The sequence below is a fragment of the Pan paniscus genome, chromosome 11, assembly GCF_029289425.2.
Source record: "Pan paniscus chromosome 11, NHGRI_mPanPan1-v2.0_pri, whole genome shotgun sequence".
NCBI lineage: Eukaryota > Metazoa > Chordata > Mammalia > Primates > Hominidae > Pan > Pan paniscus.
In genome coordinates this window covers 69,457,777-69,565,972 of record NC_073260.2, presented here as the reverse complement: position 1 = coordinate 69,565,972, position 108,196 = coordinate 69,457,777, and the positions used below count along the sequence as shown (strand labels likewise).

The following is a 108,196-nucleotide window of genomic DNA, read 5'->3' as shown; positions in this document are numbered from 1 at the left end:
TCACGAGTAGCTGGGACCACAGGCATGTGCCACCATGCCTGGCTAATTCTTGTAGTTTTTGGTAGAGACAGGGTTTTGCCATATTGCCCAGGCTGATCTTGAACTGCTGGGCTCAAGTGATTCACCTGCCTTGGCCTCCCATAGTATTGGTATTACAGGCATGAGCCACTGTGCCTGGCCTGGACTGTTGGTTCTGTTCTATTAATTTATCTATTTTTATTCCAATACCCTCGGTATATTGATTACTTGAGTTTTTACTAATAATTCTTGAAATCTGACAGTGTTAGTCCTCCAACGTTGTTTTCTTTTTCAAAGTTGTTTTGAATACTCTAGGACTTTTGAATTTCCATATCAATTTTGGAATCAGCTTGTTGATTTCTATAACAATGCATGCTAGGATTTTGATTGGATTGCGTTGAATCTAGAGATCATTTTGAGAGAATTGATATCTTAACAGTATTGAGTTTCTGATTTATGAGCAAGGTGTCTCTCTCCATTTACTTAGGTCTTTAATTTCTCTCAATGTTTTGTAGGTTTCGGTGTATAAGTTTTTCCTATCTTTTGTTAGGTTTGTTCCTAATAATTTCATGTTTTTTAGGCCATTGAAAATAATAATGTTTTTATTTTCAATTTCTGATTTTTTATTGCTAGTCTATAGACATATACAGTTAATTCTTGTATATTGACCTTGTATCCCACAAACTCAGTCAACTCACTTATTGGTTCTAGTAGGGTTTTTATAGGTTTCATCAGTTTTTCTACAAGAGTTGTTATTAGTTTTTTACTACCTTATTTTATTGAGTTGATAATGTATACTAGAGCATACCATTAGAAAAAAAAACCCTAAAACTAACTCATATTTACTTAGGTCTTTTTAAATTTCTCTCATGTCATTTTTATAAAAAAGATGGCTTTATTCCTTCTTTTCCTGAAATGGATTTTTTTTCCCCCTTGCCTGTCACACTGCCTAGAATCTTCATCATTGAAAGTGAGCATCTTGGCTGGGCATGGTGGCTCACGCCTGTAATCCTAGCACTTTGGGAGGCCGAGGCGAGTGGATCACTAGGTCAGGAGATCGAGACCATCCTGGTTAACATGGTGAAACCCCGTCTCTACTAAAAATACAGAAAATCACCTGGGTGCGGTGGTGGGCGCCTGTAGTCCCAGCTACTCAGGAGGCTGAGGCAGGAGAATGGCATGAACTCGGGAGGCAGAGTTTGCAGTGAGCCAAGATCGCGCCACTGCACTCCAGCCTGGGCGATAGAGTGAGATTCCATCTCAAAAAAAAAAAAAAAAAAAAAGAAAGAAAGAAAAGAAAAGAAAAAAAAAGTGAGCATCTTTGTCTTGTTCCTGATTTTAAGAAAAAAATTTTCAAATTTTCACCATTAAGTATAATGGTACTTATAGGATTTCATGAATGGACTACTGGAAATGAGCTCATATTAGTTTTAGTTTTTTTATGGTATGCTCCAGTGTACACTATCAATTCAGTAAAATAAATCAGTGAACAACTAATAATCTGTGGTTGGTTTAATCTGTGGTTGGTTGAATCCCCAGTTGCAGAACCCATAGATACAGAGGGCCAACTGGATCTCCCTCATCAAAGATATGGAGGGCAGACAGCTGAGAGGTGAGGCCAGCTGGACTTCCTGGTTTGAGTGGGGACTTGGGGAACTTTCCTGTCTTACAAGAGGATTGTAAAACACACCAATCAGCAATTTTCCAGTCTTACAAGAGGTTTGTAAAACGTACCAATCAGCGCTCTACAAAATGCACCAATCAGCACTCTGTAAATCACATCCATCAGCAGTCTGTAAAATGCACCAGTCAGCAGGATTCTAAAAGTAGCCAATGGTGGGGAGGATTGAAAAAAGGGCATTCTGATAGGACAGAAACAGAACATGGGAGGCGACAAATAAGGGAATAAAAGCTGGCCACTTCAGCCAGCAGCTGCAACCCAGTCGGGTCCCCTTCCACGCTGTGGAAGCTTAGTTCTTTCGCTCTTCACAATAAACCTTGCTACCGCTAGCGCTACCGCTCGCGCGTTGGGTCCACGCCATCTTTAAGAGCTGTAACACTCATCGCGAAGGTCCACGGCTTCATTCTTGAAGTCAGCAAGACCATGAACCCACCGGCAGGAACCAACTGCAGACACACAGCTACCTCCTATATTGCATGTTGTACAATGTCACCTTATAGGGGATATCATATATATCTCTTAAAACTTAACCTAAAAAAGTCCCTAGTAGAAAACAGTGGGCACAGAACATTAATAGGCAATTCAGAGAAGAAACACAAATGATCATGAAACATAAATACAGGCTCAACCTTACTAACAAAAAGTTCAAATTAAGCAAAAATAAAGTACCATTTTTATCAGAGTATGAAAATGAAAAACGTTGGTAATATCTGATATATGGGAGCATATTAATTACAATATTTCTGCACTACTGTAACAGAACAAATAAAGTGACTTAACAACAATGCACATTTCTCTTCTTTTTAATACTGCCAGTGTGAGTAGTCCAGATCAGTTTGGACTGTTTCGCAAGTGGGTAACTTGCCCTGGGCCCCATGACTCAGTGCCCCCTCCTTTACAGGCTTTGCGCTCTGTATCAGGCAGTCCTCCAGGGCTGACCTGGTCGCCTCCTTCTAGGGCTTTTGAGACTTTTGCTGCACAATGCCAACGGGCTCTATCAACTGATGGCTCTATCTTGCCTCTGATTGTGTGGCCACATCGTGTCCTCTGAGGCTGGCCTTAAGTCGTGCCAACAAGGGACAGACATTTCTTGTGTGAACGGGGCTGCCACTCTGACTTTGCCCATGGGGCCCTGATTTATCCTTCTTTCTCCTGGCAGTATGTGGAAGGTAGGGGGATGGTCAACAGTGATTATGGCTTAAACAGCTCAAGAGAAGGCGCTGTTGGAAAATGTGTTGTTCTACCTTTATGTGATAAAATTCCAAATGGCAAATTTAACATGACTAGAAAATGAATTAGGGTTCATATCTTCCTGCATACTCTGGTTAAGACTTGCATTTGTCTTCATCATCAATGAAGCACGGTAACAATCTTTGACAGCGTCATTGGAAGTCACTGTATGATGCACAGTCAGGAGTAATAATGTAACTAGCATTAAATAAATAGCACTAGGGAACTGCATAGCCAAGATAACCTATATTGTTTCAATACAAATTCCCAAGAGCTATAGCATTTAAAGTAGTAACCGTGTGCTTCTTTTTTCTCAGGGTGGGATATGATTTTAGCCAGAAAGGATGCATTGAGAATTCATGGACCTGTGCAGGAAAACATGGTGCACTTATTGAACAATAGGCAAATATATAAGTACTTCTCTACTCATTATTCTAAAGCTTCATCAATAAATCACTCTACTTTACAGGGGCTAACGAATGCTGTACTATATTTTAAAATTAAATTGTTTACTTTGAAATAAAAAAATGAGGATTTTTTTTTTTAAAGACCAGGAAGAATTATACCCAAGTTAAATTGTGTCTGAGTGTTGGTTTCATATGAGACTTTGTTTCTTTTCATATGTTCTATAACATGGTACATTAAATTAGAAAATAACTTGGCCATGGTCAGTTAGCCAGGCATGGTGGTAAGTGCCTGTAATCCCAGCTACTTGGGAGGCTGAGGCAGGAGAATCCCTTGAACTCGGGAGGCAGAGGTTGCAGTGAGCTGAGATCATGCCATTGCACTCCACTCTGGGCAAAAAGAGCAAAACACCGTCTCAACAATAATAATAATATTAAATTCTCTTTGAATGCAATTCCTATGCTCTTTTATTAAAAAAGGTAATATAAGGTACATCTTTTAGAAGATACAAAAAGGCATATATGGTGAAAAATAAATCTTCCTCTTATCCTGTTCTTCAGTCACCTAGTTCCTTTCCCCAGAGGTAATCACTGTTAGTTTCTTTGAATCTTTCAAGAGATGGAAAATCTATCTCTGTGTGTGTTTGTGTGTGTGTATAAATTTTCTTTTTAAAGGCAAATGATTAAAAAAATACATACACAGTTCTGTACTTTGCTAATTTTATTAATATGGTTTGGATCTGATCCTATCAGTCCATAAAGAGTAGACTCTTTAATAATTGTATAGTATTTTATTAAATGGGTATATGCAATATAATTTATTAACTAGCTCTCAATCTATTGTTATTTCAACAATATTGAACTTAATATTCTCACACATAGGCCTGGAAATATCTGCGAGTTAAAATAGGTAATATGTAAGTGGATTTGCTAGATCAAAGGGGATAGTCACTTAAAATACATTGCAAAACTGCTCACTAGAGATGTTTAGCAATTTTACACCAACAGTGCATGTGTATCTCTCACTACAAGCTTGCCAGCTTGTGGAATCTTGCCATTCCCTATGCTCTTTTCAGTGTAGAACACTGCCTGCCTCTGAGTCTCAGTTCCAGGATCACGTACTAGGTTTGTGACTTTGGACAAGTCAAGTTAATCTCTCTGAACCATCTTCCTCAATGGAAAGGAATATCCATTTTCTTTTCTTTTTTCTTTTTCTTTTTTGTTTTTTTTTTTTGAGACGGAGTTTCACTCTTATTGCCCCAGCTGCTGGAGTGCAGTGGTGTGTTCTTGGCTCACCACAAACTCCACCTCCCGGGTTCAAGTGATTCTCCTGCCTCAGCCTCCTGAGTAGCTGGGATTACAGGCATGCGCCACCAAGCCCTGCTTATTTTGTATTTTTAGTAGAGACGGGGTTTCTACTTGTTGGTCAGGCTGGTCTTGAACTCCCGACATCAGGTGATCTGCCCGCCTCGGCCTCCCAAGGTGCTGGGATTACAGGCGTGAGTCACCGCGCCCAGCCAGAATATCCATTTTCTAAAGCTCCTATAAAAATTAAAGGAGATATGCTAAAGCCCAACCATTACACAAATGAGAGGCAGAATCAATATTTTTATATATTCTACATATAAATGTTAGGTGTGAAAGTGATTACGGTTTTTGCCATTACTAAAAACCGCAATTGCTTTTGCACCAACATAATAGCTCTTGTAATTTTCCACTTCTGTTCTTAGCAGGGCAACAGTTCTATTATTCATCTACTTGCTTTTTGTTTCTTTCTCACACACTCCATCCCTCCTCCCCCAAATCCGACAATCAAATAAATGAATCTTACTGAAGTTCGACTTGTGCTAATCTGCCACTTAAAAAACAAGATAAAAACAAAACTCTGCCAGGTGTGGTGGCTCACGCCTGTAATCCCAGCACTTTGGGAGGGCGAGCCAGATCACTTGAAGTCAGGAGTTCAAGACCAGCCTAGCCAACATGGCAAAACACTGTCTCTACTAAAAATACAGAAATTAGCTGGGTGGGCCAGGTGCGGTGGCTCTCACCTGTAATCCCAACACTTTGGGAGGCCGAGGAAGGCGGATCACCTGAGGTCAGAAGTTCGAGATCAGCCTGGTCAACACGGTGAAACCCCATCTCTACCAAAAATACAAAAATTAGCCAGGTGTAGTTGTATGCACCTGTAATCCCAGCTACTCAGGAGGCTGAGGCAGGAGAATTGCTTGAACCCAGGAGGCAGAGGTTGCATTGAGCCGAGATCGCACCATTGCACTCCAGCCTGGGTGACAGAGCGAGACTTGGTCTCAAAAAAAAAAAAAAAAAAAAAAAAAGAGAAATTAGCCAGGCATGGTGGCAGGTGCCTATAATCCCAGCTACTTAAGAGGCTGAGGCAGGAGAATCGCTTAAACCCGCGAGGTGCAGGTTGCAGTGAGCCGAGATTTCATCACTGCACTCCAGCCTGGGCAACAGAGCAATTCCTCTCAAAAACAAAAAAAACTCTAAAGCTAAGAGGAAATTCTGTACCTTGTCCTCCATTACCTAGCCCCACCCTAGGGGCTACTTACCTTCCTATTATTTTTTTACTACTGCCTTTAGCCATTGTTATAAACCATTAAAATATTCCAGCATAAGAAGCACGATATTACATGCTAGGTTAAATTACTAGTGCAGTCAGTTGCCCTAATTAGTAGCTCACGTAAAGCCCATACTAGAGTGGTAGCTATCATAAGTCCTGCTAATATTGATTAATAGCACACAGCAGCTTTGTTAATTAGCACCATGAATATCAGAAATTGGTTTTTTATTAAATTGATGGTTGTAATAAGCATGAAGAATGTTAAAAATGGGTTCTGAGAAATTAGAGGTTTTCAAGATATGTATTAATAGAGTGGTTAAAATGTTCAGACAGTCCCCATTATTTCATGATCTGGGTTTAAGAATCCAGGAAGGCCAATATTCCCCACATCCTTAGGGGTGATTTCTAAAGCCTAAACACTTAAGAGTCCTATGATCCGACAATAGGTCTAAGGATTTCTAGTTGTTTCATGCTCATTTTAAGGAGGCCGAGGCGGGTGGATCATGAGGTCAGGAAAGCGAGACCATCCTGGTGAACACGGTGAAACCCCGTCTCTATTAAAAAATTACAAAAAATTAGCCGGGCATAGTGGCACATGCCTTGTAATCTCAGCAACTCAAGAGGCTGAGGCAGGAGAATCGCTTGAACTTGGGAGGCAGAGGTTGCAGTGAGCCAAGATCGTGCCATTGCACTCCAGCCTGGGCAACAAGAGGGAAACTCCATCTCAAAATAATAATAATAATAATAATAATAAAAAAATAATAAAAAAAGGATAACCAGCCTCGGGAATGTCATCACCTTTGGTATAAGTGAACCTTTCATGTGTGATCAAATTAACCCAAATGATCAAGAGCTAGAATTCTATCATGCTTACGAAACAAGTTATAATGAACAGTTTTGTGCTTGCTTGTGATAAATGTTTAACAAATGTCTGTATGCGAGGCAGAATCTGACCTAAACTTACTTTTATTGTAACCTGCTAACATGGTTGTGGAGAAATAGCTAACTCTCATCCACATTAAACTTGGTTAGTCTTTTAGCAACAAAACCCTGAGTTGCCCATGATCAGACTGTCTTTGATCAGTTGGCTGTTTATTTAAATATTTAAAAAATATTTAACCTTTCTACTTCCTATTAAGCACCCTATGACAGCCTGCCTGCATGCTTTTCCCTCTTTCACTGTGAATACCCACATTTTATAACTTCAGGAAGCCTTCCAGATGCCAGGTAGATCCCAATCCCTCTCAATTCCAGTAGTGTTCAATCTGTCATTTACAGCACTTTGAAATTTGTCTTGTGTCTTTGCGATCCACTTTATAGCACTTGGTAGATTTTCTTCAGAGTGGAATAAGATGCAGGCCATATTTTTCATTCCTCAAACTATGTAGTATAGTGCTTTGCTTACAGTACAGGTAAATAAGGATTAAATGAATAATGGAATATGCTCAAATCACTGTCGGTGTTGGGAGAAAGAGCATTCATTCTTTCATGCTACAGTTACTGAGTCCTCACTATGTACTCAGCATTTTTCTAGGCTCTGGGCTGGAAGCAATCAACACAACCAAGTCTCTGTCTTCAAAGAACTTATATTTTAATGGAGAAGACAAAATATATCATGGTTAAGTAGAGACAAAGGTTATGAAGAAAAAGAATGCATAGTAAGACAGCAGAATGGGGCAGGGGTGCTACTTCAGATGGGGCAGACAGGGTTCATAAGTAGGAACCCTGAAGTCTGTGATGACTCTGGATTTTTATTGTGTGATGGAAAAGCTACCAGGTCCTTGCTTTGAAGACACTGTCAGTAGGCCATAGGGTAACTACTTATTTCTTGGGTCTTGTGGCAGACTCCTGACTGTCCTCCAATATTCACCCTCTCCTTATTGTGTATCAGGGTGGCTGGAGTTTATGTATACACATAGCCATACAGCTATAGATGACATATTCAGTTCTCTCTTGCAGCTAGCTCAGGCTATGTAGCTAAGTTCTGGACATGAGCAAAAGTAATGTGTACCTCTTGCAGATCATGCTCTTAAAAGAAGTGGTCACAGTCTCCCTTTATCCCTCTCTCTCTTTTTTTTTTTAAGAGACAGGGTCTTGCCATCTTGCTCAGGCTGGTCTTGAACTCCTGGCCTCGTGATCCTCCTACCTCAGCCTCCGGAATAGCTGGGATTACAGGCATAAGCTACAGTGCCAGCTCTTTATTCCTTTAGATGGTTTGGATACAGATATGTTGGCAAGAACTAAATCAGCCATCTTAGACTATGAGAGGGAACACACAGGTTCCTGAGGAGAGAAGAGCAACCAACAGAAGTTGAGAGAGGAGTCGGCCTATCAGCCCCAGCATGCTTATGTTCTGTTAATAATAAACTATCTTGTATACATTATATTTTGGTCTTTGTTACAGTAGAAGAAATCTGTACCCTAATTTGGGGGCATATTGGAGAAGCAGTATCTTACCCACAAGGAAGTTAATTACAGAAGTAGGGACTGCTTATGTAATAACTCCAACGACTCAAAAAGCCAAGGTAGTTTGATATTTGATAGCAAGGCATGATGGTATTTTCTAAGAAAAAAAACAATCCATTGGACCTGGTTATTCAGTCTCACCTCTGCCATTTACCAACAGTAAGAACTTGAGCCCGGGCGTAGTGACTCAGGCCTGTAATCTCAGCACTTTGGGAGGCTGAGGCAGGAGGATAGCTTGAGGCCAGGAGTTTGAGGCTAGCCTGGGTAACCAAAGCAATAAACAGTCTTAAAGAAAAAGAATAAAAAAAGAACTTGAAAGACTCAACATTTTAAAGTCCCTGTTTCTCCATCAACAGTACAAAGTTGTTATATATGACAATGTAGATTTAAATACTTATAAAGCAAAAAAAAAAAAAAAATCTCCTTTAGGGGCTGGGGGCCGGGTGCAGTGGCTCACGCCTGTAATCCCGGCACTTTGGGAGGCCAAGGCAGGCAGATCACCTGAGGTCAGGAGTTCGAGACCAGCCTGGCAAACATAGTGAAACCCCGTCTCTACTAAAAATACAAAAAATTAGCTAGGCGTGGTGGTGCGCACCTGTAATCCCAGCTACTCGGGAGGCTGAGGTAGGAGAATCGCTTGAACCCAGGAGGAGGTTGCAGTGAACCGAGATTGCACCATCGCACTCCAGCCTGGGCAATAAGAGCAAGACTCTGTCTCAAACAAACAAAAAACTTATCAAATAACTTCTTTCCATGATTTCTGACTGAAAAGAAGGGGATGGCCTAAATCACTCAGAAGGTCCCTCCTAAATCTAACAACTAATCTCTGATGGTACAGAATTTCACTGTCAGAGATCACTGGGACTAAAATTCTAGGCTGGGTGCAGTGCCTCCCACCTGTAATCCCAGCACTTTGGGAGGCCGAGAGAGGTTTGAGGCTGGTTTGAGACAAGCCTAGGCAATATACCAAGACCTCATCTCTTTTTTAAAATAAATTCTAAATAATATGAAAGGAATGTAAAATTTACCATTCTATCATAACATTCATTGGGCAGCTTGTCCCAAATCTTTCCTGCACTGGAATTCATTAACCCACTCCTTAAATTTGGCAGAAATGGTCAAGTGACCCTCTTGGCACCCTTTCCCCTCAACCTTCACTCTAAACGCATGACCCTGAATGCCAAGAGCGTGTAACAGTCTCCTCAGGCAAAAGGAAATTAAAGTTTACTAACAAAAGCATGGTCAGACAGGTAAGGTACTATTTGTGGAAGGAGAACGTCTTTCAGGTGTTTCTGACCTACCTAAAAATAACTAACCTACGTTGCAGCCTCTCCGATAAAGGCAGGGCCAGGGCCAGGGCCAGGGCCAGAGCTGTTTTTAGGTTGCCCTCAGCTTCACCAAGTCCTCTTAGCACAGCTTAGAATGAAGCTAACCAGAGGAGCCCTGCTCTCTCTCTTTGGGATTATACAAAGCTGGCTTTTTTGAAAATATCTAAATCTTCCAGCCAATCACCAGTCATTTATTTTGCAGCAATAAACAGTTATAATTCAACATTAAAAAATAAATAAAATCCCCCATACCTAACCTTTTTGGTGGAAATAAAAAGTTCAAATTGTCAACATAGTCATATCTCCCAAATGTGCAAATTCTATTAATTATAAAATTTCCAAATTATATATCAATATAAAATAATGAGATGGAATATCTTTAAAGAAGCTCATCTGACTAACTTATATTTGAATTTAACAAGGTAACAAGATCTATAAAAATAACTATCAGCACTCCCCAATGCTCAGTCTGTAGGTATTGGCATCCTTTGAACTATTTATCAATAGACTACAAAATAATCTCTACTTTCACATTATTTAGAATTTTCAGACCTGGGTGTATAAAATTCACAGTACATTTTTCAAGATTTAAAATATGAGAAGATACATAAACATTAATAATGTACTCACTATAATGCTACGTGTCCCAATAGGCCCCGATCTCATTTGCTCCTCTCAACAACTCTGTGAATTAGGTATGATTCTCATTTCACCAATGATGAGACTATCAAGTAACTTGTAAGTGAAAGTCTGCCTGACTCAAAAATATATTTTAAAAAAATTACTTTATATAGTAGCTTAATGTAAGGAGTAATAAGTGAAAATTGGCTATTGGGCATGTTAGCAAACATAGTGTTTAAACATAAAAACAGTTAACCTATGTTGCAGCCTCTCTGATGAATACTCGGCCTTGTAACTTGGCTTCTTTAAATGGTTTAAACCTTTTTTTCATGAGTGTTTATTGCTTCTGTTAGACTGTGATTTCACTGCAGGCAGAAAAGGGACTAAATTTTCTACCCTTTCGAACACTAACAGACTGCTGAACACTATTTTGTAAATGTGGGTACTTTAACAGACTTTTTTTTAGTAAACCTGAAAACCAAAATGACTCTTAATAAGGTTCAGAGTATAAAAAATAGTTCTCACTTAAAATAACATACACCAAAAGAATATGAAAATATTGATTTATTACCAACAAAGCAGGATTTCCCAGTTTTTTTCAATTACACACACACAAGCACACACAATAGCAGAATGAAATTACATTTTTCACATCTAAAGGTTTATACCTCAAAGAAAATAGGCATGTGTCCAAAAGACAATTAGAAAGCAAGAAATCTTTCCTTTTACTTTGAATATGGAAAATCTTTTAACAGAGACTCTTTCCAGGCAAACCAATGAAGATTTAGGCATAGAAAATGCTTGTCACCTTAAGGTTTTTAAATATAACTGTATTCACCAAATCAAGTTTTTACTAGAAGTTTTTACGATTTTTATGTAATTAAAAATCAACTTTTGGCCGGGCACAGGGGCTCACGCCTATAATCCCAGCACTTTGGGAGGCCGAGGCGGGTGGATCACAAGGTCAGGAGTTCGAGACCAGCCTGGCCAATATGCTGAAACCCCATCTCTACTAAAAGTATAAAAAATTAGCTGGGTGTGGTGGGACGTGCCTGTTGTCCCAGTTACTTGGGAGGCTGAGGCAGGAGAATCGCTTGAACCCGGGAGGCGGAGGTTGCAGTAAGCCGAGATCACGCCACTGCACTCCAGCCTGGGCAACAGAGTGAGACTCCATCTCAAACAAACAAACAAACAAAAAAACTTTTGCAGAAAATAAAGTTTTAAGTGGCTGAGACTATGTGCTAGACTTACTACTGTTTAATATGCTAAAATGATACATAATTTATTCTTCACAGCTCAAAATTCAATGTAAAGCCAAATATTAATTTTGTCCAGTAAAGAAATTAAATGTTTACAAAGTATGGAACAGTTGTTGGCCTATGTAAATTGAAATGTAATTGACCATTTTATTTTCAAACATGCTTAATCTTCACGTGTCTTTTTCACATTGATACTCACTTTGCAGAAATAAGATGACTGGTACTAATTTAGACAATAAACAAACTACACCAAGCACATTTTAGTAAAGATATTTTGGTGTAACGCAAAGTAATTAACGATGAAAACATTTGGTAATATCCATTTACTAATATGTTACCAAGTTCTTCAATGTTTACATGACTTGCTCATATTAGTAAAAATGTCATTTTAAAATATTTTCATACTTCATGCACTGGAGTTAGTTTAAGAAGGGAAGGCTCTTTTAAAATGTTTATAAAGAAGAAAACACCTTTTTAAAGAGAAAATGTCTAAGTGAGAGGACATAAACTTATGGTTCATTATTTTTTGACCTAGTTAAGAATATAAATTTCAATGGCTACTTAAGAATATACAAAACCCAAACTGAAAGCAATTCTTCAATTTATTCAGGCAAGCAAGTCAAAAAAATAATTTTGTCATTACTGGCACAGATCCAATCCACTGTTCAAAGACATGACTTTGGACTGTCTATTTTCCTATAAGATTTATTTTTTAAAAGAAGATAATTTGTTTGGTTCTACTAATTAGTATAACTTAGAGATAAACAAATGATTTTCCCATTTAATTCTTTTGCGGTGAAAGAAAACAGTTTAAACTAGATTTTCTAAGATAATGGGTACATCAACATTGTAAGAAAGGCCCTATAGGCTTAAGTTCTAAAAACATTACGGTTTTAAAGAAATCAATGCTTTTCCATCACTCTTTACATAACACTGAGAAATTTCAAATATAAATTGTAGAAACCAGTATATGAAATTTTAAGAAAAATCTTACTAAAAATAATTATAAAAATGCTTTTAGAAATGTAAGATGTAAAATATAATTGACTTTAAATAAAATAAAAAAAAGCAACCCCTGCCCCCACACTTTAAAAGGTTATTCTTTAAAAACCCTTGTCACCTAATTTTATTCTCAGTCAATCTTTTGGTTGTATTTTGCATCATCTAGTGGCCACCTTGCAGCATTTCAAAGCAGTTCTGCTACCATTTTTGAACCCCAGTGCTTTTTTCCCCTTGAAATACCAATAAAATTATAGCATCAAGTTTCATAAAACTTTCTTTTAAAGGCCCATAAAATTCCATTTCCTACTGGAGATAAGGTAATCTTTTTTAATAGGAAGAAATGACTAGATCTGTCATAAATTATTACTATACATTAGACATTTTCATATCAATTTTTTAAAATTAAATATAACATTGGGAGAAACTAGGACTTAGGCTCTAGAGTCATCTTTAGGCTCTAAAAGTAATTAAAGTTACTCTGCAATTAAAGCTCAGGGCTACCATATAAGTAACTTCTTGTGATTAACCCCTCTTCCACTGTACCTTTGATTTGTAATATTAAGTACATTTTAACATGAGAACTGAATGACTCATGGTCAGAGTGCCAAGAACTCAAGTTCAACCAAGACTGAAGAAGACTTAACTTTTACTACCAGCTGCTATTTTGGAAAGGTCATTATAGTTTCCATTATCAACCTATTTGTATTTAAAAGCAGGTTTCCAAAAATAACTGCTTTTCGTTTTAGTGAATCTCCTTTTATTCAGTTGAGCCATACTTATAAACAGAATTTAACAAAAAAAATTCCCAAGTTCCCTCTCTTTACTTTTATTAAGAAGGTTGAGTGAATGTAATACGGCGCCGCCGCCTTTGGAAAGCCTTTAAATTCCATCTGTTTGGTTCCAGCATATGAGGGCCATTGTAGACAAACAAAACTGTCATCTTTTCAGAATAAGGAAGATTTTGCAGGAGCTGTAAGTATTAAAACAAATTGTCATATAAGCTATATACTGAGAAGTATAGTTTTCCAACCTTACATGTGTACAGTCAAATGTATTATTTTATTTGCAATATTAATAAAACTTTTTTTTCCCCACTCTGCTGCTCATGCCGGAGTACAGAGGTGCGATCTCAGCTCAGAGCAACCTCCACCACCCAGATTCAAGAGATTCTCGTGCCTCAGCCAGCCTCCAGAGTAGCTGGGATTACAGGCATGCACCATCAGGCCCAGCTAACTTTTTGTATTTTTAGTACAGACAGGGTTTCACAATGTTGGCCAGGCTGGTCTCGAACTCCTGACCTCAGGTGATCTGCCCGCCTTGGCTTCCCAAAGTGCTGAGATTACAGGTGTGAGCCACTACCCCCAGCCAATAAGACTCTTAAGAAGCTCTTAAACACCTCAACATAAACCTTGCCAGACTGTAATCCTTACCTAAATTAGCATACCTGTAGCCTGGCCTAAGGAACAATCAAAATAAGGAATAATCGAGCCCTCTAGATTCACAGGATAACTGGGATTATTCAACTTCCTTGGCAGACCCTGGAAAAGAGTATGTCCTCCACAATTTTCCTAGGGTAGATACTTTCACTTTTTATTTATAAACACTTCTCAAGCAACTTCTTTGATAGCCTGGTATCCTGAAAAGTGTGTAACAGGGACATTTGTAGACTAAGGTATTTGGCAAGCAGTAGGGTATTAACAGATGTGACTATTCCACAAGACTATCTACTGAAAAAAAGAAGACAGATGACACTATTTAATAAAAATTTGAATGTAGGATGGGCAAAAACAATTTTTTTTTTTTTTGGAACAAGGTCTCATTCTGTCACCCAGGCTGCAGTGCAGTGGTGTGATCTGGGCTCACTGAAACCTCCACCTCCCAGACTCAAGTGATCCTCATGCCTCAGCTTCCCAAGTAGCTGGGACTATAGGCGCATGCTGCCACGTCCAGCTAATTTTTGTATTTTTTTTTGTAGAGATGGGGTTTTGCCATGTTGCCCAGGCTGGTCTTGAACTCCTGGGCTCAAGTGATCCACCTGCCTTGGCCTCAAAAAGTAGTGGGACTACAGGTGTGAGCCAGTGCACCTGGCCAAAATTTTTCATGAATACTTAAAATGGAAAAAATCTGGTTACATTAAAAACATATCTTTGAATACATATGCTTTGTAATTTACTCACAGCACTAGATTTAGCAAAAGAAAATTTCCCATTGCAATGGTTTTAGATTATGAAAAATTATCTACAAAGATAATTCTGTTTTTATCAGAATTAACCTGTGAATAGAAGATGTTGGGATACTTAAATTTCTCCTGGGCCAGCTTAGTACTAGTGGCAAATAAAGAGGAAGGGCAGTATATGACAAGAGAGGCTTTTTTGGGAAAATGAAGAGCCAGAGTCTTAAGGGTTGTATTCCCCACTCATCTTTCAGTGCTGAAAGAGTACCTTTTCTAGAAGAGGAATGAGAAAATCTCAATTTTAGAACATAATAATATGCCTCCTACCTTTCTTCCTCTGATTAAGCATGACATTGGAACTTGTCCCTTTAATAATGTAAATATTACTGTTAACCTTTTAAATTCCTTTTTTGGGAGTGTTCCTGCTAATATGTGCATGTTGGGACAAAAACTGTATGATTACGCCACAGGAGATTTCTGAGTATATGACCACTTTTAGGTTACTTTTTACCTACCTTTGGTGTTATGAAAAAGTATTGAGATGTATTTTCTTTACAGGCAGTATTTACAACCATTTCAAACACTCTCCGTTCATTGATTGGGTCCATTCCCTAAACAATGGCAATAATAATGATTACATTTATTCCTATTACAGGATATAAGAAGATCCAAGTAACAGAACAATCACCATACCTGATTGATTTCATCAACTACTCTGAATGGACATCTATTTAGCTCCTGAAGTGCCATCAAGTATAACATGGTAGAAACACTTCTTTCACCTCCACTTTGATGATGAGGAGTTAATTCATGCAGTTGAGTACTACTTCGAAATTTGACTCTAATTCGAATTCCATATTTATCATAATCTTCCTATAAAACATTTAAAAAGTGATGAAAAATGAGTTTCCTCTGGTAATGTCATTCTATTATTTGAAAATGGATTGAATTAACTGAGTAAGAGTAAAGAACTCAAAATTTAGTGACACTAGTTTAAATATGTAACAATAAATATATATGTATTTTTAAAAATAATAAATATTAAGCAAACAGTTACTATCTAAAAGCTTTAAGGGTTTTCAAAGAACTATTTAGATAAGGAAACTATTCAGATTAAATTAACATTTTCCTCCTCTATACCATTCTATTCAAGTTTAGTAGGCTTCCCCAAGAGTTTTTAGAAATTACTGAGCGAGGAACTCTGTCCTGGAAAGGCACTATCTATTCTAGTTCCAAAATGCTAGGTTCTTAAACTGTACGTGAAAGCAATTAGAACATAATGGAGTGTCATGCTCTCTTGTGCTAGAGAAGTGGTTGTGTATGGTAACTGCAGAGGGCCAAGAATCCCCCTAACTTCTTCAGTTGGTTAAGAAGGAAAAAAACAAGGTAGGAATTACACATATACTTTGAAAACTTAAGTCATACATACACACAATACTCAGCAAAAAGCAAGCCTGGCACGTAATAGGTGCTCAATAAATATTTGTTGTAATGAGTACATTAGTGTTTTATAAATGTTGCCAAAACTGAGGATGCTCTAAGGTTTACTATTCTTATTGATGGCACTTCTATGTCAGGTTCAGATTTACCTTAAAAATGAGATACATAACTTACTAATTAGGCCGGGTGTGGTGGCTCATGCCTGTAATCCCAGCAATTTGGGAGGCCGAGGGGGGTGGATCACTTCAGGTCAGGAGTTTGAGACCAGCCTGGCCAACATGGGGAAATCCCATCTCTACTAAAAATACAAAAATTAGCCGGGCATGGTGGCAGGCATCTGTAATCCCAGCTACTTGGGAGTCTGAAGCAGAAGAATAGCTTGAACTCAGGAGGTGGAGGTTGCAGTGAGCCAAGATTGCGCCACTGCGCTCCAGCCTGGGTGAGAGCGAGACTTTGTCTCAAAAAACCAAAACGAAAAACATGAAACTTACTAATTAAAGGTTATCTATTAATTGAATAGAGCTTTAAGGTCTAAGATAGTACTGAGCAAGAGAAAGATATAATACAACCCACATATGTAATTTTCAATTTTCTAGTAGTTACTTTTTTTTTGAGACAGAGTCTCTGTCCCACTCTGTTGCCCGGGCTGGTCTCAAACTCCTGAATTCAAGTGATCCCCCTGCTTTGGCCTCCCAAAGTGGGATTAGGCATAAGCCACAGCACCTGGCCTTTGCCTGTCTTAAAGAAAAATTAATTTTAGCCCAAATTGCAATGCATAAACTTACAGCACAAGAAATTAGTAGCAAATTTCCCACTATTTCCATTCTTATAAATTCTTAAATTCTTTTTTTTTTTGAGACAAGGTCTGGTTTTGTTGCCCAGGCTGGAGTGCAGTGGCACCATTTTGGCTCACTGGAACCTCCACCTTCCAGGCTCAAGTCATCCTTGCACCTCAGCCTCCAGAGTAGCTGGGACCACAGGTACATACCACCACACCCAGCTAATTTTTGTATTTTTACACAGATGCGATTTTGCCATGTTGCCCAGGCTGGTCTCAAACCCGTGAGTTCAAGCTATCTGCCTGCCTCAGCCTCACAAAGTGCTGAGATTACAGGCGTGAGCCACCACACCTGACCATGAATTCTTAAATTCTTTATTAAAAAAAAAAAAGACACTGATATACACTATATTTCAAACTAATCTGTTTATGAGTCTTCTAACTCCAGCTGTGGTAGCTTTATAATGTATTTATTCAATACAACTGAATAACCATTACTCAGATGTATAAGAAGAGTTACAAGGTATTAGTCACTAATTCCAAACATAACCCCCCCCAAAAAAAGTGACCCTAATGGAATCCCATAGGTGGTTTTCTCCTTTCTTTCAACATTTTGGTAAACAAAACTTTTCACAGATATAACTCGAAAGTAAATAAATAATTTATATGTACTTTAAGCATATAATTAAAATTATTTGCCAGAAATATTATTTATTTCAAATGCAATTTTACCTCATTTTCTGTATGGAGATCAACTTCACCAGCACACTGCATGGAACTAAAAAAATTGCTGAATTTTTCATTAATTTTTTCTACCAGCTCTTTTAAAGGATTAAGCCACCTTTCTTTTACCTACAAATAAAGGCAATATAAAAACACAATTTAAAAGCAGTATTACTATATTCTGACACACAATTTTATGTAAATTTTATATCAGTATCAGTCTGGGCATAACACACTTCTCTTAGAAGCATGTCATCTCATTTTCCATTATTCTACATTCCCATTTCATTAATAATCACATGATAAAAAGATTAAAAACTAAAAAATTACCTGTGAAATGTTTTCCCTGTATTGATCTAGTTCAACTTTCTTTCCCTTTAGTTCCTCAGTTAACTGTTCTATTTCTTCTTCTCTTTTTGTATATTCCTGAACAATCTGGCAGGGGAAAAAAAAACTTCTTTAAGATAAATCTACCAAAGGATAAAACTATATACAATTTTGCATTGATTAAAACATTAAATGAAAATGCCAATTGTGCTGCATTGTTTGTATGCAAATAATATATGCTCTTATTACATACTGAAAGTGACATTTTTTATCCTTGAAAAAATAGACATTGCAGTATTTCAGGTTAGCCCAACTATTCTTTTTATAAAGAAAAGGCACAGAACATTGTGTTCCTTAGGAAGAATCTATTTAAAATTCTAATAGATTCAGAATCTGGCATTTAAAGTACATTGTTCCTGCTGTCTAGCTTATTATTACCAAGAGCTCTAGTACAGAGTGGGAGGCAAGTACTGGAGGGAACTCTGTGTGTGTATGTGTGTGTATGGGGAGGGTGGTGGTGGTGGTTGGATGCAGAATGGGAATAGAGAAACAGGCATACTGTAGGATTCAGTCCCGTGAAGCAGGAAGCTCTTGATCTTTCTTCAGTTAATAAAGCATCAATTTCATCCAATGTGTTTGGAAGGTCTTGGAAAACCTAAGAAAAAAATTGCCCGTCATTATAGATACAATGAAAACAGTCCCATTCAAATAGTTAAAAGAAAAATAATCTGCTGAATAAGTTATCTATCTGTTCAACAGCATGCTGGCACACAAGAATACAAAGGAATAATAAACAGGGTCATTTGCCTTCAAAAGCTTGTACTTTAAAGAAAACAAAATGTATGTACTGGATAACACTTTAAGGCAATGTATTGATGTTGAGTATTAAAACAAGCAGTACATATCATATAGGCTAGGAATTTAGAGAAAAGAAGTATCAGTTCATGCTACAGGAGAGTTAAGAGAATTCAAAGGCCTAGAATTCATCTCCGGGCCTTAAAGCAAATGGCTAGGGAGGAGCAAGGCAGAGGGAAGATAGGAGCTTGGGAAAAAAGAATGAGTACTGCATACCATGGGGAGTGAGGAGTTGTGTCCATTTGGAATGGTGGGTACTTGCTGAATTGGTAGAATGGGTCCAGAATATGTGGGGCATTGAAAGAGAGCAAGAAGTTAGAACTTTATACTGCACTTATGAAGAACTAAAAAAGCATCCTGAGAATCTAATTACTTTGACAGTTGAATTTCACCACAGTACTATCTTCTGAGTCCATGCCATGGGGAAAAATTAGAACAGATACTTTTTTTTTTGAGGGGAGGCAATCAGTACATTGTTTGGTCTAGCACAACCTGCAAAGGCTATATACTACATGGTACAAAATGAATCCTGAAACCCTGAAAAAGATCTTGACATATTAATCTAATATCTTAAACTTATTATTTTAACCTCTTAGAAAGCAGTTCAACCTCTATAGACCTTCCAATATTCCTTTGTTGAATCTCTGACTTACTGAGATGTAAGCTCATGTGTCCAACATTTATTTACTCGATATCCTCACTTGACTCTAATAGACATCTTATATTTAAGATGGTGAAACAGAATCTGGATTTCACCCACCTTCCCTATCACTTTAAGCAACCCTATTTCTCCTTCAATCTTCTCCATTCCAGTAAATGGCATCGTAATTTGTTCAGGTGAAAAATTTAGGGGTTCTCTCTCTCATCCTTCATGTCAAATCCATCAGCAAGTCTTGCTGGCTCTGTCACTAAAAGATATCTGAGACCTGTCAACTTCTCCCTCTCTCTCTTCAGTGCTATCACCCTAATTCATGCCATCATGTATCTCTTGCGTGGTCCAAAGAAATGACCTTCTAAATGGTTTCACTGCTTCCATTCTTGTATCCCTACTTTATCCTCCATCTAGAAGAAGAGAAGTTAGAGTGCTCGTTCATAAAAGTAGTAATGTCACTTTTCCATTTAAGATCCTCCACTGGAGTCCATCCCAAAAGAATACAACCTTAATTGCTTGTATAGTCTACAAGGCCTACATAATCTTGGCTTCTGCCTTCTTCTCTGCTTGGATAATTTTTAACCCCAATGAGATTCCTTTTATTCTGAAACATCCCAAATATACTTCTGTCTTGGGCGTTGTCTGAGCTGTTTTCTCTGTCTGGAATACTTTTGCCTGACATCTTCACTTGACTGATCTGTTCTCTTCATTCAGGACTGTTATAAAATGGTATCTTTTCAAAGGAGGCTTCCCTGACCAAGTTCCCATCCATGTCACTCCATCTCCTCACCCTGTTTTGTTTTTCTTAGCATCTCTTGTTATCTGACATTATCTGATTTTTGATTTGTGTTTTCATCTACCCAATCTTCCAGACTAGAATATAAGTTTCAGCTGAGAAGGAAGTATGTCTGTCTTGTACAATGCTTGACATATAAGAGGTAATTAATACATTTTAATGAATATAATCATCTCCTAATTTTGATTCAAAAACAGTATGACTTATCAAGAATAGAATCATGCTTTTTCTGAAAGAAAAAATTAGTAGATTGTACTTATATTTATTTTATAACAACACAATGTATTCTGAAGACATTCTACTGTTTTTAGAAACAAGCTTCTCAATTTGTTTTAAAGATATCTACTGAGTTCCTAGTATGTATCCAATTAGTCGAATCCATTCTCTGTGATTTCTGTGTCTGATATCATAAAATAAATCAATTGAGGATTTGAAAATTATAATCCATTAATTTTTTTCCAGTTGTTTATATCTTTAGTAGCCATTTCATTATCTATTGAAATAGATAACATTTGAAATTAAGAATTTTAAAGACACACCAATACTAGATATTTTAAAACTTATTTTCTAATTTCATTTTGACATTATTCTGAATAGGTATCCAGGCAAAGTATCATCCCCACTTGTCACAGAGGTACATAATTAACGGTGGAATGTGACTAAAGGGCAGCATCTCCTAATTTTACTGAGTGGTATGTCAGGATAAAAAATATAATGGAAATAAGACCTCTTTTATCCTTTTCTTATTGGCAGATGTTAGCCTTAAATATTCAGCTCTCATTGAACCCTAATTAAACACCCCAATTTCCAGGGAAACATTTTCATTTTCCCTTTATTTTTAAAATATTCTATTTATTATTTCTGATATACCAATTACTGGTACAATGTTTCCATGAAAAACTATATATGTTCCAACTGTACCCATTAAAAGGCATTTGTATTGGAAGAATAAATGTTATAGTACCAATACCATTGATCTCTTAAGCAACATTATTTTATATATATATATTCAGTTTAAAAATGTGGAAAAACTCCCTATTTTTTACGACACATCATGTTTTTCACAGCCTGTTACAATGGCTAAGATTCCATAATCTTAAAAATATGTTAAATATGGCAATTGTAGCATTATATACTTTTTATACTTACTGTCTGGTATTCTTGAGGAAGAGTCTGCTCTGCACCCAGGTTACATACTTGCCTCGCTCTTTTCATAAGTTCTTTGCATTTCTGCAATAATCTCTGTCTATTTTCATCCAATTCAATGAAATGTTGCTATTAAAAAAATTTATTTTGAAAATTTGAATGTTAATGTTAAAGCAGAGGGATGTTTTATTAAACTACCACATATTAAATATTGTTGAATTCTGATTATAATGATAATCAAATTATCTGAAACTGTTTCTTAAATAATGACTCTTTTTATTATAAAGGTTAAACTTGAACTTAAACTTTAAAATACATCAGCACATCAATAACCTGGCATTTCTCTAATCCATAAGAGGTGTAAAATTTAAATTTTACTGCCTTTTTCTGAAAGTCTAGCTTAGCTCCATGTAATTATATTTATTTATTTATTTACTTATTTATTTACTTTTTTGAGACAATCTTGCTCTGTCACCCAGGCTGGAGTGCAGTGACGTGACGTGATCTCAGCTCACTGCAACCTCCGCCTCCCAGATTCAAGTGATTATCACGCCTCAGCCTCCCGAGTAGCTGAGATTACAGATGTGTACCACCATGCCTGGCTAATTTTTGTGTTTTTAGTAGAGACAAGGTTTCACCATGTTGGCCAGGCTGGTCTCCAACTCCTGGCCTCAAGTGATCCATCCGCCTTGGGCTCTCAAAAGTGCTGGGATTACAGGTGTGAGCCACCAGGCCCGGTCATGTAATTATATTATAATCAGATTTGAGATACACAGTACACAGGCTTCATATGACAAAACTCAGCACTCAAATGTAGTTAGAACCTTTAAATCATGCTTGATAGTTTTCCAAGTACCTTCCATGTATTTATTTATTCATGGACCTATTTATTCCTTCACCAAATAATTACTGAGAACCTATTAAATGCCAGTATTATAATCCGCATTGGTCACAGAAAGGTGAATAAGGACACAGGATCATTATCATAACAGAAACAGATACTCTTTACTGAATGCTTATGTGCTGGGCCCTTGGCTAGGTGCTTCGCATACATTATTCCCTTTATTTCTCACAAACACTGCACAGTAATATTATCCTCATTTAGTGCATTAAAAAAAAAAAGAGACTGAAAGGAATTAAGTAACTTGCCCAAGCCCACACATTTAGTTAGAGACTGTCATGATTCAGATCCCTGTCTGCTTACAGGACACATGCTCTTTTCATTACAGCATGGCACCTCTCAGCAGGAGCAGATTGGACAGAGTATGTATGTAGGGAAGGTCAGAGTGGTCACAGAAGCTATGACAACTTAACAGCCTTAAATGACAAGAAATAAGGAACATATACAGCAGATGACATTCCAAGGACAGGTGATTATGAATTTTAAGGCATATGAGCCTCAAAGACCTGCTTATTTAAGAAACAAGTAATCTAATATGGTTGGAGGAGAGGAATTTGTAAGGATGTAAAAGATCAGAGTTGGTAAAATGGACAAGGGCCAGACTGCAAAAATTTCACATGCAACAGGGAAGGTATCTCATCTACTAAATGTCTTCTGTAGGTCAAGCACTGTTACAACCACTATCCTGTTAATTGTTCTAATCCCAATTATGATCTTAAAGAAAAGGGTTACCTCTATTTGTAGATGTGGCTCAGACACATTAAGAAACTTGCCCAAGGTTACGGAACTAGCAGATTTCTGAGAAATAAAACAGGTCTGGTTTGCTCTTTTCACTAACCCTCAAACTCTGGTTGGCACAAAAAACAGTTGGGGGTGGGGGATCTGGAATGGCCTAAGCACATTCCAGATCTACTTGATTAATATCTCTGGGGCTGAGGTCTGGACACCTGTATTATTATTATTTATTATTTTATTATTATTACACTTTTAAGTTTTAGGGTACATGTGCACAATGTGCAGGTTAGTTACATATGTATACATGTGCCATGCTGGTGTGCTGCACCCATTAACTCGTCATCTAGCATTAGGTATATGTCCTAATGCTATCCCTCCCCCCTCCCCCCACACCACAACAGTCCCCAGAGTGTGATGTTCCCCTTCCTGTGTCCATGTGTTCTCATTGTTCAATTCCCACCTATGAGTGAGAACATGCGGTGTTTGGTTTTTTGTCCTTGTGATAGATTACTGAGAATGATGATTTCCAATTTCATCCATGTCTGTACAAAGGACATGAACTCATCATTTTTTATGGCTGCATAGTATTCCATGGTGTATATGTGCCACATTTTCTTAATCCAGTCTATCATTGTTGGACATTTGGGTTGGTTCCAAGTCTTTGCTATTGTGAATAGTGCCACAATAAACATACGTGTGCATGTGTCTTTATAGTAGCATGATTTATAGTCCTTTGGGTATATACCCAGTAATGGGATGGCTGGGTCAAATGGTATTTCTAGTTCTAGATCCTTGAGGAATTGCCACACTGTCTTCCACAATGGTTGAACTAGTTTACAGTCAACCAACAGTGTAAAAGTGTTCCTATTTCTCCACATCCTCTCCAGCACTTGTTGTTTCCTGACTTTTTAATGAATGCCATTCTAACTGGGGACACCTGTATTATTAAGGGGGCCCTCAGGTGACTTTTATGCACATGGGTTTGATAGCAAATAAACTTAACCAAGACAATAGTTATGAAAAGTGAAAGGATATATACTGGACCAAACTGAAAATACAAGCAATCCTTTATACTAACCACTTAGTACTATGGTTTCCTTGAATAAATTCCTCAGTCCCTATAGCTTGAGAGAAATAAAAGAAAATGTTAAAGACTCCCAATCACCCCTACTCTGCTAAGGACCATTGTACTCAGGCAAATGCAAAACAAGGAGCAGCTGGATAGAAACTAAATACTCCTAATTTCTTCTATTCCTGATTCTTGTTCCTCTGGACTTTGCTAAAATAAAGTATTAGAACATTATGGAAAAGAAGTATCAATGAGTTGATAATTTGAAGCTCTGGACTTAGAAAGACAAAACCTCATTTAATAGTTTGTTTGGTGGCATATGTGTAATAAAATATTTATCTGAGAAAATATTCTATACATATGTGTTTGTGATAGAGATCTTCACATGGCACTTGTTTTGCTTTTTGTTTTTAAAACCACAATTCTTGCTGAGCTTTTTAAGGGCAGAAGTGGGAAGGCATATATAATTATATCAGATAATGCTGTAAAGTCAGACGAGTGAAAAGGCTTTATCTACATTTCTGCTTAGAGTCTAGCCTTTAATAGTTAATAGAGAATAGAAAATACTCCATCTGTTTAAGATGTAAGATAAGAAATGAGTGAAATGTACAAAATATCCCCCACTAACATCTCAAAAAAGATTACTTTGTAGTTATATACCCTAGAAAAAGTTTGTAAGTATTATCTTTTTTTCTAAAATTCTTTTTATGGAAAGTTCACTTGTCATGGAAATTGTACAGAAATACCTCGACATTAAACAAGAAAAAACTTTTCTAAGAAGGCCCTCTTGTGGAAGAAGTAAGAATTATTCACAGAATTTCTTATGAAAACTGTATATATTAAAACTGTTATTTTAGTAACAGTTCATTAAAATAAGAATCAAATAAAATGAAAACCATTTTCTATATGAATAAAATTAAGTTCTAGGTATCATCAACTTTTACTAAAACATTAGCTGTAAATTAACACATTTCTCCCTCATTTTTCCTTTAATAAAACATCATTCCAATTTAGTTGATTTCAAATTCAAATGTTAACCATTTGTTTTAGTTACCAGACAGAATACACACTTAAAAATATAAAAATCATTCATTTTTTTAGAAAGTCAACTTTAAATTTTAATGTAATACTAGAAATTTAGAATAATAATCTTAACTTTTAATACACAAGACCATAAATTCTACTTAAACTAATTTAATCATAAACAATAAAATAATGGGAATAATACTATTTCTTTGTAAAATGTTTTCTTCAAAATTTCATCTAAGTAAAAAAAAAGTCTCCTCTGAAACAGTTCTTTTTTGAGGGAGTGGCAAGCAGGTAGGCAGAAGAGAGGTCAGATGAAAAGCACAGAACTCCTAAATTTGGTATTAGAATAAGCAAATAAATGTAACAACTTTCCATCTTTATAACTAATATTAATTCTGATGTAAATCTATACTTTTAAAGGAAACACTGGCTTCATGCTAAGCAGCACACTAGGCATCTTGATAAATATTATTAAACTGAATATCATAATATCCCTCCAAATTAGGTAGGTATCATACTTATGGCTGCAGAGAATGATTAAGCTTGGAGTGGTTAGGAAACCTGCCCATGGTCAAAAACAAAATAACAAGAAATTTTTATCGACCTCTGTATTTGGATTCACATACAGCTTACTAATTTGTCCTAAAAATAGTCCATAAGTTAGTGACATTACCAAAGAGAGGCTTCCCACCATCTACCTTTTTCAGGGGATGTTTTATAGGTCTGTTGCCCTATTTACCTTCCAAAAATCTGAGAAAGTATCAAACTCCACGGTGGTTAGTTACCTCTAAGTCCCCTCATAAATACAATCTCCCCTGAAATTTTGTGTCAATCTTCTTTTGTGAATTTATTTTCAAGAAAGAAAAAAGGACAAAACCAAGTGGTAGCAATAGTTCCTCAGAGCAACCTGCCATGTGTTCAAAGGGACAAGTAGGAAAAAAAAATTTCTCTTTGGTTCAAGTGAAGCTGCATAGCAGGAACAGATGAGATAGATAAAATCATGTGCAGGTAAATGGCAGCAAACATGAGAAGAAAACAAGAGTAGGTAAAAGAGAAAGTGAACTATCACACACCTATTCTACTACATAATTTTAGTCATCATTCTTGACTCTTTTTTTTTTTTTGAGACGGAGTCTCGCTCTGTCGCCCAGGCTGGAGTGCAGTGGTGTGATCTCGGCTCACTGCAAGCTCCGCCTCCCAAGTTCATGCCATTCTCCTGCCTCAGCCTCCCGAGTAGCTGGGACTACAGGCGCCCGCCACCACACCCAGCTAATTTTTTGTATTTTTGGTAGAGATGGGGTTTCACCACGTTAGCCAGGATGGTCTCGATCTCCTGACCTCGTGATCTACCCACCTCGGCCTCCCAAAGTGCTGGGATTACAGGCGTGAGCCACCGTGCCCAGCCCATTCTTGACTCTTTCAAATGTGTGGCTAATGACTACGATCAGACAGCAGCAAACATTTATTAAGTATGCACAACAAGAAATGAAAGAACCTTACAAAAGGGCTGGTAAAGCATTATCAATGAAAAGCATTACAAAATTTTATTTTATTTTTTTTTAGAGATAAGGTCTTACAGTGTTGCCCAGGATGGACTTGAACTCCTGGACTCAAGTGATCCTCCTATCTCAGCCTCCAAAGTAGTTGGAACTATAGGTACACTCAGATCATTTAAGAACTTTCGAATCAACTTATGAATAAGAAAAACAGAGTGGTGTAAAATATTGCTGAGGAAATGCAAAATAAAGTCAGAGGTAGTATTAAGTAAAGTTACTTATGTGTGTCAAGGAAGAGTTCTGGTCTTAAAAGCAGCAATGGACTCAGAATGAAAAAGGTAAACAAACAATACGGGAAAGATACAGAGGTTATGAACAATGGTAGGAACACTGGAATAGCCAACCAAGGTAAAAAAGGCTAGAAGTTGGAAGTAGACATTAGAAGACTACTGTAAAGCTCTGGATGATGTATAATATTATAAAGCTGTAGATTTCTGCAGCAGAATATAAAAATTAGCACAATTTTTTTTTCTGGCAGTTAAACGAGTGCAAAATTCATAAAAAGTGAGGCCACAGCTATTAGGACTTAATGCCTAGACAGAGTGGTAGCCGTGATAGTTAGAAAGAGGTGAACTAGTAATGTGGTAATGGCTAAATTGGGCAAAGGGCAAGGAAAAGGAACAAGAACAAAAAGAGAATCAAAATGCTAAGTTTCTCCAGTTAACTTTAAAATTATGCCAATGGCTGGGCATGGTGGCACATGCCTGTAACCCCAGTACTTTGGGAGGCCGAGGTGGGCAGACTGCTTGAGGTTAGGAGTTTGAGACCAGCCAGGGCAACATAGTGAGAACTATCCCTACAAATAAAAAATTAGCCAGGTGTGTGGCATGCACCTGTAGTCCTAGATACCTGGAAAGGCTGAGGCAGGAGGATTGCTTGAGCCCAGGATTTCCAGGCTGCAGCAAGCTGTTGACCATGCCACCGCACTTCAGCCTGGGTGAGAGAGTAAGAACCCGTTCTCAAGGAAACAAAACAAAACAGCAAATGTGTTGAGAAATTATGCACTATTAAAATATAATCAAAATAAAACATAACGAGTTACGGTGGCTATTTGTGCTTTCTGAATAACCAAAATGCATTCAACTACAGGAATTTTAACTTTAAATTTGAAAGTGGCTGTCTTGGTAAAAAAAAAAAAAAAAATTAGTAATTCACTGATTAAAAACAAAACCCTCTCCCCAAATCTTTCCTACTTTCCAGAAACACGGCAGTCAGCTCTACTCAAAACAGTATTTCTTGGCCAGGTGTAGTGGCTCACACCTGTAATCCTAGCACTTTGGGAGGCCGAGGCGGGTGGATCATTTGATGTCAGGAGTTTGAGGCCAGGCATGGTGAAACACGATCTCTACTAAAAATGCAAAAATTAGCCAATTAGCAGGGTGTGGCGGCGCTCGCCTGTAGTCCCAGCTATTTGGGAGGCTGAGGCAGGAGAATCACTTGAACCCAGGAGACTGAGGTTGCAGTGAGCTGAGATCGTGCCACTGCACTCCAGCCTCGGTGACAGAGCAGGACTGTCTCCAAAAAAAAAAAAAAAAAACACACATCCCAAAACACAGTATTTATCCTATTTACTAATAAAATGGATCAGAAGAGAACACCCTGCCAACCTGTACTAATCTCAGTCCATCTATAAGGGCTATTGGAAGAGTATCTCTCACTGTGTCAAGTGTGGGTTACAGTTTAAGAGCATACTTACTCCAAAGCCATTGATTTCATACTTCTGTAAACATGACACAAACAAATCGTTTTCTTAAGTTCTCATTAATACTGATGTAAAAGTAAAACTTCAGGCACCAGAATCAAATGTTGTATTGTTGATATAGTTTGGCTGTGTCCCCACCCAAATCTCAGCTTGAATTCCCACGTGTTGTGGCAGGGACCTTGTGGGAGGCAACTGAATCATGGGGGCAGGTCCTTCCTGTGCTGTTTTCATGACAGTAAGTCTCACGAGATCTGATGGTTCTATAAGGGGGAGTTTCCCTGTACAAGCTTTCTCTTTGCCTGCCACCATTCATGTAAGATGTGACTTGCTCCTCCTTGTCTTCCGCCATGATTGTGAGGCCTCCCCAGCCATATGGAACTGTAAGTCCATTAAACCTCTTTCTTTTGTAAACTGCCCAGTCTCAGGTATGTCTTTATCAGCAGCATGAAAACGGACCAATACAATTTGTTACTGGATTTAAAGCTACACATATTAATAGTATCTGCCTGATGGGTCAACTTCTTCATGAAACCTCTTTTATAACAACATTTCCTATATGGAACAACCACATTCATAAGCTCAATCAATGAAGTAACTTCAGCATGGACTCTACAATTACTTACCAATAGAACAGATGAAAAAGTAGCAGATGACATTCCCTACATGCCCAGGAAATAAGCCCTGATGAGGCTCTCCTCTGGTAGCTAGTTCAGTTTCTTCACTCCCCACTCCCATTTGGAACTTACCTTTGATTGCTTTTTGCTGGACACCGACTACCTATTTAGAATACTATTGCTATTCATTCTGCCATCCTTTCCTTCCTTTGTTCTTGGTGAAGGTGGGGAGTGGGGGAGAGGACTTTCTTGTCTTCCACATCTCTGGATTTTGCCCAGCCCTAGCATATCAAATCTAATCTTCAGCTTCGTTTGGCTATGTGTGTTTGTGCCTGCATGCTCCTAGTTGCTTATCTGCTAGCAACACTGTTTTTTTCCTAAGTCAAAGGGTTTGAAGAGGTTGGCTTCAGAATAATAAAGCTGCTACTTTACTCTGATTTAATCTTTCCATTCACCTGTGCAGTCCTATGTCTACATTTCCTAAAATCTACCCTCTGTGGATGCTTTCCACAAAAAGGCACCCCTATATAGCTCACATTTATGTAACAAATACATTTATGCAGTTAAGTTACAGTGAATCATGTACATAACCCTGCCGGAGAGTGACAGACTCTGGTGAAGTAGAATAATAGATGGGGAAGGGTAAAAAGAGACTCTGAATACATGAACAGGTTTAAAAATCTACAACAAATACAGCAAGGGTTAACATTTGTTAAAGAGGGGTAGCGGACACATGGATGTTATGTTACTCTTCATATTCTTGTATATGTTTAAAATTACGTAATAAAAATACTAGTAAAAAGACAAGTGAAATAAATGATAAAACTCTAACTTAATTTTTTTTTGGTAACTCATTTCAGTTTTCTTCCCTAACTTTTGGGGTGTAACCAAGGAATCATAAACTGCAATATTTAAAGGAGACAACTTGATGAATTCTGACAAATATACACACCTGTAAAGCTATTACCATCAAGATAATAAACATATCTATCACCTTCAAAAGCTCTGAAATTATATAGTGTATGCTCTCTTTTGGTCTGGTTTCTTCCACTCAGCTTCACTGAGATTCATTTATGTGTGCATCAGTAATTCATTTCTTATTGTGGCAGAGTAATATTCCACATACCATAATTTGTTTAATCATTCAGGTGTTGCTGGGCATTAACCTCCATTTTTGTTGTTGCTGGTTTTTTTTTAAGACAGGGTCTTGCTCTACTGCCTAGGCTATAGTGCAGTGACATGATCACTGTTCACTGAAGCCTCAACCTCCCAGGCTCAAGTGATTCTCCAACCTCAGCCTCTCAAGTAGCTGGGACTACAGGCATTCACCATCATGCCTGGCAAATTTTTAATTTTTTGTAGAAACAGGGTCTTGCTATGTTGCCCAGGTTGGTCTCAAACTCCTGGGCATGATTCTCCTGCCTTGGCCTCCTAAAGTGCTGGGATTATAGGCATGAGCCACTGCCCTCAGCCTTGTTTCCAGTTTTTAGCTATTACAAAGACAGCTGTTACACATTTGTGTACCAGTCTTTCATAGACATATTCTTTCATTTGTCAGGTATATGTTTAGCCCTTAAACTCCCAAATGATTTTCCACAGTGATTATATACATTTTAAATTCCCACCAGTGGCGTATGACAGTTCCAGTTGCTCCAAATTCTCAGCAATTTAGTATGATCAGTCTTTTAAAATTTTAGCAATTCTATTGAGTCTATGGTTTAACTCATGCCTTTAATATAAACTTCCCTACTGACTAATAAGGTTGGACATCTTTCTTTTTCATATATATACTTTTTCTTTTCTACCCAAGACCAGTAAAGTCAGGTTGGGCATCTTTTCACGTGCTTATTTACTATTCATATACTTCCTTTAGTACGGTGAAGTTCTTTGCCCATTTTTTCACTGGGTTGTTGGTCTTCTTTGTATTGATAGTTGAAATTATTTTTATAGCATCCATCAGGGGTCAGCAAACTTTAAAGGCCAATAAGGAAATTAAGCTTTGAGGGCCATATAAAGTCTCTGTCACATTATACACACACACACATACACACACTCTCTCTCTCTCTTTAAAAAGTATGAAAACTATTCTTAGCTCACAGGGACTTTACAAAAACAAGACCTTGGGCTAGATTTGGCCCACAGGCATAGTCCTCTTGGTCTAGATACAAGTCCTCTCTGAGGTGTACTGCAAATATATTCTCCCAGTTTGTAGCCTGCCTTTTTGTAACGGCATCTACCGAAAACAAAAGTTGTTCATTTTGATGAATGCAATGGTTCTTTTTCTCTTATAATTTGTGTTTTTTCTATTTTATCTAAGAAATCCTTGCCAAAACCAAGGTAACTAAGATTTTCTCTTACATTTTCTTCAAGAAGTTTTATAATTTTAGCTCTTACATTTAAGTCTGTGACTCATTTGTATATGATACGAGGTAAGGGTATAGATCATTTTTTACATATGACTATGCAATTGTTCCAGCACTATTTGTTACAAAGATTACTCTTTCCCCATTGAAATCCCTGGGCATCTTTGTCAAAAAAAAAAAAAAAAAAAAACAACTGACCATAAATATGTGGATGTATTTCTTGAGTCTCTATTCTGTTCCATTGATCCATATATATCTACTTTTATACAGATACAATGTCTTGATTGTTGTAATGTCATAATAAATTTTAAAATTAGTGGGAGTCCTGCAACTTATTTTTCAAAGTTGTTTTTGCTCTTCTAAGTCCATTGCATTTTAGAATAAAGTCAATTTCTATAATCTGGCTGGGAATTTTATTGAATTTACAGATTTGGAAGAGAAATGACATTTTAAGAAATCCTGAATTTTTGATCCATGAACACCATGTATTTAATTTCTCTCAGCAAAGTTTTCTCTCATCAAATTTTCGTAGTTTTCAGGATACAAGTCTTTTAAATATATCCCTAGTATTTTTTTCCTTTCTTTTTTTGGGACAGAGTCTTACTCTGTCACCCAGGCTGGAGTGCAGTGACATGATCTCGGCTCACTGCAACCTCTGCCTTCAGGGTTCAAGTGATCCTCCTGTCTCAGCCTCCCGAGTAGCTGGGATTACAGGCATGTGCCACCATGCCCAGCTAATTTTTGTATTTTTAGTAGAGACAGGGTTTTGCCATGTTGGCCAGGCTGATCTCAAACTCCTGACCTCTGATTATCTGGCCACCTTGGCCTCCCAAAGCCTTTCTTTTTAATGACAGGGTTTTATCCCCTCGTCCAGGAGGCTGAAGCGCAGTGGTGAAATCACAGCTCGTGGCAGCCTTGACCTTGTGAGCTCAAGCCATCCTCCAGCCTCGGCCTCCCAAAGTGCTAGGATTATAGGTATGAGCCACCATGCCCAGCCAGGTATTTCATTTTTGATGCTATTGTAAATAGTACTGTTTTAAAATTGCAATTGCCAATTGTTCATTGTTTGTAGGTGGGGCCGCAATGAATTTCTATATATTGAACTTATCTCCTACAATCTTGCTAAATTTTCACTGATGGTTCTATTAGCATTTTGGTAGATTCCTTAAGATTTTCCATAAAGATGATTGTGTTTGGAGGTTTTTTTTTTTTACATTTAATACATTTAATTTTTCTAGCCTTACTGCACTGACTAGAACTTCCAGTACAATGTGGACTAGAAGTGGTAAGGGTGGGCATTTTCCTCGTCCCCAGTTGTAAGGGGACAGTTTACAGTTTTCCACCAAGAGTGATATGAGTTGTTGGTTTTCAGATATCCTTTATCAGAATGATGAAGTCTCCTTCGATTCCTAGTTGCAAAAAGTTTTTATAATGAACGGATGCTGAATTTTGACATTTTTTCTGTGTATATTGAAATGATCATCTAGTTTTTCAGTTTCGGTCTGTTAATATGGTGAATTATATTGATGAATATCCAAATATTAAACCAACCTTATATATCTGAGATAAAACCTAATTGGTTACAATGTATTACTTTTTATATATTGTTGGATTTGACCTGCTAACATTATATGAAGAATTTTTGGGTCTATGTTCATGATAGGTATTAGTCTGTAGTTCTCTTTAGTATCAGGTAATGCTGGCCTCATATAATGCTTCAAGAAGTATTCCCTCCTCTTCACCTTCTGGAAAATCTTAAGTAGAACTGGTATTAATTCTTTTTTTTTTTTTTGAGACAGGGTCTCACTCTGTCACCCAGGCTGAAATACAGTAGTCCAATCACACCTTAGTGTGGCCTTGACCTCCCAGGCTCAAGTGAGCCTTCCACCTCAGCCTCCTGAGTAGCTAGCTGAGATTACAGGTGCATTCCATCATGCCTGGATAATTTTTGTATTTTTTGTAGAGACAGGGTTTTGCCACATTGCCCAGACTGGTCTTGAACTCCTGACTCAAGGGCTCCACCTGCCTCGGCCTCCCAAAGTGCCGGGATTACAGTGTGAGGCACTACACTCAGCTGGGATTATTTTATAAATGCTTGGTAGAATTAACCAGTGAAGATTTTGGGACTGAAGTTCTCTTAGTGGTAAAGTTTTTAATGAGAAATTCAATTTTTTAAATAAATATAAGGTTAGTCTAGTCACCTATTATCTTCTCGAGTGACCTTTGGTAGTTTAGTGTTAAGAAATGTGTCCATTTCATCAAAGTTGTCAAATTTATTGGCATGAGGTTTTTAATCATATTCTCTTAATATCCTTTAATGTCTATAGGATCTGTAGTGTTATTCTGTCATGCTACGTGCATTGTGGTGTGGAAACTCTTTCCAAGCAGTAAGATGAGGCAATCATAGGGCTCACTTTGTTTTCTACCCCTTCTCTCAAGGATCACTGTCCTGTGCTGCCTGTTGTCCAATGTCTGAAAACCTCTATTTGACATACTCACATCTTTTAGTGGTTTCCAGTGAGACAGTAAATATGGTTCCTGTTACTTCATCATCGCCAAGAATGGAAGCTTTACTTTTTATAATGAAAAATTTCAAACATACACAAAAGTAGAGAGAATGGTATAAACTTTCACATACCTATTATCCAGCTTCAACAATTATCAACTCATAACCAATATTGTTTCATGTATACTCCCTTCCTAAATGGCCCTCTCTCTGGAATATTTTGAAGCAATCCCAGACAGCCTATCATTTCCTTCATAAATATTGTGGCAATGTATCTTTAAAAGATAAAGACTTTAAAAAAAAACCCATAAACATAATACCACTATCAAACCTAAAAATATTATCAATAAATTCTATTATCAAGTACTGAGTCAGTATTCAAATCTCCCTGTTTTTTTCTACCTTTTAAAAGTAGTTGATTTGTTTAAATCAGAATCAAAATAAGGTGTACACATTATATTTGGTTAATACATTTCTTAAGTCCTTTTAAACTTTTAGGTTTCCTCTTCCACTTTTCCTTGAAAGTATTTTAGAAACTGTACTGTCTAATAAAGTAGAAACCAGTCACATGTGGCTATAAAGCACTAAAATGTGGCTAAAGCGACTAAGAAACTGAATTTTAAATTTGAATTTAAATTTAAAATTAAAAACTGATACTTGTTCCTAGCTACTGGAAAATGGAACAGCTTGGGTATGTGAACCTAACTTTTTCAACTATCAGTTTCAGAAAATCAAAATACAGATCAAGTATTTCTGATGAAAATTTACTATCTGACTTGAGATGTGTTTTAAGTATAAAGTATTTTGAAGACTATGAGATACAAAATAGCTTATTAGTAAATTTTCAATATTGCTTATAAGTTGAAATGACAATATTTTGGATATACTGGGTAAAATATATTATTGTAATTCATTTAACCCATTACTTTTTGCTTTTTAAAATCTGGCTACTACAAAGTTACATGTAGGCTGGGTGTGGTGGCTCACATCTATAAACCTAGCCTTTGGGAGGCTGAGGTGGGTGGATAACCTGAGGTCAGGAGTTTGAGACCAGCCTGGCCAACAAAGTGAAACCCCATCTCTACCAAAAATACAAAAAAATTAGCAGGGCATGGTGGTATGCCTGCTAGTCCCAGCTACTTGGGAGGCTGAGGCAGGAAAATCGCTTGAACCCAGAAGGCGGAGGTTGCAGTGAGCTGAGACTGCACTCCAGCCTGGGTGACAGAGTGAAGACTCTGTCTCGAAAAAAAAAAAAAAAGAAAGTTACATGTAGAGCTTACACTGTATTTCTACTGGACAGTGCTGAAGTAAATTATTTATCCTACAGAGTTCCTTATATTCTAGGTTTTGCTGACTGTATTCCTCAGTGTTATTTAATATATTTCTTCCTGTCCTGAATTTATTGTAACCTGGTAGTTTTAGACCAGTGGTTCTCAACTGGGGGTACTTTTGCTCCCCAGGGGGCAAATGTCTGGAGACATTTTTGATTGTAACAACTGGGGTGAAGTATGTGTGTGTGTACTACTGACATCTAACAGGCAGAGGCTAGGAATACTGCTAAACATTCTAAAAAGCACAAAAAAATTTATCCACTCTAAAATGTCAATAATGCTGAGGTGAGAAACCCTGTTTTAGCGACTTAGACTGCAATTTGATTTTTTTTAATAAGACTATTTGATATGGTTTGGCTCTGTGTCCCAACCCAAATTTCATGTTGAACCGTAATCCCCAATGTTGGGGGAGAAATCTAGTGGGAGGTGATTGGCTCAGGAGAGTGGATTTCCTCCTTGCTGATCTCATGATACTGAGTTCTCACAAGATCTGGTCGTTTAAAAGTGTGCAGCACTTCCCCCTTCTCTCTCACCGCCATGGTAAGACGTGCCTGATTCCTCTTCACCTTCCCTATGATTTTAAGTTTCCTGAGGCCTCCCAGCCATGCACCTTGTACAGCCTGAAGAACTGTGATTCAATTAAACCCTTTCTTTATAAATTACCCAGTCTCAGGTAGTTCTTTATAGAAGTGTGAGAATGTACTAATACAGAAAATTGATACAAGAGAAGTGGGGGCATTGCTATAAAGATACCTGAAAATGTGGAAACAACTTTGGAACTGGGTAATAAGCAGAGGTTGGAACAGTTTGGAGGGCTCAGAAGAAGACAGGAAGATGAGGGAAAGTTTGGAACTTCGAGACTTGTTGAGCAGTTGTGACCAAAATGCTGACAAGGATATGGACAGTGAAGTCCAGATTAAGGTGGTCTCAGATGGAGATGAGGAACTTATTGGAAACTCGAGTAAAGGTCACTCTTGCTATGTTTTAGCAGAGACTGGCAGCACTGTGCCTCTGCTCAAGAGATCTCTGGAATTCTGAACTTGAGAGAGACGATTTAGGGCATCCGGTGGAAGAAATTTCTAAGCAGCAAAGCATTCAAGATGGGGCCTGGCTGCTTCTAACAGCCTATGCTCATTTGCATAAACAAAAGTGACCTGAAACTAGAACTTTAAAAGGAAAGCAGAGCATGAAAGTTTGGAAAACTTGCAGCCCAACCATGCAGTAGAAAAGAAAAACCCATTTCCCAGAGAAGGAATTCAAGGCTGCAGAAACTTGCAGAAGTAAAGAAGAGCCAAATGTTAACAGCCAAGACAATGGGGAAAATGCCTCCAGGGCATGTCAGAAGCAGCCCCTCCCATCACAGGCCTGGCGATCTAGGAGGGAAAACTTGTTTCTTGGGCCAGGTCCAGGGCCCTGCCGCTCTGTGCAGCCTTAGGGCATGGTGCCCTACATCCTAGCCACTCCAGGTGTGGCTAAACGGGGCCAAGATATAGCTCAGGCCATTACTTCAGGGGGTGCAAGTCCCAAGCCTTGGCAGTTTCCACAAGGTGCTGGTCCTGTGGGTGTGCAGAAGGCAAGAGTTGAGGTTTGGGGGAGACTCTGCTTAGGTTTCAAAGGATGTATGGAAATGCCTGGATGTCCAGGCAGAAGTCTGCTGCAGGGGCTAAGCCCTCATGGAGAACCTCTACTAGGGCAGTATGGAAGGGAAATGTGGGGTTGCAGGCCCTACACAGAGTCCCCACTGGGGCACTGCCTAGTGGAGCTGTGAGAAGAGGGCCACCATCCTCCAGACCCCAGAATGGTAGATCCACTGACAGCTTGCACCGTGTGCCAAGAAAAGCTGCAGGCATTCAATGTCAGCCCATGAAAGCAGCTGTGGGGGCTGAACCCTGCCGAGCCACAGGGGTGGAGCTGCCCAAAGCCTTGGGAGCCCACTCCTTGCATCAGTGTGGCCTTGATGTGAGACATGCAGTCAAAGACTTTTTGGGGGCATTAAGACTTAAATGTTTGCCCTGCAGGGTTGCAGACATGTGTGGGGCCTGTAGTTCCTTCGTTTTGGCTGATTTCTCCCTTTTTGAAAGGGGGTATTTACCCAATGCCTGCGCCCCCATTATATCTTGGAAGTAACTAGCTTGTTTTTGATTTTACAGGTTCATAGGTGGAAAGGGCTTGCCTTGTCTCAGATTCAACTTGTACTTGGATTTTTGAGTTAATGCTAGAATGAGTTAAGACTTTGGGGGACTGCTGGGAGGGCATGATTGTGTTCTGAAATATGAAAAGGACACAAGATTTCGGAAGGGCCAGGGGCAGAATGATATGGTTAGTTCTGTGTCCCCGGCCAAATCAAATGTTGAATTGTAATTCCCAATGTTGAGGGAGGATCTTGGTGGGAGGTGATTGGATAATGGGGGCGGATTCCCCTTGTAGTTCTTGTGATAGTGAGTTCTCACAAGATCCGGTTGTTTAAAAGCGTGTAGCATTTCCCCCTCATCCTCTCTCCTACTCTGCCATGGTAAGACATGCTTGCTTCCCCTTCACCTTACACCATAATTGTTAAGTTTCCTGAGGTCTCCCAGCCACGCTTCCTATACAGCCTGTGGAATGGAGTCAACTAAACCTCTTCATGAACTACCCAGTCTCAGGTAGTTCTTTTTAGCAGTGTGAGAAGAGATACCCTATTCCACAGTGGTGGTGTGTCCTTTCATTAGGGTACATGTAAATATCTGGCTATCTTTTTGTGATGCTGGAAACTAATGTAATCCGATTCATTAGCAGCTGCAAAGTAGTAACAGCCTAATTCCTTTATTGTTTATAAATTACTTCTTTAAAGATAAACTTCTCTTCATCATGTATTTGTTATTTTCAGGATAAATGCAAAATTCTCTATTTAACCATTTTTCAAAGTCACAAGCCAGTTCCCCAGTATCCTCCAAAGCTACCAATATTATTTTATTTCAGCATCATTATAAACTTGTGCATTTAGACATATTTTCAGGATAAGTGCAAAATTCTCTAACCATTTTTCAAAGTCACGAGCCAGTTCCCCAGTATCCTCCAAAGTGAACAATATTATTTTATTTTAGCATCATTATAAACTTGTGCATTTAGACATTTTTGATACGTTTCTATCTATTATCTCTTCATGTATGGCAGGTAAACGATTCTTCATGTAGGCTCCTGGGTCCTGTTGATAACCAAGTCATCTCTGATAATTTCTTTGACTTTTGTTATGAAAAGATGATCATGGCTAATCTTATATAAACATTTCTTCTCCTGGACCTGAAATCAGCCATTTCTCCAGTGGGCCACTTTAGTGGAAAATAGTATTTAGAAGTCATAATCTAGGTCTTTTTAGTAGACAAACCTAGGAAATGTTTGTTTTTTTTGAGAAAATACATTGTGAGTTCATTCCGATATTTACATTCAAATTAAAAGCTTTAAGGTTTTATTATGTATCTTCTTTTATATCTGAATCCCTTTTCTCTTATGCTGAAAAACTGTAATTACATTAACGTAACTACTTGTTTGCTTTACTCTATAATATTTTCAGAATAACATTACAAATATTAACATTATGATTACTGAAAACAGTACATGATTTTTTTTGCAATTTTTTTTTGCCCTTAGAATCATTACAGTGTTTTATGGTCATTTGGAATAATTTTTCTCTGTTAGGCTATGTTGCTAACTCAAAACAAAGTTAGATGCATTTGTTTCACTGTGCTTTTACTAAGCTTGTCTTTTTGGAAAATTTCATTTAGTTTTGCTGGCAGATGGTTCCAAAGTGGAAAAAATATAAGATTTATTTAGATGAGTGTAGCTTTTAACCTTGTCTTTTCCTACCCCCAGCTAAAAAAAAAAAAATTAAAAAAAAAAAAGATTCTGGTTTATCATTGTAATTTTTAAATAAGCCAACATAAAGGCAAAGTAATCACTTTCCCTGATCCTTTCTTTGATAGTAACATACTATAAAGTTTTCTCTCCTTTCTTTTTTGACCTAAGAATATATATATCACTGCATAGCAGCATATTGAGATATTTAAGCTTTTTAAAATTTGTATTTCCATTTGCCTGGTACACCTTTGCTCATCCATTTACGTAAGTTTTCATGAGGTATAACTTACATACCATAAAATTCGCTCATTTGAAGTGTACAATTCAATGACTGTTAGCAAATTTACAGAGCTATGTAAACATCACCACAGTCCAATTTTACATTTCCATCACCAAAAAGATCCCTTGCACCCATCCATCCTTTTATTTTAAAGCTTTCTCAATCTCTTTCTTTTAGATGTACCTCTCACATTCTGCACAGTGTTGGAATTTACTTCCAAAAAATATTTTAATAGGTGAATTATATCCATTTGCATTTAATAATATGACTGATGTTTGACCTTAGCTCTGCCACTGTTTTATGTCATATTTGTTTTTATGTCTCTTATATCTGTAAATAAAATATCTAGTCTTTAGTTATGTGATTTTCTTGCCCTGCCAGTCTCTTGTCTTTGTGTATCTTTTTGGTATTTAGGAAGGCTTTTATTTTTATTCTGAAGTTTATTATTACGCAAATATCTTATATAATATCCTTATGTCCTTAATAGTTTTGGGGGATACTATCTATTGGCTCCCTACTATAAATAATTTTGAATCTCTCTCTTATTTTCCTCTCCCAAAACATCTAATATGAAGAAATAACTTTTTATTTCCTGAAAATACCTATAGGACAATCAGTAAATATATTCTATTTTACTTGCATTATCTCCCTTCTTGCATTTTCAGAGAAATGTGCTTTAGTTACATTGTCAGACTTATAACTATAGAATATATATTTTATGATCTCCTTTATCATGTAGCTCTAGTTCTCTTCAGTAAGAAGTTTTGTTCTGCAAAGGAGTTTCAGTTAGTTTGAGAGTTCACAGGGCTAGATCACCCCACCACTATCCAACATTTCTGAAGTCTATAAAGTTGCCTCTCAGTTTTAGCTGCTCTCAAATTGATCTCTAAGTGTTCTACAACTAATGAGACCTTTAGAGATTATCAGGATGCTGGCAGTCTGATATCTGGATTCTCTGAGCCCTCCCTTGCTGATACCATGCTAGTCTTGATGCTGCTGCTGATTTATTTTACCCACTTGTATTCTGGAGTTCACAGGTGTTGTATAATAAAGAATTTGACTGGGCTTTGTTGCTGGTTCCTCTAAAGTTCTTGGAATTGAGCAATAGGAGAGTCTGTATTACTCGTGAGCCCCTTAGATCACTCCTGAGTTAATGCTAAGAATATGACTCAGGATGGGGATAGAAAATGCCACAAAGATCAACTGTATGATTTGAGCAATATACATGTCTTTGAGCCACATGATTTCAGCCCAACTTCCCAAACTCCAGGGAAGAGGGCTGATGATCAAGCTCAACCACACGGCCAATGATTCAATCAACAACCATGTCTATATAATGAAACCCCAATAAGAAACCCGAGTACTGAAGCTTGGTAGGGCCCACTGGTTGGTGAACCAGGAGATGTGTGAGGAGGGTGATGTACCCTAATTGCACAAGAAAAGAGTAAAGAAACTTTTGAGTTTAGGAACCTCCAAGATGTTGGTTGCCCTGTGTCTCTTAATTTTGCTAGTCCTGATTGTATCTTTTATAATAAAATCATAATCGTTAAGAATAGTGCTTTCTCGAATTCTGAGTTGTTTTATCAAATTATTGAACCTGAGTGGGGGTCATAGGAACTCTTGAATTTGCAGCTAGTTGGTCAGAAATACAAGTGACCTGGAGACCCCTAAACTTGAAGACGGTGTCTGAAGTAAGGGTGGTCTTTTTGGGAACCGAGCCCCTATGGTATACAGTTTGATAGTGACTCAGGATGGTTAGCGTCAGAATAGTACTGCAGTACCCCCACATGGATACCTTGAAACTTAGTTTTGTTTTACGTGTTGTCCACAGGTTTGTTGTTACATTATTCTAGCTTCTCTTCTGTTTTTGGGAAGACATTTTGGAGATTCAAAAACTATGCCACTGCCACTACCATCTTATTGCCAGCTCTCCTTCAGGTTTTAAGTTAATATGGTATATCACATGCTCTCCCCTCCACCCAGTATTTCTGTGTTTATCATTTCACAGTCAGATATTAACAAAAGATTAAACTGCTGAAGTTACTCAACCAGTCTTAAGTATTTTAAGTATTGCTTCCTCATCAACATGATGCATTAAATTTGTAAGTTAAATAGCATAAAACAACAAACTATATATTGCTAGTGATGACACATGATATATATTTTCAAACCAGTCTGAGGTTAGAACCTCAAAATAAAAAGTAAAGGCAAAAATTTTACCTCTGTAAGACGGAGTTGTGAAGATGCGGCCATATAATCTGATTCTAATTTGTTCTTCTCAGAGATCACTGTAGTATTTTGGAGAATTAAATCTACTTTTTGTATATGCAAAGAAGTACAAATCTAGGAACAAAAACCCCTAAGAGTTAATTTTTATGTTACCTATCTTTTAGAACTAAAAAATGTATAGTTTTTTAAAACAAAATTATAAACCATGAAAAAATAATTTTCCTATTGTGCCTGACATCTCTCTCAAACAGTTCTTGTAACAATTTTTTAGAAAGTGTTTTCCTTTGTTTTTAAGAGAGTCATCTGGAATAAACACATTTAGCTTAATGAGTGCTTTTATCCTATTTATTACCTCTAAAGAAAATGTCAAGCAACTAAGCAAGCTGAAACTGATGATAAAGATCTCTTGCTTATATAACTAAAATGTCAAAAACCTTAATCAAAACCTTCCCTCCCTCTAAAGATTTTACTATCTTATCTGCCCGATATTTCCTTTAAAAAATGACTAAAATTAAAACAATACCTTACCTTTATTAGGTTTGTTAATTCGGTAACAAGTTTTGCTTTTTGAACATTTATTTCTTTGATTTTGGTACTTGCTTTTCGCTCTTCCTCTTCAAGATTGCAAGTATCCTGTTCCATCAGCTTTAAACTGTATGACACATATAATAATGAAGAAATCAGGGTTAAACATAAGAATTGATCCCAAATTCTTAGGTCCCCCCAGTTTTCTGGGATATATTTAGCAATACTTTTCAGATATATAGTGCCTGGCCCATAACCGATCAATCAATATAAGTTGTTTCTGTTGCTATTAATATTGTTTATAAAACAGTCACTTCCCTTAAGGAGCTAAAGTGGGGAGAGTTAATAGCTAAAAACCAGAAACGAACAAACAAAAAACACAATACAATAATCCTAAAAGTTAATAGTATGTTCTCAATTTTAAAGATGAAGAAACTAAGGCTCAGGTAAGTGAAGTAAATTGCCTAAAATCACAGATATTAAGTGTTAAGATGTGTTTGGTACCAAAGTCCATGTTCTTTCCACTATACCATGTTGCCTCGAAGAGAAAAGAACAAAGGATGGAAGCAACAACAAACAAATTCAGCGGGTGCTGTAGAGAGTGGCCAGAATGGTACAAGGACGGGTATGTTGGGGAGGGGAGGGAGATAAGTTGGAATGGGTAAAGCGAAATAACATTTTGAATAATCATAAAAGCTTGCCTAAAGGAGAGTAGTGTTTAATTAAATTTCATGTAGCAACTGTAGAAAGCCATAATTTTTTTTTGTTTGTTTGAGATAGGAGTCTTATTCTTTTGCCTAGGCTGGAGTGCAGCATCACAATCTCAGCTCACTGTAACTTCCACTTCCCAGCTCAAGCAATTCTCCTGCCTCAGCCTCCCGAGAAGCTGGGATTACAGGCGCCCACCGCCATGCCCGGATAATTTTTGTATTTTTAGTAGAGACAGGGTTTCATCATGTTGGCCAGGCTGGTCTCAAACTCCTGACCTCAAGTGATCCACGCACCTCGGCCTCCCAAAGTGCTGGGATTACAGGCGTGAGCCACCGCACCCGGCCTCATAATGAATATTCTTGAATGGGGTAGGAACATGCAAAGAAAATAAATTTTGCAACAGTCTTTTGGATGAATTAAATACAGAAGTGACTAGTCAGGCAGAGACCACTAACTAGGTCACCACTGCAGTAGTCCAAAGTGAACAGAAGTAGGAGATAGTAGGCTAGTAACACGTATGAAAAGTCATCTCACTGTGAAAAATCAACATTACTTTACGAGGAGAAAGTTTAGTTTTAGACAATGGGTTCAATACAGCAATTGTGCAATAAAGGTTGAGCGTTTTGCAGAAGATTGAATAGGAATGAAGGAAAGGGTTAAAAGTTTAAAGAAAGGTTTAAAGTTGAAACAAATTCTAGGAAGCTAGACTAAATAGATATATCTTGCTTTAAACAACCAAGGCACATTACCAATTTTAAAAATAGAAGTTAATGGGCAATTGTTTGCTTTAAAAAAACATAAACAACAAAGAACAAATCTTCCTAATACATTTCAAATATGATTCAATTTATAAATGTGTTTAGAAATACAAACTATATTAAGTCAAGGTAAACATACCTTATTCAAGACAATGAGCTGTTACTTATTATTAAAGATTATGTCACTAATATCTATCTTTAGTCTATAGACGAGAAGTCAGAACAACAACAACAACAAAAAGCTGTGGGCTGTGTTATGGTAGGATACGGAAAAAAACCTTGAAACTGGAAACCGTGTGCCTTTTCCCCAGACTTGAAACCCTAATACCTTTTATCCCACCTTATATATTCTGGTTTCTACAAAAGATCTAAATTCAAAATAAAAGTTACAATCGTTCTGAGAATGGGTGACTGGGTTTTCACAATAAGTCAGTAGTTTTCTGTTTAGAAAAGACTTTTGGCTGGGTGTGGTGGCTCATGCCTGTAATCCTAGCGCTTTGGGAGGCCGAGGCGGGAAGAATGATTGAGGTCTGGTGTTCGAGACCAGCCCCAGCAACATAGCAAGACCCCATCTCTACAAAAAAGCTGGGCATAGTGGTGCACACCTGTGGTCCCAGCCACTCAGGAGGCTGAGGCGTGAGGATTGCTTGAGCCCAAGAGTTCAAAGCTGTAGTGAGCTGTGATCATGCCACTGCACTCCAGCCTGGGTAACAGAGCAAGACCCTGTCTCAAAAAAAAAAAAAAAAAGACATTTGACAATATTATATTTAAATTTTGTACAGAATTCTGTGGAATATATGACCCATTAAGGCCAAGTAGACATAATTCTAATTGTCACAAGGAAGACTGCAACTAAATGAGTGAGATAAACCCTCAGGTGCCCAATCTATTCTGTGAAACTCAATATAACCTCCTCCTTCCCTATTACTCTCTTTCAGAACTAGAGAAAAAACAGCCTAGTTTGACAATTTTTCTGCCTTCCCCTCCCCTCTCCTACCATTCAGAACTCAAGGGACATATTGTTTTGGATAATCATGTAGGGCAGTGGTTCTCAAAGTCTGGTCTACAGACTCCTGGGGATACCTGAAACTATTTCAGGAGTCTGTGAGTTAAAAACTATTTTCATGGTGGTAACAGGACATCATTTGCCTTTCTCACCATGCTGTCATTTGCACTGACGGTGTAAAAGCAATGGAAAGTAAAAATGCTAGTGCTTTAGAATAAATCAAGGTAGTGTACCAAAACTAGTGCACCAAAGTATACTAGTCCTTAGATTCTTCACTGCCATGCAATTGAAATTCTTAAAAATGCCAAATTCCCTTAAGAATATCCTTGATGAAGCAGTAAAATTCATAAATTTTATTAAACCTCAAAATCTTAAGTATATATATTTTTAATATTCAATGTCATGACATAGGAAGTACATAATTGTCTATGTACTATGTACATAGGAAGTACATAGTTGTCCCCCAGTATCCATCAGACATTGGTTTCAGGACTCCCTAAGGATTCCAAAATCCACAGATGCTTAAGTCCCTTATATAAAATGATGTAGTATTTGCATATGGCCTATGAACATCCTCCCATATATTTTATATTATCTCTAGATTAGTTATAATACCTAATACAACATAAATGCTATGTAAATAGTTGTTATATTGTATTGCTTAAGGAATAATGACAAGAAAAAAGTCTGTATGTGTTCCATACAGACATAACCATCCATTTTTGTCCCCCTGAATATTTTTCTTTCTTCCCTCCTCCCTGCCCTGCCTAAAGAGATGAGGTCTTGCCATGTTGCCCAGGCTGGTCTCAAACTCCCGGACTCAAGTGATCCTTCCGCCTTGGCCTCACAAAGTGTTGGGGTTACAAGTATGAGACACTGCACCTGGCCTCTTGAATATTTTTGATCTGTGGTTGGTTGAATCCATGGATGTGCAACCCACGAATATGGAGGGCAGGCTGTGCTTATTAAATATTTGTAGTATATTCAAAAGTATAAATGTTGTTTCAAGGAAAAGCACTTGTGTGACTAAGTTTGGAGTTATACTAGACATTTTTTTCATGGAATACCATTTTTATTTAAAAAAATGACAAACTATAATTATCTGGACTTGGCTATTTGGTCATTTTTCTTTTTCCAAACAGGAATAAAGTGAGCTTGTCATTTCAAGGAAAATAACTGACAATATTTGTTGCCAATGATAAAGTTCAAACTTTCAAATGAAAATTTGAATTTTAGAAAATCTGTATCCACTGGCAAGCTTGACAGCTTCCCAATTCTTAACAGCTTTTCTGATGGAATCAGTGATCAATGTGATCTTTTAAAAATATTACATAATAAAATACGTCAACGTTTGAAATATCTATGTGACTTGATGAACCAGTATTTTCCCAATGACCAATGCATGCTATAACTAAATCATTTACAAGTAAAAGCGCCATCTAAAGTGCAATGGATTTTAATGTAACAGAGTACACAAGTTCACTGATATGGTTTCAGATTCCACACTGCAATTAAACTTTAATAAACTACATTTTGGCAAGTTTTGATGTAGTATTAAAGAATAATATCCACAATTACCTGAAAAGTCTAAAATACTCCTCCTTTTCCAACTGCATATTTATGGGAAGCCAGATTTCCTTCATATACTTCAACTCAAACATCTCACTACAAACTCAATATACAGAATTAAGTAGGGAAAAACCTACTGACTTCAACTAAAGAAATCTGCAAAAATGTAAAACGCCACTCTTCTCACTAAATGTATTTTGTCTGGAAAACAGCTATTTTTAATACATTTTTATGTTAACACATAATGGGTTTATTTTTAAAATAAATTACTGCCCCATCTCCACCTAAAAAAAAATAAATTAATGAATATTTTAAACATTCTCAGTTTTAATTTCTAATATGGTAAATATCAATAAATACAATCCATGTAAACAAAACCTCTTCAAGGTCCTCATTAATTTTTAAGCATATAAAGGAGTCCAGAGACTGGAAGAACAGAAGAACTTGTAACACTCAAGATTCATCTCCTTTTGCCCTATGCAATAAAATTGTGTTTTATGCAGTAAGATTAAAGATTAAAGAGAAATTACTACAAAGCGTGCTTGTGGAAATGGTGTCGTTATTACAGTGTATAATTAATATTCTCCCATACAGTAATTTGTGCTCTCCCCCCTGAATAGGCTAAAAGATACCTTCCTAGTTTGGAACTGATTTTTTGTTCCAGTTGTCTTTTCTTGGTTTTTCTCTCAAGAAGCTCCTTCTTCTTTTGTCTAAGTTCATTGTCTTTGTGCTCCAGATGTTTGCTTGTTTCACGTAAGGCAATCAACCCTGAATCCACTGTTTGCAATTTTCTATGAATTTCCTATAAAATATTTAAAAATTGTTAACATATTTAAAAAACTGTTCCAGTGAAACTATTAGAAATCCAGTTAATATTCTTTTCTAACATTCAGATCAAATTAACCAACCTTTAGCTGTTCTTCTAAGTGTCTTCTCTGCTCTAGGTCCACAGTGACAGTGAGAAACTGCGCTACTTTTAGAGATGTGTTACTAGAAATAACTTTGTTTGAATAAAAAGAAGTTTTCACCACATACTTTTCTTCTGCTGTATAAATCTGTTTTAATCGGGTTTCTTGTATTACCTATAATGTAAAACAACTATTAGTGCACATCTAATATAAATTATATGTTTTAAAGTACTAAATTAGAAATACAGACCAAGTGAATTTTGGAAGATCAAAATATACGAGATATACATTTTTTTTTTTTAGACAGGGTCTCGCTCTGTCACCCAGGCTGGAATGCAGTGGCACGAACTCAGCTTACTCCAGCCTCAACCTCTCAGGCTCAAGTGATCCTTCCACTTCAGCCTCCTGAGTAGATGGGACTACAGGCATGTGCCACCACGCCTGGTTAATTAAAAAAAATTTTTGTAGAGATGGAGTTTTTCCATGCTTCCTATGGGGGCGCTGGTCTTGAATTCCTGCCTCTGAGATTCTCCCGCCTGGGTCTTCCAAAGTGCTGGGATTACAGATGTGAGCCACTGCATCTAGCAATTTTTTTTTTAACCTATCCAACAAAATTTCAAAAAAGGTGGCCCATACAACTAGCAAAGTCAGCTATACTTCTACGCTACTATACAACTCTCCCAAGTAGTTTTGGAGCTTTGTTACATCTAAAGAAGAGATACCAGGAGAGAAGAGTGCTCAGTACATTGAACTGTTATCTTGGGTAAGTCATTTACTCTCCCCTCCTCTCAGTTATACTGTTCAAAGATACATAATCTTATATTTAGTTCCTGTATATTTGGGAAGAATAATCAAATGAAACATTTTTCATAGATTTCAAAGCCTTTTCTTATTTTTAAAGTTTTTTAGAACTTTTCTCTGAAGAATTTATACATGGATTTCATAAACTAAAATATATTAAAAATACCACAACTATACCACTATTTGATCTATTTCAGTATATTTATAGAGTAGGCTGCTGCAATGCAGAGCATTTTTAGAGGTTGTTTCCAATCTCTAAAAACCTTCAGATACTATTGTAATACTACTGTAGCTTGTTTCCTTCCAGAAGTTTATAGTCTAAGTGAAGAAGTAAGACATATTTAAGCACACTAGGTCAACAGGGCATAAATCCTACAATCCGACTAATCTGAAAAAAAGGGATAGACTGGATGACTTTAGCCTATCCAAGTTTCCTAAAAATGAGTTTTAAACTGGATTTGAACTGACAGAGTGAAGGAAGAGCACTTCCCATAAAAGTGACATCTCAAGCTAAAGAAGTCAGCAGACAATTTAACCAAAGGGAGAATCTTAGAAATTAATGAGAGAACAATTCCATAAATAGGGTATACTGTTAGAGAACCTAAAATGTTAAGAGTTAATAATAAAGGAAAACATAAAGAATATACTTTTATTCTGAGGAAGAGATACAGCCATCATTGCCATTATCTAGCCATTATTGTCTCAAACAGAAGGATTGAGGATATAAAGGTAGTAAATTTCCTCAATAAAGGTTTATATCTTCTGAAAGATAGCTAAGATAATCTTTACTAGGTACTTGAAATACTTTCTAACTTGGGTTTTCTTGTACATACAGATGTCTGAAAAGTATATCATCATAAGTTATTTATATACAACATAGAACTGAGTTAGGCATTGGGACAATAAGGTATTTGATATGTTTGAGAATTTAAAAAATACAGTATATAAAACCAAAGAGATTAAGATTAATGAAAACACCTGAAAAAGAAAAGGGAAGAAAAGAATTTCACTTTTAATATAAATTATATGAATTCCAAAGCTATTTCTCTAGTACAAACAGCAGTGTCAAAGCTCCCTAGGTGACTTAAACAAAATGTTAAAAGTAAAAGTACATGAAAATAACTCAACTTGAAGCCATGTTCAAAAAAGAAATTTCCAAATGAAGTAATTGCTCCTTTCTGCCCCAAAGTGAAGTTTAAAAAGTCCTTATCAACCTTTCTATTGTCTTTCTGAATTAGTAAAGAAGTCCCACTAATCTTACTTTCAGAGAGAACCCTACCTACCCCTAAAGCTTTGACAAAAATTGGTTTGGTCTATGCATATGGTCTTGTCCTCTTTTCTAAACCTCAGTGAATTAAGAAAAAAAGAGTAGTATACCCACATAGAGACTTCTACTTTTGGTTTTCCCAAATGATTACCATAATATGATATAATTCTAATCAAAGGCAGGCAACTTACTGTAAGTAACTTGTTTTTGCAAAATGAGTTAGTAATGAGCTCTCATTTTTCTATCTTCTGTTAATGAAGTATAATGAGCCCCCAAATGAATCATCTTAGGAATATTTATATACTGGTTAGAAATGTAAAACATATTTTTAAATAAATATTATAAGTAGCAGGTAGGTCTATAATCGGTTACCAGATGCTCATAAGCAGTAATACAGCAACTTGGTATTAATACTGGAAAAACCTGTTGCAGGAGAGATTTCCTCTCTGTTTCTGCCTGTGATAAAAGTGCATATGGTTTGGAGTCACGGAGATTGCTTTAAAGAATAAAATTCCCAACAGCACTAGCAGAATACAGAAACTAGGAGTTTCTGTTGCTGTATGTACTAGCCAAACAAATCCTATGAGGAGTGGTCATTCATATCTGAGATAATCTTAAGTACAAGTTTTAATAAAAGGAAGGCTGACCAAAAACAGTTTTACACCCCAGCCTACCATTCTAAAGTATAATTTGTCTTAAAAATAATCTCAAATATAATAATTTAAAAGACTAAACTATTAATACAATGTTTGAACATAGATTTACCAAGCAAGGCAGAATCAGGTTAGTGTACTAGGTATCTCTTTTCAGGTTTTAACTTTACGGAATTACCCTAAATGTATTAAGTATTTATTCTAGTTAATTCCACATCACTCCTTCCTCTCACAATGTATTAGTTAACAGTCAATGTTTCATGTCATATGGAAAATAATTAATACAAATATAATTTCTGCATGGTTAAAAACAACAGACTTACTTAAATTCTGACACGTTTTGCTTGCCTTGTAGCTAAGAAGTTTTAACAAAACTACATTTTTGGTACATGATTCAGTACATGATTCACTACTTTCCTACCCGTTCAATTCTTTCTCTGGTCTTTTCAGTTCCTACAGGAACTTCATGAATATGATACTGACAGCAAAGGTAACTCATTACAGGATCAGGTGCATCAAATAATTCTCTCAAATAAGAGAAAAATCCGTATTGTCTGAAAGGAAAAGTATTGATTAGATTTTTCTTCTTAAAATATCGTTAAAAAAATCTGGGAGTTGATAAGCCACCAATAAACAGTAAGTAAAACATACATTATTTCAACAATGACACAGGACAAGTCTTTTTTCTTTTTTTTATATTTTAAAATCACATATGACTTATTCACTTACCAGAAAAGCTTAAGCTTTTTATGATTACAAACTACTCTTTTTAAATTTCTTCTATTATGTTTAGAATGCTTACTTATATTCCAAATTAAGATATTTACTTATAATTATTTTATAATTAAAATTTTTTACATTTAGTCCTTTTGGAAATTGTTTCTGCATTATGAAGGGATAATCTATCATTTCATTTCCCCAATAACTAACCCACTACTTTAGCATCTTTAATTAAATAGTTCAGTATTATTCTGCAGACTTGAAACATCACATCGCATCACACTCACTGTGTGCTAACTATATCATGGTCCTGTGCCTAAATTTTTCCTTATATTCGACTTAAGAGATCTTAAAAGGAAATAATACAGCTTGTAATAGCTTATTTATGTAACAATAAATGTTGAATAATTCAATATTTAAATAAATCTTAATATTTTCAAGACTTACTTAAGTTCATTCAAAGATCTTGAAGGTGCTTTGTCTGCATATGAACTCTTGGGAGCAATAACAGCATTTACTCTTAATTTTTTATTGTCACGAACCTGAATATAGGGAAAAGAAAATATTATTTTAATTACCATATATTCTCTACCGAAATGATTTATAGTTACCATACTCCTACTGGCATTCGTGGGATGGATAAGAAACTCGAACACGGCATATTAGATGTTACTTAGTATAAATTTTTTTACTGTGATAATACTGTAGTTATGTGTTTTTATAAAAAGAGTCCACTTCTTTTAGAGATACATACCAAAATATTTTCAGGTGAAATAGAATGTCTGAGAATTACTTCAAAATGATACAGAAGGGAGATAGTTATGCTTACATTATTGGCAGATTATCTTGTATTGGACTAACTTTTCTACAAACAATGATTGTAAACTCTGGCCAAAATTTTAAAAACAATTATCTTAAGGCACTGGAGATGGACAAAAGAAAGAAGTTGGAAGGGAGTTGACATCTGAAAGAATAGCACTAGGTGAGATTTGTGTTTATGTGGCTTGTGGCTTGGGGGCATTCCCCAATCTGGAGCATCAGGAGTGGGGAAAGAATTCTGGTAGAAAGCTGCAGTCTTTCTGGCTGGAGGGATCATAAGATGGAAGGATGGAGTTTGGGGTGACTAGAATGACTGTAAACTGAGAGGGTAAATTCTTGGAAGAAGGGAGCTGCAAAGTGAGAAGCCTCAAAATCTGCATATAAACGCCCATCTAAATCCTTGGCTGCCCCATGAACTATGAGTGCACAGGAAAATTCCAGGGGATTGGAGGAAAGCAACAAGTGGAAGGCTAAAACTAAAACAACAACAACAATCCCCACTGAATGGAGATTTCAGTTGCTGTCCATTGCTTGAGAGACAGAGTTTGGAGTTTAAATCCAGCTAAGTTAACTGCCTTCTAGTCTCTTTGGAAGAAGATAATTGATAACTGAATCCAGTCTCTACAATGTTATTACCCACGATTCCAGAATATAATAAAAAATTACTGGCCGGGCACTGTGGCTTACACCTGTAATCGCAGCACTTTGGGAGGCCGAGACGGGCGGATCAACTGAGGTCAGGAGTTCAAGACCAGCCCGACCAACATGGTGAAAGCCCGTCTCTACTAAAAATACAAAAAAATTAGCTGGGTATGGTGTGGGGCTCCTGTAATCTCAGCTACTTGGGAGGTTGAGGCAGGAGAACTGCTTGAACTCAGGAGGCAGCGGTTGCAGTTAGCCAAGATCATGCCATTGCACTCCAGCCTGGGTGACAAGAGTGAAACTCTGTCTCAAAACAAAAACAAAAACAAAACAAAACAAAAAAAACAACTACTAAGCATAAGAATAAAATGCCACCATAGTCAAGAGAAAAAGCAACTAAGAGGAACTGATTCCACAAAGACCTAGATGTTAGAATTAGCAAAGAAGTTTAACATAGCTATTATATATATACACGTTCAAGAAAACTATGGTTTATTACTATCAACAGGTGGAGAATCTCAGCAGACAGAATAAAGAGAATTAAATGAAAATTCTAGAACTAAAATATGCATTATCTGAAATGAAAAATTCACTGATGGGCTTACTGATGGAAGATCCCAAAACATTAAAAAGATAATATCACGAAAAACTTCATGCCAAAAACATGAATAATTTAGATGAATTGGAAAAATTTCTTAAAAACACAATTTGCCAAATTTAAAACAAGATGAAAAAGAAGCTGAAATAGCCTTTACATGTAGTAGAGAAACTCAATTTACTATGAAAATTCTAATGAAGAAAAGTCTATACTAAGATGTTTTCACTGATAAATTTGATAAAACAGTTAAGGAAGCAATAAACAGAAGGATGAAACACTTCCCAAGTCCTTTTATGATACCAACATAACTGTTATACCAAACTCTTGACAAAAACATTACAAAGAAGTCTATAAACCAATATCCCTCAGGAATACAAAAGCAAAAATCCTTTGTAAAATATTGGTAAACAGAATCCAGCAATGTATGAACAGTATACATGACCAAGCGGAGTTTATGCCAGGAATGCCAGACTGATGTAACAGTCAAAAATCAACTGATCTAACTTATCATATTAACAGAATAAAGTGCAAAACCCATATTATCATCTTAGTAGATGCAGGAAACCATCTGAAAAAACTTGACATCCATTTACAATAAAAATTCTCAGTAAAATAGGTAGATGAGGGAACTTCCTCAACCTAATAAAGAGCATTTGTGGAAAATCCACAGCAAACCTCATACCTAATGATGAAACATTAAGTGCTTTCCTCCTAAGGCTGGAAACAAGTAAGGGTGTCCAATCTTGTCATTTGATACAGTTTGGCTCTGTGTTCCCACCCAAATCTCATTCCAAAGTACAATCCCCACTTGCTGAGGGAGGGACCTGGTGGGAGGTGACTGGATCATGGGGGCGGTTTCCCCCATGCTGTTTCGTGATAGTGAGTTCTCACACAATCTGATGGTTTAAAAGTCTGTTGCAGTTCCCTGCCCACTCTCTCTCTCCTGCTGCCATGTAAGATGTGCCTTACTTCTTCTTTGCCTTCCGCCATGATTGTATAAGCTTCCTGAGGCCTCCTCAGCCATGCAGAACTGTGAGTCAATTAAATCTCTTTTGCTTACAAATTACCTAGTCTCAGGAAGTTTTTTTTTTTTTTTTTTTTTTTTTTGAGACAGTGTCTCACTCTGTCACCCAGGCTGGAGTGCAGTGGCGCGATCTCAGCTCGTTGCAACCTCCGCCTCCCAGGTTCAAGTGATTCTCGTCTCAGCCTCTTGCATAGCTGGGATTACAGGTGTCCACCACCATGCTAGGCTAATACAGGCAGTTCTTTATAGCAGTGTGAAAATGGACTAATACATCATTTCTCTTCAACACTGTCCTGGAGGTATGAGTAAATGTAATAATGCACAAGAAAGAAAAGATTGGGAAAAAAAAGAAAGTAAAACGACCTATCTGCAAAAGACAGGACTTTCTACATAGAAAGTCCTATGGACTCTACAAAGTAACTATAGGCATACCTCATTTTATTGTGCTTTGCTTTACTGACCTTCAAAGATACTGCATTAAAAAACATTTTTTTTTTTTTTTGGCTGGTCAAATGGTAGTGGGTAATCAGAAGTTACTAACATAGTGTCATTAAAGTTGGTATACAACCCCCCACTGCTAAATTTGACTGGTTTAAAAACAATTTTTTAAAACACATTCAAGGTTTGCAGCAACCCTATGTCAAAAAAAGTCTAAAATGCCATTTTTCCAATAGCATGTGCTCATCTCGTTGTGTCTCTGTGTCATATTTTGGTAATTCTCCCAACTTTTTTATTATTGTTGTATATGTTAGTGATCTATGATCTTTGATACTACCATTGTCATTGGAGTGCCACATACCACACCTAGGTAAGATAGTGAACTTAATCGATACATGCTGCATATGTTCTGACTGCTCCACTGACCATCTGTTCTCCAGTCACTCTCCCTCTCCTTGGGTGTCCCTATTCCCTGACACACGACAATAATGAAATCAGAACAATTAATAACCCTACAATGGCCTCTAAGTGTTCAGGTGAAAAGAAGAGTCACAGGTTTTTCACTTTAAATCAAAAGCTAAAAATAAAGCTTAGTGAGGAAGGCATGACAAAAGTTGAGCTAGGCTGAAAGCTAGCCAAGATGTGAATGCAAAGGAAGAGTTCTTGAAGGAAATTAGAAGTGCTACTCCAGTGTACACACAAATAAGAAAGCAAAATTACCTTATTGCTGATCTGAAGAAAGTTTTAGTGGTCTGAATAGATGATCAAAGCAGCCACAACATCCCTTTAAGCCAAATCCTAATCCAGAGCAAGCCCTAACTCTTTTCAATTATTTGATGGCTGAAAGAGGTGAGAGAAGAAAAGCTTGAAGCTAGCAGAGGTTGGTTCATCACGTTTAAGGGAAGAAGTCATTTCCATAACATAAAAGTGCAAGGTGAAACAGCAAATGCTGATGTAGAAGCTGCAGCAAGTTATCCAGAAGATCTAGCTAAGATCACTGATGAAGGTGGCTACACTAAATGACAGATTTTCAACGCAGAACCAACAGCCTTCTATTGGAAAAGAATGCCATCTAGGACTTTCATAACTAGAGAAAAGAAATCAATGACTGGATTCAAAACTTCAAAGGAAAGCTGACTCTTGTTAGGGATGAATGTATCTACTGACTTTTAAGTTGAAGCCAATGTTTATTTAACCATTCCAAAAAATCCTAGGGCCCTTTAGAATTATGCTAAATCTACTCTGCCCGTGCTCTATAAGTTGAACAACAAAGCCTGGATGACAGCACATCTATTTACAGCATGGTTTACTGAGTATTTTAAGCCCACTGTTGAGACCTACTCCTCAGAAAAAAAAGACATCTGTCCAAATATTACTGCTCACTGACAATGTACCTAGTCACCCAAGAGCTCTGATGGAGATGTACATGCAGATTAATGTTGTTTTCATGCCTGCAAACACAACATCCAATCTGCAGCCCATGGATCAAGGAGTAATTTTGACTTTCAAGTCTTATCAAGAAACACATTTCATAACGCTATGTATGGCTGCCACAGATAATGACTCCTCTGATGAATCTGGGCAAAGTAAACAAAAAGCCTTCTAAAAAAGATTCATCGGCCAGGTGTGGTGGCTTACACCTGTAATCCCAGCACTTTGGGAGGCTGAGGTGGGCAGATCACCTGAGGTCAGGAGTTTGAGACCAGCCTGGCCAACATGGTGAAATGCCATCTCTACTAAAAAATGCAAAAATCAGCTGGGCGTGGTGGCGCATACCTGTAATCCCAGCTACTCAGGAGGCTGAGGCAGAATTGCTTATACCCAGGAGGTGGAGGTTGCAGTGAGCCAAGATTGTGCCACTGCACTCCAGCCTGGGTGACAGAGCAAGACCCTGTCTCCCCCCAAAAAAGATTCATCATTCTACATGTCATTAAGAACATTTTTGATTCATGGGAGGAGGTCTCAAGATATCAACATTAACAGAAGTTTGAAAGAATTCCAGCCTTCAGGGAAGACTTTGAGAGGTTCGACTTCTGTGGAAGAAGTAATGGCAGATGTGGTGGAAAAGCAAGAGAACTAGAATTGGAAGTGGAGCCCAAAGATGTAACTGAATTGCTGCAATCTCATGATAAAACTTGAATGGAGGAGGAGTAGCTTCTTATGGATGAGCAAAGAAAATGGTTTCTTGAGATGGACCCTACTCCTGGTGAAGATGCTGGGAACACTGTTGAAATTACAACAAATGATTTAGAATATGACATAAATTTAGGTGATAAAGTAGAGGCAGGGTTTGAAAGGACCAACTCCAATTTTGAAAGAAGTTCTAGGCTGGGCGCGGTGGCTCATGCCTATAATTCCAGCACTTTTGCGAGGCCATTCCACTCTAGTCTGCGAGACAGAGGAAGACTCTGTCCCAAAAAAAAAAAAAAAAAGGAAAAGGAAAAAGAAATTCTGCTATGGGTAAAATGCTATCATATGCTACAGAGAAATCTTTTGTGAAAGGAAGAGTTGATCAATGTGGTAAATTTTATTGTTGTCTTCTTTAAGAAACTGCCACTGCCACCCCAACCTTCAGCAACTACCACCTTGATCAGTCAGCAGCTATCAATATGGAAGCAAAATCCTCCACTACCAACAAGATTGAACTCACTGAAGGCTCACATGATTGTTCGTATTTTTTAGCAAGAAAGTGTTTTTAAAGTATGTACATTTTTTAGACATAATGCTATTCACACTTAATAGATATAAATAGTATAAACCTAACTTTTATATATACTGGGAAGCCAAAAAGTTTGTATGACTTGCTTTATAGCAATATTTGCTTTATAAATCTGTTATATTTCTTGTATGTCTGTACTAGAATTCAATGTAAATTCAATAGTGTCACAGGATATAAGGTCAATGTTTAAAAAAATCGATATGTCTACGTACTAGCAATGCACAACTAGAAAATGCATTTTAGAAATCCATTTATGATAGTGTAAAAAATATATTTTAAAATTAGACAGTGAAATACACATTTAACAAGAGATGTGTAAAACTTAATACAATGAAAAAGAAAAAATGTTGAGAGACATTAATAGAGGCATGGTGGGATAGAGGAATTTCATGGTAGGACAGATTAGTAATTCTTTTTTTTTTTTTTTTTTTTTTTTTGAGACAGAGTCTCTGTCGCCCAGGCTGGAGTGCAGTGGCGCGTGATCTTGGCTCACTGCAAGCTCTGCCTCCAGGGTTCATGTCATTCTCCTGCCTCAGCCTCTCCAAGTAGCTGGGACTACAGGCGCCCTGCCACCACACCCGGCTAATTTTTTGTATTTTTAGTAGACACAGGGTTTCACCGTGGTCTCAATCTCCTGACCTCGTGATCCGCCCGCCTCAGCCTCCCAAAGTGCTGGGATTACGAGCGTGAGCCACCGCGCCCGGCCACAGATTAGTAATTCTTAAACTATTTTCAGAGGATTCTAGGCTTGAACAAATTACTAAATATACTGATGGTAAGGGGAGCTATGTTTTTCACTAATACAGAAGAGAATTACAAATATGCAAAGGAGAAAGACTAGAAGGTACCCCAAAGTTGGACTGCAATTGTAAGTAGTAGTGTGAATTCATGGTGCACATATTATCTGGTCTCTAGATAAATACGGAAATAAATATAGACATAAGGGTTTGCATGTTAGGACTTAGAAGCAATGAGATACCAGCAGCAATGAACACACCTAGTATCCAGAGCTCGGTGTCTAAAAGAAAATAGGATTTTTGGTTAAAGGACTGATTGTAAGGCCCAAAAAGATACACTCAAGATGTGCCTGTAACATCTTACTATGGCAAAAAGAAAGAAGTGCTCAAAATACAATGGCAACATATCAAAATGACACAGGAGTCAACCTGAAAATGGTCTCACTGGCCAAATATGGGGCAATCTGAGCATTAAAATAGTAATGAATTGACCGGGCATGGTGGTTCACGTCTGTAATCCCAGCACTTTGGGAGGCCAAGGCGGGCGGATCACTTGAGGTCAGGAGTTCGAGAGCAGCCTGGTCAACATGGTGAAACCCCGTCTCTACTAAAAATACAAAAAATTAGCCGGGCATGGTGGTGGACGCCTGTAATCCCAGCTACTCGAGAAGCTGAGGCAGGGGAATTGCTTGAACCTGGGAAGCGGAGGTTGCAGTGAGCCAAGAGCGTGCCATTGCACTCCAGCCTGGGCAACAACAAGAGCAAAACTCTGTCTCAAAAAAAAAAAGTAATGAATTAAAATACATAAAACAATTCTATGAATCTATACTGATACAACAAACAAATAAATGGAGGAGAAGAAAAAGCTCTTTCTTATAGGTAGAATGCTAACTAATAAACACAGAAGGAATGACAGAGCTAGAATCATTAATGGCTCTTAAACCTACTAGATTGGGTTTCATGAGGAACAGAATATCTGCAATCTCAAAGTATCTCCACACAAACAATTACAAAGAGAAAAAATAGTGCACACCACCCCACCCGGTTAATTTTTGTATGTGTAGCAGAGACGGGGTTTCACCACATTGGCCAGGCTGGTCTCGAACTTCTGACCTCAAGTGATCTGTCTGCCTTGGCCTCCTAAAGTGCTGGGATTAGAGGCATGAACCACCATGCCTGGCCTATTATTTGTTTTTAACTTTGTAATGATGTATTTCCTTTTAGAAGATTTTGTTTGAGCAACAAAAAGTGAGGTGATTGAAAGAAAAACAAGAAATAATACTATAGGTAGTACTCAGGTTTGGCAAAAATTATGATGTTGCACATAATAGTATGTGGAAATGGCAAAAATTGTGAAGATTTGTAATTTACTGAAGGATAAGAAATGGTACTCTAGTAGATACAATTACAGGAGAAGGTTATATAGAATAAATTTCACAATTTAAAATATACACACAAAAAGTCATAGATATAGGAGAAAGTTCTGGTTCTATCTGATGAGCAGCTATGAAAAATTAATTGTTACAACACAAGAAAAAAGAATACAGGTCAAATGATCAGGAATCTATATTGTATCATCAATATATGGTTTAAATCCTTAGTGCAGAGGCAGAATGAGTTTTTGACACCAGGAAAAGTAACAGGCTAAGCTGGCCATTTGAAAAATAGAAATCATTTAATTACATCTGACTGCATGCCCTTTACAATGTATCATGTCTTAAAAGACGTGCAACCCAAGCAACTTGACTTCTCCACTGAGCTCTTTCATCAGATCAATAAATCACTGATTAGGCTTAAACAGCTCTAACAAACACAAATTTTTAACTTTTTGGAGTCCATTGTATAATTTTATACATCCAACCTTTTTATCCAGTCACCTTTATGTTCACATACCTTGCCAACTCCCAAACCAGAAGTAGGGCAATATAATAAAAGCCAAAGCAGGGTCAAGATTCTTTCCAAGCACTTGTGTACCAGAGAAACAGAGGACTACTTGAGCTGATTCAGAATCTCTCCTCACTTAGACCAATTAACAAAATTCTTTAAACAAGGCATACAAAAAAAATCTAAACCTAACCTTTCCTTATAAGGCTTTTAAAGAAATAGAAGACATGCAAAAGGAGTAAGAAGTCTTACAGACAATACAACATATAGCTAACCGTATATATATAAGAATGTCATATATAGCTAATACATTATACTACATATTATGTAGGTTATATAACAATGTATTACAATAATGATGAGTTAATAAGTACTGCTATAAGTACCTTCACATTTATTAACTGACTTAATCCTTACAACCATCTTTTGAAGTAGATAATGTTACCCTTCATTTTATAGACAAGAAAACTGAAGCATAAAACTAAATTTAGGCAACTTACCCAAGTCAGAAGCAATGCCAGGATTCAAATCCTGGCAGCCCAGCTACAAAGTATACATTCTTAACTACTAAGCTTTACTGTCTTTCGGTGGCTTGGATTCTTAGTCAGTGGCCTTTCTCTAGCCAGATACAGGGTTCTCATTCTTTTTAAAGACGTTTTATTTATATTAATAAGCAACAGTGTACTGATTTTCCTTTCAAAGTAAAACTGAGTTCATTCCAATACATTTTCAAAAAAAGGATGTCCAAGACCAAAGGTCCATCATTATGTTTTGTTTTCTTAAAACATGATAAAATTACTTACTCTTCACATTAATTTCAAATAATAATTTCAAAATGTTACAGATGGAATATTATGGGCTGGTTTCCTTTTATAAAGCAAATCAATTGACCCACAATGCCATAAATAGGAAAGAAATTAGCAAAACAGAGTGATTTTGCATGAGAGTGAACTGGTGGTAAAATTAGCTATCACATTTTGCTCTAGTGAAGTTAAAACTTCAAGTGCTGAAAGTAAGTGTCAAGTGAATCAAAGTGTTGTGTTGGTTAGTACTTGCCTCTTTGAGGAAAACCTCCATATCTTCTTGACTTTCAAATACAAAGGCTCTTAAGTCATTTGATGGAATATGATTTTCAATATATTTGGCATTTTTATTATCTTTCATATTGATCTAAACAAACAAACAAAAAAAGGTCGAATTTCATGAAACCCAACTGATTATTAAAACATGTTTATATTAAAATTGGATTTAATTAGATTGTAATACTTGAGAAAAGAGAAGATTAAAAAAAAAGAACTTGGTACCAAAGAGTTATTTTAAAACATCTAATCCATTACCCAGAAACAATCAATACAGTACATGGTTAAACAAAGGCCAAGATTTGAACAGTGCATATTGATTTTGATACTATCTAAGAAATAACTTTAGTTCCTTTCTAGTCAACTCATTGAAAATATTTCAAACAGTCTTAGATTGTGACTTGAGTGTAAACATTTCTTATCTTTCCCCACACTTTTCATATTTTCTTAATCTTCAAGAGAACTTCGCAGATGGAATAACTAATAGGCACAAAAACACAAAGAACTTTAAAATTTATGAAACTAACGGGGGAAAAAAAAAAAAACCTTGCTATGGCTTATTTGTAACTATTACAGCCCTCAAGAGAAGCCTGAAGTTTGCAACATCAGAACATAATCTTATTGATCTATTTTTACTTTTCTCTTTTTTATTTTTTTGAGACAGTCATCTCTGTCACTGAGGCTGGAGTGCAATGGCACGATCTCAGCTCACTGCAACCTCTGCCTCCCGGGTTCAAGCAATTCCTGCGCCTCAGCCTCCCAAGTAGCTGGGACTACAGGCATCTGTCACCATGCCCAGCTAATTTTTGTATTTTTAGTAGAGACAGGGTTTAATCATGTTGGCCAGGCTGGTCTCGAACTCCTGACCTCAAGTGATCGGCTTGCCTTGGCCTCCCAAAGTGCTAGGATTATAAGCATGAGTCACTGCGCCCGACCTATTGATCTATTTTAAAAACATTAACTGGGCCAGGCGTGGTAGCACTGATAACCCCAACACTTTGGGAGGCCAAGATGAGAGGATAACACTGGAAGCCAGAAGTTTGAGACCAGCCCAGGAAACAAAGTGAGACCCTGTCTCTACAATAATAATAATAATAATAAAAAATTAGCCAGGTGTGATGGCTCTACCTGGGAGGCTGAGGTGGGAATATCGCTTAAGCCCAGGAGTTTGAGGTTACAGTGAGGTATGACGGTGACACTGCACTCCATCCTGGGTGACAGAGTGAAACTGTCTCTAAAAAGTAAAATAAAGTAAAAATATGAATTAGACAATTCTGCAAGTGAGGCTCAATGCTATGGAAGATACTAAGACAAGCTAGGGAAAAAGCTACTTCTGGAAGTACATAATCTGTTATTTATTGCAGATGAATAACTATGTTGAAAGTAGAGCATGATAAAACTCCCATTAAGAGAAGCGTATAAATATAAAAAGTACTATCTAGGGAATTTTAGAGATCGATTATTTCCAAAACATGGAAATCAGCTTTCTTGAAAAAATAATAAAGGGGAGGTATTTATGTACTATAATCTATTACAAAGCAAACTAGCTAAGAGCTTGGGCTCTGAGGTCAGACAGACGTCCTTTCAAATCATATGCTTGATCTTGCTCAAGTACTACCTAAATCTCAAAAGCTTTCATTACTTTCATCTGTAAGATGGACATAGTAAAACAGTTTATACCTCATAGAACTAAATGTGGATTAAGAGATAATATAATTAAAATAATAGTACAGTGCTTGTCGCATAAATGTTGGCCAATAGTGCTATTTTAAATTATAGAATACCATTCAGTATAGAAAAATGAGAAAACAGTTACACACAAAAATTAAAACCACATGAAAACCATCATCCAGGCATAAACACTATGAACAATCAGCCTATTGTTTCGCAATTTGAGGGAGGAGGTACTAAATTACTTTATTGGAAGAAATGATACAAATAAAAGAAAACGTATGTGGATGTATACGATAACTTATAGAAAGGGTAAAAGTAACCCCAAAATGACCACAGAAAGTCATCTTTTTAAAAAAAATATATAGATAAGCCAGTCTAGGACTTAGCTCTCATGATCACGTTCTCCCAGACTGTATTGTTTTTTTTTTTCTATTTTTTGAGACAGGGTCTCACTCTGTGTTGCCCAGGCTGAGTGCAGTGGTGTGATCACGGCTCACTGTAGCCTCGACCTCCCAGGCTCAAGCAATCCTCTCACCTCAGCCTCCTGAGTTGCCAGGACTACAGGTGCATGCCACCATGCCCAGCTAATTTTTATTTTTGTAGAGACAGGATCTCACTATGTTGCCTAGGTTGGTATCAAACTCTTGGACTCAAGTGGTCCTCCCACATCAGCCTCCCAAAATGCTGGAATTATAGGCATGAGCCAACGTGCCTGGCCCCAAGGTGTATTTGTTAGAAATATTCTGCCACGTCAGATTCCAAGGCCCCCAGCGTATATAAACTGGTTTACATGGCAATTCAATTCTTTGACGGATTTCACCTGCTCAGGAAGACTCAAGGAAGTCACAAAAGTAGGGTCACTGGCCAGTTTATGTGGTTCCAGTAGTGACTTATTTACACTTTTTCCCAAGTGTAATACACATTCACAGTTTGGAGGTTTCCCTGATATCCTTAAGGAAGATTTATTTATTTGTTTGTTTATTTATTTATTCTTATAAGATGGAGTCTCATCCTGTCACCCAGGCTGGTGTGCAGTGGCGTGATCTTGGGTAACTGCAAGCTCCACCTCCCGGGTTCAAGCAATTCTCCAGCCTCAGCCTCCCAGTAGCTGGGACTAGAGGCACATGCCACGATGCCCAGCTAATTTTTATATATATATATTTTTTTTCTTGAGACGGAGTCTAGCTCTGTCGCCAGGCTGGATTGTAGCAGTGTGATCTCAGCTCACTGCAACCTCCAACTCCTTGGCTCAAGCGATTCTCCTGCCTCAGCCTCCGAGTAGCTGGGATTATAGGCACGTGCCACCATGCCTAGCTAATTTTTATATTTTTAGTAGAGATGGGGTTTCACCATGTTGGCCAGGATGGTCTCGATCTTCTGACCTCGTTCCACCCCCTCAGTCTCTCAAAGTGCTGATTACAGGCATGAGCCACCGTGCCCAACCTATTTTTATATTTTCAGTAGAGACGAGGTTTCACCATGTTAGCCAGGCTGGTCTTGAACTCTTGATGTTAGGTGATCTGCCTACCTCGGCCTCCCAAAATGCTGGATTACAGGCGTGAGCCATGGTGCCCAACCCTTAAGGAAGATTTAGACATCTTGTTGGCTATGCAGGTTCCAGTTTCTTGGGATGTTCCCTCTGTTTGTGAGTTCAGTGAATAAAGTATTTGTTAAAGTCCTCCAAGAACTTCACAGTCATATCATCACAATCAAAGTAGCAAGATAGAGATAGGTAGATATAGGAGACGCAGCACTCTGTGATGATCTGGTGGTTGATGGCATCTTTCTGCTTTATGATTTTTTAAACAAAATTTTTCCATACATCCTATTCCATAACCTACTTTATGATTTACTAACATGTCATAAATTTATTTTTATATTAGTAAATAGAGACCTACAGCAACATTTTAAGGGCTGCATAATATTCCATTATAAAGATATAAAGTAACTTATTTAACCAATCAGCATCTTCATAAATTTTCTTTTTTTGCTCCACCATTTTGCTATCATAAACACTACTGTGGGGAGTTCATATGTAAATCTTTGTACACTTCTCCAATTCTAGATTGGAATTGTTAAAAATAAATCATAGAAACAGACTACTAAATGACCATTTATATGACTAAAATTTTAAGTTTGCATATTGCTCACTTGTGTATGATGGTAGGGGCATTTCAACTAGACCTAGAAAGGTGAGTAAACTGCGTGGAAGATGTGAATGTAGGAAGGTGGCAGGAAAGGTGAAAGGTTAGTCTGAAAAGGGTAAAAAAGCAGAATATATCTCTTTATCTCAAAGATTCGAATGCAATTTAAAATGGAAATATATGCCAGCTATTAATCTGACTTGGTGATATATGCTACTATTAGAAAACCAAATGACAAGAGGAGACAAATCTAATACAGTTCTGAAGTATTATTCTGACACTGGCATTTTAGTAAAAACGTTAACAATTACACCTGCATTATAACTTTTATAAGGGTCACAATATTTTTTCTTATACTTTCTTTCAATCCTCATCAGACTAATCAAAACAATGCATCTAAAATAGAAATTCTCTTCTTGATCTAGCAAAAATATTCTAATAACACATATGTGAATAAGAGAATGTTACGAATATTAACTTTGCTAATTTAAGATATGGTAAAAAATTGAAAACTATATAAAATGATTTTTAATAAAGTATAACACAAACATGAGTTACAGAGAATAGAATTTTTCACGAATCCTGAAAGGATGTCTTCTTTTCTAAAGAAAAAAAATTATCTAGCAAAAATAATCCTTATGTAATCTTAGGACAACTTTAAGTTTGCTCTAACATATCATTACCAAAGAATGTTAGTTTTTTACTCTTTCATCCTTTTATGTGCCCAAAACTTACTATTTTAAACAGTCTGGATGGCAAACATCTTAGTAAATCCATGGCCACACTTCACTAGACGATTTATTAAATATAGCTTCACCTAATCTTGATGACCCGCAATCATCAACAAAAGCTATCAAAATTTTATGATGTCAATAAAGTATTGGTTTCATTTTCAAAATCCTAAGAATGCCCGTTCTTTGTAGCAGGTGATTTTCTTGCCTATCCTCTTAGTTTTTTTCCTTTAATCAACCTATTTACAGCAGCATTCTACCTCTTCAGCAGGGTTTTAATCTAATCCCTGCTACAATCTAGTAACAAGCGACAAAAGGAACCAGCTAACCAAACTAATTTTCTACATGATTCTAGGTCAATAAGTTGCCAGTTTTATACCTCTTTCTAGAAAAAAGCACAGGTTTTATGACAGTTATTACCCTCATTGATCAGGGGACCTTTAAAAAGCTCATGTATAGATTCAGCAGTATGCCAGATGCCACAAGTCTGATAATGTAAAACCAGGGTAATATTGGGACTAAAATGTCTTAAAACAAAAATCTATGATTACAATAATAAAACCAATACTACCAAGATGAACAAAGTTTCTTACCGTGAGCATTATGGGCTCACAGACTCTTTGTTTAAATTTGTCTCTGTTATTTCTTAGCCATAAAACAGCATCATACGTGTCACGGAATCTCTGTCTTAGCTTATCTTCCTTCTGATTCATAAGATTGTCAAAACGTACAATATGATCGTCCACACCTAAAATTGTAAAACAAAACAAAGTCTTGTTTCTCTGAAAATTTTAATTAGTGAAATAATCTAATAATAACACAAAAGAATACCCTAGTTCTAAAGGTTACAAACACCACTCAGCAAGTAACTCCCATAGTGGAAAATATGTGACCTGAACAAATCTTTCTAAAATGTCCAAAAACCTGGGAAAACATAAGATCCTGAAACTATCAAATATAAAAAACAGGTAACCTACAAAAACAAACAAACAAAAAAACCCACAAGGAAAACACTAGATTTCCTATCAAAAGATAAACAGCAATAGGCCCTCAAAATTCTGGAAGAAAAATTAATATTTTCATTCTAGAATTGTATATACAACAAAACTAAAAAAGGGGGGGGATGATGAAATAAGAATATTTTAAAGGGTGCAAAGACTCTGAAGTTAATTCCTAAATATCTCTTCTTAGAAGGCTACCTGAAAATGTACTCCAACAAAATAAGGGCATGATGTAAGAAAATGAGACATGGAATTCAGGAATAGGTTTATAACACAGAAAAGGCACAAGAGAAATTACAAATGATAACCATGCAGGAGGCCTCAATAACAACCAGTTTAGATGGAAGGAGAAGGACAGAAGGCTATGGGACTCAAGAGAATGCCCGATAAGACAGCTTTTTTTTTTCCCTCTTCAATTTAAGAAAATGCTTAAGCAAATTAAAAAAAAAAATTAAAAGCTTTTTAAAAGCTATCAATCAAGTGAAATTTAATTATAATGCACAACTTGGTTCAGCTATGAGTAAGTTTAATAAACAATACTTAGTATTTCTAAACTTCTAGAATTAACCCATAAATAAAGCACATAAAACACTAAATGTTTTCGGCCTTGAAAATATAAAAACCGGAGTATAAATGAGAGAATTTAGAATGTGAGAAGGGAGGAAAGTAAAAAGCAAGGGTGCGAGGGAGTGCTATTCGTAGCTTATGAAGTGTGGATTGAAGCAATACTGACAATTGTTAAATGACCAAAAAAGGATATGTATATTATTTATAATAATAAAAATCATTATTAATAATCCCATTTGAAGAATTTATAATAGAGATGTTTTATAAGGTAAAATCTACATCTAGAGTAAATACAAAAAGATAATGTCTAAAGTTGATTAATCAAGCAATAGTGAAATAAGAATATGATATATATGGAAGGATTACTAGAAAAAATCTTCTTAAAGAGTTAAAAGTGCTTACTCTTGGTTGGCTTTGGAGGTAAAAAAGGAGTTGTGCCACCCTTCTATCCTTCTAGTTCTTCTTTTTTTTTTTTGTTAGCCATACACATCTAATACTTTGATAAACATAAAAAAAATTTTTTTTAACTGATCTTAGTCATATATATTGAGCAGACAGAATATAAAATCCCTATCCAAATAATACCACAGATCTATTCACATGGTCTACAAAAAAAGAAAACCAAAGATGAAATTGGACAAGTTTCAAGGAACTAAGCTAATAGAAGGTTACAAAGGCTAGAATAAAGAGCTTAAATTTGATATGAGTAATAGTGAGTGACTTTGTAAAGAAAATAAAGCTAGGCATTTATAGAGAATTAAATCAAGTGCCATAATCTGATAGAAGACAGTGGTCAGCTATAATGGCAAATTACAGTACACGACAGATATAGATAATTAAGGTACGAAGTTGGAAGAACTGAGTTGAGCTTCCTCAAGAAGGCAACTTGAACATTTTACAGAAATAATTACAGAAGCAGAAGAAAGTTCATCAACAGAGATGTATCTACATTTTATAAACATTTCATTCTAACTTTATGAAACTTACTCTTTTTCTCCTTCTCTAGAGTTTCCCTCTCTCTTCGCTTATCAATTATTTCGCCTTCACATAATGCCTTTTCATCCTGAATCCGTCTCAGATCATTTGTAATGGCATCAATCTGGGGCTGAAGATTCTCGCAGTTTTCCGTGGTCTTTAGTTCATTTTGCAAATCCTCTATCATTTTGCGGGTATTACCTATTCTCCTCTGTCGGTCAAGCTCTTCATTTTGCTTTACTATTAAAGCCTGCTGAAGTTCCTCAATCTAATAAAACAAAAGTAGGTTAGTACTTGAGACTGTTTTCCTCTTGGTTTATAAGACTTCCGTAGTAATATAGTTTTTAACATGCAAACAATCTAACATAGGTGTTTTCCTCACTAAAAGGTGTCCTGTGAGAATTAGACTAGCACATTACCAGTTCTACCAGACTACCTGTACCTTTGTTTTACACATTCACTAATATATCTCAAATACTTTAAGTGGTGCTCACTATATAATTAGCACTCATTAAATATTTCCTGAATAAACAAAATATTTTAAAAGCCCAACGGATTTCTAAATATTTACAGGAAGTACATACTATATGCCGTAAGACCAAAATTAAAACAGTCATGTGGCATATGTGATACAGTTTCCATAAATAATAAAAATGATAATAAAGATTACAAGTCACCCTATTACAGGTTGAATATCCCCAATCCAAAAATCCCAAATCCAAAATTCTCCAAAATCTGAAATTTTTTTAGTGCTGACATGACACCACAAATTACCCAGAACACATTATTTTTGCACTATATTAGTTGTATGTCAGTTTTTACTGTTAAGTATTTATGTGTGAGTAAGTATTTAAAAATGATTGTTTATGAGTAGCATATAAATAGAGAGTCAGGAATGATGGTGATGCCATCAACCACAGATCATCCACATGGGTGGCTGAGACAGCGACACCTTTATTTCCTGATGGTTCAACATACACAAACTTTGGTTCATACACAAAATTATTAAAAACATCATTTAAAATTACATTCAGGCTATGTGTATAAGGTGTATGTGAAATATAAATGAATTTTGTGTTTGGACTTGGGTTGTATTCTCAAGATACCTCATTATGTATATGCAAACATTCCAAAAATCTGAAAAACTCTGAAATCCAAACACTTCTGGTCCCAAATATTTTGGATAAGAGATACTCAACCTGTAATCTGAAACAGAAATAAACTATTTTCTTCCAATGGAAATATTTTGTACCAATACTTCAGACTAATATTGTGAGATTTTAATCATCAGTCTATATGCTTAGATTCCTTCACTTATATTCAGGGTAAATTACATTTTTATAACCAGCTATGTAACTTGCCACTTGATGTCAGTGAAATTTTTATCAAAACTATGGTCTACCTAAGACAGAGTAAAGATTTTCTTTAGGACACACACATATAAACAAATATACACTTATATGCCCAATTTACATTTTACAACTAGAATTTTGCATTAAAATAGATAAATTTAACACATCACATAATCTGTTTTAGCCAGCTTTATTTCCAAGTCAGATTTACTCCTCTCCTTCCTCATTATAAAAGTTATAATGCATTCATTACTGAAAATACAGAGACTTATAACAAATAAAAATAACTTATAATCTTAATGTCCTTAAACTTTTACCTTTTTTTTTTTTTTTTGAGACAGAGTCTCACTCTATCGCCCAGGCTGGAGTGCAGTGGTGCAATCTCGGTTCACTGCAACCTGGGTTCAAGTGATTCTTGTGCCTCAGCCTCCGAAGTAGCTGGGACCACAGGCGTGTGCCACCATGCCCGGTTAATTTTTGTATATTTAGTAGAACTGGGTTTTCACCATGTTGGCCAGGCTGGTCTCAAATTCCTGGCCTCAAGTGATCTGCCTGCCTCGGTAAACTTTTACGTTTTAATGCCTACTTATATCTGCCTGTAGAATATATATTCTTTTTACTAAATGGCATCACTAAAAATGCATTGAGAGCAGTTTCTCATTATCCCTCATGTCCTTGCAAAATAAATAAATAAATTTTAACATCTTGTGCATAATGTTCTCTGATATGGATATACCACATTTTATCCCATCTCCTGTTGAAATGCGGGTATTGATTTTTCCTTTCTAAAAATTTAGCTTTGGCAGTAACAAAATGCACATATCCCCAAATCCTCTCTCCTATAACCAAACATACAGAAGCAAGAGAAAATATATCTGAAAAAATTAAGATACATACATGTCACTGAACATTAACAATGTTCAATGGGCCTAAAAGCAGATAATAGGAAATTCAAGGGATTCAGGAAAATAAATGAGCATGTCACAGATGACAATATATAATTAAGAATCACTAAACACTAAAGATGATACAGAATTAAGATTCACTAACAAACAGAACCTCTGCAATCCCAGCAAAACAGGGATCACCAAACTACTGAAAATCACTGGCCTACCATATAAAGTTGTACCAAGAGAAGGTCTTTGATATTGACCTGAAAAACTGAAAAGCAGCCCAATGATCCCTTACCTTTCAATTAAGCTTTCTGAACACTAACTCATTTGTTACCTTCATCCAAGAAACTACCATGACTAATCACATTAGTCCTACTCTGACTAATATCCATGTTTAGCTCAGGTACAGTAAGTCTAAACCTCTTAAATCACCTACCTTCACTAGGATACTGTCTCCATACTGCTCTATATCTGCAATTTCTCTGAATGTTCCCTCTTCTTCTTCTTTTTTTTTTTTTTTGAGACAGGGTCTCGCTCTGTCACCTAGGCTGGAGTGCAGTGGTGCAATCTCAGCTCACTGCAAGCTCCGCCTCCTGGGTTCAAGCCATTCTCCTGCCTCAGCCTCCCGAGTAGCTGGGACTACAGGCGCCCGCCACCACGCCCGGCTAATTTTTTGTATTTTTTTTTAGTAGAGACAGGGTTTCACCGTGTTGGCTAGGATGGTCTCGATCTCCTGACCTCGTGATCCGCCCACCTTGGCCTCCCGAAGTGCTGGGATTACAGGCGTGAGCCACCGCGCCCCGCCTGAATGTTCCCTCTTCTTGTTCTAATGGAAACTTGGCTATTTCTGGAAGACACCTGTTCTCCCCAGAGCCCTCTCAAGTGGTGACCTTTTCCTGCCATAAACCATTATTTCAGGACATGGAGGTGGGGAGGGTATTCTCATTAATCCCCACTGTACTCCTTCCTCCTTTAATTGAGCCCCACTTTGGTTCCTCTGAAGATCTTGGGGTCAGACTTTGTCACTCATTACCCTTGTTGCTATGTTAACTACCTCCCTGAAAATCTTCCCCAACCTTATCCATTCAGGGATGACTGTGGCATCTGATTCACTGTCTTCCTCTCTCCATCATTATATCTGTCATCATGTGACTTAAACATATCTACAGAAAATCAATCTAACTCTTTGGCCTCTGTGTTCCCTTACTTCTTCAACTTCAATCATCTTTTCCTTAACCCTTCCTCAGCCACCTGTCTAGTGAACAGAGGAAGGTAGCTGAGGAGGGTTATGTTCTAGCTCATAAAGCCCCCCAAATCATACCACTTCTGAAAAACGTATTTCCATAATTCTATTCTTTGGTCACTATTTCCTTTTCTTCCATTTTACTTACTCTGGTATTCCTACTCTATCTTTTGACCCCCACAAGGTTGTGCAATCCATTAACCCCACTACCTTTTTACATTTCTTTCCTTAATCAGCTGAGGCTCCACAATGCAGCGCTATAACCACTCCCTTGGAAAGATCCCTTGACCTTTCTTCTTATGTCACACTGGCCAGGAAAAAGCCCAGTTCTAATTAAACCTATCGATATACCTTCTAACTATCTATATCTAAGCAACCGAACTAATGAAAGAAACCCTCAAAAACTGGTCTCACTTTAAATCTATGGCCACAAAACTTAAACAGGCACTCAAAACTACCAGATAAACCTATTACACTTCTTTAATAAACTTGTGTTATCTTTCTGAGATGAGTTCATACCTTTTGCTCATTCAATCCTTTATTGCTGCCTTCCTTCTACTCACTCAGCTAATGACCTTGCCTCATATTCATTCCATTAATAGAAGTTATAATTAGAGTACTCCCTCCTTCTCTTGCTTTTAAATCTATCACTTTACCTACATCCTTACTCATTCTGCTTTGCTTTGTAGAATGTAAGGAGACTCCATGTAGCTACCTAAATCTAACCCCTCCAAGGCTACTCCAGAGAAATGTTTCTCAAATTACACCTTAAGAAGGTGTAATTTTTCATGAAGGACCATTAAAAACAAAAATTCCAAGCCATCACAAGTCAACTTTTATTAATTACAATTAATTTACCAAAATTCTGGAACATTTTGGCAATTCCTTAAAAAACTGAACGCACACCAATGATATTCTACTCCTAGGAAATTATCCAAGAGAAATAAAAGCATACTTCCATACAAAAAGCAGTAGAAGAATATCTATGGCAGATCTACTGGCAGTAGCCCAAAACTAGAAATAGTCTAAATGTCTAATACCAGGTTAGTGAATAAACAAATTGTGTGATCTCAAGAAAAATGAAAAGAAAAATACAATAAACTGAATGAAAACAAAAATAGCACATATCAAAATTTGTGGGGCACAGCTAATGCAGTGATAACAGGAAAATGTATAACACCAAGTGTATACATAAGAGGAAAAGCATCAAATCAATAATCTATGATTCCACCTCAAGAACCTATAAAAAATGAGCCCATCTACATCAGGCAGAAGGAGAATCATAAAGATAAGAACAGACATCAATGAAACGGAAAACAGAGAGAAAAATCAATAAAACAAACAGCTGCCTCCTTGAAAAAAATCAATAAAATTAGCAAATCTTTGGCAAGATTAACTAAAAAAAGAGTAGGGGGGTGGGGGAGAGGGGGAATTGCCAGTATCAGGAATGAAATAGGGTTATCACTGCAGATTCTATACATATCAAAGGATAAGAGAATTTATGCATACATAAATTTGACAACTTGGACAAAAGGACCAATTCACCTAATATGAAATAGATTATTTGACTAGTCTAATAACTATTAAGGAAGTTGAAAACATAATTTTAAAACTCCCTCCAAGAAGAAATCTCTACAACCAGAGAGTTTCACTTGAGAATTACACAAAATGTTTAAAGTATACAAACATCAATTCTACACAATCTCTTTCAGAAAGTAGAAGAGGAAGGATCACTTCCCAATTCATTTTATGAAGCTAGTTATTATCCTAATACCAAAACTAGGCAGAGAATACAAGAAGACTACAAAACAGTATAACTCATGAATACAGACGCAAAAATCCTTTAACACAGAATTCGGCAATATGTAAAAAGAATTATACACTTATACACCACAACCAAGTGGGGTTTATTTGACGGATGCAAAATTGATTTGGTAGTCAAAAATCAATCAATATAATCCATCACTTACTAACCACCTAAAAACTTACACAATTATATCAATAGATGCAGAAAAGCATTTGACAAAATTGAGTATGTACTCAACATAAAAATTCCTAGAAACATAGGAATACATATAAGAATTTCCTGAATCTGACAGAGCATACATATTCTTTTAAAAACCTGCTATTATTACATACTGAATAATGAAAAACTGAATGCTTTCCTCCTAAAATCAAGAATAAGGTGAAGATTTCAGTGTTCACCACTCTTATTCAACAGAGTGCTGAAGTTGTAGCCAATGCAATAACGTAAGAAAAGTAAGTGCATACAAATCAGAAAGAAAGAAATAAAGCTGTCCCCATTTGTAGCTGACATGACTGCCTAGGTAGAAACTCCCAAAATATCTACCAAAGAAGAAAAAAAAGAAATTAAGTCAGAGGTATGAATCTAACAAAACACAAAGAGGACTTGTTGCTAAAACTACATAATGCTAACGAAAGAAATAAAAAATCTAAATAAATAGAGACAGACCATGTTCATAGACCAGAAGATTCAACATAGTAAAGATTTCAATTCTTCCCAAATGTTTAATGAAATTCCTATTAAAATCCCAGCAACATTTTTCTGTAGATATAGAAAAGATTTGGATGTCATCAGGAATGGTGAAGTAAGGAACTCCAGAAATCTTCTCCTCCATAAAAGTGATGAGAACACTGACAAAAATTGTCAAAATTTACACTTTCAGGACTCCGGAATTTAACCAAATGCTTGTAACAATCTGGGAAGCTGTTATTCAAGAAAAATGGCTGAATCTCAGTAAAAACAGCAAGCTCTGTAGAATTTTGAACTTGCTTCATTCCTAAACCCCTTGCTCCATTCATGTGGTATCCTTGAAAAGCAACAGCCCACAATCATAGTGAAAACCTGCAGTCTAGCAGCCACTGGAGAGATATGAACAGGTTTGGAGCTCTTTTATAAAGGCAAAAAAAAAAAAAATGCAATTACTTTTGCACCAACCTAATAAATCCTCATTCTCAGAGAAATGTCATTATCTGATCTACCCGGCAGTTTCCTGGGAAAACTTAGTTGTATAAGGCTTGTTTGTATTTGACCTGACTCACAGCTCACCACTGCAAAACAGCCTTTTCCTTGGATGCATTTGTCAAAAACAATCAGAAGCAATTGTTTAGCATCACAACTGCCTGAAGCAGATAACAGTTACAGCAAACAATAAGCTAACCAAAAATCTTAAAAGAAAAGGCTGGGGAATGAGCTTCTCCCCAAACCATATGAGGTTTTGGAAATTCCTGGGATTCTAGAAGGTCATGTGCATTAGCAGGACTGTGTGCATGCCCAGGGCTATGTACATGATCCAGAAAGACCTGAGAAGACCCTAAATTCTCATCTCTGTTTCACTTTGTGGTTGTGTGCAAATAGGAAGCGAAGGCTGAGACAGAGTTAACCAAAGTTTTCAACAATCTTAGGAGCATTTATTGAAGAAAAATGATTGAATCTCAGTAAAGTGTGAATACTGCCTGGCTGAATGATGAAGGCATGACCCAATATATACACAGAGATCCTCAACAAAGACTGGGAAACACATGGGTTCCAGGCATTTTAGGAAATACAGATTCAGTCATTAGCTAACCACTAAACTAACCTAGTAGTGACTTCAGTAGCCACATATGACCAAGAATAAGAACTTTACAGAACTAGGAAAGTCACTAAACAAACAAACACCAACAACATATTCAATGAAACAGCAACAACATCAAGCCCTGGGGAGGGGAATGGGACTGACTTCCAGAGTTGCTAGAGTATGTTACTTAAACTGTTCAGTTTCAACAAAAACTTGTAACACTTTCAAATAAAGGAAAAAGTATGGCCCATACTCAGGAAAAAAGCAGTCAACAGAAAAAGTACCTGAGGAAGTACAGAAATGGACTTATAAGACAAAGGGGCTTTAACCCTTTTTCTGTTTGCCCTGAGAATACTTGCTGGTGGTGCTTACTTTCACATTGAAACTCAGTCAGATTTGGTTAAGCCTCAGAGTGTGTTTATGTAAAATTAAATGAGTGCTGGCAGTGAGCACACGTACTTTTTTTCTAAATAGGAAAAGAATTAAAACAGCGATTTTAAATATGTTCAATGAACTAAAAGAAACCTCCCCTACAAGATATACTAAAAGGCATCTTTAAGGCTGAAATGAAAGGACCCTAGACAGTACTCTGAATCTACACAAATAAATCAAGAGAACCCGCAAAGGTAATTAAATAGATAAATGTAAAATATAACATAAATGTATTTTGTTGTTTATAACTTTTTTTCTTCCTATCCAATATAAAAGAACTATTGTGGTATAAACATATATATTTAGTCTTTGTCCTAGGTTCTTGGTACAGAATTCTTAAAACCCTTGGAATTTTCTGAGTGACAGGAATGTCTTTTATTATTCATAACAAGCCCCTTTCTGCAATATCTGGTTTTATGCTAATGAGGACCAAAAAAATCATGGTCCAACTATCTACTGTTTACAAGAGGCACATTTTAGATTCAAAGACACAAATAGGCTTAAAGTAAAAGGATGGAACTTTAGTCAAAAGAGAACTCTTTATTTCTCCTTTCCTAGCAAGCCAGAGGAAGTATAATACAAAAGCAACACGATCAAATAAACCAACAAAACATATCATTAAATCCAAACACAGGCTGATTATCCTTTATCCAAAATGCTTAGCACCAGAAGTGTTTTGGATTTCAAATTTTTTAAGACCTTTGAATATCTGCATTATACTTACAGGTTCAGCTTCCCTAATCCAGAAATCCAAAATGCTCTAAAGTGCATTTCCTTTGAGCATCAGGTCAACACACTCAAAACAGTTTTGGGTTTTGGAGCATTTTTAGATTTCATATTAGAGATACCCAACATGTCAATACTGGCAGTAAAATAATAATAATAATAATAATAATAATATTTTAAATAACCACAAGTCAAATTTCTGATGATACTGACATGGGATTACAGGAAGAGAAAGTATAAGCTTCCTAATTTTTTTTTCTTAATTAGATGGGAGAATAAACATACTGATGAACTCTTTTGTTAGCAATGTGTCACTTAAAATTTTAAGATAATCACTAGAATAGGATTAAATTTAACTTTCAACCTATAGAATAAAAAATAGAATGAGAAAACCTTGGTTAATAGCAACAGAAAATAGAAAGAGAGGAGGAATCAAGTAAAAAGTATAATAAGTAGAAAACATAACAGTAAATGTGAACTGTTTAAACTTCTTCATCTGTTTAAACTCCTTTATTTGCCATCAAATTGAAAAAAATTTCAAAACAAAACCCAGTATTATTTACAGCACATAAACTAAAACATGGTACAGAAATAAAAACAAAATAAGAAAGCTTTAAAATCTAGGAAGCAAAAACTGATATAATTACAAGGAAAAATAGACAAACCTATACTCATAGAAGGAGATACTGACACCTTAAAAATCACTAAATCAGGCCAGGTGCGGTAGCTCACACTTGTAATTCTAGCACTTTGGGAGGCCAAGGCAGGTGGATCACTTGAGGTCAGGTCTTTGAGACCAGCCTGGCCAACATGGTGAAACTCTGTCTCTATTAAAAATACAAAAATTAGCCAGGCGTGGTGGTGCATGCCTGTAGTCCCAGCTACTTGGGAGACTCAGGCAGGAGAATTGCTTGAACCGGGGAGGCAGAAGCTGCAGTGAGCCAAGACTGCTCCACTGCACTCCAGCCTCGGAGATAGAGCAAGACTCCGTCTCATAACAACAACAACAACAACAACAACAAAAACTAAATCAAGTAGGTTAACAAAAAAGTAGAACATACGAGTATACATAATTATAGTAAGCCTATTCTAACGTATGTATGTATGTGTGTGTATACATATGTCCACACCTGAAGACAGAATGCACATTCTTTTCAAATACATGAAGAATAGGTACAAAAATCAAACACACAATAAAAGCCAAAAAAAAGTCTCAAAAAATTCTTTAAAAAAGTCATAAGGCCACATTTATTGACCATAAAGCAGTGTTAAGTAGAACTTGACATTTTTTAAAAGCCTAAAAAATTCCATATCCATAGAAATTAAAACAATAAGAACTGCTAGGTAACCTCAAATGAAAACATTTAAATAAAAATTATAATATCTTAAACTGAAACAAAGAGCCTACTAAACAACACACGTGAGATGTAGCCAAATGATGCCCAAAAATTTATATCCTACAATGCATTTATTAAAAATTAGGAAAGATGAAAAATAAAAGAAACACACTTTTTACAATTCAAGAACGTTAAAAAATACTCAAAGCAGAAAAATAAATTAAGAAAGAGGAAATTATTAAATAGTCAACAAAAAATAAAGTTGATTTTTTAAAAAAATTAGTTGAAAAGACTTACAAAGTGACAAGCCCTGGCAAATATAAGGGGGAAAAAATGGATACACAAATATCAGTTATAGGAAGAGAAGAAATATAAATGATTGAAACTGATCCAAGAGTATTAAATTATTTACCAGGTCTGCATAAGCCTGAAAACAAAACCAGTTAAGAAAGAACAAAAAATAAAATTATAGGCCAATCTCACACAGTTCAAAAAATCCTAAATACAAAATTTTATAGTTGAATACAGCAGTATATTAAAACCTCAATTAAAATTTATGACAGGAATATAAGGGAAGTTCAACATGAGGCAATCTACCAACTTTGTATTTGTGTCTGGGGATACAGGATGAGTTTTATGTCTTTTTCTGCCTAACCCTAATAAAATAATAGGAATGGAGTAAAAAGGGATCCATCCCATGAGGACAAAAGAAAGGGAAGAGAGATCACTAAATGGAAAGTTTAATAAATACTTAGAAGATGGAAAAACAAATAACAAATTTAGCAGTATATTATAGGAACCATAGTGTAAAGGGTGAGTGAAAAAGAAAGGGATGTGAAGAACTGATTATTCCTTCTAAAAAATAAAAACAAATAAAAATCCCAGAAATTCTTAGGACTAGGAAATGCCAAGTAGAAACAACATCACATAGAATGCAATTATTCATATCCTCCTTCTTATCCCAATCCCCTTCCCCCAACATACACAACCCTAAGCACATAACACTGACAACCAAGATGCTTCTGTGAACATTTGTGGTTAATTCTTTGGAGAAATTAAATGAGCAGCCTGGGACTTAAAATAAAGGGATAGAAAAAGGGGTGAGGCTGAGAACTAGGAGATTAACACAATGCTTCAACCACCAGAAATGCTTGAAGTTACATGTCTACCCCCAAGGCAGGTAATTTCAAAACTTAGTCTCAGAATGGTCCTGAAGAATAGAAACACACATATATTTGGGCATCTGTTAGCAAAAGAGCCCACTTTCTTACCTAATCATCCTAACATAATTTTGTCGTCAGGCCCACCCACACACGAAAAATTTGTAATCAGCCTTTTAATGCCTTACTTTTAACCATAAAGAGAACCAAAGATTCTCAGATAAGCAAGGAAAGACTCCAGGAAGAAAGCAAGAAACCAAAGTAAGAAAAGAAACAAAAATCTACTAAGAAAAAACAATATTATAAAGGAAAAAAAACTTTAAAAACTTTTAATTTATATTCTCAGATTGAGAAGCTGCACATATCAAAAACAGGATACTACAAATTGAAACAAGATTTTTCCTTAGCAATAAATTACCTGCAGTAGGCTAAAGTTTTACAATGTAAGTGTCTTCATTTCTAGAAATTGGAGCTATAAACCAAGATTATATCAAAACAGAGTAAAACTCAACAATAAAAATATAATAAAAAGTTCCAGTCAGGGGCAGTGGCTCATGCCTGTAATCCCAGCACTTTGGGAAGCCAAGGCAGGTGGATAGCTTGAGCTCAGGCGTTCGAGGCCAACCTGGGCAACACGGCAAAAACCCATCTCTACAAAAATTCAAAAAAGTACCTGGGTGTGGTCGCATGCACCTGTGGTCCCAGCTACTCAGGAGGCTGAGGTGGGAGGATTATTTGAGCCTGAGAGGCGGAGGCTGCAGTGAGCCAAGATCACACCACTGTACTCCAACCTGGGTAACAGAGACCCTGTCTCAAAAAAAAAAAAAAGACGAAAAGTTCCATAGTTTAAGTATACTTTGTCTCATTAATTTCAATCATGCATAAAGGTACATACGCATTTTCTACATAAGCGTCATCACTGATTTTTCAAAATAAAAGGTCTATTTCTGTGTTTTAAACAACAACAGAATAAATCCCTTAGAGCTTAGTTTTTGCTGTTAAGGTAACCAAATCCACCATTATCCTATTAAAAAACTACAGCCACCCAGCTACAAAGATCATAAGGCACAGCTGCTAGTAGTTTTGAGAAATTTTCCACAATTGTCCTCTAAGCAACTACTATACTTCCAAATCTTACTTTCCCTCGGATTAAGAAATAGAGAATGCAGAGGATCTTGGCCATTCCCCAACAAGAATCTGTCTCATAATCTGTATTTGAAAACAAAAGTTAGAGCAAACTTTAATGTAATAAAAATTTTAGTATGAAACCTTACATGTTTATCTTTCCTTTCTATAACATCTTGCTTCTGTTTGCATTTTTGAGATGCCTCCTTAATATCTGTTGCCTGTAAAATTAAACCGGGGGGAGGGGGGGACAGCTAGTTAAAAACTCATTCAAGCAAATTATATGGCCCTGCCCATTCAAATATCGAGTTAACCCACAACAATTTACATCAAGCAAAATCCATAATTATCAACAAAATACCAACAGTTATTTGCAAGTCTATAAAAGGTTATTCCTAATGATATTAATAAACAGTTGCAGTAATACGCATGCATGTTTTTTCTCTTTACATTTATCTTCCTGTCTTATTTCATCTGATCCTAAAAACAACCCTACAGGATAATCAGGACAAATATTACTGACTGGTAGGGCTCAAAAGAGGCCAAGTAACCTGTATACATAGCTAAAAAATGGAAACTAATTATAAAAAATCAGGTCTGATTTCAAATGCAGAGTTCTATCATACCAAGTATGCTACCTCCTTGATATTTTTCATTAACACATAAAACACATACATGACATATTATAGACACATATTACACATCATTAACACCTATAATATGTAATTCAAACATAGTAGAAAACAGGGCTATACAGAAAACAACATTATAGACTAAGACTACTATTCTTGGAAAGGCTTGTTTGCAAGGTCGGTCCTTGGCTGTTGTCTGGAAATTTGGATTTTGGGAGTGTTTCTACCATTTCCTAACTGATAAGAGTGGCTCACTGTGCGTGTTTGTACAAACAATGTGGCTGATGCAGAACATCTGCTTTCCTTCTTGCATTCTGGAAGTTAAGAACATGCTGCTAGAAGGCCTAGTTGCCTAAAGCCCATAAAAACCTTGGGTGCTGAGTCTGTAATGCACTTCCCTTGTAGACAGGACTTTAAAAATGTTGTCATAATTTGATGATGGAAGAATTAAGCACATTCTGTGTGATTTCTCTGGGGGAGGACCCTTGGAAGCTTGTGCCTGGTTTCTTCTAGACTTTGTCCTCAGGGCATTTTCCCTTTCCTGACTGTTTTGCATCCTTTTGCTGTAATAAATCTTAGCTGTGAGCCCTCCTAGGAAATCATGTCTCTGGTGGATCTCTGATGCCAAGAGACAATAGTTTCTTCTGATAGAGGAAAACTAATTTTCTGATGCTAGTAACACTGATGTATGTATGCTTAAATCATACATGCTAATCATGTAAGATAAAGATTACTATTACTGTCCTCACCTGACTGAGGAGACTAAAACTCAGAGAGACTAAACGATTTGCTGAAGGTCAGACAGCTGAGTGAGGACTTAAAATACAGGTCTGTGTGACTCAAAAGCTATGCCCTGTCCATAACACTTTATCACCTGCCTGGAATTAAAAAAAAAAAAATTACAAGTATTGGAAAAAGTTTTCTGCTGGAACAGAATGAGCAGGAAGAAGAACAGCATGAATATTAAACAAAATTAACCACTGTGTTCTGTTGCAAGGCTATGGGTGCTAATAACTACTTTTACTATAGACTGACATAAGGTACCACTTCAGAATTATTTCTTTAGGAAAATAATTCTAAAACATCTTAGGCCATGCAGATTTTCACATAAATAAATTAGGCTCATGGATGTTTGACAATGAGCCTAATATAACAATAGCTGGGCTTCTGTTATAAATAGACAAAACAAAGGGTTAAATATGTTTCCTTAAGAGATCTGAAATTTATTATGTACATATTTTCCACTACAAAAGTAGTTTTACAGTAACAGAAAATTCAAGAACCAAAAAAAGCAATTACAAATCCACAACTTAACTATAACCAACCATCATTAACATAACAATGACTGCCAATTATTAGTTTCATATCCTTGAGGAAGTCGTGTTATCAATGGTATTCAGTATCTGTAACAATAAAATGAGGGGGCTTGTCTAGATAATATCTACAATTCCTTTTCCCCGTAACATTTAAAATGACCAATGGCAACGCTTTTTCAGAATCAGATCTAATCAAGTCCTAAAACCTTTATCTGATCTTAGTAACTGTTTAATTTTCTGGACTTGAGTGCAATAATTTTAACTCACTTTAACCTGTATTAGAATTAAGATATAGTGGAGCTTTTCCCACATGATAGTAGCAAAGTCAAAACTGTTGATTCATTTCCTCTGTTACAAAGTTTACTTTACATTCCTAGATATGGCCTTTCTCACTCAGTAGACATTGCTCAACATAGTATCTGGTACAATCTAGCTCAAGAAGTCATTTTTCTGACTTTCGGTTGCCTAAAAAGAGAAAAGTACAATCACATCTCGAAATCGAAGAGCTCCACATAACTTCTTTTTTTACAAACAAAAGATGAAACTTATATTAGTCAAACCTGTATAAATGGCAATCTTAAATTCAGTAACAAAAACCCTGGAGTAGCATATTCACAAGAATAAAACACAATCTTTAAAACCTTTAAAAACAGAGATGATGCCTGTAAAAAAAAATACTGCTAAGTTCATAACACACTATCTCCTAAATGATCTTTCAATAGCAGAAATCATGTTTCATACAATTTTTTCCCAATAGCAGTGCCAGGCTAAGATCCACCCTTTACCATCACTGACACCCATCTTCAAGCACAGTGGCCAACATCAGGGGTATACAGTACACAAAGATTGTGAATGGTTTTCTGGTTTCATAAAATTAACCTATATATAGCATAAATTCCGCTGGTCTAATTACAAATAATTCTACATATTTGAGGCAACTGACAATTTATATCAGAGATTCTTTATTGATTTAGTTTTAAATTTTTATTATTATATACATTTTTTGAGATAGGGCCTCACTCTGTCACCCATGCTGGAGAGCAGAGGCACGATCTCAGCTCACTGCAACCTCTGCCTCGTAGGCGCAAGTGATCCTCCTGCCTCAGCCTCATGAGTAGCAGGGACCTATAGGCACACACCACCATGCCTGGCTAAGTTTTTTGTGTTTTTCATAGAGACAGGGTTTCCATGTTGGCCAAGCTGGTCTTGAACTCCTGAGCTCAACTGATCCGCCCGCCTCAGCCTCCCAAAGTGCTGGGATTACAGGCATGAGCCACTGTGCCCAGCCATATCAGAGGTTCTTAAGTAGGGGTCAATACCTTGACTTCAGTGCATCCATGAATCTCCAAAATCTCTGCCTATACTGCGTTATTTTAGAAGCAGGAATTTAAACAATTCTCAAATAATCTCTAACTTCAAAATCCACTGAAGGTTAGAAGCCATAGTCATAAAAAATATCTAGTTATACTTTTAAAATACAGGGAATATTATTCTATTATCTATTCCAAAAACATCAGATTTTCTATATTGCCCTCCTTCAAAAGGGTGTATAATTACAAAGCAGATGTATAATATATTCACAAAAAGAGCTCAGTGTTTCCAGGAATACCACTATGAATCCTCTTGTACCTAAAAAAAATCATATTTCACTTTTCTCTCTTTATATCTTGGAAGTCCTATAAAGTAGCAACACTTCCACAGTAATAAGTATGTCCTTGAAAATCCTATGGTGGCAGAATTCCTGGTTAAAAAACTTAAGAAATGAAAGATACAAGAAAACCCTTGAAAATATTTTCAAACACCTGCAAAATATTTTTTATATTTGCTAAAATAAAATTCAGATAATCCAAAATTGAAACCAAAAAGTACCTTTTCTTTGATTCGAGCCTCCAAATTGTGACGCTCGTTTTCCATTTCTTCAATTCGACGTGTTATAGGAATCTGCCCTTCTTTAAGTTTTCTGACCTCTTCCTTCACTCGGTCACGAACTAGTTTTACTTCTTCATATTCCTGACGAACATTTTCATATTCCTTGCAAATAATTCAACAAACAGAAGTTAAAGCCCTACCTTAAACTAACACATATACTAAAAATCAAGATACAGGCAGAAACCAAATGTAAGAAAAGATTGTTTTGATATCAAAACAGGTTTATTAATGTAAATTTGTCCTCTGGGACAACTTCAGAAATAGTAAATACCAGTGTAATGATTTAATAACAGTCCTGATAATCACTGAGCGTTTATTTCTATCACCAGTTCAGATTCTCAGACTTCCATCCTGTTATCTGAAACATATCTTAATGGCTACGAAAATGTGACTTACCTCTAATCTGTCAATTAAGAAGAGATACAGGGATGTATAAAGAAGCAAAAGAAACTCAAGTATAAAGGGTAAAAATGAAAAAAAAAAAAACAAAATGAAAATGGGTCAAAAGAAAAATAAAAAGCAGCATGTAGGTGAAAGTGATGCCTGTCATGTCATAGGAGTATTTGCTAAAAAAAAATTAAGTGGCACACTAAGGCAACATTATATAAGAACGAATGGGATGATGGTAAGAAAAGAAAAAATAAACATATGAGTAAATCAAAAAAGAAGAAAAATGAAAAAAGGTAAATCAATCTTAGAAAAAATAAGGAAAATCAAAAGACAAAGTGAGTGAAGCAGTAATAATGGACACAGGAAAAATAAAATTTAGAAAAGCCGAAGAAAGGAAAATTTAAGAATCATGAAATGATAGAATAGGGTAGGTAGAAGGGGGAAGACAGAACAAGAATGCCACAAATACTCTTTTTGAAGCAAGTAACAATTATTTCCATTCTAATCTTGGAACAAACACTACAAAACTTTCTTACCTATTTTGTTCTACCAACTATAAAGTAATGCAATGAGGGAATTGAATCTTTAACCCGAACTGTAGTCTTAATAAATTCTCAGTGACCTGACTGAGGACACCCAAAGATTTAATTTTCTGATCATTAACATCTTTAAAACAACAATCAAAAACTATCTGTTGAGGACTAAAATGTGGAAGAATTAAGAGCACTGTGTTAATTATTATTTATTAAACAGTAACAACTAGCACACAGCTAAGGTAATAAACTAGTAAAAGAAAGCCTGGCACGGTGGCTCACGCCCGTAATCAGTATTTTGGGAGGCCGAGGGGGGCAGATCACCTGAGGTCAGGAGTTCAAGACCAGCCTGGCCAACATGGTGAAACCCTGTCTCTACTAAAAATACAAAAAAAAAGCCAGGTGTGGTGGCACATGCCTATAATCCCAACTACTGGGAGGCTGAGGCAGGAGAATCGTTTGAACCCAGGAGGCAGAGGTTGCAGTGAGCTGAGATCGTACCACTGAACTCCAGCATGGGAGACACAGCAAGACTCCGTCTCAAAAAAAAAAAAGACATGAATTTTATTATGTATAACATATAAAGCCAAAAATGAAAAAGAAGCACCTAACTTGAATACACAGTAACTAATACTTTCATCATAATTACTCTGCTACTTAAAGAAACACGTACTTTGCCTCTAAAAATTATGACTTACCACCCATGGCCTTTTTGCTTCAAGCATCTCAATTAAATCTAAATGTCGCTTCCGTTCATAGAACCTCTCCACATCTTGTTTATATCTTTCATTCCTCTGAACCATTTTCTGTAGATACTCAGTTTTCTCTTTGCATGAGGTCTACAATAAATATATGTTGAACAATCAGTTTGACAGAAAAATGACAACAGGTCACATCTTTTAACAATGAAAAATAAACGATGGCAAAATTTCACAATAAAGAATTCACAGGAGTTCTTAAGAACTATGTAGACTCCAGCCTAGGCAACAGTGAGACCCTGTCTCAACAAAACACCTAAAACCTGTGTAAAAGCAACATTCATACCCAAGTTCTGGTCTAGGGTCTACAATTTATTAGTCCTAACTGTAAAGAAGCCCTGTCACATCTGAGCCCAGGCTCTTCTTGCCCAAATATCTGCTGCATCCACTTGAAGGGTAGAAGCAATTCACTTCATATAAATGAAAGCTAAACAAAAGCTGTAAAAGTGATATACAAATGAAAAATAGTAATACTAGGATTAGGATGTTAAATGAACTCTCATGACTGAAAGGTCTTAGAAACGAGATGAAAGAAAGCTAAGAATTAGCCTTTATGGTGTCAATTAATAAATACAAAGATGTACTCAGAACCTAGTAGAATATATGCTTGTATGCTTGTTTTCTTTCAGCGGATGGTCAAGAGTGTAGGTGAGTGTTTCAAGTGAAATTATTTGTTTGACATACAGAAAGGTAAAAGAACAGAATATCTGAAGCTAAAATAACTATAAAAAGCTCAGAACAACTCCTTTGATTATTCACTTTGAATAAGTATAATAAAAACATTTTTTTCCCTGTCTGGTGGACAAAGGTAAAAAATAACATTTAATTACAGTAAAATACATATTATTAAGTATATAAAGTCACAGTTTAAGAGAAAGCAATTGGTTACAAGATTTCTATGCTTATTTCCTGGGTGACACACCAAACCCGTGACACAATGTGCCTATATAACAAACCTGCACATGTACCCCTGAACCTAAAATTAAAAACAGATTTCCTTTTTTTTTTTTTTTGAAACGGAGTTTCGCTCTTGTTGCCCAGGCTGGAGTGCAATGGCATGTTCTCGGCTCACTACAACCTCCGCCTCCCAGGTTCAAACGATTCTCCTGTCTCAGCCTCCCAAGTAGCTGGGATTACAGGCGCCCACCATCACACCCGGCTAATTTTTGTATTTTTAGTAGAGACAGGGTTTCACCATGTTGGCCAGGCTGGTCTCAAACTCCTGACCTCAGGTGATCCACCCGCCTTGGCCTCCTAAAGTGCTGGGATTACAGGCGTGAGCCACCACACCCAGCCAGATTTCCATTTTTTTGACACAGGGTCTCACTCTGTCACCCAGGCTGGAATGCAGTGGTGCAATCACAGCTCATTGCAACCTTGACCTCCTTGGCTCAAGCAATCCTCCCACCTTAGCATCTCAAGTGCGGGAAGTACAGGTGTGCGCCACCATGCCTGGCTAACTTTTCTCATTTCTTTTCATGTAGAGACAGGGTCTCCCTGTTGCCCAGGCTGGTCTCAAACTCCTGAACTCAAGCGATTCTCCCGAATCAGTCTCCCAAAGTATTGGGATTGCAGGTCTGAGCCACCACACCCAGACTAAAAGATTTCTTATTATGCAAATTTACTGTATTTATTTTAGTTGCTGGGATGTAGAAAAAAGATCCATTAAATAAAACACCTTTACAAAGGATATGCTATAAAAGTACATTTTTATGTTTATTAATGGTGAAAATAACCAACATTCCAACTAAATGTGTAATTCTCTTCCAAAGTCTACCCTCATGTGACTGAAAAAAATACATGAGAGAATTGGTTCAACGGAAGTGCTATATTAAATGGCACATGGTATCTCTTCTATTACTCAAAGCCTTACACAGTGCCTGGCACATGGTAGGTGTTTAATAGATACTGAATGAATGAAAGAATAACTTCCTGAGATAATTTTTTTTTATAATACTGTTACTGGTTCCTTAAAAATTCAATTAGTAATACGTATTTGCTGAAATAGTCAACCTTTTTAAACTTCACATTATTAGATCCATTCTCACTCTGTCACTTTAACTGATATTAGCAGTACAATCCTAAGTGAAAAAAAACCACAAATACGAATTCACTCAATGAATCAATACTACTACTCTCTCTCCCATGTTCTGAGATACAGAAATCAATAAGAAACAATACAAATGAGTTGTCTATTTTAAAGTACCTCGAGCTGTTTTTCTTTCTCCCTGAAGTTTTTGAGTTCACAGTGATATTTGTGCATTTCTGGGGGACCAATTGACTTTTCAGTGGCTTCGAGGAGTTCAATTTTGCTGAGTTTAGCAAATTCTCCAACTTTGTCCTAGAGCACAAAAATTAAATATCAGCAACTATCATTCATTTACATATATCTTCAAAATGTATTTCACTCAATGCTTACACTTGTCAAGGTGAAACTCATTTAAAAAAACCTTTGAGATATAAACCTTTTGTGCATTATTCTTTAGAATAATGAAGATAAACTTATGATATAAACTGTTACCTTTTTGATCATCTTTAAAAATTTTCTGTGCCAATATTTCAAGGTTGAAATGTCTACATATGTATAATAAAAGTTTGGGAATAAAAGAACACATAGTCCCAAGATGAAAATGATCACTGTCTATTACATATCAGTTGAAATGTTAGAGGGTTTAAAAAGAAAAAAAAAGGCAATTTCAAACATCTACTTCTGGAGATAATCTGACATCAGCTGGCAAGTGTTAAAATAAATAAAAAGCTTTTAAAAATGTTTAAGTTTTATTTAATTTGCTCATTATGAAATCATTGTTTCTGAACAAAAAAGAAATTAATATTAGTTAATGCTGTCCGTAGACAGCATTCAAAGTCAAATTTAAGAGGTAATATGACTTTAACATTTAACATAAATTATTAGCATTTTTTATGTTTAATAAACTACAACAAGATTTTAGAAGGTATACTTATAAATATAGGAGTTTTATTATATCAAATATTTTGTAGACTCAAATATATGTATAATGTATACGAACAAAAACTGACTAAAAAGTTGTTCATTAACAACATTTTAAGGGTCTACAAATAGAAGCACATAGCTATCTGAGCCACTCTCTGAACTTCAAAAATAATACTTTATTTCAAAATACTCTAATTTAGACTTTTTTACTAATTGAAATTTTCCAAATTACTACAAATTAATAACATTATACTCTAAGTGATGAAATGCTACCTTTACAAAGAACTGTAAGAGTGCTATGTTCAATTTAAATAGCAGTCATTATGATATCCCTTCAACGGCATAAAAAGGAAACACTATATACAAAATTTTCCCATCTTTACATTTATTTCTCTCATACCTGAGGGAGAAACTGGCAAAGATTCCCCACTTGAATATTTAAGGCTGCAACTTTCTCTTCCACTATTTTCTGGGTTGTAGATTTTTTGTTGATGAACCAAAAGGACTGATTTTTTGCCACATCAATCTCACGGGTGATTACAAGATTTCCAGAAGCCCTGAACCTAATTAAAAAATAATTTAAGAATCTTTATATTCAAAATATATACATTAGTTTAGAAATAAAATTCCCAAAATTCTCTTGCACAAAAGGTGCCAGATAGAATTATTATTATGATTTTTACTCCTTTTGATATTTTGGCCCCTCAAGAAGGAAACTTTGGCATTTTATTAGTCATAATGCCATAATTGACCACATCAGTTACTTACTCAACATTCAAAATTATTTAAACTGTTAAAATTAAAGCAAATGTGAACACTAATTCATAAACACTACTAGAGGAGTCACATAGCTGGAGTTGTTTATCCTTTAATTACTATGCTATTCTTCAATCACATGCATTGACTGCAATTCAAAATGTGTTAGTATATTAAAGGGTAGAGCAGTTAAACCTTGAAACTCCCCCTGCTCAGAAAACATATGAATGAAAACTGACTCGTGGCATTTCCAGAAATCAAAACTACCCATACAGGTAGCCCATGGATTCCTCACCATGTACTCCACTCTAAATTCAGAGAGGATTACATCACATGGATATAAAGGAACATTTAGCAATACAGAATCTGAAAGAAGGGTATTTACTTATTTCTCGCTTTTAGAAGTACTACTGCTCCACACCTCCCATCTACTCATCCATCTTCTTCACTGGGATTCAGCAGCATGTGGCAGAAAGATAAATTATTGGTATCCAATCACTAAATGACAATAATAACTTATGAATGTTGTATATATAAATTATATTGTAACCAGACCACTTGGAACAGTAAGACTTTACGACTTTAAAGGAAGTAGTTTTAAACTTTCATTTCCAGCAGAACGACTAATAAAGTACCCTTACTGATCCTCCTGCTGTAAACAACTAAAAATAATAAAATATTAGAACATCTTCATAAATGAATTTATCAGTTAGCATGAAAGTAAGGAATTCTGGCTAACATCCTAGTATAGGTGAAAACCCAGAGTGGAAAAATAAAATTGGCTTTCATCTTGAAGGCATTCGCCCAATCAAGTGATCTTGAGGATTCATTTTGATGATCTGCTGGTAAAGGAGAAAAACAAAGCCCACAGCTATTCAAGGTGGAGAGTCCAATAGAAAGCCATATCTAAGCGATATACTCTCACTGTAAGGGTAAACTAGAAATACTTCACTGCTACCACCACAAGCTGAGAATTCTGTACATTGTGATTCTGAATTGAAAGTATTCAATGGTCTCTGGCAGAAGTTAATAATTTCCTCTGCCGGAATCTATGTTATCTTAAAAGAATTAACACAGATAAAGTTCTAAGAAGAGTAGTTCGCTACAAACACACACACAAGAAGACAAAGCATCAAGAACACTAGCAGAAATAACATAATGCAGAATGATAAATGAAAAACATTAAAGATATTTGGATGACTAAGAAAGCCTAATATGTCTAATAAGAACTCTAGGAGACAGAGAATGGGTCAATGGCAATATTTAAAGAGATAATAAAAAAGAACTTTCCAAAACTGATGAAAGACACCAAACCGTAGGTTTAAGAGTGTCATTAAAACCAAGAAAAGTAAATAAAAAATAAATCCACACCTAAATATATATGAAACTAACATACTTAAAAAAAGAAATGAGTTTATAAGCATCTTCAGAAAAAGAGAATGATTACTATCAAATAAACTAAGATCAGATTCACATCAGAAAACAATGAGAAAAAGAGAATGATTACTATCAAATAAACTAAGATCAGATTCACATTAGAAGACAACAATCAGGCCAGATGTGGTGGCTTACGCCTGTAATCTCAGTATTTTGGAAGGCAAAGGTGGGAGGATCACTTGAGCCTAGGAGTTCGAGACCTGTCTGAGCAACATAGTGAGACCCCATTCTCTACAAAAAATAAAAAAAAATTAAAAAGCTGGGCATGGTGGTGAGTGCCTGTAGGCTGAGGCAGGAGGATCACTTGAACCAAGGAGGTCAAGGATGCAGTGAGTCATGATCATGACAGGGTGAGACCCCGTCACCAAAACAAAAACAAAACAACAAAAAAAGGAATACAGCAATGATATTATACTATACTCTGAATATGAGAAAAGAGACCTGTCAATATAGAATGTTATATCCATGAAACACATCTTTCAAGATTTAGAGCTAAATAATATCGTTTTCAGATTAAAAACTGAGTGTTCCAACAGAAAACTCTCATAAAAGAAAACTTCAAATATCCTTTTGGCAGAAAGTGATCCCAGAGAGAAAATCAGAAATGGAAGAAGGAATGAAAAGCAAAACAGAAATATCTGAGGTAATTCTAAACAAACACTGACAGCATAATTAATATAACTATATCATATTAATAATAATGTTTTGAGGAGTTTTAAAAAGATAGAACTTTAAAAGCATGTAAGTTCAGAGAAGTTATTAAGAACAAAGTACTGTAAAATCTTTGTTTAGCAGGAAGACAGATATTAAGTCTGGACTCCAACAAGTATACCTGCTAAAATTCCAGTAACCACTAAAAGAGTGCATAACTTCCAAGACAAAAGAGAAGGAAAAATGAAACAAATATCCAACAAAAGCAAGAAAGAAAAGAAATGCTGAAGAGTGTGAAAAATAAAAAGCAGAGAATAAGACAGGAAAAATAAGTTCAAACATATATTTGTAAATTGATTATATGCTTTACTTAAAAGACTCCAGAAAAAATAATACAGCTATACTAGTTTAAATGAGATAACAAAAGATATTAAAAACATGAAATGAATGAAAAAAGACAACTAGAAAAATACTGGGAAAAAAAAAAGCTGCTAACTACATTAATGGCAAACTAAACGGACTTTAAAGCAAAAGAAAGATAGAGGTCAGTACCTAACAACAGAAAGTTGAATTCACGGCCGGGCGCAGTGGCTCACGCCTGTAATCCCAGCACTTTGGGAGGCCAACGTGGGTGGATCACGAGGTCAGGAGATCGAGACCGTCCTGGCTAACACGGTGAAACCCCGTCTCTACTAAAAATACAAAAAATTAGCTGGGCGTAGTGTCGGGCGCCTGTAATCCCAGCTACTCGGGAGGCTGAGGCAGGAAAATGGCGTGAACCCGGGAGGCGGAGCCTGCAGTGAGCCGAGATCATGCCACTGCACTCCAGCCTGGGCGACTAAGCGAGAAGATAAACAATTTTAATCTTAGATGCAACTAATAATGTCCTAGAAATACATAAGGCGAAAATTGACAGGACAAGGAAAATTCACAAATCTGCATAGAGGAATAGTGTAATACACCTTTGTCAGTAATTAAGGTATCAATCTGACAACTGAAATCAGCAAAAATATAGAAGATTTGACAATATAACTAATAAACTTGCACTAATGCACAAATACAGAACACTGCAGGTATCTACAAAAGAAAACTTATTCTTTTAGCCAAAGAACAATTACTAAAGTTCACTACAAAAAGAAAGACATTTCAAAGGATGAGTAACATAAAACCAGTATCTCTATATATTTAACTGCACTACAATCAAAGTAGAAACCAATACTAAAAAATAAGAAAATCACTACATTAGAATTAGAAACAACTTCTAATTATGAACTCATAAAGAAAATATTCAGAACTGAAAAACAGTAAATACTATATACTAAAATTTGAGAGATGGAGCTAAAGTAGTAAGTGGGACATTTTTAATGTTAACTGTTCATATTAGGGTAAACAAGACTAAAAATTAGTGCAATAAATATCCATTTCAAAAAATGAGAATCAGTAAAGGTAAGAATAGAAATTAATGAAATAGAAAACCATGATATACGACAAATGCAAAAGTTAGTTCATTGAAAAAAACTACTAAAATTGACAAGTCAATTTTTAGAAGACATACTGTTTTATATAAAATAATATATATAGTAAACTCAAATAAGAGGATGGTATTCATGTCAATAAAATTTAAAACTAAGAAAAATGGGAAAATCCTTTACGAAGTATAAATAACCACAGTAATCCAAGAATAAACAGAAAAATCTAAGCAACCGATTACTATAAATAAATGAAATCAGTAGTTAGAAAAAATTAAATCAGTATAGTTAGAAAAAAAAAAGCCAGATGATTTTTTTTGCAAGACACCCTATAACACACATCAGATTTTTTTAAACAGTAAGCTTAACCAAACATTCAAACTACAAATATCTTTCACAAACAAAATATGGATGTAAAAATTCTAAATAAAATACTAGAAAACCCATCTAGCAACACATCAAAAAAACTATGACCAAACTGGGTTATTCTAAGAATGCAAAATTGAGCAAACATCAGGGAATTAATTAATTCTTCAACTTAAATGATATGACCAACTCAATAAATGCGGATAATAAACTCTTTGTTCTCAATTTACTTGACCTATCAGCAGTATCAGACACAGGTGATAGACAACTGACTCCTCCTGAAGTTGTTCCAAGTGCTGGTTTCCAAGTACTGTATTCTTCTGACTCACTAGCCAACTCTCAGTTTCCTTTCCTAGTTTTCCCTATGTTCAATCTCTAAACGGTGCACTGTAGCAGATACGTTCTTAGAACTCTTCTTTCCTTTATCTATCCCTGCTTCATTGGTGATTTAATCCATCATAATACTAATGATTTCCCAAATGTGTTTATCTTCAGCCCAGACTTCTCCAGGAATGACAGGTTTATATATCTAACTGCCCACTAAAAACATTTCTACCTGAATCTCAGATCTTTTTGTGTGTGTGTGGAGATGGAGTCTCGCTATGTTGCCCAGGTTGGTGAATTCCTGAGTTCAAGCAATCCTCCCGCCTCTGCCTCCCTAAGTGCTGGAATTACAGGTATGAGCCACCGTGCCCAGCTCTGCCTGAGTATCTACTAGGCATCTCAAACTTTACCATGTTTGATTCTGAAAAGTTCCTTTTTTAAAAAAACATTTTAACATCTCTGAAACTGGGATGCACATTTCAAACTATCTGTGCTAGTTTAATTTTAATTGGAAGCTACAAGTGGTGGCATCTTAGTTCAATGATGTATGATCTACTCCCAAAACCTTCTGCAGTAGGTCTGTCTACCTCAGTTAATGGAAACTCTACCCTTAATCATGCCAGACATCTTGGAGTCCTCCCTGATATCTTGCTCCTTCTCCCATACTCTGTATATAATTCATAAGCAAATCATAAGCTATCATCTCTCATAGCGTTGTTCTATTAGTCACTTAACTGATATTCTTGCTTTTGTCTTTGCTCTCTTAAAGTTTACTTTCCATACAGCAATCAAATCTGGTTAAACTTTTTAAGTTACATCACATCATTCCTCTGCTAAAAACCAGGCAGCTTCACAGCTTATGCAAAATAAATGCCAAGTCCTTACAATGAATACAGGCTTGACTTCCTGATATTTTCACAGCTTATCTTTTACTATTCTCCTCCTTCAAAGTGATCCAGTCACTGTGGGTACCACTTTAGAGCCTTAGCATTTGCAAATCTCTATACCTGAAATATTATTTCCCCAATTATCTCCATGCTCATTACCTTCCCTCCTTCAGGTCTTTGCTTAAATCCTATCTTCTCAGTGAGATATTTCCTGATCAGGTTATTTAAAACTGTAAAACTCCACTCTGTCACTCCTATCCTCCTTTTCTGCTTTATTTTTCTATGTAGCACTTATCACCACCTAACATAATATACATTTTACTTATCTAACTGTCCCTCCTTATGCCCCTAACTATAAATTCCATGAGGGAAGAGTATCCCCAATGTATAGGTACTCAATAAATATTTGGAAAATGACTACATAAATACATGCCAGAGATTATTCTACCCACCATTCTACTCAAGGAATACATGGCCAGTTAGTACACTTGTTTAATGGCAATAATTTCAACAACTAATGATGAGCTGTTTTACATTTGGTACTCTCAAGGCCATGTGAACCTTCGTGGAAAAAGTGCTTGACGTTTATATACTTAAATTTTATTTATGTGTAGGGTGTTAGGTAAAGCTCTAAATTTATCTTTAAAAAATTAACTTTTTTAAAGTTATAAAATAAGATAATTATCACAGCTCAATTTGAATAATTTACACTATGATACTGTGATATACAGGTTGAGTATCCCTGTATACTCCAAAATCCAAAATGCTCCAAAATCCAAAACTTCTTGTGTGCCAACATGACATTCAATGGTAATGGTCATTGGGGTGTTTCATATTTCAGATTTTCAGATTGGGGATGTTGAACCGATAAGTATAATGCAAATATTCTAAACTCAAAATAAATCCAAAATCCAAAACACTTCTGGTCCCAAGCATTGCAGATAAGGGATACTCAGCCTGTATTAAGAAATATGTAGGCCGGGTATGGTGGCTCACACCTGTAATCCCAGCACTGTGGGAGGCCAAGGCGGGCGGATCACTTGAGGTCAGGAGTTCAAGACCAGCCTGGCCAACATGGCGAAACCCCGTCTCTACTAAAAATACAAAAATTAGCTAGGTGTGGTGGTGGGTGCTTGTAATACCAGCTACTTGGAAGGCTGAGGTGGAAGAATCACTTGAGCTCGGGAGACAGAGGTTGCAGTGAGCCGAGATGGCACCACTGCACCCCAGCCTGGGCGACAGTGACACTCCGTCTCAAAAAAAAAAAAAAAAAAAAAAAAATTATTTAGTCTCTGTCCTCAATTCCTGACACAGAACTCCTAATCCCTTGGAATTTCCTAGGTGACAAGTGTGTCTTTTTCTAATGAGGCAACTCTTGTTGGGCTCCTGGATGTGGGCTGGTCACCAGAAAGATAAAGCCATGAACAGAAACTTAGAACCTTCAGCCCCACCAACCTACTCCCCATCCTCTGGGAAGGGAAGCAGGGCTAGAGATTGAGTTTCTTATACCCATGTGATGAAGCCTCCATAAAATTCCCTGAACCATGGGTTTCAGAGAGCTCCCAGATTATGGAACACATCCATATGCTAGGAAAGTGGGGAAAGAAGCTCCTGCACTCCGGACCCTTCCAGACCTCGCCCTGTATTACGCTAATCATCTGCATCTTCTGTAGTATCCTTTATAATACATGGGTAAACCTAAGTGTTTCCCATCCTAGCAAAGAACTGGACCAAGAAAGGGGTCCTGAGAACCTCAATTTACAGCTGGTTGGTCAGAAGTACAGGGCACAACCTAAGACTTACAAATGGCATATAAAGTGGAGGGCAGTCCTGTGTGACTGAGCCCCTAAACTATGGGTCCTGCACTAATTTTTGGTTAGTGTCAGAATTGAACTGAATTGCAGGGTGTGGGGAAAAAACCCCACACATCTGGTGTAGAAGTGTTCTGTGCTGTGTTGAGTTTGAGAATAGCAAAAACAACTTTGGTTTTTCCTATCTCTTAAAATATCCCACACTTAATTAAACTGCCACTTTTATAATAAGTTCTCATGTACATTTCGATCTGTTCCTGGTTTCTACATTCTGCTCCTCTCATCTTCTATACCAGTATCACGCTTATTTTTAAATCAACAACTTTACAGTATACTTCAACATGTGGTAGACAAAAATCTTATTTACAACTTTGCTTTTTCAAAATCTCCTTGGGTTTTCTGGCACATTTATTCTTCAAGATGAAGTTTAGAATCAACTTGTAAACTTACCTGTTGAGACTCTCATTGTAATTGTATCAAATGTATGTATTAATTTACAAAGGATTGACTTTTTTTGTTTTTGTTTTTTTTGCAGACAGAGTCTCACTCTGTCACCCAGGCTGGAGTGCGGTGGCACAATCATGGCTCACTACATCCTCTACCTCCCCAGACTCAGGTGATCCTCTCATCTCAGTTTCCTAAGTAGCTAGGACTACAGGTGCGCAGCCAGGCCTGGCTAATTTTTGTATTTTTTGTAGAGATGGGGTTTTGCCATGTTGCTCAGGCTGGTCTCCAACTGCTGGACTCAAGCAATCACTTGCCTTGGCCTCCCATAGTGCTGGGATTACACACATGAGCCACTGCACCTGGTCTGACATGTTAATAATGACATTAACTTTATGTTTCTAGGAACGTATCACGCACCTCCATTTCTTCAGGTCTTGATTTTATATTCTTCAACAAAATTCTATCATATTTTAATAAGTTGGGTATTTCAAAATTTATTTTCTTTTTACTTCCATGTTTATCTTTCTCATCTCTATATAAATAAAAACTTTCTGAGTAATTTTTTATAAAAGAGGGTTTCCTCATCTCATATCAAATAGTAGGGCTATCAGATAATCTTTAAAGGCTTTTCAGCTCAAAAATGCCACAACTTTCCACTAATATTCCAACAGCAACAGTCTCTAAAAATCACCTAAATAATGTGCATATTTATGTGTAAAGGATTAAAATTATATATACCAAGGATGGTCAACTGGTTTCATCATAAACATCAACTCTAGTCTATCAAAAATAGCTGCCAAGAATGGCCAATTGAGAATATCCAAGCTCAAGGGAAAAGAATACTATGATGAATTATTGGTGTCATAAGGGAGAAAATAAAAAATGGTGACAGAAGTACCAAGTCCTTGTCATACATGAGATTCACCAAACTATTAGCAGTAGTTATTTATAGAATTAGGAATGATGGCAAGAAGGCTTTTATTTTCAACATTATACACTTCTACATTGTTTGCGTTTTTTAAAGACAAGCAAGTATTACTTTCAAGATCAGCAAAAAAAAAAAAACCCAGATACTTTAAATTTGTGAAAAATATTGCAACTTCATCATGACTACTTAATAGTAGTATAGTTCTATTTCATTACCTGCTATAAACTTATCATTTCCTTGATAATTTTTTAAAATAAAATTCTCACAAGTTTTTTTTTTTGGGGGGGGCAGGGGGCATGGGCAGAGTCTAGCTCTGTCTCCCAGGCTGGAGTGCAGTGGCGCCATCTCGGCTCACTGCAACCTTTGCCTCCCAGGTTCCAGCAATTCTCCTGCCTCAGACTCCCCAGTAGCTGGGATTACAGGCATGTGCCACCATGCCTGGATAATTTTTCTATTTTTAGTAGAGACGGGGCTTCCTCATGTTGGTCAGGCTGGTCTCCAACTCCTGATCTCAGGTGATCTGCCCACCTCGGCCTCCCCAAAGTGCTCGGATTACAGGCATGAGCCACCATGGCTAGCCTACAATTTAAGTTTTTAAAATATATTTTTTAAACCCCTTACTTATCTGGATTAAGTATTCTTTAAATATTATTTCCAATATTTATGCCATAATACTATATTAATACTCTTTTCTAATCATCAGGAAAACATGAATATAAACTAAGAATTTTATAGGAAAAAGGAGTTTTAGCACTTTTAACACTTACAATTCAATTTCAACCATGCCTCTAGAACATCCTCTCTTCACAAAAAACCCAACCTAAGACATAAAAAAGAAAAAGTGAGCTGTGTAGTGACATTCCCAGGTTAACAATCAGAGATTTAGCAGTCATTATTATTTGTCAAATCAAGATTTTTTTCAGGTACCACTTGTATGTTCGCTCCTGTCACTTTCTAAGGTATCTCTCCCAGATCTGGGTTCCTCCATTGTTCCCTCCCACAAATAACAACAATAATAATATTAGGTAAGATTTATCGAACTCCTATGCACTCCATAGCCTCTTACCAACCTCGTGACAAAGCCAGTAAGTGCCAGAAAAAGGATCTGAACCCAGGAAATCTTGGCTCCAGAGCCTGTGTACCTGTCCACTATATTAAACACCCAGACAGAAGAGAAAATGCCTGTGGGAAAACAGGTCCTATAGTATAACCACTAAGCACTCAAAGCTTCTTATTACCATTGAAGACTTCCTACAGTCGCGCAGGTTAAATATTAACAACCATGCTAATATTACCTATCCTGTTAATGATATAATTGCCACCAAGCATCGTTCTAAAAGGAGCAATATAATTGAAATTTACATGATAAAGCAGACATATCTGTGCTAGTTTCTATATGCTTATGAGTCTAAGCCCGAAAACAAAGTCTGAGCCTAAAAAAATCAGACTGGATCTTAAATCAGGCTATAAATAAGTGATAAATATTTAAAAAGGTAGAAAATATACCTCACAAATAGTAATCTTTTTAATAGTGATAATGACAGTGATGACAACAGCTAACATTTATCAAGCATTTACTATATACTGTTGTGCTAAGCACTAAACATGTATTTTCTCATTTAATACTCATAAGCAACCTTGAAGTATACATTCATTTTATAGACAATAAAGCTGAGTCCCAGAAAGATGGGTGAAAAAAAAAAAAAAAAAGCCTTATCTTGTAACCACCAAGTACAGCCTAATGCTTAAAAGTACAGGTTTTAACATCTACTATCTAGGTTCAAATCTCAACTCCACCACATACAAGTTGTTAAACATTGGACAGTTACTTAACCTCTCTGTTTCCTCACAGGAAAACCAAGGACATCCGTGTAGGAATGACATCTGCTCATTAGCTTGCAAGAATTAAAATACTTGGTACCAATGAGGAGGAAACAAAAATCAGGAGGCAGTTCTTATTATAAAGTATCCATACAGATGGTGTAGAGTATGTTTTTGTTAAATTTTTATATTAGCATTTAAACAAAAATACATTAAATATTCTTGCTGAGAACTTGGGCATCCCATAAATACATCTGTGTACCCAAAGGGCTGCAATCTGTCATCTAGGAAACACTGCACTCCACAGCTTCCCTTAAAAATCCTATCACTCAAGGATGAGATGTGTTTTCATGACAAAAATCAACATGAGAAAGTTAGTAAAAATTGTTATAGCCAGTTCAGTCCTACTGTACAGCCCCTGGAGTACAATCCAACAGACGATTACAAAGAGATAGGGATTAAATGATCTGACAATTAAAAAACTATATATCAATATTCATAAAAATCTGAGTTGGTCCTTGGATGCTATCTGTTCCAACTCTCCCATCTTTGAAATGAAGAAAAACTGAAGTCCAGATAATTGCTCAAGGTCACAAGGCTAGTTATTAACAGAGAAAAGTATCTTCTACCTGATAAATGTCTTCCATATAGCACTAAACACACACACACACATTTTAAATAATTTATAATCTTAAGGGGAATTTGCTTCCATTTTGTAACCATCCATTAACTTTTAATTTTTTTTTATTATTTCTATCTTAATAGCATTGTGGTCAGGATATGGTCTACGTGGTGTCCATTTTTTGAAATTTTTTGATACTTGCTTTATGACTCAGTATACAATTAACTTTTAGAAATGTTAACTTGTGCTTGAAAAGAATGCATACTCTCCAGTTGTTGAGTGCACTTTTTATAATATGTCCATTAGTTCAAGCTTAACTTCATTGTTCAAATCTTTTGTAGTCTAATTTTTTTATCTGACTGATCTACTATTATTGATAGCTCTCCCAGTATGATTATGGATATGTTAACTGCTTGTTAGCATTCTGCAGATTTTGCCTATATATTTTGGAGCTAGATTATAATGTGAATTTGAGTTGGGAATTGAATTATCTTCCAGTGAATTAAAACTTTTGTCAGTGTTTAATGACCACTATTATCTATAAAATACTTTTTGCTCTAAAGTCTGTTTTTCCTAGTATTAATGCAGCTACATCTACTTTCTTTTGCATATTTGCCTGGCATGTATTTTTTTTCATCCTTTCACTCTCAACTTTTCTGTAGCACTTTATTTTAGATATGCTTATTAAAAACAAAAGAGAACTAAACATTGTTTCATTTCTCCATTCTAACAGACTTTATAATTTAATGAGAGTTTAGAGTTTAGATCATTTATAATCATTGTGATTATATCTGCACATATTTCTACCATCTTATTTTGTGATTTTTATTTTATTTATTTTTCTTGAGACAGAGTCTCACTCTTGTTGCCCAGGCTGGAGTGCAATGGTGCGATCTTGGCTCACTATAACCTCCGCCTCCTGGGTTCAAGCAATTCTCCTGCTTCAGCCTCCCGAGTAGCTGGGATTACAGGCACCCACCACCATGCCTGGCTAATTTTTGCAGTTTTAGTAGAGACGGGGTTTCACCATGTTGACCAGGCTGGTCTGGAACTCCTGACCATGGCCTCCCAAAGTGCTGGGATTACAGGCATGAGCTACCGCACCCAGCCAATATTTTGTCATTTTTAATGATCTCATTTTTTGTATCTGTTTCTTATCTCCTCCTCCTCCTCCTTTCTCAAGACTCCCTCTGGATTGTTCGGGCAGTATTTTTTCGCCCCCCACTCTCATGAATATGGTTAAGTGCCCTACGCAGGTGTACCATTTTTATCTTTTACACTGTATTTTTACTGTACCTTTTCTATATTTAGAGATGTTTACATAAGTACAGTGTAGGCCATTGTGTTACAATTGTCCACAGTATTCAGTACAGTAACATGCTCTACAGGAGTGTAGTCTAGGAGCAATAGGCTACACCATATAGCCTAAGTGGATAGTAGGCTAAACCATCTAGGTGTAAGTATTCTCTATTATGTTCACACAATGACAAAATTGTCTAATGATGCATTTTCTCAGAATATATCCCCATCATTAAGCAACATATGACTGGATTTTGTTTCTGCCCTTTGTAAGTTTACTTCACTGTTCCACAAGCCAAGTGATGCATTTAAAAAAAAAAGACATATTACATTATTTCTAGCATTTTAGGTGTAAGAGACTTGAAGAATCCTCTAGTATTATGGTCCAAAATACTTCTAGAAATGAAAATCTCCTTCTAGCTTCTCTACCTGCCAAATTTATTCCTTATATTCATGCACTATTAAGTTTGCTATACCCAAGGAACTGAGGTGTAGAAATTGATGTTACTAAAAGCAATTAATAGGTTTGAAATTTCTTAAAAAGTAATTATATTAACTCACCTTATCCGCTCGTCCCATGAAAGCAGGTTTTCCAGCTAAACCAAGGCAAATGGCACACACAATGCTCGACTTCCCTGTTCCATTGGCTCCAACGATCATATTCAAGTGGGGTCCAGGAGATACTTCACAAATATCATATGTTCTGAATTATAAAGAGATGAAATTATTAAGGAGAGATACAAAACCACTTTTCCTTGCTTTACATTATCTATGAGCTTCCTCAAATTCCTTTAAAAACTAGCTAACCTTACAAATTTAATGTTTTTTATAGGTTTTTAATAAACAACTTTAGAAAGAATACCAATAGAAGAAATGAAAAGGCAGTAATGCATAACTAAAGAATATAATTTCATATACTTTTTTCAAAAGTCTGCTGAAGAAAGTGAAGTTTGATACCTTGTTCTTTTTTAATAATTACAAAACACTGGACACTATATCAAAGATACTACACAAAATAACTTTAAAACAAATTTTATAGGAGAGGCCACGGCTTACCTTGAATCTGTGAATTTTACATTCATATTTCTTTTAAATTATAATGCTTAATGGTTATTCATATTTTAATATTTCAAACAATCTAAGCAGATTTTTAATTACAAAACTGAAGATATATCTCAACCCAAAAGTTTCATTTTATTAACTTTTAAAAATTATTTTCCAAGCCAGGCACCATGGTATGTGCCTATAGTCCCAGCTACCAGGGAGCCTGAGGCCAGAGTATCACTTGAGCCTAGGAGGTCAAAGCCAGCCTAGGCATCATAGAGAGACACTGCCCTACAAAACAAAAGTTGAAAGCTGACTAGCACTCTAATTATAGTTAGCATCTAATCTTTATTAGTTGCTAGGGACAGTTATGACAAAATGTGAAGCAAACTCTGACTCAGACATTCTTTTAACTCGCCTTTGAATACTCTGAATTTGAACCCATAAAAAGTGTCCTTTGTCCACAGCATTTCAGTTAGCTCTCAGGTAGCTGCCAACTAATTCCTCATGAATAAATGCTTAGCCTGCTATTCATCTTCTAAGTACATAAATAACCAAGCACACACATTAATATTTTAAGAAATTAATGATTTTGAAATGTCGGGTGGTAATAAAAATACAGGTGGCAAAGACGTATTTTCTGGCAGGTTTGCTAATCCCACACCTCTACACAGCATCTACTACTTTATCTTTTTAGCTGTTTTGTTCTGCTAGCAGCTAGGTTTCAAAAGAGCCCTTTATTATGGTTACAATAAAACTAGTTTGGGAACTTCAGACATGTAGGAAATTACCTGACATGGAACTTCTTACTCTCAACACATGAAGCCCCACTTGGATTTCCTGTTGTGAAATCTCTGTGTAAATGTTATACTAAAACGATGAAACTGGTATTTTAGAAAACAGAACACGGAAAAGCATGAGAATTTCTGGCCTATAAAATACGCATCGATATTACAAATAGGGACAGTTGCCAAAAACAAAGCCTCTGCATTTTTTTTTTTTTTTTTGGCGGGGGTAGGCGGGGGATTTTTCTTGCCTTCAGCTACCCAGATCAAGTGTCTGCACTGTTTAAAATCAATCTTCTGATTCTACGATGTATTTATTGGGAATTCCCTTATCATGAGTTTCCTTTCCTCTGAGCTCCCTCTGAAAGAGCTATTGGTAAAGACCCACCCTCTTATCATTCCATATACTTCACGAGGTATCTCATGTATTCTCTATGGCCTCAATGATTCCTTTTTTTCTCCAAGTCTTTATATACTATCTACATGCTGAAAGCAGTCCAGATGACCTCTATATGCAATGGTCACCTCAATAACGCTATTTGAATGTCCCATAACAGTCATCTTAAACTTAACACATTTAAAACGAAATCCACCATCTTTCCCATCCAAAACCACTCTTGTGGTCTCTTAGTGAATGGTATTATCATTCATGCCATTGACCAAATCAGAAACCTAGGCATTAGTTTTGCATCCTCTTTGGTTCTTTCATCTCTTCTGACTCCACCCAAACCACCACTCCATCATCCAATCAATCACCAAGTGATGCTGGTAGAATTGTAAATCTGATGTCACTTGTTAAAAAAGAAAAATTAAGGAAAAACCCATCACAGCCGAGTTTCATCTTTTTCTACTTTTTATCTCCTTTCCCTATTCTCTCCTCAGACCTCTAAATTCTACCTATAATGTACTTCTTTCAGTTTTGTGACTATAATTCCTTATTGCTCTGAAGTATTTGCACATGTTATTCCTTCAGCCTCCAAGTGTCTTCCTCCACTCCCAACTCCATTTGACTTGGTTCACTCACTACTCTCTTCCAGGCTATTTACATTCTCTGACTACCCATCTTATTTCCTTGCTAATTCTCTAAGCGCATCTTTCTCTACCTCATGCCTAAAACTCAAAATCCCCTCATTAAAATAAACAGCATCTCACCAACCTCTGCACTTCCAGCTACCTTCTCTTTCTTCTCTTTGCATCCGGCCTGCAAAGTTTTCTGCTTCCACTGCTTCATTAAAAGGTCAAAGATTTCCCAATTGCTAAATGCAGTGGGCTCTTTTCAGTCCTGCTATCTGACTTCAATGTAGCAGGTGATATTTTTGAAACATTCTTTTTCCTTGGCTTCTTTGATAATTGTCTCCCACTGTTTTCATCTCACCTCCCTGAATAGTTCCTTCTGACTTTGAGTCCTTCTTCAGTTCACCCTTAATGTAGGCATTCTCCCAAGACTCTGTACACGGTCTTCTAGTTCTTCAATTCATAATTCCTATTGGGCAATCATAACCAGTTCTGCAACTTCATCAATCACCTGTATGCATGACTCCCAAAACTCTCATCTGTTCATATTTTCCTCTAAGCTCCAGACTCCTACATTCTGCCTATAGAACATCTCTCTTAGATGCCACAAAGAAAACTTTAAGTCACAGGATCTAAGAGGCATTTATTATTCTCCTCAAACTGCTCCCTCTTCTGAATAGCACCTGATCAATTAGCTAAGGCTCTTACACTTGGGAAAAATGCTGCATTCCTCCCTTTCCCCCATGCCTCACAACTATTCTGTAGCTGGATCCTGTCAAATCTCATTCCTTCACACTCTGATCATCTCTTGCCTTCGTATTGTCTTTTTGCTTCCAGTCTTGCACCCTTTCTAAATCATCCTCTACAGTGCTTCCAGAATAACACAGAACACACGTCATTCCCTGTTGAAAACACACCGTGGCTGCCTACAGGATGATGCCGGAACTTCTTAGCATAGTAAACATACAGGCCTCTGAATGGTTGCTTACCCTTTGTCCAAATACTCACTCACATCCTATATTCTTGCCTTACTAAAATACTTGACGCTTTCTAAATATACCAAACTATTTCAGACAGTTCCTTCTGTCTTCAATGCTCTTCACTTCTTGTAAGACTTTCCTATCTTCTTAGGCGGGTGCAGTGGCTCATGTCTGTAATCCCAGCACTTTGGGAGGCCGAGGTGAGTTTCTTGAGCCCAGAAGTTCGAAACTAGCCTGGGCAACATGGTGAAACCCCATCTCTACAAAAAAATTTTAAAACATTAGCCAGGTATGGTACGCGCCTATAGTCCGAGCTACTTGAAAGGCTGAGGTAGGAGGATCACTTGAGAAGGGGAGGTCCAGGCTTCACGGAGCCCTGATCATGCCACTGAGCTCCAGCGTGGGCAACAGAGCAAGACCAAAGACTTTCATATCTTCTTTACAAAGCCCTTTCTCATACTCGTAGACAAAACTAACCACTTCATCCTTTGTGAAGGATCCTGATATATGTTGTTATGGTATCTAACTCATTTGATTACATTTATCTTTCCTGATCTGGATTCAAATAGCAATGCAACTATGTAACAGCTGCGTAAAACTGGGCAAAATAACCTACTGAGCTTCTTTCAGCAATGGAAATTATCAAGATAGAGTTGTTATGAAGAAAGAATGAGTGCACTATGTACCTGGCACACAATAGGTGCTTGAAAAAAAAAGGTAGTATTGTTATTACAATTCTGTTATCCTTATGCCTCTATGTGCAAGCTTAAAAAAGACTACCGGCCGGACATGGTGGCTCACGCCTGTAATCCCAGCACTACGGGAGGCCGAGGCGGGCAGATCACCTGAGGTCAAAAGTTCCAGATCAGCCTGGTCAACACGGTGAAACCGCGTGTCTACTAAAATACCAAAAAAATAGCTGGGCGTGGTGGCGTCTGGCTGTAATCCCAGCTACGCGGGAGGCTGAGGCAGGAGAATTGATTGAAACTGGGAGGCGGAGGTTGCAGTGAGCCGAGATTGCGCCACTACCTTCCAGCCCGGACGACAGTATGACACTCCGTCTCAAAAACAAAAACTAGCCGGGCGTGGTGGCGCGCGCCTGTAGTCCCAGCTACTCGGGAGGCTGACCCAGAAGAATCGCTTGAAACCGAGAGGCGGAAGTTGCAGTGGGCCGAGATCGCGGCACAGCACTCCATCCAGCGTGGGCTACAGGAGCGCAACTCCGTCTCAAAAAAAAAAAAAGAAAAAGACCTGGAACAAATGAACTGGAAGGTGCTAGGCAAATACATGATATATTTAAAACTTACTAAATTCTAAAGCGGTAACTAGTTGTCTGAAGGGGAGAGGGAGGAACCAGGGAAGAAAACTGGGTTTAGTGGGGTCAAGGGTTTGTAGGGAGGTCCAACAATTGCCAGTAAGGGTTTAATTTTTTTGTACCTGTAACCTCCATTCCCGAACAACCTTTACCGTCTTATCTACTCCTCTCTGGCAAATGCCTACCCTAAGAATCCGCCACAGAATCACTACCACGCCGAATTAACTGTTGCCTCCTCTTAAGTTCCCGGGGACAATACTTCTGTGAATTCCAGACCAGGGCCGCTATGGATCGCGACTCCCAGCGGGCAGAGACCTACTCCCTCCTACAACCACTACCTGCTACATGACACCTTTGGAAAACCTTGGCTGACTAAATTTAAAAACCACATCACCCAAGGCACACATCTCCTACATCATACACGTCAATCTCCACAGCCTACGTAGGAAAATCCTCAAGGGAACCCCGGCACGAATTCAAGGCCAGACCCACAAGCCAGGTACACACCCACACGCCCACGCCCGCGCGCTGCCGGCGCCCCGGGGCCTGCTGGCCAGCACACCTCCACACCCGCGGCGCGGCCTCCGGGCAACTTACAGGAAGTTCTCCATCGAGATGCGGACGATAGAGCCTTCCACGAAAGGCCCGGACGACTGCAACAGCGGCAGCTGCGGGGCCGAATTCTTCCTCTTGCTCGGGACCTCCGACGAAGGGTCTCTCGGGAGAGCTCTCTTGGAAGGCTGGGGGCTTGGAGTTGACGTCTTCTTGCTCGGAGTCGCCATCCTGGTTTCCTCAGCGTCCCACAGCGACTTCCGTTCCCACCGTCCGGCAGCCCAGGCGCCCAAGCGCCCAACCACCCACGCGCCCCGCTCCCGCGCGAACTGCCGCGAACTGTTACCGCGCGCTCGCTCCCGCGATCTCGCGCCGCGCCTGCGCAGTTCAGGTCCGGCGACGTCAGCAGGCCCGCCCCGCCCCTCCCGCGCTCCGCCGCGCCGTGCGAGGCCCAGACTGAGGGCGAAACAGCAGGCAGGACTGGGTGGAGACGTTCGGGGACGTGGCAACTGGAGTTTCTTCTCCGTATATTTCGGCATTCAGTTCCTTTTTTTTTTTTTTTAAACTCAGGAAAAAATCTCAATTGCGTTTGGTATTTTGAAAGCCACTTTATTGCTTCCCGAGCCTCAGTCATGTGTGGTGGGAGGCTTCTGTGGGTGGCACCTGGGGCGTCCACGGCCGCCAAGGCAGGAGGACGTCAGGCCCTGCTTGCTCCCACCCCTTCCAGGTGAGAGCTCCCGGGCACGCCCGTCCTTGGCTCTTCGTCCTCTTGGTGTTCTTACCTGTTGCTTCAAATCAGGTTCCTGTCTCAAAAATCCGAAAAAGAAATCCTCCCAAATGACTCTGTGCCCGACGCTCCGTTAAGGCATCGTGCTAGGCGTTCTCAAACTCGTGAAATGACTACACTGCACAGGTTAACCTCATTGCTACTCGTCCCCTTGCCTCCTAATTCTCTGGTTAAACTTCCGCCCCCGAGGTTTCTAGAAATCCCTGAGCTAGAATGCGCTGCCTTCATTAAGAGGGTGTTCTGCTTCCGTCTGCTCACATTCATCTAGTAAACCCTCTCGTTAAAGAGGAGGCAGCACACCGAGGCGTGTCTAGAACTTCTTTCATTCAACCAACAGTGAATGTCTAATCTACAAGAAACTGGAGCCGTGGCAGTTTAGGAGCCTGCCAAGGTTGCATCCCTGGGAGCTTATTTTCTATTGTGGGAGACAGGAAAAGAACAAGTGAATCAACTGTGAAATTAAATAATTCAAACTTAAAGCTGTTGGAACTTTAAATTATTCTGAGCCTTGCGAAGAATGTGGCGATGGGGCCTGAGTCCCATGGCATACAGCTGCAATGTCTGCCTTGTTTTTTCCTATAATCAGGAAGACCAAACAGAGACAGAGGTAAGACCCCCTCAGATCACTACCCCCTTCATAAATTAATATAGTTATCTTCCTTGGAATGTAGCTATCTATAACTAATCTAATCGCTGTACTTTATGCACTGCTCTTGTATTGAAAATGTACTCCTGCTGAACCTTCTCTGTTTCTGCCTGTATAAATGAAACCTTAACTTCACTTTGGAACATTGACCCTATTTGTTTGGAGTTGGTGTTTCCAGGTGGCTGTCCTCAAGCTTTGCGTTAGAATAAACTCTATACTTAATGATATTTTCTGAATTTCACTACTTAAGGCTGACACAGCAAATGATTAGGATAATGTCAGACTGTGACAGGTGTTAGGAAGAAAACAAAATGAACCT

The 108,196-nt window shown here is 36.9% G+C and overlaps 1 protein-coding gene across 4 annotated transcripts; it reads right to left on the bottom strand.

Annotated features, from left to right (window-relative positions):
* Positions 1-10,872: 10,872 nt before the first annotated feature.
* Positions 10,873-107,700, bottom strand: SMC5 (structural maintenance of chromosomes 5). 4 transcript variants are annotated; one of them, XM_003806365.7, is made up of 25 exons: positions 106,490-107,700; positions 101,316-101,457; positions 97,780-97,832; positions 88,337-88,499; positions 87,190-87,324; positions 84,924-85,064; positions 83,243-83,404; positions 79,575-79,646; positions 67,589-67,844; positions 65,627-65,781; positions 60,462-60,575; positions 50,992-51,086; positions 50,246-50,378; positions 47,104-47,277; positions 46,828-46,997; positions 42,155-42,278; positions 41,618-41,740; positions 21,481-21,606; positions 19,100-19,144; positions 18,588-18,683; positions 18,032-18,136; positions 17,711-17,830; positions 15,454-15,633; positions 15,276-15,371; positions 10,873-13,557 (listed from the first exon to the last, which is right to left on the bottom strand). In XM_003806365.7, exons 1-25 carry the CDS (start codon positions 106,981-106,983, stop codon positions 13,417-13,419), a joined length of 3,615 nt encoding a protein of 1,204 aa, XP_003806413.2. In that variant the 5' UTR covers positions 106,984-107,700; the 3' UTR covers positions 10,873-13,416. The 4 variants fall into 4 exon arrangements, with proteins under 4 accessions (XP_003806413.2, XP_008951175.2, XP_034823493.1 ...); XM_008952927.6 differs by lacking the exon at positions 19,100-19,144; XM_034967602.4 differs by lacking the exon at positions 79,575-79,646.
* Between the last annotated feature and the right edge of the window lie 496 nt (positions 107,701-108,196).

Coding starts and splice junctions, on each gene's coding strand:
- SMC5 (XM_003806365.7), bottom strand. CDS start 106,983: ATGCCGAAATATACGGAGAAGAAACTCCAGTTGCCACGTCCCCGAACG. Junction 87,325..88,336: donor TTTGCCAGTTTCTCCCTCAG/GTATGAGAGAAA, acceptor TTTGTGCTCTAG/GACAAAGTTGGAGAATTTGC. Junction 46,998..47,103: donor ACTTAGAAGAACAGCTAAAG/GTTGGTTAATTT, acceptor AATATTTTATAG/GAAATTCATAGAAAATTGCA.